The sequence below is a fragment of the Salmo trutta genome, chromosome 36, assembly GCF_901001165.1.
Source record: "Salmo trutta chromosome 36, fSalTru1.1, whole genome shotgun sequence".
NCBI lineage: Eukaryota > Metazoa > Chordata > Actinopteri > Salmoniformes > Salmonidae > Salmo > Salmo trutta.
Window position 1 is genome coordinate 39,477,620 of NC_042992.1, and position 144,179 is coordinate 39,621,798.

At 43.4% G+C, this 144,179-nt stretch overlaps 1 protein-coding gene across 1 annotated transcript; it reads right to left on the minus strand.

Annotated features, from left to right (window-relative positions):
* Nucleotides 1-13,123: 13,123 nt before the first annotated feature.
* Nucleotides 13,124-112,865, minus strand: LOC115176075 (ephrin-A3). Its single transcript, XM_029735859.1, has 5 exons — nt 112,119-112,865; nt 29,922-30,232; nt 27,348-27,413; nt 22,774-22,848; nt 13,124-14,727 (listed from the first exon to the last, which is right to left on the minus strand). The coding sequence occupies exons 1-5, from the start codon at nt 112,226-112,228 to the stop codon at nt 14,609-14,611; spliced, it is 681 nt and encodes a 226-aa protein (XP_029591719.1). The 5' UTR covers nt 112,229-112,865; the 3' UTR covers nt 13,124-14,608.
* Between the last annotated feature and the right edge of the window lie 31,314 nt (nt 112,866-144,179).

Sequence of the window (144,179 nt, forward strand, 5' to 3'; positions counted from 1 at the left end):
GGCCACCCCTCATAGCCTGGTTCCTCTCTAAGTTTCTTCCTAGGTTTTGGCCTTTCTAGGGAGTTTTTCCTAGCCACTGTGCTTCTACACCTGCATTGCTTGCTGTTTGGGGTTTTAGGCTGGGTTTCTGTACAGCACTTTGAGATATCAGCTGATGTAAGAAGGGCTATATAAATACATTTGATTTGATCGAGTGAAAAATGCCGTTTCCCCACACGACATCACTCCTTCTCACTATCACGCAATAGGTTTCGCTTCCCCACCTGCCATTTTTAAAAAGACCCTATGGAGCTCATTGCCTTCTTGAATCATGCAGAGACAGGCATCATGAAGGTCTCGTCATTGATTTTGTTGGAAAGGGGAGAAATTGTGCTTTACAATCGTATTGATATTACAGTTGACCTGGAAGCATTACGTTTTTTGGGCGCTAAAATAAGGTCAATTGTACGGACCAGCGCGATGTACAAAAGTGAGTTAGTTGACGTTCTCTTTAAGGAGCGTCAGGGTACTTCTGCAATGTCTACAACTGGCATGTCCATCTTTTTGTGAGAAAAAGCATTGGTCACTCACAACATTTATAAATTATAAATAGCCCTCACTTTACATTAGGCCATGCAAAAAGACTGAACTAATGATTAGTAAATGGTTTATAAGGACCTAAATTAAACATTATGGTTGATCTTATGAACTATTAAATACTTGAAAAGTTGTTTATACATGTGTGAATAATTAGCCTACTAACATTTACACATGTGGGTTGTTTATGGGCTGTTTGTGTAAATATATCCTGAGCTGTTGAGTGTTTTGCAGATGCAGTACCCAGAAAAAGGGGAATACAACTAGATATAGAGTGAGGGAGAGAGAGACCAAGAGAGGGATGGGGAGTAAGGGAGATGAGTGGGGGACAGTGCATACTGAAAAGCAGGGGAAAAACAGGCTGGAAGTAAATAGGCAAGGGTTAAAGGGGACAGACCGCGTAAAACCAACGTGATTAAGGAGAGATTCTAAATAAATTAGAGTAAACAACAGACTGACAGGAAGAGAAATGGAGAAAATTTGTGTGAGGGATAGAGAACACGACAGAGAGAATGAGAGAGAGACAGAGAGAGAGAGAGAGCAATTGAGAGAGATAGACACAAGGTGACAGATGGACAGACTTCTAATAATTGATTTACAGCTGGAGTGAGAAGAATAAAAAGAAATATACTGTAGTCTGAGTTTAAAAAAAAGGAATGATACAAAAAAATTATTTATTTTGCACTGGCTGTTACACAAACAATGTTTTTATTACATTTTTAGGTATGCTTGCAAAGCAAAGGACTATATATTGCTACGTACTCATATTATTATTTGATTTCTTTAGGGCACTCTATAGCTTAAACGATTTAAAGTATTAACATGAAACCAACTTCCCAATGTCCAGACTGCCCCAACCTACTTTTTTGAACTATAACAATATTTAAATGAGCTCCCAATGCATTGTAATGGCAAAAAAAGACCCCATAGACTTGAATGGTAAAAAAGAAACAATTCTAGACCTATCTACTCCTACACCGTTTAAGCTATCATCACCAAACCAATGTTAAGAGGTTCAGACTGGTTGAAATGATATGGCTTGTCAAAAAAAATGTAATACTATGCATACTTTTGGAACTATAACCATTTCAAATGTGCATAAATTAACATGGGTTTGAATGAGAACCATAGGAATACAGTGGTTGCTATTCAAAATGGTCCTGCTCCTTGGTTAATTAAGATACAAGACCAACTTGTACCAAATACTCTAAAACAGTGGTCATCAACCTTTTTTGAGTAAAGATCATTGAGTTTTTTTTTAACATTACTTAAAAAACGTAAGTCTATGCATCATTAACCTATTAAAAATAGTACTGTAGTAATGAGGTTTGTGCAGTAGGGTATAGGCCCAAAACATTATCACCGCATATTGACTTTGCTTGAATTGCCCTGCCAGTGCATCGTTGTTCTTCTCAGCCCATTTAAAAAATATATATTTCAACATTTGAGGTAGGATATGATCACACCGGTAATAAAGTAGTTGTTGTATTACTTGTGAGGCACAGCTGAGTGAGCATACATTTTAATAATGAGCTTTTACAAAATTCAAAAGGCACTCACACATCTGAGCAATCTTATTGAAGGTGCATGGCAACAGCTGAAACAGGATGAAGGAAAAAGGAAACCGCACACTGCTCTTGATAGTATCACTGATATTTAATAAGCTTTACGTATCGGCCTCACGGCCTTCGTCAGAGCTTTTGTGAATTTTCTGAAAACAGCACCTCTCTGTAGACCTAGCCCCACCCACATCCGTTCCACGCATGGAAAGGAGTTGGAGGCAAAGGAAAAATAAATAAGTGCTACCAAACATAACAATATGCATTTCACAAACACTACAAAAGTGTATAAATAAGACGCATTAAACACGTTCATAAAACCACAATGAGGACATAGCAAGTTTTCATTAATCATTGGATACATCGTACGAAAAACATCAGAATTATCTTAAATAGGCACATAATTCATGTTCAAATTCACAACATAACATACATAGGCATGTCATCATTAAGTCCTTTAGGAAATAATGTCTGGAGGGTGAAAATCCCAAAACATTCTCTTTTGCTCAGAGTATTATTACTATCACCTCCCCTGTCTGATATCTTAACTTTCTCTATGCCACAAAATCTAAAAGGTAGAAATGTCATGTTTTAGGTCATTAAAATGTACTGCGACTGGATAATCCCTATTAAATGTCCATGTGGGCTCTGCTATGTCGGTAAGACCTCCCGCTCTCTCAAACAGAGAATTAGTGAACATAAAAGTTCAATCAGGCGAAACGACAGGGATTATCCAGTCGCAGTACATCCAAGGGCCATACATTTACATTTTACATTTAAGTCATTTAGCAGACTCTCTTATCCAGAGCGACTTACAAATTGGTGCATTCACCTTATCCAGTGGAAACAACCACTTTACAATAGTGCATCTAAATCTTTTAGGGGGGGGGGGGGGGGGGTTAGAAGGATTACTTTATCCTATCCCAGGTATTCCTTAAAGAGGTGGGGTTTCAGGTGTCTCCGGAAGGTGGTGATTGACTCCGCTGTCCTGGCGTCGTGAGGGAGCTTGTTCCACCATTGGGGTGCCAGAGCAGCGAACAGTTTGGACTGGGCTGAGCGGGAACCGTGCTTCCTCAGAGGTAGGGGGGCCAGCAGGCCAGAGGTGGATGAACGCAGTGCCCTTGTTTGGGTGTAGGGCCTGATCAGAGCCTGAAGGTATGGAGGTGCCGTTCCCCTCACAGCTCCATAGGCAAGCACCATGGTCTTGTAGCGGATGCGAGCTTCAACTGGAAGCCAGTGGAGAGAGCGGAGGAGCGGGGTGACGTGAGAGAACTTGGGAAGGTTGAACACCAGATGGGCTGAGGCGTTCTGGATGAGTTGTAGGGGTTTAATGGCACAGGCAGGCAGCCCAGCCAACAGGGAGTTGCAGTAATCCAGACGGGAGATGACAAGTGCTTGGATTAGGACCTGCGTCGCTTCCTGTGTGAGGCAGGGTCGTACTCTGCGAATGTTGTAGAGCATGAACCTACAGGATCGGGTCACCGCCTTGATGTTAGTGGAGAACGACAGGGTGTTGTCCAGGATCACGCCAAGGTTCTTAGCACTCTGGGAGGAGGACACAAGGGAGTTGTCAACCGTGATGGCGAGATCATGGAACGGGCAGTCCTTCCCCGGGAGGAAGAGCAGCTCCGTCTTGCCGAGGTTCAGCTTGAGGTGGTGATCCGTCATCCACACTGATATGTCTGCCAGACATGCAGAGATGCGATTCGCCGCCTGGTTATCAGAAGGGGGAAAGGAGAAGATTAATTGTGTGTCGTCTGCATAGCAATGATAGGAGAGACCATGTGAGGATATGACAGAGCCAAGTGACTTGGTGTATAGCGAGAATAGGAGAGGGCCTAGAACAGAGCCCTGGGGGACACCAGTGGTGAGAGCACGTGGTGCGGAGACAGATTCTCGCCACGCCACCTGGTAGGAGCGACCTGTCAGGTAGGACGCAATCCAAGCGTGGGCCGCGCCGGAGATGCCCAACTCGGAGAGGGTGGAGAGGAGGATCTGATGGTTCACAGTATCAAAGGCAGCAGATAGGTCTAGAAGGATGAGAGCAGAGGAGAGAGAGTTAGCTTTAGCAGTGCGGAGAGCCTCCGTGACACAGAGAAGAGCAGTCTCAGTTGAATGCCCAGTCTTGAAACCTGACTGATTAGGATCAAGAAGGTCATTCTGAGAGAGATAGCAGGAAAGCTGGCCAAGGACGGCACGTTCAAGAGTTTTGGAGAGAAAAGAAAGAAGGGATACTGGTCTGTAGTTGTTGACATGGGAGGGATCGAGTGTAGGTTTTTTCAGAAGGGGTGCAACTCTCGCTCTCTTGAAGACGGAAGGGACATAGCCAGCGGTCAAGGATGAGTTGATGAGCGAGGTGAGGTAGGGGAGAAGGTCTCCGGAAATGGTCTGGAGAAGAGAGGAGGGGATAGGGTCAAGTGGGCAGGTTGTTGGGCGGCCGGCCGTCACAAGACGCGAGATTTCATCTGGAGAGAGAGGGGAGAAAGAGGTCAAAGCACAGGGTAGGGCAGTGTGAGCAGGACCAGCGGTGTCGTTTGACTTAGCAAACGAGGATCGGATATCGTCAACCTTCTTTTCAAAATGGTTGACGAAGTCATCCGCAGAGAGGGAGGAGGGGGGGGGAGGGGGAGGAGGATTCAGGAGGGAGGAGAAGGCAGCAAAGAGCTTCCTAGGGTTAGAGGCAGATGCTTGGAATTTAGAGTGGTAGAAAGTGGTTTTAGCAGCAGAGACAGAAGAGGAGAATGTAGAGAGGAGGGAGTGAAAGGATGCCAGGTCCGCAGGGAGGCGAGTTTTCCTCCATTTCCGCTCGGCTGCCCGGAGCCCTGTTCTGTGAGCTCGCAGTGAGTCGTCGAGCCACGGAGCAGGAGGGGAGGACCGAGCCGGCCTGGAGGATAGGGGACAGAGAAAATCAAAGGATGCAGAAAGGGAGGAGAGGAGGGTTGAGGAGGCAGAATCAGGAGATAGGTTGGAGAAGGTTTGAGCAGAGGGAAGAGATGATAGGATGGAAGAGGAGAGAGTAGCGGGAGAGAGAGAGCGAAGGTTGGGACGGCGCAATACCATCCGAGTAGGGGCAGAGTGAGAAGTGTTGGATGAGAGCGAGAGGGAAAAGGATACAAGGTAGTGGTCGGAGATTTGGAGGGGAGTTGCAATGAGATTAGTGGAAGAACAGCATCTAGTAAAGATGAGGTCAAGCGTATTGCCTGCCTTGTGAGTAGGGGGGGAAGGTGAGAGGGTGAGGTCAAAAGAGGAGAGGAGTGGAAAGAAGGAGGCAGAGAGGAATGAGTCAAAGGTAGACGTGGGGAGGTTAAAGTCACCCAGAACTGTGAGAGGTGAGCCATCCTCAGGAAAGGAACTTATCAAGGCGTCAAGCTCATTGATGAACTCTCCAAGGGAACCTGGAGGGCGATAAATGATAAGGATGTTAAGCTTGAAAGGGCTGGTAACTGTGACAGCATGGAATTCAAATGAGGAGATAGACAGATATAGACTTGAATGTAAAAAAAAAGCTATCAACAATTCTACAACTCTCCCCTCATTTACCATTTCAGCTATCAACTCCAAACCAAAGTTGAAATGTTCAGAATGGCCCAACTTAGATTGCTTGACAAAGATTTTTTGATACTATTTATACTTTTTGACTATAGTGGTAATTAGCATACATGTGTATAAAACGTCATGGATTCAATGCCAAAAATAAGAACACAGAAAAAAAATGTATGCTACCGCTCTTAACCATTTCAGCTAAAATCATTAAAACAACATTAAGATTTTCCAAACCATAAATACCTTACACAAGCTAGCAAGCATACCACATTTTCTTCAGTAATGTACTTTTCTAGTTATTATTATTATATTCTGCCCACTCTAGAGCTTCAACGATTTAAGCTATTCAATGAAACCAACTTCCAAATGCCCAGACTACCCCAACTTAGATTTCCTTGAGAATTTTTTAAAATAGAATTTATACTTTTTAAACTATAACAATATTTAAATGAGATCAAAATCTGTTTTAATGGTCAAAAAAGGTCCATAGACTTGAATGTTAAAAAAACTCTTTCACCCTTTCAGCTATCAACTCCAAACCAACGTTGAGATGTTCAGAATGGCCCAATTTAGATTGCTTGTCAAAGGATTTTTGATACTTTTTGAACTATACCCATTTTAAATATACATAATTTGAAAGAGAGATATAGGAATACAGTGTTAGCCTTTCAACATGGTCCTGCTCCCTGGCCAACTAATCTACAAGACGAACTTTAAAACATTCAGCCCATCCTAATTTCAAAATCTTGAAAATCTTTACAAACTCTAACTATATAAATGTGCATACATTAGCATAATACAACCCACCAACAATAACCCTTCAACCGTTCAAGCGAGAGACACTAATTCTACTTTCACATTTTCATGCTATTCTAACTTCACATTGTTAAAGACTTTGATCAACTATAACTATACACATTCTAATAAATGTGAATAAAATAACTCACCAACAGTAACTCTTGTACCGTTCAAGCTAGAGACACCAAACTAACTTTCACATGTTCAGGCTATCCTAACTTCAAATTCTTAAAAACGTTTATCAACTACAGCTATATAAATGTGCAGAAATTAGCATAATATAACTCACCAACAGTGATTCTTGAACCGGTCAAGCTAGAGACACCAAACTAACTTTCACATGTTCAGGCTATCCTATCCAATCAATCATTGAGCCAATCAATCAATACATGTTTAAATAAAGCTGGATAAAGCATACTTACTTTCATTCATATATTCGCAAGGGGGAAGTATTTTCTTATTATGAGTTATTATTATGAGAGGAAATAGGGGTCTTTCAGCAATGTTGAAATGTGTTTGTCTTTAATTTATAAGGTGCTTTGGCCACACAAATGGGGACATATTATGTATTATATTCTAAAAAGGAGGTGATCCATGTGAGAGACCCTTTAATGATCAATTATCCCTGTTTTCAGAGAGCTGAAGAGACATCTGATTTGATGAGTTGTGAATGTATGAAAAGCCCCCACTCTCGTTTAAACAGAGATTTAAGGAGATTCACTGTTTTATATGTTGATTTCGAACATTATGGACATAATCATAGCAAACTGTAGTTGGTGGCTGGTGACAGTAGTTCCATTTGATATTCTGTGATAAGGGTCTTCCGCTTTTCAACACATTGGGATCAACTGATCCAGAGAGGATTGTCAGGAACCCAAATTAAGCGCACAAAAGCCCTCGAGGAATTGAGCTTAACGCCTTTCTAATTAAGATACACATTGATATTTCCCCGCTCCGAGCTTCCAGACGATAGGCACTTTACAGCAGCATTTCCTTTAAGAACCTAGCTCTACAAATAAAGCCCTAAGTTTAGCAACAGATGCCATGCCTACCTGGCTGCTTCCGCCATGTCAGCTGTTCTTGTAGTCCACTGCCTCCATCATCCATTCATCCTGAACTGTGCCACTCAGAGGATTGGTATCTGTCCAAAGGGTCAGGCACCTCAGTGTGTGACCATGTGTGGGAACTAGCTAACAAGCAAACAAGCATTAGACAAAGCATGAAAAACATGATCATCCAAACATGATAACCCCCACCATTCCTACACATGTATTGTGTGAAAAGACTCAAGAATTAGCAAGTGTCCTTTTTCTGTTTTGAAAGTGCTTTTGAAATTGAGTGTGTTGTCACTCTCTATAATAGCCTACTGGTATGGTTTAAGATTGAGGCTCGAGGTTGAACAGCCAAAACATTATAAGGTTTTACCTCAAAGCGTTTGTCATGTAGATGGATGTTTGCTTTGATAAGCGACTCATGCTTCCTGACGGACTATGGGCGGGAAGCACGAGTCGCGTAGCCTAGGCCAACATGTAAAATCGAAAATAAATGAGAGGGATGATGCAGGCTGATTTTTGACAGTTAGGTTCTAAATTCTGTCCAGTTGACAATATATTATCACAACAGTGATACAGTAGGCTAGGGCTATTTGGTTAACCACCTATGAATAATTAGCACATTTTTCCTGTTATAAAAAAAGAAACACATTTGAGCAGTTGCCAAATAAACAACAGGCCTACCTACAGCTGGAACCAGCCTTCCATCCGACCATCCACATTCTGAAGCATGCTGATGAGATTCTTCATTGATGTCATACGCTCTTACAAGTTCTCAGTGGAACTAGAGTCGGCATCTGTTCCATTGTCGGGACCAGACGGTGCAGGTTGTCTAGGGAATTCTACCCGGCGTCCGCCATGCACCCAGTAGGCTAGGTTACAGATGGTTTATTCCACAATAAATGACTCAGAAAACAATAAATGTGTCCAAATCACCTAAAGGTTATCTCCCTTTACTAATGGAATACCCTTCTTTTAAGGAGGACAATGTCAATGGATTAGGCTATAGCACTCCCTTGGTAAGCTTTTTTGAAAATCAAACTAACATTAATCATAATTTCCAACATTGTCCAAGCATGCAATCCTCAGGCTAATGTCAAGCAATAACTGATGGTGGCACACACATGAGCTATCATGTTACTTACTCGCAGATGGCGATATTGAGTCGTTTCATCTTACTGTCCGAAGGGAATGTATGCAGCCGGCTATACACTCGTATCCCACGTGGATCGGTTTGTACATCTCCATTCAGGCTGCAAAGGCATCGATGTCCTCTTTAATTAGATTTAATGGCAAAAAGGTGGAAAGAAACTGAGAAAATATGCATACTTTCTCTGGCTAATGCTACTTCCTGACATTGCGTACAGCGTTCAGACCAAGGGTAAACAACAGATTGTTGCAACTTGACTGGCTGAACGCGATACACAACATCCAGGACTAGCATTTAGACGTTAGCATGGTGGAGGAAAATGGTGTTTCATAAAGATAGCATGGATAGTTTCCATGTTTTTTTCCGCCTTCTCACTATTAAATTGAGTTAAGGAGGAAATCGACACCTTTGCAGCCTGAATGGGGAATGTTTTATGTACGAACCGGTCAACGGGGATATGAGTGTAAAGCCGGCTGCATACATTCTCTTTGGATGGTAAGATGAGGCATTTATTCATGAAGTGATGATTTATCTTATAACCCGTTTAGCCCAAAGAGCTACAGCACATCCTACCTCTACCCCCAGAAAACATAAATAAATCATACAAAATGTAAGTATTAAATTAATGTACAAGTCTAAAGGAGACTGACTAAAATCCCAAAAGCCTGTGCATGCAGAGAGCCAAGGTGACAACTATCTATCTTTCAATTATACCCATAAATGTCAGATATAATCAGGTTTTAATATCTATAATTGCAACGAGACACCAGTTAATGTTCCTCTGCACCTCTTTCACCTCCAGCTAAACAGCTTTGTCATTGGAGTGAAAAGCAGGAGAGAAAGAGAAAGAGAGAAAGAAAGCTAGAAGCACAATCATTCCCAATCCTCATCCTGAGGACACAAAGGGGTGCACTTAGCACTAAGTAACACTTGATTTAACGAATAAACTTATCATCAAGCCTTTAGTTGAATCAGGTGTGTTACAGTAGTCCTAGGGAAAAAAACAAACATGCACCTTTTTGGGTCCCCAGGACCTGGATTGGGATGCAGTGACGTAAAACATGAAAGAGAAATCTAACTTGCCCTCTTTTCTCTCTGATGTGGACATTACTGCATCTGATATACAGTTGAAGTCGGAAGTTTACATACACCTTAGCCAAATACATTTAAACTCAGTTTTTTACAATTCCTGACATTTAATCCCAGCAAAAATTCTAGCAAAAAAAACCAGTTAGGATCACCGCTTTATTTTAAGAATGTGAAATGTCAGAATAATACTAGAGAATGATTTATTTCAGCTTTTATTTCTTTCATTACATTCCCAGTGGGTCAGAAGTTTACATACACTCAATTAGTATTTGGTAGCATTGTCTTTAAATTGTTAAACTTGGGTCAAACGTGTCAGGTACCCTTCTACAAGCTTCCCACAATAAGTTGGGTAAAATTTGGCCGATTCCTCCTGACATTGCTGGTGTAACTGAGTCAGGTTTATAGGCCTCCTTGCTCACACACGCTTTTTCGGTTCTGCCAACAAATGTTCTATAGGATTGAGGTCAGGGCTTTGTGATGGCCACTCCAATACCTTGACTTTTTTGTCCTTAAGCCATTTTGCCACAACTTTGAAGTATGCTTGGTGTCATTGTCCATTTGGAAGACCCATTTGCGACCAAGCTTTAACTTCCTGACTGATGTCTTGAGATGTTGCTTCAATATATCCACATCATTTTCCTTCCTCATGACGCCATCTATTTCGTGAAGTGCACCAGTCCCTCCTGCAGCAAAGCACCCCCACAACATGATGCTACCACCCCCATGCTTCATGGTTGGGATGGTGTTCTTCGGCTTGCGAGCTTCCCCATTTTTCCTCCAAACATAACGATGGTCATTATGGCCAAACAGCTCTAATTTTGTTTCATCAGACCAGAGGACATTTCTCCAAAAAGTACGATCTTTGTCCCCATGTGCAGCTGCAAACCGTAGTCTGGCTTTTTTATGGAGGTTTTGGAACAGTGGCTTCTTCCTTGCTGAGCGGCCTTTTAGGTTATGTCGATATAGGACTCGTTTTACTGTGGATATAGATACTTGTGATCCTGTTTCCTCCAGCATAATCACAAGGTCCTTTGCTGTTGTTCTGGGATTGATTTGCACTTTTCGCACCAAAGTGCGTTCATCTCTAGGAGACAGAACGCGTCTCCTTCCTGAGCGGTATGACAGCTGCGTGGTCCCATGGTGTTTATACTTGCATACTATTGTTTGTACAGATGAACGTGGTACCTTCAGGCGTTTGGAAATTGCTCCCAAGGATGAACTTGGCTGAGGTCTTGGCTGATTTTTTTTTATTTTCCCATGATGTCAAGCAAAGAAGCACTGCGTTTTAAGGTAGGCCTTGAAATACATCCACAAGTACACCTCCAATTGACTCAGATGATGTCAATTAGCCTATCAGAAGCTTCAAAAGCCATGACACCATTTTCTGGAATTTTCCAAGCTGTTTAAAGGCACAGTCAACTTAGTGTATGTAAACTTCTGACCCACTGGAATTGTGATACAGTGAATTATAAGTGAAATAATCTGTCTGTAAACAATTGTTGGAAAAATTACTTGTGTCATGCACAAAGTAGATGTCCTAACCGACTTGCCAGAACTATAGTTTGTTAACAAGAAATTTGTTGACTGGTTGAAAACCGAGTTTTAATGACTCCAATAGGTGTATGTAAACTTCCGACTTCAACTGTATGTGTCAGTCCCTTTTGTAGACTTCTCCAGTTAGCGTACCAAGATTAGAGAGAACCTGATAGGGGCACAGGGAGCGAGGGGTGGAGGGACGGGGAGATAGATGTGTGGAGACATGAATGGCTTGCAGGTGTTTTGTGGAGAGCAGAGCGAGAGAATGGGGGATGGAGAGAGAGACAGAGAGATGGAGCAGTAGGTTGGTTTTCCCCACGTTGTCATTATGTTTTATGGGTGCTGCGTTTGTGCTCTCAAGTGGAGATATATTACTGTAAGCACAGGCCATGTGATGAAGGTGTTAGTGTGGATGAGTGGGTTGTGCGTGTCAGTATGTAGGATGGAAATAGTTCAAATGAGTATGAGAGAGGGAATGGGGGAGCAAGATCTTAACAGGAAAAGACAAGGACCAAACAGAAAGGGAAGATAAACACACAAACTGTAAGAGAAAGAGAAAGTTTAGGGCAAGGTAAGGTGGAGGTGAGATAGAAGATCAAAGAAGAAAAAGAAACATAAATGGAGACCGAAAGGTCGTGCTAAATCCAACAAGCTCTCACAGTCTCATGTCAGAATTAGACATTCATCCCTGTTTATCAAACGTCAAGTGTTTAGTAACTCCTCCGTATCATTCCAAGGTTAAGTTTAGGCATTAACTCATAATTCTTAAGGTTAGGCATTAACTACAAATGGTTAAGGTAAGGGTTAAGGTTAGGGATAGGCTTAAAACAAAAATATATAAACAACTTTCTATCGCTGGATTCGAACATGCAACCTTTGGAACCGCCCTAGCAAAACCAAAGCCTCCTTGAAGGTAACAACGCTTACTGCTGCTCCTAGTGGCCGGTTTCCACGTCATCTCCCGACGTCCTCAGACATGGATGGACATCGAATACTGACTTGTATCACGGGTGACGTGCCTGGCTAAATCATTCTTATAAAGAACGTTCCTGACAAAACAACTTAGCAACTGAATAATTTCACTTAGGATATAGATGTATAAAGACTTTTGCTAAAAGTATGATTTTTATTGTCATCATTTTAATCATTGTCATTCTTAGTTCAATTTACATGTTTTTAAATTGATTCTTGTCAAAGGTAAACACAATTCTTGTTGTCTCCAACATTAGTAAATGCTTTTTTAAATCCCCCCGGCCCCTAACATAAACTAACATTACTGAAGCACATACTCTCTATCTATCTCTCATACACTCCTGCATATTCAGATCCTACAAACAAGTCCCTCAACGAATACGAAAAGTCTAAAATGCACACATACTCGAAAGCGCAGACAAGCACACTCCTAATACATACATACGCACAATAATGTGCACGCATATGCCTTTTATCTCTCACTCTCTCTGACACACACACACACACACGAATTCAGCCCCTACCAGCATGTTTATAAAGTTATATTACAATGCACTATCGTCATTTCTCGTGTCAAGAATTTTAAGTGCAGCACTGGAGGAGTGATGTTTTTTATCCAGTATCACCTCTCCTCTTATTTCCTGGCATAAATGCTATGGTTAAATGTAATGCTTTATAACATGTGAGAAGAATAGTTACACCTCTCCTCAAAAGTCTTAACTGGCATACATCCATGTACTGTACTTAACAGAAGCAAATGCTTTAGCAAAAATAAAAAAATTTGGTACAATAGCTTAATGAAATAATACTTGGAAATGTACACGAATAAACAATCAAATCAATAAATAATGTAAACAAATGTGTAAATAAATGTTAATAAACCATACAGCATTGTCATCGAAAATGCAATCCTAATATTGTCAGACTTTATAGTATAAAACAGTAAATCTGTGGACTGCTGTCTGTTTGCACATTCACCCATGTTTACAAAATGGCGACTAAAGTAATCTGTGACACAAATCACAGTTTCCTCAGGCTCACTGTGACTACTGTATTTGGTAGTTACCACAGTGACTGAGATTGCAATAATAAACAGCCCTGATTCGGTAACCTTTGAAAGTGATGGGGGAAAAAAAATAATAATCAGGTCTGGATTTGTAGGATATTTGTTGTTATGAAATGTTTAATATTGTAATTTGTGGCAATAGAAACCATTCTGTTAACTATTGATACAAGACTGCTACCTGGAACCCAGACAAAGTGTTATGGGTAGATGCATCAGGCAAAAACACAGATCTGTGCTTCTGGAAATGCCCTCAAAGCACAGGTGCAGTCTCTTTTATTCCAGTTAATAAGGTTTGAAGGCAGATATGAAAACAGATCTAGGACCAGTTCTTGAAGGGCACCGTCTATTTTGTCCTTGACATGTGGGCTTTGGACCTTTCTATGCACCACAAAGCCACAGTTAGAGAACATCTAGAGATGGATAAGGGCTCTCGAAAGCCTTATAGAGATTCTCTTAAAATATTTGTCTTCCGGTCAACACCATCAACACCTGGGCCTCGGTGTGACCAACTCGTATCTATGACAGTAAAAGATGGGTTAACATCCGGTAGAATGGCAGCAGTGTAGAGAAATGGCTGCAAGTATATGGCACAGCACAGTACAGCGAATCTTGGCAGAGTTCAGCATGGTCCACAGTACTGCAGCACCGCCAAGTCCAGTTGAGTCCCGTCCATCAAAGCCCATTGGTCAGGCTCAGTGGAGCCCAGTCCAGTTATGTCCATCCTACTACACAGAGCTCAAAGGTCCTCCATATTGGGACTAGCTGAAGACAATGTCATGCGAGTTCCTTCGCAGATAGACAGGCAGCCATACTCCCATTACAAATCCCACTGCACATGTCCTACTTTAACTGTGTGTGTGTAGCCAGTGGCAGCCTAGGCATGATGGCAGTATCATGTCTAAGTCTGAATGCCATTTTCTGCTTTTGGTCTGTGTGGTGGCACACCAAATGCATGAAATGCAGTGGCACATATGCAAGTAGTGTATGTCCGACAATGCATGAACCAAAGACGTCATGTCGCACAAACTGTGTATCAACAGTGACTACAGGTGAGTTAAGATAGAATTGAGTGAGTACGATTTGAGAGTAAGTCCTGTTTTTTATGGTTGTGTCAAATTGATTGTAATTCTGGCTTTTGATTGGTTGAATTGTGTGACCTTTACTTGGGTCCCTCTCACTTTCTAATTGAACCTAGGGTCAATGGATACATAGCCCTTCAGTCCAAGCGGTTCAGGTATCCATGTGATGTCACTCGGGGACACAGTCGCTAGGAAACCAGGAGGGCGGAGATGAGCAGTGTTGCCACGGTGAGCAGAAGGCGATCGCGTGATCGGCTGCTGCCACTGACGCTCTTCTCCAGTTTGGGAATTTCAGGGTTAAATTCATCTGTGGAGAGTGAGAAAAAGAGAGAGAGAGAGACAGAGGGAGCGAGAGAGACAGACAGAGACAGACCGAGAGAGTGCGAGAGAGAGAGAGAGAGAGAGAGAGTGAGAGAAACCATCAAATGACACATTAACTCAATAAATCTACAGCCGGTGTTGTGCAATGCATACAAATAATGCACATCCACATGTAGAGAACAAACAGAGAAATGTAACCAAAAAAAATCGGCAATTATCACCAGTGCTGCTACATATGATGCCGTATTCCCTCTTGGGAGGAGGAATAAACACACTTTGTTGTTCATCTTTTAAAATGTACGCTTATTTTTATTCTAATGATTCGGCTTCATCTAGCAAGATTTGCAATTAAATGAAATTAACATAGAACAAAAAGGTTACTGGATCGAATCCCCGAGCTGACAAGGTAAAAATCTTTTGTTCTGTCCCTGAACAACACTTTAACCCACTGTTCCCTGGTAGGCCGTCATTATCAATAAGAATTTGTTCTAAATTGACTTGACTAGTTAAATAAAGGTGAAAAAAGAAAGAAATTGTCCCCTATGGGGACAGACACTGAAGAGTTAACGAACTAAGAGAGACACACACACAAGATATGACACTGATATGACACTTGGCGGCAGATACACACACACCCCCCCCCCCCCCCCCCCCCCCCCCCCGTTGACTCAAGAGAAAGAACAACATCCAACTCGACCGGTTTGTCTGTGCTTCTGCCACGTCAAAACCATTCTTAGAAATATTAGAAAACCTGTCTGTCGGCTACGACGATGACACAACCCTGACATCTACACCAGTGACATGGTCAAATAAGTCCAGTTGAGTACATGTGGTAAACTGAGACTGTTCCAGCTGACAGCCCATAAAGTTAGATAGAGGACTCCAGATGGATATAACCCATTTTACCATGCCATTGAGGGCCTCTACCATTTTAAAGCAGTCAACTGGGTGGGGATTCCTATGGTTTTGAGCGATCAGCCAATGATCAGAGCATGGTCTTCTTGAAATTGGATGGTCTATGGTCAGTTAATGGCTTTAAGCTAAATCACCACCATCTAGTCTCAATAATAAACACACAAGATTTGATTCAGGACTCCAGCACTGCAGGTGGTGGTAAATCACCAATATTAGCTTTACACTTCTTTGAAACACAAAAGAAAAATAACATTGGCTACTTGGAGATAGCCTCAATAGCAATGCCTATGCTGTCACAGATGCCATAATTGCACAAATACAAAGATGAGTTCTTTATTTAACTCTATGAGAATGACAAGGTATTCATCAGTATGTTATCTCAGACAGGGAGGGGCGTTGAGTAAGTTTGTTTCATAGAAACTGTGAGTGTTAACCTGAACAGGAAGTTAGTATGCTGCAAAGTTAGAGAATATTGACACTGTATTGGGTGGAATAGTGTCCTGATTGAGTAAAGCAGTGTTTAAAATTTTTTTTTTACAGGGTAGATCAGCTTTAATATTGAAGATAGATTGTGACTTCTATCAATGTAATTCTCTGCATCACTTCCAATACCCCACATATGTTTTTGTAAATAAATATTGAACAAAAACATAAACGCAAAACGCAGCAATTTCAAAGATTTTACTGAGTTCATATAAGGAAATCAGTCAAATGAAATAAATTCATTAGGCCGTTATCTATGGATTTCACATGCCTGGGAATACAGATATGCATCTGTTGGTCACAGATAACTTTAAAAGAAAAGGTTGTGGCGTGATCAGAAAACCAGTCAGTATCTGGTGTGACCACCATTTGCCTCATGCAGCACATCTCCTTCTCATAGAGTTGATCAGGCTGTTGATTGTGGCTTGTGGAATGTTGTCTCACTCCTCTTCAATGGCTGTGCGAAGTTGCTAGATATTGTCGGGAAATGGTACATTGAGTATGCAGGCCATTGAAGAACTGGGACATTTTGAGCTTCCAGGAAATGTGTACAGATCCTTGCGACATTATCATGCTGAAACATGAGGTGATGGTGGCGGATGAATGGCACAACAATGGGCCTCAGGATCTCGCCACGTCATCTCTATTGACATCGATAAAATGCAATTGTGTTGTTCGTAGCTTATGCCTGCCCATACCACAACCCCCACCGCCACCAAGGGGCACTCTGTTCACAACATTGACGTCAGCAAACTGCTAGACCACACGACGCGGTTGTGAGGCCGGTTCTCCAAAACGATGTTGGAGGTGGCTTATGGTAGAGAAATTAACATTCAATTATCTGGAAACAGCTCTGGTGGACATTTGCACGCTCCCTCAAAACCTGAGACATCTGTGGCAAGGCTTCTACTTCCAGCTTATACATACCATATACATTTTATGGACACAATATATTTTACATTAGTTATATTTTTTGTTTATTTTTAGTCCCACCCTCCAGCTACCCTCAACCCCTCCCATATATCTCTGAAGGCCATCCAGTTTTGATTTATAATTGCAATATATTTTTCCACGGTGCTGTGATGTTTCACAACATTTGTGAACCTTTCTATTCTCATAGTTTCTACAGATTGTAAATTAAAGACAAACATTTTTATTCTTATGTTATTGATCAATTGACTATGACTTTTCAAAGCACGCAGCAGTGCTATATGCAGAGTTAGCTCCAGGTAAATGCTACAATTCTTCAGTCATTCCTGAACCTGCGACCAAAAACAAGCTACATATGGGCAGTACCAAAACAAGTGACCTAATGATTCCGTCTTGTCGCAGCAAAATCTGCAGAGCTGGGATGATTTTATCCCCCATATACATACAGTGCATTCGGATAGTATTCAGATCCCTTGACTTTTTCCACATTTTGTTACGTTCCAGCCTTAAAACCTTTTGGGGCTAGGGGGCAGTATTGAGAATTTTGAAACAAATATGTGCCCATTTTTAACTGCCTCCTACACCAACTCAGAAGCTAGGATATGCATATTATTAACATATTTGGATGGAAAACACTCTGAATTTTCCAAAACTGTTTGAATGGTGTCTGTAAGTATAACAGAACTCATATGGCAGTCAAAACCCTGAGACAAATTCTGACAGGAAGTGTATATCTGATGTGTTGAATTACTTTTAAGCCTATGCCATTGAAACACACAGGAACTTATTAATCATTGAGCACTTCCTACGCCATCCACTAGAGGTCACCAGTCTTTACAAAGTGGTTTGAGTCTTCTACTGTGAAAACTGACCGAACAAGAGACTTGGAACGTTGGTCATAAGCGGATGGCCGATACTACTCTGGCGCGCGAGTGCATGTTTGGGTACTCTCGTTCCAATACGTTTTAAAAGAGAATGCAATCGTCCGCCTTGAATATTATTGAAGTTCTGATTGAAAAAGGCCCTAATGATTTATGCTATACAACGTTTGACATGTTTGAACGAACGTAAATATTTTTTTTTCCCTCTTTGGTGAAGACAAGTCCAGCGGGCGTCGTTCATGTTTTTGAGTAGCCTACAGGACGCGCTAACAACACGGAGCTTTTTGGACATAAATTATGAGCTTTTTCGAACAAAACTACATTTGTTATGGACCTGGGATTCCTGGAAGTGCCTTCTGATGAAGATAATCAAAGGTAAGGGAATATTTACATAGTATTTTTGATTTTAGATCTCTCCAACATGGCGCCTAGTCTGTATCGCCAAGCCTATTTTTCTGAGCGCAGTACTCAGATTATTGCAAAGTGTGATTTCCCAGTAAAGTTATTTTTAAATCTGGCAATGCGGTTGCGTTCATGAGATGTTAATCTATAATTCTTTGAATGACAATATAATATTTTACCAATGTTTTCGAATAGTAATTATTTAATTTATTGTGCTGATTGACTGGCGGTATTGGAGGGAAAATATTTCCTCAACATCAACGCCATTGTAAAACGCTGTTTTTGGATATAAATATGAACTCGATAGAACAAAAAATGCATGTATTGTCTAACATAATGTCCTAGGAGTGTCATCTGATGAAGATTGTCAAAGGTTAGTGCATAATTTTAGCTGGTTTTCTGCTTTTGGTGACGCCCGTCTTTGCATTCACAAAACATTACACACAGCTATTTTCAATGTACTGTCCTAACATAATCTAACTTTATGCTTTCACCGTAAAGCCTTTTTAAAATCGGACAACGTGGTTAGATTAAGGAGATGTTTATCTTTCAAAGGGTGTAAGATGGTTGTATGTTTGAGAAATTTGAATTATGACATTTAATTGTTTTCAAATTTGGTGCCCTTGATATTTCACCTGCTGTTGATAGGGTGTACCAGGGGTGGGACCTAGCCCATAGAAGTTAATAAAACATTTTCTCATCAATCTACACACAATATCCAATAATGTCAAAGCAAAAACAGGTTTTTAGAAATTTTAGCAAATGTATTAATAATAAAACAGAAATACCTTAACTATTCAGATCCTTTGCTATGAGATTCGAAATTGAGCTCATGTGCATCCTGTTTCCATTGATCATCCTTGAGATGTTTCTACAATTGATTGGACATGATTTGGAAAGGCCCACATCTGTCTCTATAAAGGTCCCACTGTTGACAGTGCATGTCAGAGCAAAAAACAAGCCACGAGGTCGAAGGAACTGTCCGTAGAGCTCTGAGACAGGATTGTGTCAAGGCACAGATCTGGGGAAGGGTACCAAAAAATGTCTACAGCATTGAAGGTCCCCAAGAACACAGTAGCCTCCATCATTCTTAAATGGAAGAAGCTTAGAACCACCAAGACTCTTCCTAGAGCTGGCTACCCAGTCAAACTGAGCAATCGGGGGAGAAGGGCCTTGGTCAGAGAGATGACCAAGATTCCAATGGTCACTCTGACAGAGCTCCAGAGTTCCTCTGTAGAGATGGGAGAACCTTCTAGAAGGACAACCATCTCTGCAGCACTCCACCAATCAAGGCTTTATGGTGGAGTGGCCAGACTGAAGCCACTCCTCAGTAAAAGGCACATGACAGCAAGCTTGGAGTTTGCCAAAAGGAACCTAAAGGACTCTCAGACCATGGGAAACAAGATTCCCTGGTCTGATGAAACTAAGATTGAACTCTTTGGCCTGAATGCCATGCGTCACATCTGGAGGAAACCTGGCACTATCCCTACGGGGAAGCATGGTGGTGGCAGCATCATGCTGTGAGGATGTTTTTCAGCGGCTGGGACTGGGAGACTTGTCAGGATGGAAGGAAAGATGAACCAAGCAAAGTACAGAGAGATCCTTGATAAAAACCTGTTCCAGAGCGCTCAAGACCTCAGACTGGGGCGAAGGTTCACCTTCCAACAGGACAACTACCCTAAGCACACAGCCAATACAATGCAGGAGTGGCTTTGGGACAATGCTCTGAAAGTCATTGAGTGGCCCAGCCAGAGCCCAGACTTGAACTCAATCGAACAGCTCTGGAGAGACCTGAAAATAGCCGTGCAGCGATGCTCCCCATCCAACCTGACAGAGCTTGAGAGGATCTGCAGAGAAGAATGGGAGAAACTGCAAATACAGCCGTGCCAAGTTTGTAGCGTCATACCCAAGAACACTCGAGCCTGTAATCCCTTCCAAAGGTGCTTCAACAAAGTACTGAGTAAAGGGTCTGAAGACTTACGTAAATGTGACATATGTTTTTTATTTTTTAATAAATGTGCAAAAATGTCTAAATACTTTTGCTTTGCCATTATGGGGTACTGTGTGTAGACTGATGAGGGATAAAAAAAAAAAATCTATTGTAGAATGTGGAAATGTGGAAATAGTCAAGGGGTCTGTCACGCCTCCCACTCCCCCGCTCGATGTCGCCGGTGTACTACTAACCACCAGTCCTGGCAATCCTCATTACGCACACCTGCTCCCCATCGTTACACACACCTGGACCTCATCATCACCTTGATTACTCTCCCTTTATTTTGCCCTCAGTAGCCTCAGTCATCAGGCAGTATTGGTTTTGTTCACATTCAGTACACTTCTGTTTTGTTTATCTGCCTTTTCTTATCATTAAACTTACCTTCGGCACCTGCTTCCTGACTCCCAGTGTATACTTTACAGGGTCTGAATAATTTCCAAATGCACTGCATACATAATATATATATATAACATTCTATTGGTTGCAAGTTTTGAGTCAGGCGTCGTTTTGTGTATCAGCAATGTGCCATGGAATCGGTCAATCGAAAATCTCTTCCCAACTATTTTTCAACCTGTTTGGCGCAGCTGTCGTTTTTTTTGGTCCTTAAATGCTATACTTTTTTATTTATCACAATTTTCTTTAACCAATTTTGGTCTTTAATGCAGGGCCAACAGACAAGTTCATTACCGCCTCCCCCTTCCATTGCGGTAATGCTGCAATGAGTTGGTTGTAATTTTAGATAGAGCAGACATTTCCATATATTTTTGTTAACTGCATGTGCGACATACACTACCGTTCAAAAGTTTGGGGTCATTTAGAAATGTCCTTGTTTTTGAAAGAAAGAAAAAAAAATGGTACATTAAAATAACATAAAACTTATCAGAAATACAGTGTAGACATTGTTAATGTAATAAATGACTATTGTAGCTTGAAATGGCTGATATTTAATGGAATATCGGCATACAGACGCACATTATCAGCAACCATCATTCCTGCGTTCCAATGGCACGTTGTGTTAGCTAATCCAAGTTTATCATTTTAAAAGGCTAATTGATCATTAGAAAACCCTTTTGCAATTGTTAGCGCAGCTGAAACTGTTGCCTGATTAAAGAAGCAATAAAACTGGCATCCTTTAGACTGGTTGAGTATCTGGAGCGTCAGCATTTGTGGGTTTGACTACAGGCTCAAAATGGCCAAAAACAAGGTACTTTCTTCTGAAACTCATCAGTCTATTCTTGTTCTGAGAAATGAAGGCTATTCCTTGCGAGAAATTGCCCAGAAACTGAAGATCTCGTACAACGCTGTGTACTACTCCCTTCACAGAACAGTGCAAACTGGCTCTAACCAGAATAGAAAGGAGTGGGAGGCCCCGGTGCACAACTGAGCAAGAAGAGAAGTACATTTGAGTGTCTAGTTACAGATGCCTCACATGTCCTCAACTGGCAGCTTCATTAAATAGTACCTGCAAAACACCAGTCTCAATGTCAACAGTGAAGAGGCGACTCCAGGAACCCACAAATGCTGATGCTCCAGATACTCAACCAGTCTAAAGGCGGACGGTTTTATTGCTTCCTTAATCAGAACAACAGTTTTCAGCTGTGATAACAATTGCAATACGGTTTTCTAATGATCAATTAGCCGTTTAAAATGATAAACTTGGATTAGCTAACACAACGTGCCATTGGAACGCAGGAGTGATGGTTGCTGATAATGGGCTTCTGTACGCCTATGTAGATATTCCATAAAAAATCTGCCGTTTCCCACTACAATAGTCATTTACAACATTATCAATAGCTACACTGTATTTCTGATCAATTTGATGTTATTTTAATGGACAAAAATGTGCTTTTCTTTCAAAAACAAGGACATTTCCAAGTGACCCCAAACTTTTGAACGGTAGTGTACCTCCACAAGTCCTATTTCTTTTTTAATGTTGAAAAGAATTATGCTTTTTTTCAACCAATTTGTTAATTCTGGAGCTTAAACTGAAATTGCAACCAGATTTCTATAGCTTCAACATGGCCAGCGAGGCCATCAGGGTTACACAAGTGTTTATGGGTTATGACTTCTATTTTGTCCTCTTTCTGTTGATGCCACTAATCCATAAAGTACAGATGCATCAGGAGGCCCCAAGGCATTTTGGTTGTTTGGACTATGTGCGTTTACTTTATTTATTTATTTATTTTCCTCCATAAACTCGGTCATGAGCCATCCGGCCACCATTGAACAACTGTGTGTGTGTGTGTGTGTGGTTGTATGGGTTTGTGACAGAGAGAAAGAAAGATAAATATAATGATGTGTGTGATTGTGTACCTAGCAAGGTGGTATTTAGAACCCATATAAATAATATTATGCCATTACTAAGAGAGAAAAAGAGAGGGGGGGGGGGGCAGCAAGATCGGGGGAAAGCGTCAGAGAGAGCACTCACCAATGTTGTGTATTTTGATATTGGGCCTGACTGTGTAGTCAGGTGGAGTCTGACTGGAATCATCACCATGGGAGACTTAGAGAGAGAGGAACACAAATATGCAAAGTCATTAAAATGCCCACACTACTTATTTTACACAGAATCTTCCCTATAAAGTGCACTACCTTTGACCAGAGAGCGGGTTCCGTATCAAATGGCATCCTATTCCCTTTTTCCCAATTTTATTGTGTTACAAAGTGGGATTCAAATGGATTTAATTGTCATTTTTTTGTAAACAACTTACACAAAACTTTGTAATGTCAAAGTGAAAGAAAAATGCATACATTTGTAAAAAATGTATGAAAAATAAAACACTAATATATCTTGATTAGATAAGTATTCAAGTCAATACATGTTAGATTCACCTTTGGCAGCGATTACAGTTGTAATCAGTCTCTCTGATTACAGTCTTTCTGGGTAAGTCTCTAAGAGCTTTCCACACCTGGATTGTGCAACATTTTCCCATTACTCTTTTCGAAATTCTTCAGGCTCTGTCACATTGGTTGTTGATCATTGATACACAACTATTTTGAGGTATTGCCAACTCCAACGTAGTTGGCCTTGTGTTTTAGGTTATTGTCCTGCTGAAAGGTGAATTCATCTCCCAGTGTCTGGTAGAAAGCAGACTAAACCAGGTTTTCCTCTGGGATTTTGCCTGTGCTTAGCTCCATTTAATGAATGTTTTATCCTGAAAAACTCCCCAGTCCTTAAGGATTATAAGCATACCCATAATATGATGCAGCCACCACTATGATTGAAAATATGGAGAGTGGTAAGCAGTAATGTGTTATATTGGATTTGCCCCAAACACAACACTTTGTATTCAGGACAAAAAGTGAATTGCTTTGCCAAATGTTTTGCAGTACTTTAGTACCTTGTTGCAACATTTTTATTCTGTACAAGCTTCCTTCTATTTATTCTGTCAATTAGGTTAGTATAGTGGAGTGACGACAATGTTGTTGATCCATCCTCAGTTTTCTCCTATCACAGCCATTAAACTTTGTAACTATTTTGAAGTCCCCATTGGCCTCATGGTGAAATCACTGAACGTTTTTTTACATTTTTATTTATTTAACTAGGCAAGTCAGCTAAATTTACAAAGACGACTTACCCCGGCCAATCCCGGACGACGCTGGGCCACTTGTGTGCCGCCCTATGGGACTCCAAATCACGGCCGGATGTGAAAAAGCCTGGATTCGAACCAGGTACTGCAGTGACGCCTCTTGCACTGAAATGCAGTGTATTAGACCACTGCGCCATTCAGGAGCCCACTTCATTATTTATTTACTTATTTAGGCTTGCCATAACATTTTAGTCATTAAGCAGACGCTCTTAACAAAGGGTTTGAATACTTATCAACATTTTACATACATTTTTACAAATGTCAAAAAACAATTCCACTTTGACATTATGGGTTATTGTGTGTAGGCCAGGGACATTTTAAATTCAGGTTGTTCCACAACAAATGTGGAAAAAGTCAAGGGGTTTGAATACTTTCTGAAGGCACTGTAAAGTATTCAGACCCCTTGACTTTTTCCACATTTTGTTAAGTTACAGCCTTATTCTAAAATGTATTAAATTGTTTTTTTCCCTCATCAATCTACACACAACACTCCATAATGACGAAGCAAAAACAGGTTTAGAATTTTTTTCTAATTTATTAAAAATAAAAAACGGAAATCTCACATTTACATAAGTATTCAGACCCTTTACTTAGTACTTTGTTGAAGCCCCTTTGGCAGCGATTACAGCCTGGAGTCTTCTTGGGTATGACGCTACAAGCTTGGCACACCTGTATTTGGGGAGGTACTCCCATTCTTCTCTGCAGATCCTCTCAAGCTCTGTCAGGTTGGATGGGGAGCATCACTGCACAGCTATTTTCAGGTCTCTCCAGAGATGTTTGATCAAGTTCAAGTCCGTGCTCTGGCAGGGCCACTCAACAACATTTAGAGACTTGTTCCGAAGCCACTCCTCCGTTGTCTTGGCTGTGTGCTTAGGGTGGTTGTCCTGTTGGGAGGTAAACCTTCACCCCAGTCTGAAGTCCTGAGCACTCTGGAGCAAGTTTTCATCAAGGATCTCTCTGTACTTTGCTCCGTTCATCTTTCAGTCTATCCTGACTAGTCTCCCAGTCCCTGCCACTGAAAAACATCCTCACAACATGATGCTGCCACCACCATGCTTCACAGTGGGGATGGTGACAGGTTTCCTCCAGATGTGACACTTGGCATTCAGGCCAAATAGTTAAATCTTGGTTTCATCAGATGAGAATTTTGTTTCCCATGGTCTGAGAGTCCTTTAGGTTCCTTTTGGCAAACTCCAAGCAGGCTGTCATGTGCCTTTTACTGAGGAGTGGCTTCTGTCTGCCAACTCTACCACAAAGGCCTGATTAGTGGAGTGCTGCAGATCTCGTTGTCCTTCTGGAAGGTACTCCCATCTCCACAGAGGAACTCTGGAGCTCTGTCAGAGTGACCATTGGGTTCTTGGTCACCTCCCTGACCAAGGCCCTTCTCCCCCGATTGCTCAGTTTGACTGGGCAGCCAGCTCTAGGAAGAGTATTGGTGGTTCCAAACTTCTTCCATTTAAGAATGACGGAGGCCACTGTGTTCTTGGGGACCTTCAATGCGGCAGACATTTTTGTTACCCTTCCCCAGATCTGTTCTTCAACACAATCCTGTCTCGGAGCTCTACGGACAATTCCTTCGACCTCATGGCTTGGTTTTTGCTCTGACATGCACTGTCAACTGTGGGACCTTACATAGACAGGTCTTTCCAAGTCCATTTAATTGAATTTACCACGTGGACTCCAATCAAGTTGAAGAAACATCTCAGGATGATCAATGGAAACAGGATGCACCTGAGCTCAATTTTGAGTCTCATAGCAATGGGTCTGAATACTTATGTAAATAAGATGTGTTTTTATTTTGATTAAATTTGCAAAAAAATCTAAAAACCTGTTTTCGCTTTGTCATTATGGGGTGTAGATTGATGAGGAAAATGTTTTATTTAATCCATTTTACAATAAGGCTGTAACATAAGAAAAATGTGGAAAAAGGGAAGGGTCTGAATTCTCTCCGAATGCACTTTATATAGTGCTACAGTTTATAGTACACTGTATAGGCCTAGGTCAGATGTAGTGCACTATAAAAGGAATACGTGCCATTTGGGACACATCTTGTGTGAATGCCAGGATACTCCAGTCCAGTACATAAAGATGTACTATGAGGTGAAGCTATCGAGCAGAAGATGAAGGCATATTTACTGAGAGGGAAAATATTACACACACTGATAGTCTAGACTTGGCATTACATTAACATCAGCTCAGTGAGATTTTAAATGAGAATGCACATTGCTTATCTATATTCTATTGCACTGCAAAGAGGGATGTAACATATGGCATAAGATACGAGGCATATGGTAAGTATGTGTATTTTTAGAGATAAATGGTCTCAAAACAAAAGGGATAGGGCATAGATAAAATGGAATGAAAATAGCAGATAGCAATTGGGTTCAGATGATAGCTAGGCTATTTAGCAGACCGTGCAGAGTAATGGTTGTCGTTTGTAAAGGTAACACTATCACACACATTGGAAAACACACGGACACACACACACTTTATATCCACTTTATACCCTAAAACACACACACACACGCACACGCACACACACACACACAACCCAAGTGGACACTTCAATAGATTAGCCCTGACACTCAGAGAGGAGGTTAAGGTGATGTGTACACAGAAGCTGACACTGGCCTGAGTGTGGGATGTATTAATGCTGACAAGGTTAGAGAAGTAGGGAGAGCTTTCAGCACAGGGCTTTGATCAAAGGCCTGCAGGGGAGAGAGGCTACTGGAGTAAAAATAACACAGAATGTCACTATCAGAGAGAGAATCAACTATCAGAGAGATGGGGAGAGGAGAGGGGGGCAAGAGAGGAGAGAGCGAGAAACCGAGAGAGAGAGGGGAGTGGGGGAGAGAGAGAAAGACATAGAGAGAGATAGAGAGGGAAGTTGAAGAGAAAGGCAGAGAGAGAGGATAGAGAGGGAGAGAACGAGAGAGAGAGAGAGCAGAGCGGCTGAGAAAGGGGGAACGCATCAGAGGGAGAGGGCACATCAGGATAGAAGAGAGATTTCCTATCAAACACTATTAGAGCACTGAGACCCAGAATAACACTGTACATTACTACCAATGCCCTGGAACACAGACTAACATAGATCATCATACAACCCTGGAACACAGTGAGATAGAAATAGCCTCACTATAAGAACACTGGGAAATCACTGTCAAAACCTGTAGCCTCAGGTCTCCAGTGTCAACTGTGTGTGTGTGCATGTGACTGAGTGTGTGTATACCTGAGAGAGGGAGAGACAGAGAGATAGAGGGAGAGAAAAAGAAAGAAAAAAAGGCAAAACATCAGAGAGAGAGAGAGAGAGAGAGAGAGAGAGAGAGAGAGAGAGAGAGAGAGAGAGAGAGAGAGAGAGAGAGAGAGAGAGAGAGAGAGAGAGAGAGAGAGAGCACGAGAGAGCGAGACCCACCCGTGGAGCAGCAGACGTAGACTCTCAGTCTCAGGCAGCTGTGGCCGTGGTGATGGGTGGGCGTGGCTTCAACAGAACACAGATACAGGTCAGCCATGTGCCATCTAGAGGCCAGTCTATGAACTAACATGCCTTTGGCTTTTTTGGCACAATATGGTTTTGTCCCATATGGCACCATATTCCCTACATACTGCACTACTTTGACATATATGCCCTGGACAAAAGAAGTGCAGTACATAAGGAATAGGGTGCCAAATGGGATGCAACCAAAGTGAAATGGTCATTATAGTTTATTACAGCAGTTTAACACAGTTACTGTATAGTGGTACATTTAAGCAAACAGCAAAGTATATTTAGGAGTGTGGTGTAAGAGTTAAATGACCTAAAGTAGTTTAATGACTCACAAATTGAATGCTGTAATAGTCCAACTCTAACTTACTAAGGTATGTGGGTGAGTGCTACACATTGCTAATGGCTGAAGCGAATTCCCACTTACGATGTAAAGTACCTGCACTTGGGAAAGCGCTATATAGATAGCCCATGCAACCTGGTGTCATTACTCGACTATAACACTATGTAGAGAACGAGTATCTCAGCTCCTTACAGATGTAGTAGTACAATCATCATTACATAGTTATTATACACTACCGGTCCAAAATTTTAGAACACCTACTAATTCAAGGGTTTTCCTTTTTTTTGTTGACTATTTTCTACATTGTAGAATAATAGTGAAGACATCTAAACTATGAAATAACACATATGGAATCATGTAGTAACCAAAAAAGTGTTAAACAAATTAAAATAGATTTTAGATTCTTCAAAGTAGCCACCATTTGCCTTGATGACAGCTTTGCACACTCTTGGCATTCTTTCAACCAGCTTCACCTGGAATGCTGTTCAAACAGTCTTGAAGGAGTTTCCACATATGCTGAGCACTTGTTGGCTGCGTTTCCTTCACTCTGCGGTCCGACTCATCCCAAACCATCTCAATTTGGTTGAGGTCAGTGGATTGTGGAGGCCAGGTCATCTGATGCAGTCTAGGACACTGCATCTCAGTGCAAGAGGCGTCAATACAGTCCCTGGTTCGTATCCAGGCTGTATCACATCCGGCCGTGATTGGGAGTCCCATAGGGCAGCGCACAACTGGCCATCATTGTAAATAATAATTTGTTCTTAACTGACTTGCCAAGTAAAATAAAGGTACAAAAATAATGCAGCACTCCATCATTCTCCTTGATAAAATAGCCCTTCCACAGCCTGGAGGTGTCCTGGGTCATTGTCCTGTTGAAAAACAAATGATAGTCCCACTAAGCCCAAATCAGATGGGATGGCGTAACGCTGCAGAATGCTGTGGTAGCCATGCTGGTTAAGTGTGCCTTGAATTCTAAATAAATCACAGACAGTGTCATCAGCAAAGCACCCCCACACCATAACATCTCTTCCTCCATGCTTTACGGTGAAAAATACACATGCGGAGATCATTTGTTCACCCACACCGCATCTCACAAAGACACAGCGGTTGGAACTAAAAATCTCAAATTTGGACAAATTTTCACCGGTCTAATGTCCATTGTTCGTGTTTCTTGGTCCAAGAAAGTCTCTTCTTATTATTGGTTCCCTTTAATAGTGGTTACTTTGCAGCAATTTGACCATGAAGGCCTGATTCACACAGTCTCCTCTAAACAGTTGATGTTGAGATGTGTCTGTTACTAGAAGTGCGTGAAGCAATTATTTGGGCTGCAATTTGAGGTTGGTAACTCTAATGAACTTATCCTCTGCAGCAGAGGTAACTCTGGGTCTTCCATTCCTGTGGCAGTCCTCATGAGAGCCGGTTTCATCAAAGCACTTGATGGTTTTTGCGACTGCACTTGAAGAAACTTTCAAAGTTCTTGAAATTTTCCGTATTGACTGACCTTCATGTCTTAAAGTAATGATGGACTGTTGTTTCTCTTTGCTTATTTGAGCTGTTCTTGCCATAATATGGACTTTGTCTTTTACCAAATAGGGCTATCTTCTGAATACCACCCCTACCTTGTCACAATACAACTGATTAGCTCAAATGCATTAAGGAAAGAAATTCCACAAATTAACTTTTAAGAAGGCACACCTGTTAATTGAAATGCATTCCAGGTGACCACCTCATGAAGCAGGTTAAGAGAATGCCAAGAGTGTGCAAAGCTGTCATCGAGTGAAAGGGTGGCTATTTGAAGAATCTCAAATATAAAATATATTTTGATTTGTTTAACCCTTTTTTGGTTACTACATCTTCCCTGTGGCTCAGTTGGTAGAGCATGGTGTTTGCAACGCCAGCATGGTGTGTGCAACGCCAGGGTTGTGGGTTCGATTCCCACAGGGGGCCAGTACAAAAAAAAAAAAAAATGTATGAAATGTATGCATTCACTACTGTAAGTCGCTCTGGATAAGAGCGTCTGCTAAATGACTAAAATGTAAATGTAATTTCATAGTTTGTCTTCACTAATATTCTACAATTAAAGAATGAATGAGTTGGTGTTCTAAATCTTTTGACCGGTAGTGGACTTCTATACAGACTTAGAATATAAATATTCCACTCACATATGTAGTAGTACTCGTGACCCACGTTGAACTCGTAGCCCAGGGAGAAGGCGCTGTAGCGCTGGAACTTCTCAGAGAATTTGATGGGTGCGTGGGGCGCGTGTGGCCGGTTGCACTCCCAACGCTTGAAGCCCATCTGGGGGTCGCAGGTGCGGTAGCCGCGGTAGCTGACCATGTAGAGGACGTACTGCTCGGCCACAGTGCGCTCCAGTGTCCCCCGCTGGCTGGCGGCGGTAGTGTTGTAGTGTGGGCAGTAGATGTCCAGGTAGTCGTTCACTGCCACCTGCACCGTGTAGCCCTCCCTCCGTAGACTGGCAAGAGAGAGAGAGAGAGAGAGAGAGGGGGGGGGAGAGGAGACAGTAGGATGGAGGGAAGGACAGAGAGAGGGAGGGAGGGAGAGCGAGTGGGGGAGGGAGGGGGAGAGGAAGGAGAGAAAGGTGGAGGGAGATGGAGGAAGAAGAAATAAAGACAAAAAGAAGGAAAAAGAGAGGAAATACAATGATGAGTAACAGCATAGTATAAAACTCTTATCAGGGAGGGACTACTTTACAAATAGTAATGTTCTCACTCTATTCACAGTCCTAAAACCAACCAGGGTTGCTACAGAAAATAATACTCAATCCTTCAAGCCTACTGTCATTCCCATGAGCATGACATAGTCTGGGTCAGTGAGGCGGAAGGAGAACATGCCATTGGAGACATGTAGCTCTTCTACCACAGGAAGGAGAGATACACTGACATGTGAAGGGTCCCATGCACCCACGGCGACCAAACACAGTGTACCAGTGTGTTAGCAGGTACCGAAGGTTAGTCTAGGGTTGGGACATGTGGAGTGTGTGTGTGCGTGCGTATACAGTCAAAGCTTTAGCCTTAGGCGAGGAAATGAGGTGACATGATTTAACATCCTACCCAATAACATGTCTGTTAATCATACTATGCACAGTTGAAGTCGGAAGTTTACATACTCTTAGGTTGAATTCATTAAAACTCGACTTTTCAACCACTTCACAAATTTCTTGTTAACAAACTATAGTTTTGGCAAGTCAGTTAGGACATCTACTTTGTGCATGACACAAGTAATTTTTCCAACACTTGTTTACAGACAGATTATTTCACTGTATCACAATTCCAGTGGGTCAGAAGTTACCATACACTAAGTTGACTGTGCCTTTAAACAGCTTGGCAAATTTCAGAAAATGATGTCATGAGGGTACCACGTTCATCTGTACAAACAATAGTACGCAAGTATAAACACCATGGGACCAAGCAGCCGTCATACCGCTCAGGAAGGAGATGCGTTCTGTCTCCTAGAAATGAACGTACTTTGGTGCAAAAAGTGCAAATCAATCCCAGAACAACAGCACAGGACCTTGTGAAGATGCTGGAGGAAACAGGTACAAAAGTATCTATATCCACAGTAAAACGAGTCCTATATTGACATAACCTGAAAGGCCGCTCAGCAAGGAAGAAGCCACTGCTCCAAAACCGCCATAAAAAAGCCAGACTACGGTTTGCAACTGCACATGGGGACAAAGATCATACTTTTTGGAGAAATGTCCTCTGGTCTGATAAAACAAAAATAGAGCTGTTTGGCCAAAATGACCATTGTTACGTTTGGAGGAAATAGGGGGAGGCTTGCAAGCCGAAGAACACCATCCCAACTGTGAAGCACGGGGGTGGCAGCATCATGTTGTGGGGATGCTTTGCTGCAGGAGGGACTGGTGCACTTCACAAAGTAGATGGCATCATGAGGAAGGGAAATTATGTGGATATATTGAAGCAGCATCTCAAGACATCAGTCAGGAAGTTAAAGCTTGGTCGCAAATGGGTCTTACAAATGGACAATGACCCCATGCATACTTCCAAAGTTGCGGCAAAATGGCTTAAGGACAACAAATTCAAGGTATTGGAGTGGCCATCACAAAGCCCTGAGCCTCAATCCTATAGAAAATGTGTTGGCAGAACTGAAAAAGTGTATGCGGGCAAGGAGGCCTACAAACCTGACTCAGTTACACCAGCTCTGTCAGGAGCAATGGGCCAAAATTCAACCAAGTTATTGTGGAAAGCTTGTGGAAGGCTACCCCAAACGTTTGACCCAAGTTAAACAATTTAAAGGCAATGCTACCAAATACTAATTGATTGTATGTAAACTTCTGAACCACTGGGAATGTGATGAAAGAAATAAAAGCTGAAATAAATCATTCTCTCTGCTATTATTCTGGCATTTCACATTCTTAAAATAAAGTGGTGATCCTAACTGACCTAAAACAGGGAATTGTTACTTGGATTAAATGTCAGGAATTGTGAAAAACTGAGTTTAAATGTATTTGGATAAGGTGTATGTAAACTTCCGACTTCAACTGTATACTCATTATCATAATTGTACAAATAATTATTATACAAACTTATTATGCTTATCTTGAAGGGATGGAAAGGACAACTGATGAGATGTGAGGTATCCTTAGCTGTGGCAGGATAAATGTCAGGGGAAATCTGCAACAACTGGAGCGGTATTTACTACTTTGTACCATTAGGCGGCAGTATTGCGTTGCATTCAGCCCTAGGGTTCGTCTCTCACCCTCTTCTTTCTCACACTCTTTCTCTCAATTACAATCTCTCTCTCTCTCTCTCACACACACACACACACACACACACACACACACACACACACACACACACACAGGGAAAATGAGCAAACGCACACATGAGTGAACGGTCACACACATGCACGCACGCACAGACACAATACTAGGTCAGGTCTCAAGGGAGATTATTATTCAATTACAAAATGAGGATCACCTCGCTCTCTTTCTCTCTCCCTCTCATTATAGTGTAGTAACATTGCTCCTTTTCTGGGTATTTTTCTCTACCACAATCGATACCTCTGTCTTTTCCCTTCTCTTTGTTTGCATTACACACATGTAGAGACAGAAGAATATCATATCCCTTAACCACTGTTCTTTCCCTGGCATCAATCTTATCTCATCGCTCATACCCCACTCCTTTCTCAGATGTTGGATGACAGATTTTTGTCTCGCGGTGTTGTAAAAAGAAACACAGCCATGCTTCAAAGGGACTACATTTAGAGAGAGTGGGAGAGATGGGAGGGAAGAAAACGAGAGGGGAAAGAGAGAGAAAGAGGGAACGAGATGGAGAGGGGGGGAGGAGAGAGAGGAGAATAGAGTAAGAGATAGTAAAAGAGGGAAAGGTAGAGGAATGATGGAGAATGTGATGATGGGGAAGCTTGGATGCAAATGGGGTATAAATACATAGGGAAAGGAGCTTCTGTCATTGAGAGAGTAGGCGGAAAGGAATGAGTGAGGGTGTGCATTTACAAGTGGGTGTGTATATTATGTGTGCACGTGGGTGTGTGTGAGTGAGTGTTGAACACTGAGGCTTTAGTAGCACACTCTACGCATAATACATAACACGAGGACAGAATGTTAGATCACAGTTCCGTCATAAAGGCACAGAAAGCGTCAGAGGAGGATGCTCTGTAGGTGTGTGGAATCATAGACTTATTTACAAAACAAAAATATGAACGCAACAATTTTATAGATTTTACTGAGTAACAGTTCATATGATGATATCAGTCAATTGAAAAATTCATTAGGCCCTGATTTCACATGACTGGGAATACAGATATGCATCTGTTGGTCACAGATACCTTAAAAAAAAAAATGGGCCTCAAGATCTCATCACGGTATTGTTATTCAATCGATAAAATGCAATTGTGTTTGTTGTCCGTAGTTTATGCCTGCCCATACCATAACCCCACCGCTCACCCACAACAACGCCATGCACGTGGTCTGCGGTTGTAAGGCCGGTTGAACGTACTGACAAATTCTCTAAAACGAGGCGGTTGGAGGCGGTTTATGGTAGAAAAATTAACATTCAGTTATCTGGCAACATCTCTGGTGGACATTCCTGCAGTCAGCATGCCAATTAGACGCTCCCTCAAAACTTGAGACCTCTGTGGCATTGTGCTGTGTGACAAAATTGCACATTTTAGAGTGTTCTTTTATTGTCCCCAGCACAAGGTGCACCTGTGTAATGATCATTCTATTTAATCAGCTTCTTGATATGTCACACCTGTCAGGTGGATGGATTATCTTGGCAATGCTCACTAACAGGGATATAAACAAATTTGTGCACAACATTTGAGAGAAATAATCTTTATGTGCATATGGAACATTTCTGGGGATCTTTTATTTCAGCTCATGAAACATGGGACATACATATTTTATATTTTTGTTCAGTGTATAAGCAGTCCACTTAGTGACCCATGACATATTAGGTAGTGGGGCAAGGAAGGGTGGGGAGAAGGGAGGAAGATTTAACAACAGAGAAAGGGAGAAAAGGAGGAAGAGGAGGAGGGCTAGTGGGGGAATCTAAGCAGGACAAAGAGAGGAAAACACAGTGAATGATGACAAACAAGTGAATAAAATGGAGAGTAAGTGAGGCAGAGGGAGAGACAAAGATGTAGTGCACCTCAGGGATACACATATATGTAGTAGTGCAGGGAAAAAAGAGTGATGGTGCCTTTCTTTCTCATCCTGTCTCGCTCTCTCTCTCCCCGCTGTGCATTGTCTCTGTGTCGTTTCTGCTGTATCATCATCATTTTCCTATGAGTGGGAAAGCACTGCTCGTTAGTACAGCCGGCAGAAGCTGGTGAAGACAGCCTAGCAAGGGGGGAGCGAGGGAGAGAGAGGAGTGACAAAGACAAAGATAGCACCACTGTACCTTGCACCACAAAAACAAGTATTTTGAGAATACAGCCGCTATCAATAAATAACAAAGATACTGTAAAAGAGACAGTGGACAGAAACTAGCGTTCTGTTCTGCAGTGGAAGATCTAAACAAAATCCAATTTCCAACCAAACCAACCACCATTGTGAATGAGCATAAACAAAATGTCCATTACCGTTACATCACAGACAATAATACTGTTAGAGTAACAACATTGACTGTTAGTAATAGTAGATCTACATGCTGTTTACATGCAGGCTGCTGTCTGATCATCATATCCAACCAAACCTCTCCATTGTGGATGAGTATAAGCAATATGGTCATTACCTTTACATCACTGTCAATACCATCACAGTTAAAGCATTGACTGTTAGTAATAGTAGATCTCTAGATCTACACACTGTTCACATGCACGATGCTGTCTGACCTAGCCTGACAACTCACAGTAAATTATTCCGCTGCTCTATAATTCACTTCATACTTTAGTCTGAGATTGCCATCGCACACATAAAATGGTCAATACCGTTACATGATTCATTATGTTACATGGTTCATTATAGTAACATTCATGTCCCTGCTGTTACAGTAACAGCATCGACTGTTAGTATTAGTAGTGTTAGTGTATCTACACTGTACAAAAATATAAAGGCAACATGTAAAGTGTAAAGTGAGCTGAAATAAAAGATCCAAGAAATGAAAGAAATGTCCCACAAAAAGCTTATTTCTCTTAACATAAATCTTTAGGGCCTTTTTTCAACCAGAGCTTCAATAATATTCAAGGCGGACGATTGCATTGTCTTACTAAACGTTTCGGAACAAAATGGTTCCCATGGGCGCCAGCGTCATAGTAGTAATAGCCCTGCCCCTGTGACCAACTTCCCAAGCCTCTCTTTGGGTCAGTTTCTACCATAGAAGACTCAAACCACTTTGTAAAGACTGTTGACATCTAGTGGAAGCCTTAGGAAGTGCTAAATGATTAATAAGTCCCTGTGTGTTTCAATGGCAAAGGTTTGAAGTGATTCCACACATCAGATTTCCATTTCCTGTTAGGATTTGTCTCAGGGTTTTGACTGCCATATGAGTTCTGTTATACTCACAGACACCATTCAAACAGTTTTAGAAACTTTAGAGTGTTTTCTATCCAAATCTACTAATTATATGCATATTCTAGTTACTGGGCAGGAGTAGTAACCAGATTAAATCGGGCACGTTTTTTATCCGGCCGTGCAAATACTGCCCCCTATCCCCAACAGGTTTTAAAGACAAGACTCTCGTTAATCTAACCACACTGTCCGATTTCAAAAAGGCTTTATAGCGAAAGCAAAACATTAGATTATGTCAGCAGAGTACCCAGCCAGAAATAATCAGACACCCATTTTTCAAGCTAGCATATAATGTCACAAAAACCCAGAAGACAGCTAAATGCAGCACTAACCTTTGATGATCTTCATCAGATCACACACCTAGGACATTATGTTATACAATACATGCATGTTTTGTTCAATCAAGTTCATATTTATATAAAAAAACAGCTTTTTACATTAGCATGTGACGTTCAGAACTAGCATACCCCCGCAAACTTCCGGGGAATTTACTAACCATTTACTAAATTACTCACGATAAACGTTCACAAAAAGCATAACAATTATTTTAAGAATTATAGATACAGAACTCCTCTATGCACTGGATATATCCGATTTTAAAATAGCTTTTTGGTGAAAGCACATTTTGCAATATTCTAAGTACATAGCCCAGCCATCACGGGCTAGATATTTAGACACCCGGCAAGTTTAGCCTTCACCAAAATCAGATTTACTATAAGAAAAATGGTCTTACCTTTCCTGTTCTTTGTCAGAATGCACTCCCAGGACTTCTACTTCAATAACAAATGTTGGTTTGGTCCCAAATAATCCATCGTTATATCCAAACAGCGGCGTTTTGTTCGTGCGTTCTAGACACTATCCGAAATGGTAAATCAGGGTCGTGCGCATGGCGCATTTCGTGACAAAAAAAATCTAAATATTCCATTACCGTACTTCGAAGCATGTCAACCGCTGTTTAAAATCAATTTTTATGCAATTTATCTCGTAACAAAGCGCTAATATTCCGACCGGGAATCTGTGTTTCGGTAAATAGAGGGAAAAACAGAAAGCCGGGGGCGGCCAGTGCACGAGCATGAAGCCCTTTGTCCTCTGATAGACCACTTAGCAAAAGCGCTCGTGTGTTTCAGCCAGGGCTTTGAATTACGTCATTCAGGTTTTTCCCGGGCTCTGAGAGCCCATTGGAGCCGTAGGAAGTGTCACGTAACAGCAGAGATCCTTTGTAATGAATAGAGATGACAAAGAAGGGCAAGAAATGGTCAGACAGGGTACTTCCTGTACAGAATCTTCTCACGTTTTGGCCTGCCAAATGAGTTCTGTTATACTCACAGACACCATTCAAACAGTTTTAGAAACTTTGGAGTGTTTTCTATCCAAAGCTAATAATTATATGCATATTCTAGTTTCTGGGCAGGACTAATAATCAGATTAAATCGGGTGCGTTTTTTATCCAGCCGTGAAAATACTGCCCCCTAGCCATAAGAGGTTAAACAACGTTTGACATGTTTGAACGAACGTAAATATATTTTTTTTGCACATTCGGGACGACAAGTCCCGCGCGCTTCAGTACATTATGAGTAGCATTCGGAACGCGCTAACAAGAAGGAACTATTGGGAAATAAATTATTAACTTTTTCGAACAAAACTACATTTGTTGTGGACCTGGGATTCCTGGAAGTGCCTTCTGATGAAGATAATCAAAGGTAAGGGAATATTTACAATAGTATTTTTGATTTTAGATGGTTCCAAGATGGCGCTAACATGTATCGCCTAGCCTATTTTTCTGAGCATACCACGTCGTTTATTGCAAAGTGTGATTTCCCAGTAAAGTTATTTTTAAATCTGGCAATGCGGTTGCATTCACGAGATGTTAATCTATAATTCTTTGAATGACAATATTAAATTTTAACAATGTTTTCGAATAGTAATTTTGTAAATTGTAGCGCTGATTCACCAGAAGCATTTGAGGGAAAATATTTTCTGAACGTCACGCGCCGATGTAAAATGCTGTTTTTATATATAAATATGAACTTTATCGAACAAAAAATGCATGTATTGTGTAACATGATGTCCTAGGAGTGTCATCTGATGAAGATTGTCAAAGGTTAGTGCTGCATTTAGCTGTGTTTTGGGTATTTGTGATGCATCTAGTTGCTTTGAAAATGGCAGTGTGATTTTTTTTGGCAGGGTACTCTCCTAACATAATCTAATGTTTTGCTTTTGCTGTAAAGCCTTTTTGAAATCGGACAACGTGGTTCGATTCAGGAGAGGTGTATCTATAAAATGGTGTAAAATAGTCATATGTTTGAGAAATTGAAGTTATAGCATTTATGAGGTTTTGTATTTCGCGCAACACGATTCCACTGGCTGTTGACTAGGGTGGGACCTTGCCCAGACAGGTTAAATGCTGTGCACAAATTTGATTACATCCCTGTTAGTGAGCTTTACTCCTATAACAAGATAATCCATCCACCTGACAGGTGTGGCATATAAGGAAGCTGATTCAACAGCATGACCATTACACAGGTGCACCTTGTGCTGGGGACAATAAAAGGCCACTTTAAAATGTTCAGTTTTGTCACACAACACAATGCCATACATGCCTCAAGTTGAGGGAGCGTGCAGTTGACATGCTGACTGCAGGAATTTAATGTAAATTTCTCTACCATAAGCCGCAGCCAACATAATTTTAGAGAATTTGGCAGTACGTCCATACCATTCCTGCCAAAATATGATCAAAGAACAGAACAAGACCATGTTTTGGTGTGGTTTGCATTCACCAGTGAGCAAATGTCCAAATGGCCTCACAACCGTCTAACCGTGTAAGCGCAGGACCTCCACATCCGGCTTCTTCACCTGCGGGATCGTCTGAGACCTGCCACCAGGACAGCTGATGAAGCTGAGGAGTATTTCTGTCTGTAATAAATGCCTTTTGTAGGGAAAAACTCAATTCTGATTGGCTGGGCCTATGCCCTCCCAGGCCCACCCATGGCTGCGCCCCTTCCCAGTCTGTGATATCAATAGATTAGGGCCTAATGAATTTATTTCAATTGACTGATTTTATTATATGATCTGTAACTCAGTAAAATCGTTGAAATTGGTGCATGTTGCATTTCTATTTTTGTTCAGTATACATGCCGCTCACATTCAGGTTGGTTTCTTAGTCTGACCATCAAACAACCTTCATTCAATCCCAATACAAGCATCATGACATCTTAAATCATCTCCCTCAAGGTCACCATTAAGGATTTACAGTTGAAACACAGGTGCAATCATGGAATAAATGTACAAGTAACATAGTAATGCACAATCAATTTCTTCCTCTTATTTCTCCAATTGTCTAACTAATAGAAGACTGACAGGCTCCTCTAACTGTGGGACGAGACAGGGACAGGCTCTGCTGCTTTCCCCGTACCTTAGCACCAAAGTCATTACATCGTCTCCAAGTAAAAGTACACACAGTCTCCAGCAAATCTTCCCTCCGCTGATTGGGTTAGCCTCGTAATTAGCGCACGGTTTACTGTGTTCCGATCCAAAATGGAGGCTGAAAATAAATGCGTGGGGGGAAAAAAAGAGCTAGATGCTACAGCCTTTCAGGTCTGGGATTACCCCTGGATCTGATTGGAGTATACTGTAGTGATGATTCAGAGATGACTCAGAATAGTGGTGGTGGGTGCTGCTCTACACATCACACACACACGCACGCACACACACACACGCGCACGCACACACGCACACACATATGTGTAATTCAGTCTGACTGCACACATTAAGGAAACAGGTCCCCATAGTGGAGCTATGTCTGGCTGCAGATTGGAGCTACTACATGAATACCATCCAATGACTGTAGTGATTCCAGCATGTGACAGTCTCTATCTCAGGCAAAACAGCCAATAGAGGGAGCAGGTGGAAACTGTCCACTCTCTGATTGGTGGAGAGCTGATAGTGAAAAACCACCAGGTGATGTCACACAACAACAAATAAATACCAGACTTTGAAGTACATTCTTTACAGTGTACTTTAGAAGAACAGAACTACTAGCCTATAATAATTTATGTTCTATCAACAGAGGTATGAAAGGAGAGTGTACCAGCATCCTAAATGGCACCCTATTCACTATTTTGTGCACTACTTTTGACCAGGGCCCGGTTTCCCAAAAGCATCTTAAGGCTAAGTTCATCACTATTGGATCCTATGTTATAACAATGAACTTAGCCTTAAGATGCCTTTGGGAAACCGGGCTCTGGTCAAAAGTAGTGCATTGTATGGAATGGGGAGCCATTTGGGACACAGCCCATCTCTGAAGGTGAGTCTCTAATTGTGAGTGGATATTAAAAGGCCTCTGGCTCACCTTTATTCATTCTCAAAGTGCCTCCTGATGAAAAGCAGATCTCATTCTCCCTCTCTCTTTCTTCATCTAATACCTCGTTCCCTCAGAAGAGCTGTATTGATACCAATACAAAAGCTGTGGTGCGGACGAGCCTCGCTCTGCTCGCTCTCTGAGAGCGCACTCTAAATGGGTTCTGTCAGAGAATGGAGACTCTCATCACAGTGAATTCTTCACAGTGCCCATCTCAGTGGGAATGTCAGGCACATGTGTTGCGGCGAAGGCATATGAGAACACAGTGCTTATCTTGTAGACATGCCTCCTCTCAGGCTACAGGCCACATTGATGAGACAACGGTGTAGAAGAGCCAAGAGCCTATTGTGAGCACAGACACGTGCACACAATAGGACACACAGACGCACTCTAGCAGCACTCACGCATGCAAACACACACACAAATATGAAATACTTTATTTGAATCCGCAAATCACATTACACTCGAGAAGGATTCCAACATTTCTAAGGACACGGATATTTGGACACTTATGGATACAGATAGCGCCTCCTTCTCCACAGAGATAGGCTGCCCATGACTGCTGACACAGAGCAGAACCTCGTTAACTGCTTTGCCTCGGTCTTATGCAGGACTGCAATCTGAAGACCATGTACTGTCAGCCTATGTAGATGGCTGAGAAGCTTGCACTGATAACCGATGCTGTTCAGGCGTGACACGAGGGGCTGGTATTTCAGTAACTTGTCAGCAAAGGCCTGCTCCATGTAAGTGAAAAGAGCAACTCACTTACAAAATGAGCACCTCCCTCTGGCGTCCCCCCTCAACAACAATATCTGCCATAGTTGGTATACAAGAAAACACATCATCGTCAACATCGAACCAGCCTCCAATGACAAGAGAATGTTTGTGAATATGTGCTGTCGGTGAGGCTACCGGTCTCACCTCAGTACCTATCAAGTCGACAATGCAGTCATGTCTAGCTATGTACAGGTCTTGTACGAACGGCAACCATTAGCAACACGTGCAACAGACTCCATTACATTTGACTTGAGTAAGACACACACACACACACACACACACACACACACACACACACACACACACACACACACACACACACACACACACACACACACACACACACACACACACACACACACACACACACATTGTCAACAGACAAACACAGAAATAGAAGAACAAAGATTGCCAGCGAACAGCCCGAGGAATAAAAAAGTAAACCCAGGAAGAAACACACTGAAGCCATAAGACAACAGAACCATACCTACTTCTAAGGTTTCAAAGAGCAGTGTCTGAGCTTTGAAGTGTGGGGTATGAAAGCCTCAGCAGCTCTCATAGGAAGTCTGCTACAGTGGGGTGTTAGCTTTCACAAACCTAACTCTTTAAGCCTCTCCTTTGGGTTCGCACAGAGAGTGAGAGAGAGGATGGAGGGAGAATGATGAGAGAGAGTATGAGAGAGCAAGAGAAAGGGAGAGAGGAAGAGAGAGAGTGAGAGAGAGGGATAGAATGGAAGAGAGGAAATGGAAGAGAGGAAATTGGAGAGAAGTAGAAAGGGAGAGAGAGAGGAGAAAAGAATGCTACTCATATCGTCTGGGCCTTCAACAGTGCCAACCTCAGCAAGCCCAATAGAGTAAGGTGGACTTTTATGTCTGAGCCAGAGTAACTGCAGCGATTTATGCAAACGTACACACACACACATACGGACGCACACAAATCCATGGTATGCAAATTTAGCTCCATTTTGTTTATTATTTGTCCTGAAACTCCCCAGTCCTTAATTACAAGCATACCCATAACACGATGCAGCCACCACTATGCTTGAAAATATGGAGAGTGGTACTCAGTAATGTGTTGTATTGGATTTGACCCAAACAACATTTTGTATTCAGGAAATAAAGTTAATTTATTTCAATATTACTTTAGTGTCACTCCCTGACCTGAGAGAGACGGTTTATTTCTCTATTTTGTTAGGTCAGGGTGTGGGGTGGGCATTTTATGTTTTGTATTTCTTTGTGTTGAGCCGAGTATGGTTCCTAATCAGAGGCAGCTGTCTATCGTTGTCTTTGATTAGGAATTATACTTAGGCAGCCTTTTCCCACCTGTGTTTTGTGGGCAGTTATTTTCTGTTTTGTACTTTATTACCTGACGGAACTGTTTGGCTTTTCAGTTTGTTTCTTTGTTCTAGCGTTTTCATTGTTTAATAAATATAACACACTTACCACGACACTTACCACGCTGCGCTTTGGTCCCCTCTCTACGACAGCCGTAACAAAACTACCCACCACCAAAGGACCAAGCAGCGTGGTCAGGAGGACTGGACCTTGGAGGAAATCCTGGATGGGGCAGGACCCTGGACAAGGCCTGGGGAGTATCGCCGTCCGCAAGAGGAGATAGAGGCAGCGAAAGCGGAACGGCAAAACTATGAGGAACAAGCACGGCAACAACGGAAGCCCAAGAGGCAGCGCAAATTTGTTTTGGGGGGGGGGCACATGGGGAGATTGGCGAAGTCGGGGTTGAGACCTGACCCAACTCCCCGTGCTTACCATGGGGAGCGAGTGACCGAGCAAGCACCGTGTTATGCGGTGATGCGCACTGTGTCGCCAGTGCGCACTCACAGCTCGATGCGCTCGGTGCAAGCTCCTCCCAGTTGCCGTGCTAGAGTTGGCAGTCAGCCAGGAAGAAGTGTGCCGGCTCAGCATTCCTGGTCTCCAGTACGTCTCTTCGGGCCAGGTTATCCTGCGCCAGCTCTACGCACGGCACCCCCCGTTCACCAGCACAAACCAGTTTGTCCTGTGCCAGCGCGCCACCATTGCTGGGCTAAAATAAACATCCAGCCAGGATGGAGTGTGCCAGCCCTAAGCTCCAGACCTCCAGTGCGCCTCCACGGCCCAGTATACCCTGTGCCTGCTCTGCGCACCCAGTCTCCTGTGCGTCTCCCCAGTCCGGTGAGACCGGTTCCAGCTCCACGTAGGAAGCCTCCAGTGATGATCTATGGCCCGGAGCCTCCAGTGATGATCCATGGCACAAAGGCTCCAGTGATGATCCATGGTGCGGAACCTGTTCCCAGTCCGGAACCTACAGCGACGGTCCCTAGTCCGGAGCCTCCAGCGACGCTCCCCAGTCCGGAGCCTCCAGCGACGCTCCCCAGTCCCGGAGCCTCCAGCGACGCTCCCCAGTCCCGGAGCCTCCAGCGACGCTCCCCAGTCCCGGAGCCTCCAGCGACGCTCCCCAGTCCCGGAGCCTCCAGCGACGCTCCCCAGTCCCGGAGCCTCCAGCGACGCTCCCCAGTCCGAAGCCTCCAGCGACGCTCCCCAGTCCGAAGCCTCCAGCTACGCTCCCCAGTCCGAAGCCTCCAGCGACGCTCCCCAGTCCGAAGTCTCCAGCGACGCTCCCCTGTTCGGAGCCTCCTGAGACGGCCTGCAGCCCGGAACCTCCTGAGAAGGCCTGCAGCCCAGAGTCTTCAGCGGTGGCCTGCAGCCCAGAGTCTTCAGCAGCAGTCGGCAGTTCAGAGCCTCCGGTGATGATCCACGGTCTGGTTCCTCCGGCGACACAGAAGCGGGGGGATCAGCGGGCGGTGTGGGGGCTACGCCCCGAACCAGAGCTGCCGCCAAGTATAGATGCCCACCCGAACCCTCCCCTATAGGTTCAGGTTTGCGGCTGGGAGTCCGCACCTTTTGGGGGGGAGAGGGGGGTACTGTCATGCCCTGACCTGAGAGAGACGGTTTATTTCTCTATTTTGTTAGGCCAGGGTGTGGGGTGGGCATTCTATGTTTTGTATTTCTTTGTGTTGGGCCGAGTATGGTTTCTAATCAGAGGCAGCTGTCTATCGTTGTCTCTGATTAGGAATCATACTTAGGCAGCCTTTTCCCACCTGTGTTTTGTGGGTAGTTATTTTCTGTTTTGTACTTCGTTACCTGACGGAACTGTTTGGCTTTTCGGTTTGTTTCTTTGTTCTAGTGTTTTCATTGTTTAATAAATATAATGAACACTTACCACGCTGCGCTTTGGTGCCCTCTCTACGACAGCCGTAACATTTAGTGCCTTGTTACAAACAGGATGACTGTTATGGAATATTTGTATTCTGTACACGCTTCCTTCTTTTCACTCTGTCGATTAGGTTAGTATTGTGGAGTAACTACAATGTTTTTGATCATTTACATTTACATTTAAGTCATTTAGCAGACGCTCTTATCCAGAGCGACTTACAAATTGGTGCATTCACCTTATGATATCCAGTGGAACAACCACTTTACAATAGTGCATCTAAATCTTTTAGGGGGGTGGGGGTTAGGATTACTTTATCCTATCCCAGGTATTCCTTAAAGAGGTGGGGTTTCAGGTGTCTCCGGAAGGTGGTGATTGACTCCGCTGTCCTGGCGTCGTGAGGGAGCTTGTTCCACCATTGGGGTGCCAGAGCAGCGAACAGTTTTGACTGGGCTGAGCGGGAACTGTGCTTCCTCAGAGGTAGGGAGGCGAGCAGGCCAGAGGTGGATGAACGCAGTGCCCTTGTTTGGGTGTAGGGCCTGATCAGAGCCTGAAGGTACGGAAGTGCCGTTCCCCTCACGGCTCCGTAGGCAAGCACCATGGACTTGTAGCGGATGCGAGCTTCAACTGGAAGCCAGTGGAGAGAGCGGAGGAGCGGGGTGACGTGAGAGAACTTGGGAAGGTTGAACACCAGACGGGCTGAGGCGTTCTGGATGAGTTGTAGGGGTTTAATGGCACAGGCAGGGAGCCCAGCCAACAGCGAGTTGCAGTAATCCAGACGGGAGATGACAAGTGCCTGGACTAGGACCTGCGCCGCTTCCTGTGTGAGGCAGGGTCGTACTCTGCGAATGTTGTAGAGCATGAACCTACAGGATCGGGTCACCGCCTTGATGTTAGTGGAGAACGACAGGGTGTTGTCCAGGGTCACGCCAAGGTTCTTAGCACTCTGGGAGGAGGACACAAGGGAGTTGTCAACCGTGATGGCGAGATCATGGAACGGGCAGTCCTTCCCCGGGAGGAAGAGCAGCTCCGTCTTGCCGAGGTTCAGCTTGAGGTGGTGATCCGTCATCCACACTGATATGTCTGCCAGACATGCAGAGATGCGATTCGCCACCTGTTTATCAGAAGGGGGAAAGGAGAAGATTAATTGTGTGTCGTCTGCATAGCAATGATAGGAGAGACCATGTGAGGATATGACAGAGCCAAGTGACTTGGTGTATAGTGAGAATAGGAGAGGGCCTAGAACAGAGCCCTGGGGGACACCAGTGGTGAGAGCACGTGGTGCGGAGACAGATTCTCGCCACGCCACCTGGTAGGAGCGACCTGTCAGGTAGGACGCAATCCAAGCGTGGGCCACGCCGGAGATGCCCAGCTCGGAGAGGGTGGAGAGGAGGATCTGATGGTTCACAGTATCAAAGGCAGCAGATAGGTCTAGAAGGATGAGAGCAGAGGAGAGAGAGTTAGCTTTAGCAGTGCGGAGAGCCTCCGTGACACAGAGAAGAGCAGTCTCAGTTGAATGCCCAGTCTTGAAACCTGACTGATTAGGATCAAGAAGGTCATTCTGAGAGAGATAGCAGGAGAGCTGGCCAAGGACGGCACGTTCAAGAGTTTTGGAGAGAAAAGAAAGAAGGGATACTGGTCTGTAGTTGTTGACATCGGAGGGATCGAGTGTAGGTTTTTTCAGAAGGGGTGCAACTCTCGCTCTCTTGAAGACGGAAGGGATGTAGCCAGCGGTCAAGGATGAGTTGATGAGCGAGGTGAGGTAGGGGAGAAGGTCTCCGGAAATGGTCTGGAGAAGAGAGGAGGGGATAGGGTCAAGTGGGCAGGTTGTTGGGCGGCCGGCCGTCACAAGACGCGAGATTTCATCTGGAGAGAGAGGGGAGAAAGAGGTCAAAGCACAGGGTAGGGCAGTGTGAGCAGGACCAGCGGTGCCGTTTGACTTAGCAAACGAGGATCGGATGTCATCAACCTTCTTTTCAAAATGGTTGACGAAGTCATCCGCAGAGAGGGAGGAGGGGGGGGAGGAGGATTCAGGAGGGAGGAGAAGGTAGCAAAGAGCTTCCTAGGGATAGAGGCAGATGCTTGGAATGTGGTAGAAAGTGGCTTTAGCAGCAGAGACAGAAGAGGAAAATGTAGAGAGGAGGGAGTGAAAGGATGCCAGGTCCGCAGGGAGGCGAGTTTTCCTCCTCGGAGCCCTGTTCTGTGAGCTCGCAGTGAGTCGTCGAGCCACGGAGCATGAGGGGAAGACCGAGCCGGCCTGGAGGATAGGGGACAGAGAAAATCAAAGGATGCAGAAAGGGAGGAGAGGAGGGTTGAGGAGGCAGAATCAGGAGATAGGTTGGAGAAGGTTTGAGCAGAGGGAAGAGATGATAGGATGGAAGAGGAGAGAGTAGCGGGAGAGAGAGAGCGAAGGTTGGGACGGCGCAATACCATCCGAGTAGGGGCAGAGTGAGAAGTGTTGGATGAGAGCGAGAGGGAAAAGGATACAAGGTAGTGGTCGGAGACTTGGAGGGGAGTTGCAATGAGATTAGTGGAAGAACAGCATCTAGTAAAGATGAGGTCAAGCGTATTGCCTGCCTTGTGAGTAGGGGGGGAAGGTGAGAGGGTGAGGTCAAAAGAGGAGAGGAGTGGAAAGAAGGAGGCAGAGAGGAATGAGTCAAAGGTAGACGTGGGGAGGTTAAAGTCACCCAGAACTGTGAGAGGTGAGCCATCCTCAGGAAAGGAACTTATCAAGGCGTCAAGCTCATTGATGAACTCTCCAAGGGAACCTGGAGGGCGATAAATGATAAGGATGTTAAGCTTGAAAGGGCTGGTAACTGTGACAGCATGGAATTCAAATGAGGAGATAGACAGATGGGTCAGGGGAGAAAGAGAGAATGTCCACTTGGGAGAGATGAGGATTCCAGTGCCACCACCCCGCTGGCTCGATGCTCTAGGGGTTTGCGAGAACACGTGGGCAGACAAGGAGAGAGCAGTAGGAGTAGCAGTGTTATCTGTGGTAATCCATGTTTCCGTCAGCGCCAGGAAGTCTAGGGACTGGAGGGTAGCATAGGCTGAGATGAACTCAGCCTTGTTGGCCGCAGACCGGCAGTTCCAGAGGCTGCCGGAGACCTGGAACTCCACGTGGGTCGTGCGCGCTGGGACCACCAGGTTAGAGTGGCAGCGGCCACGCGGTGTGAAGCGTTTGTATGGCCTGTGCAGAGGGGAGAGAACAGGGATAGACAGACACATAGTTGACAAGCTACAGAAGAGGCTACGCTAATGCAAAGGAGATTGGAATGACAAGTGGACTACACGTCTCGAATGTTCAGAGAGTTAAGCTTACGTTGCGAAAATCTTATTGACTAAAATGACGAAAATGATACAGTACTGCTGGCTGGTGGAGTAGGCTAGCTAGCAGTGGCTGCGTTGTTGACTTTGTTTGAATGTGTAGCTGGCTAGGTAGCCTGTTCACCGGACGTGCTTGTTGCACCCTCGACAACTACTATGATTATTATTATTTGACCATGCTGGTCATTTACGAACATTTTAACATCTTGACCATGTTCTGTTATAATATCCACCCGGCACAGCCAGAAGAGGACTGGCCACCCCTCATAGCCTGGTTCCTCTCTAGGTTTCTTCCTAGGTTTTTGGCCTTTCTCAGGAGTTTTTCCTAGGGAGTTTTTCCCAGCCACCGTGCTTCTTTCACATGCATTGCTTGCTGTTTGGGGTTTTAGGCTGGGTTTCTGTACAGCACTTTGAGATTTCAGCTGATGTACGAAGGGCTATATAAATAAATTTGATTTGATTTGATTTGATAGTACTACACCTTGTCATGATACAAAAGCAACTTTGTAGCTAGCTAACATAACACTAATCAAGACGTTCCTTTGTAATGTATTTAGTTTCTACAATGCTGCTCGTCGGTAAAAGTTGGCTAGGTATGGAACAATGGCGTCGCGGGGGACGGAAATAGCTGGCTAGCTAACCTCGATAATTACTAAACTACACAATTATCAAGCTATGACAAAGACAACTATGTAGCTAGCTAGCTAACACTGAACTAGTCAAATCGTTCCGTTGTAATGTATTAGTATCTACAGCGCTGCTAGTCGGTAACGGTTGGCTAGCTAGCAAACCCACTAGCTAGCAGTGGGTTTGATGACTAGGTGTGTTGACTAAGTCTGGAGTCTGGACAAGGCGTCGCGTCGCGGCTGGCTAGCTAACCTCGATAATTACTCTAAACTACACAATTATCTTAGATACAAAGACAGCAAAGACAACTATGTAGCTAGCTAACTAACACTAACACTACACTAATCAAGTCGTCCGTTGTAATGTAATAGTTTCTACAGTGCTGCTAGTCGGTAGAGGTTGGCTAGCTAGCAGTGTTGACTAGCTAGCAGCTAGCAGTGTTGACTACGTTAGGAGGACGAAAAAATAGCTAGCCTCGATAATTACTCTAATTACTCAGATTTCTCCTGTCACAGACATTAAACTCTGGAACTGTTTTAATGGTGAAATCCTGAGAGTGGTTTCCTTCCTCTCTGGCAACTGAGTTAGGAAGGACATCTATCTTTGTAGTGACTGGGTGTATTGATACACCAATCAAATGTAATGAATAACTTCACCATGCTCAAAGGGATATTCAATGTCTTATTTTGACCCATCTACCAATAGGTGCCCATCTTTGCGAGGCATTGGAAAAACTCCTTGGTCTTTGTGGTTGAATCTGTGTTTGAAATTGACTGCTGGACTGAGGGCCCTTACAGATAATTGTACATGTGGCGTATAAAGATGAGGTAGTCATTCAAAAATCATGTTATACACTATCACACCCTTTGCCATAACAAAGGGGTTGAATACTGATTGAATAAACACATTTCAGCTTTTCATTTTCTATTAACTTGTAGAACATTTTTAAAACATAATTCCACTTTGACATTATGGAGTATTGTGTGTATGCCAGGGGTGTGAATACTTTCTGAAGGCACTGTATATCCCATATAGCAAACCTTGTGAAAATAATTACAACATACACACACACAGAAACAGCAGAAAAGAAAAACAATATGCATGCTCCAGAGAAGGCCTCTTTCTGCCTGGAGCAGTGCTGAGGACACTGGAGCAGTGCTGAGGACACTGGAGCAGTGCTGAGGACACTGGAGCAGTGCTGAGGAAAATTCAAGTATCGGCTAAATCTGTATCCTGATATGAGGTGAGTCCCTGCCATACAGGTTTAGAGCAGCAAGAGCAGAGCGGCGGAAGATGGACCATATTTTGCTTCCTGAATAATTGACTGGCACAAGAACATTTGGTATCGCTCTCTGTTTATTCCATCTCTCGCTCTCTCAGGGCCATGACTTGGGCGGCAGGTACATAAAGACCTTACGTAGGGGGCAGTATTTTCACATCCGGATAAAAAAACGTACCCGATTTAATCTGGTTATTACTACTGCCCAGAAACTAGAATATGCATATAATTGTTTGATTTGGATAGAAAACACCCTAAAGTTTCTAAAACTGTTTGAATGGTGTCTGTGAGTATAACAGAACTCATATGGCAGGCAACAACCTGAGAAGATTCTGTACAGGAAGTGCCCTCTCTGACCATTTCTTGGCCTTATACACTCTCTTTATTGAAAACTGAGGATCTCTGCTGTAACGTGACACTTCCTATGGCTCCCATAGGCTCTCAGAGGGCGCCAGAACGTTGAATGATAACTTTGCAGCCCATGGCTGAAAAACAGTAGCGCATTTGGTAAGTGGTCGATCTGAGAACAATGAGACGGGCGTGCGCATGCACGTGAAGAGGCCATTTTCAACTTTGAGTCTTTGAACGAAAACAGGGTTTCCCGGTCGGAATATTATCGCTTTTTTACGAGAAAAATCGCATAAAAATAGATTTTAAACAGCGTTTGACATGCTTCGAAGTATGGTAATGGAATATTTAGAATTTTTTTGTCACGATACGCGTCCGCGCGTCACCCTTCGGAAAGTGTCTTGAACGCAAGAACAAAACCGAGGATATTTGAACATAACTATGGATTATTTTGAACCAAAACTACATTTGTGGATGAAGTAGAAGTCCTGGGAGTGCATTCTGACGAAGAACAGCAAAGGTAATCCAATTTTTCTTATAGTAAATCTGAGTTTGGTGCGTGCCAAACTTGGTGGGTGTCAAAATAGCTAGCCCGTGATGGCGAGCTATCTACTCAGAATATTGCAAAATGTGCTTTCACCGAAAAGCTATTTTAAAATCGGACATAGCGATTGCATAAAGGAGTTCTGTATCTATAATTCTTAAAATAATTGTTATGTTTTTTGTGAACGTTTATCGTGAGTAATTTAGTAAATTCACCGGAAGTTTGCGGTGGGTATGCTAGTTCTGAACGTCACATGCTAATGTAAAAAGCTGGTTTTTGATATAAATATGAACTTGATTGAACAAAACATGCATGTATTGTATAACATAATGTCCTAGGAGTGTCATCTGATGAAGATCATCAAAGGTTAGTGCTGCATTTAGCTGTGGTTTTGGTTTTTGTGACATTATATGCTAGCTTGAAAAATGGGTGTCTGATTATTTCTGGCTGGGTACTCTGCTGACATAATCTAATGTTTAGCTTTCGTTGTAAAGCCTTTTTGAAATCGGACAGTGTGGGACGATTTCGTCCCACATACCCTAGAGAGGTTAACAGGAGAGAATACATACGTTCAAGGTATTCTCTGTGATAAAGCATTGAAGTGAGTGAACCTATGTCAAGGTCTTCTCCAAAGTAAGTTCCTTATTCTGACTGTCTATGTAATACCCAGACAAAGACAGTCTGCATGTCACGTCCTGACCAGTAGAGGGAGTATTTGTTTTTTATTTTGGTCAGGACGTGGCAGAGGGTATTTGTTTTATGTGGTTCGGGGTGGTGGTTTATTTAGTAGGGTGTTTGATTTATTATTTCCGTGTTTTTGGGTACTGTTCTATGTTAGTGTATTTCTATGTTCTGTCTAGTCTTTTGTATTTATATGTTTTGTTTATTGGGGTTGGACTCTCAATTGGAGGCAGGTGTTTTCTCGTTGCCACTGATTGAGAGTCCTATATATGGGTATGTGTTTGGTTTAGTGTTTGTGGGAGATTGTTCCATGTATAGCTTATGGCCTTACAGGACTGTTTATTCGTCGTCGTGTTTATTTTGTTTTTTCCTTCTTTCCGTAATAAAAGAAGATGAGTACACATATACCCGCTGCGTTTTGGTCTCAATCCGACGACAACCGTTACACTGCAAGTTTACTTAAGCTGCAGGATGACTATTTTTCTTCTAATATGGATTCAAGGTTCTTATGAATGGAAATAAGGGACCACAATGTAAATAAGTAATTGACTGTCATCCCTGACAAGTCTTAAAATGTGTGTTTTGACAAGACAATAACCAAATATTTTAAATTGTCAAATAAAATCAATGAACAGTTCATTGGCTGGCTCGTCAAGGACCGCCAACTATACTGAGAAGACAAAGATGGGCATTAGCTGGAATTACATGGCAGAGGAAGTAAACTCAGCAAAAAAAAGAAACGGCCCTTTTTCAGGACCCTCTCTTTAAAAGATAATTCATAAAAATCCAAATAACTTCACAGACCTTCATTGTAAAGGGTTTAAACTCTGTTTCCCATGCTTGTTCAATGAACCATAAACAATTAATTAACATGCACCTGTGGAACGGTCGTTAAGACACTAACAGCTTACAGACGGTGGGAAATTAAGGTCTCAGTTCTGAAAACCTAGGACACTAAAGAGGCCTTTCTACTGACTCTGAAAAACACCAAAAGAAAGATGCCCAGGGTCCATGCTCATCTGCGTGAACGTGCCTTAGGCATGATGCAAGGAGGTATGAGGACTGCAGATTTGGCCAGGGCAATAAATTGCAATGTCCGTACTGTGAGATGCCTAAGACTGCGCTACAGGGAGACAGGATGGACAACTGATTGTCCTCGCAGTGGCAGACCACATGTAACAATCCCTGCACAGGATCAGTACATCTGAATATCACACCTGCGGAACAGGTACAGGATGGCAACAACAACTGCCCGAGTTACACCAGGAAAGCGCAATTCCTCCATCAGTGCTCAGACTGTTCGCAATAGGCTGAGAGAGGCTGGACTGAGGGCTTGTAGGCCTGTTGTAAGGCAGGTCCTCACCAGACATCACCGGCAACAACGTCGCATATGGGCACAAACCCAACGTCACTGGACCAGACAGGACTGGCAAAAGTGCTCTTCTCTGACGAGTCATGGTTTTGTCTTACCAGGGATGATGGTCGGAATCGCGTTTATCGTCGAAGGAATGAGCGTTACACCGAGGCCTGTACTCTGGAGCGGGATTGATTTGGAGGTGGAGGGTCCGTCATGGTCTGGGGCGGTGTGTCACAGCATCATCGGACTGAGCTTGTTGTCATTGCAGGCAATCTCAACGCTGTGCGTTACAGGGAAGACATCCTCCTCCCTCATGTGGTACCCTTCCTGCAGGCTCATCCTGACATGACCCTCCAGCATGACAACGCCACCAGCCATACTGCTCGTTTGGTGCGTGATTTCCTGCAAGACAGGAATGTCAGTGTTCTGCCATGGCCAGCGAAGAGCCCGGATTTCAATCCCATTGAGCACATCTGGGACCTGTTGCATCGGAGGGTGAGGGCTAGGGCCCTCCTAAATGTAAAATGATTCCCCCCAGAAATATCCGGGAACTTGCAGGTGCCTTGGTGGAAGAGTGGGGTAACATCTCACAGCAAGAACTGGCAAATCTGGTGCAGTCCATGAGGAGGAGATGCACTGCAGTACTTAATGCAGCTGGTGGCCACACCAGATACTGACTGTTACTTTTGATTTTGACCCCCCCTTTGTTCAGGGGCACATTATTCCATTTCTGTTAATCACATGTCTGTGGAACTTGTTCAGTTCATGTCTCAGTTGTTGAATCTTGTTATGTTCATACAAATGTTTACACGTTAAGTTTGCTGAAAATAAACGCAGTTGACAGTGAGAGGACGTTTCTTTTTTTGCTGAGTTTGTGTGCTCAACCAAGTGCAGCATAATAATAAACAAACAATCTCATACTTTCCAAATTCACAGAACCCACAATCATTGAAATCCCACTCCAGAACTGGCTGTTACGTTCCCCACCTAGAAAACCAAATAATGTCGCTCAAACAGAAGGGGAAACTAACAGAGTCACTGACAACAACCAGAACAGGTGGAGTTATAGGAGGGGTTCCAAACTTAATGACCGGAAGCAAACCAAAAAGTCTAGCAAAACTAAAACAGGGAAAATCAGACAAATGGATATTTTTCAAAAAATCAAATAGCGAGAGCCAACTAAAGGTGTTGACCATCCGCATCTCTCAAGACAACAGGAGCAGGACCTGTACGCTCTCGTTGGCTGGCCCTCGCTTCATACTCGTCGCCAACCCCATTTGCTCAAGATCATCTACAAGTCTCTGCTAGGTAAAGCCCCGCCTTATCTCAGCTCACTGGTCACCATAGCAGCATCCACCCATAGCACGCGCTCCAGAAGGTATATCTCACTGGTCACCCTCAAAGCCAATTCTTCCTTTGGCCGCCTTTCCTTCCAGTTCTCTGCTACCAATGACTGGAACGAACTTCAAAAATCACTGAAGCTGGAGACTCATATCTCCCTCACTAGCTTTAAGCACCAGCTGTCAGAGAAGCTCACAGATCACTGCACCTGTACATGGCCCATCTGTAAATAGCCCATCCAACTACCTCATCCCCATACTGTATTTATTTATTTATCTTGCTCCTTTGCACCCCAGTATCTATACTTGCACATTTATCTTCTGCACATCTACCATTCCAGTGTTTATTTGGTATATTGTAATTACTTCGCCACCATGGCCTATTTATTGCCTTACCTCCCTTATCCTACCTCATTTGCACATGCTGTATATAGCCTTTTTCTACTGTATTATTGACTGTATGTTTGTTTATTCCATGTGTAACTCTGTGTTGTTGTATGTGTCGAACTGCTTTGCTTTATCTTGGCCAGGTCGCAGTTGCAAATGAGAACTTGTTCTCAACTAGCCTACCTGGTTAAATAAAGGTGAAATAAAACTAAATAAAAAAATTGGGCCAGACACTCTTAAATATCACATGGGCCAGCACAGGTGAAACACCTTCCCACTAACGAGATGGAAACCAACACAGGTGGAGCACATACTGACTAACAAGGTGCGCCCTACGTGCTAATGAGCTATACGTGCTAAAGTCCAACCTCAAAACATACATGGAAAAACCAAAGCCTGTAACACTGGTCATAGAGCACAATGTATAATCTTGTACTATTCTAAAATCGAATGTATTAAGTCCATGTTGTAGTGTGTAGCCTGTGCCTATGGTAATCATATTAATGAATGTGTATGCTTTGCCATCTCATCATGGAAATGTCCGGCCCCCAAACTACAGCACAGTGGCTGTATCCGAAATGGTACACTATCCCCTATATATTGCACCACTTTTGACCAGAGCCCTATGGAGCTTTATTCACTATAAAGGGAATAGGGTGCCATTTCAGACATACCTAGTGACATCAACTGAGAAGCAGCAGATTACAGAGAAGATAAAAATGATAGACCACGACAAGTGCCCAGCAGAGATAGAGGCGAGAGAGAGAGGTATCCTCCCATCTCTCCTCTCTAGTTGTTGGAAAGTGGCTGGAATGGTCGTGGGCAGCAGATTCCTGCCTGGCGCGTTGTCACACCTCGGTATCGAGGAGTGTTTGAAGACGATTGCAACAAAGCCTTGGCTGTGTCGTCTGCCTTTGCTGTGGGGCCCAACCTGTGCTGGCCTGGCCTGGGCTGTAGTACTGTGGCCCAGACAACACAAACACTTTAGATAGGATAGCCATATCTGTCTGGCTATATTTGGGATGATACAGCTCTGAGCTCTCGCTCTTCCTCCCACCCCATCTTCTGTGTCTCCAGCTCTGTCTCTCTTCCACTCCCTCCCTCACTCACTCACTCTCTCTCCTCCGCTCTCCCCCTCTCTCTCTCAACCCCCCTTCTCTCTCTCTCAACCCCCCTTCTCTCTCTCTCTCTCTCTCTCTCTCTCCCTCCCGCCCTCTCTCAGAGTGGTAGGTACTGCAGCTCAGCAACGTGCTGGTGCCTTTTCATAATTAATATAGTTTTTCTTAGATTTGGGTCTGAATCTGTGCAGCTGAAAGTCACTTAACCCAAAACACCCCATGCAGTCAGGGGCTTGGTGTGGCTGAGGGCATCATGCTCAATCCACCATACAGTGGATGCGTCCCAATCAACACCCTATTCCCTATATAGTGCAATAATTTTGACCACAGCCCATAGGGTGCACTATATATAAGTATTAGGGTGCCATTTGAAATGCAGCCAGTAAGACTACATCAACACCTTCAATGGGCAGAATAAATACTTTAATGTAGCCTAATATGGGCCCATATGTATTTCGAAGGACAAAATAGCATAGTAGAAAAAGATGGAGGATGTTTTTTTACAGACTGCAGATTGATATCGCACTTCTGGGTTAAAAACTGGGGTTGTGTTCATCTGTGAAGGTGGTGTTTATGGAAACAAGACAAGGTGAGAATGAGACTAAGGGGAAAACACACATGCACACGGAAGTGAGTGAGCACACACACAGGCACACAAGAACAAACACACACAGAACCATCTCAACTGCCAAGATCCCACAGCTGTGCCTCTCCCTACTCTGACACCCTGGCCAGATGATTGACACTTTCACAGTCTAACACACACCCAGTCTCACATGCACACATACCCACCCTGTGTTTCACACACACACACACACACACACACACACACACACACACACACACACACACACACACACACACACACACACACACACACACACACACACACACACACACACACACACACACACACACACACACACACACACACACACACACGTCTTACTACTGTATACTAGTGAGGAATTTTAGGGAACCAACTATTGATTCCCATTCAAAATCCTATTTTCTCTAACCCCTAAACCTAACCTTAGCCCCTAACTCCCAACTCCTAACTACTAACCCCTAACCCTAATTCTAACCCTAATTTTGGGGACCTGCAAAATGTTCTAAATTCTCTGAATTTTTGCTGGTTTACTATTCTTGTGAGGACTTTTGGTACTAGTAAAATGTCTACACACCGACACACACACACACACTGAATGAGAGAGCCTTGTTAACTACTTTAATCAGTGTTAATCACTGCAGACTCTCGTCTCACTGTCAGACAGACCATATAACAAAGAGAGAGAGAGAGGAAGAGAGGGGGGTGAGAGAGAGAGGGGAGAGGAAGAGAGAGAGGGGAGAGGAAGAGAGTGGAAGGTGGAGAAAAAGAGGCACAGAAACAGCTTGTAAAAATGTGGAATGGTATCTAAAAATATACAGTGCCTACAAAGCCGCGAGTCCGTGGCAGTTTTGATGTACTTTATCGTATACTTCAAGGTTTATTTCTTAGGCCCATATTGCCGGGCCTTGGCGGGAGAGGTGGACAGGCCAAGCCATCATGGTCAGGTTTTAATTTCAGTCAGGGCCAGGGGGACAGCACGGAGGGCGGGGAGCGAGCGACCACGGAATGCAGAGCGAGCCAGGCGGAGAGATAGAGAAGAGGTAAAGAAGGAGAGATGAAGGGATATAGGGGGAAGAGATAAGGGGAGAGGGGGAGGCAGTGGGGGGATGAGAAAGGAACAGCAGCACAGAAATGGAGATAGAGGAGAGGTGATGTGCTTTACACAGAGGAGAAGAAAGAGAGGCCGAGACGGAGGGAGGCAAAAGGGGAAAATTGAAAGATAAGAGAGATTATTAAGAAAAGACGGGTAATGTATAAATAAACTTGGAGCGAAACGGAGAAAGGCAGCCAAAGAGAGAGAGGTGGAGGGAGAGAGTTGAGATTTGTATTATTTGTGGATAAACACAATGTGTTTTTTTTAAGAAATAGCTTTGGCCTTCACGGTTTAACCTAAACTTTGTAGAAAGCTTAGCTGCCTGCATAGCAGGAATAGTCATCATAATAGTAATGCCTGTGATTAGAATTTCAGATAGCCTGAGCAGCCGGAGTTCAGGGAGAGACTATTTTGCAATGCCCTAATGCAGCCAGTTTGTTTAGTGGAGCATGCAGGAACTCAATGTGACCTTATGTGTGTAAAGATAGAAACACAGTTGATGTTGTATGCTATTTTAACGAGCATGTGAGCGTACGAATGGCATGTTTAGGCGTGCATTCATATGTGCAGCTGGAGCATAATGGAGAGGAGGGCGTCAACGTAATCGTGTGTAACATAGGCTACCCGACAGAACACACTGGAGTGTGTGGCTCGAGACTTGCCAAACAGCACTAGTGAGGGTTAAGTGTTTCAGATTTGTGTGATTTGCTAGCCAACATGCTTTGTGCTCTGGTGGGCTAGTGTAAATACAGTACAGGGCACTTATGTGAGGTAGTGCCTGGCGGATACCTACAGACACACACACGGACAGCCAAACACACACACGTACACACACAGGTCACAACAACTCCCTGCTGCTGCTACCTTGGCAGTGTGTGTGCACGCGTGTGTGTGATTGACATCTGTCAAACGACAGAGCACCAGGAGGAGGAAAAGAAGAGAGGGAGAGGTGTGAGAGAATAAGTGAAAGCCAGATGGAAGGACAAAGATAAGGGAAGAAGAAACACAGAGGGGAAAGATAGGGATGAGGGATGGATAGATGGATAGATGAGGGATAGATGGATAGATGAGGGATGGATGGAGGGAAGAAGGGAGTGCCCCCCCTTCCCTCTGTCAGTGATCATCTATTCCTACTGTTCTGTATATCAGTGACTTAGTAACCCTCAGCACAAGACCCAAGTTGAGATGATGAATTGAGACACATACAGGAGAAAGGACAGAGATTAGGAAACACAGACAGATGATGAAAAATGACAAACAGAGAGAGGAGCTTGGAGAGGAGTAGAGAGGAAAGTGGAAGAGAGAGGGCAAGGTGACATTGAGAGAAGTGTAGAGGTGACTGCTCCTGGCTTTTAGCTGGAGGACGGACACAGGATGACTGTCACGTCCTGACCAGTAAAGGGGTCATTTGTCATTGTAGTATGGGCGTGGCAGGGGGTGTTGCTTTTGTGTGTTTTGGGGTTTGTTTGTTTCTTGGGGATATGTTCTAGTTTTCCTTTTCTATGTTCGTTTTTCTTTCTGTGGCCGAGTATGGTTTCCAATCAGAGGCAGGTGTCGTTAGTGGTCTCTGATTGGAAGCCATACTTAGGCAGCCTGTTTTTTCCTGTGGGTTGTGGGTGGTTGTTTCCTGTATAGTCTGTGAAACTTACGGAACTGTCATTTTTTCGTTTTGCTAATTTTGTTTAAGTGTTCACTTTAAATAAATATAAGAAGATGAGCACTATACCCGCTGCGCTTTGGTCTGACTCCTACGACGCTTATGACAATGACATTAGTGTAACACACCGACGGCTACACATGGAGAGAGGCCCACACACACATGCACAGACAGAGACGCACATACACACAGGTAAAAATAAGCATTTTAGGCAGATTCCACACTTAACCTGTGGGGATCTTGCCTCCCAATCACCTCTATTCTAGTTTAACTACCTTGATAAACTATGTGCAGTACAATAGATGGTCCCCAAAAACAGTGATGGTAGTTTCTGAAATGAGTAACCTGATTAAATAATATCATTACTCTTTGGGGTGGTTTTCCATACAGATTAAGCATAATCCTGGATTGAAAATTATTTTCAATTTAACTTGCTTTTTAGTCCAGGACTAGGCTTAATCTGAGTCCGGAAAACCGTCTCCGTATGTGGTTATAGCCAATACATGGACATTCTTATCGGCCATTTTATCTTCATGTCGGTCACATTTTAGTGGATGTGTTGTTGAAACAGTTTAAAACACAAAAAACAGCCATATCAGATAATGTCATCTTCTACTGTTTACCTTCACAGGCTCAATAAAACTGGGATTGATAGTAAATGGCAGTGAAGACGCTGGTGGCCATACAAAACACGTGGTCTACCGATGAGGCTGAAAATGGAATTTAGAACGTCCTCTAAAAAACACAACACTACCAAAACAACATTTTCTGAGGGGTACCCTGTAATGGCGACCATGCTTGTTGAAAACCAAAGACCTGCCACAAGTCACACGCCAGAGTTTACATGGAGCAGAAATAGAGGGGGAGTAGAAAGATGGGAGGGAGGCGGAAAAACGAGATGGAGAGGACAAAGGAAAAGGGAAAATGAGGAAGCGGGTGGAAAAAAGATGCATTCAATGATGAAAAGAGAATTATTGCCCCCCCCCTCCCCCCACACAAACACAGTGGCCTTTACCTCTCCCTCGGAGCGAGACATAAACGAGTGGAATGACAGACAGAGAGAGCCAACGGGCCCCCTCCCCAGAGGGTAAACGCACTCATCCATACTGATCTTAAAACAACAGCCTCACCCCCTCTCTCTCTCTCCCTCTCCCTTTCTCGCCCCTCTCTCTCCCCTGACTCACGACCTCCCACCCACTCTCTCTCTCTGTGTATCCAACACCCTTTCATTCATCCTCCCTTCTCTTCTCCCTTTGTCTCTTTCGTTGATCTATTTAACCACTTTTTTGCATTTTCAATGCTTTCTCATCATCCTTCCATGATGTCTCCCTCTACTGCTGTGCTTTACCCCAAAGTCAGTCTGAATTATCGTCTTCCTCCCTCATATCCTATCTTTACATATACCCATTTTTCTGATTCTCTTTCTCCACATTCTCATCGATCGATCATTCTGCGATACACTTTTCAGTCTCATAAGAGTTTGACCCTGTGTCATCTGACTCTTTCACCACAAGCTGCTCTGCCTCCTTTATCGTTCTCTTGTGTTTTCCTCTTCCACTTCAGAATCAATTTGTTACATGAGCTCTCCAATGGTGAACTTAGTTTTCATTGTAAAGCCCACATTTAAAACGGAGCACAGTCAATCTCCTCAACCCTGATTCACATCTATACTCAGAGTAAATAAGAAAGCATTTCTCAACTCTGACGCCGGTGAAATGCTGCTGATGTATTTCAGCGGTAGACAAATGAGGCGACAAATTGACTTCTCTGAAGCATTCGGAAACAATAAAACACCCAAAGCAAATCTCACTTAACTAAACACGGGAAGAAATCGCACAATAGGACTGGGGGCTTATCACACATTATTTATTTCTCTCCCTTACTGTCTTTCCTCCTAATCCCCCTATCCCCTCTTTCTCTCTTACCCCTCTCTCTCTCCCCATCCCCGTTTCCAGTGGTTTGTGGCCAGACGTACATTGACCCTAGCGCTGTGGACCCAGTAGGGGGCCTTGTTCCTCTGCGTCGCTCCACTGCACATGACTGACGTACTTGGTAAGGGAGGGAGAAATGGAGAGAAGGAAGGAGGGTGGGAGGAAGATGGAGGGAGGAAAGCATAGCAGAGTGCTAGCTGCGCTGAGGGAGGAGAGGGAGCTGAATGTGATTTATGATCAATGGTGCTTCTCCAATTACATTCCAATTAAAGTAGCGTCTCGAGCATGGCTCTAGTACACCGTGTCGGCAGAAGGGCTTTTGACAGTCTTTGTATGGGCATGCTACTATGCCCATAATAATGGGCTACTGCACACAGTCATACATACACACAAATGTACACTCGCACGCACATACGTATACACACATGCCCCACATGCAACCCCCCCCCCCCCCCCAGAATAAGTCTCTCTCCAATAGTGTTGGATTGCATGCGTGTGCATGTGTGTGGGTGCCTACGAGAGATGAGTTTATTTAAAGTCAGATTAAGGGCAGTTCAGAGGGCTTATGCCCACTATTACATTGATGCTAGTTTAACACCACCTTACACTCTACAGTCAATAAAGAACAAGGGAGAAGGAGGGGAGAGGGCAGCCGACCAGATCAAGGCTGGCTGGAGACTGGAAGTTAGACTGGAGAAAATAAATGGATGTCGAAGACTGTAACATAGCTTCAACCTGTTTTTTCTGTCTCTCTCTGATTTCAACATGCTACTCACTAAATGTTGCAGTGCATTTAGATTTTAATTGACATGTTGAATGCATGCGTATCCAGTGGAAATAATCACTCCAAGTTTACCGTGGTACATCTAACCAACAAAGCATTAGGGAATGCACTATTACGTGGTAGAAACCAGTAATTATTTGTGACAACAGGTTAGTCATCACAAACGTCCTCTTGGCAATTTGCACTCTAGCATATTGGCATTAGTAACACATAATCATCGGCGTTAATTACAACAAGCAACCTGTAACAATGTTCCAAGATGGCACCAACAGAGGGCTGCCTCGCTTCAAGTCCTTATAAAACTTTGCAGTATTTCGTTTTTAAATGTATTATTTCTTACAATGTTAGCCCAGAAAATCTTAAGTGTTATTACATTCAGCCGGGAAGAACCATTAGATATCAGAGCAACGTCAACTTACCAGCACTATGACCAGGAATAGGACTTTCCCGAAGCGGATCCTTTGTCTGAACGACCCAGGGCATCTAAACTGATTCCAGAGGCTGACACAAAACAACGCTGCAGGAGAAAAGGAAGATGGAGCGATCTTCTGGTCAGACTTCGGAGGAGTGCACAGCACCCACCGCTTCCGAGTATATTACTCGCTAATGTCCAGTCTATAAATAATAAGGTCGACGAAATCAGGGCAAGGGTTGCTTTCCAGAGAGACATCAGGGATTGTAACATACTCTGTTTCATAGAAACATGGGTCTCTCAAGATATGCTGTCGGAGTCGGTACAGCCACCTGGATTCTTTGTGCGTCGCGTCAACAGGAATAAACATTTCTCCGGGAAGAAGAATGATTAACGACTCATCGTGCAATTGTAACAACATACAGGAACTCAAGTCCTTTCGTTAGAATTCCTCACAATCAAATGCAGAACGTATTATCTCCCAAATGAAATATCTTCAGTTGTTGTCACAGTAGTGTATATCCCATTTTGCTCCTCCCTTCCAAAAGGCAGAAACTCAAACAGAATGTACCTGTGACAAGGACTATTCAACGCTGGTTTGACCAAATCGGAATCCACGCTTCAAGATTGTTTTTATCACGCGGACTGGGATATGTTCCAGGTAGCCTCAGATAATAACATCGACGTATACGCTGATTCGGTGAGTCAAATCAAATCAAAGTTTATTTGTCACGTGCGCCGAATACAACAGGTGTAGACTTTACAGTGAAATGCTTACTTACAGGCTCTAACCAATAGTGCGAAAGAAGGTATGTGTGTGTGTGTGTGTGTGTAAGTAAAGAAATAAAACAACAGTAAAAAGACATTTGAAAATAAGAGTAGCAAGGCTATATACAGACACCGGTTAGTCAGGCTTATTGAGGTAGTATGTACATGTAGATATGGTTAAAGTGACTATGCATATATGATGAACAGAGAGTAGCAGTAGCGTAGCAGCAGGGTTGGTGGGTGGTGGGACACAATGCAGATAGCCCGGTTAGCCAATGTGCGGGAGCACTGGTTGGTCGGGCCAATTGAGGTAGTATGTACATGAATGTATAGTTAAAGTGACTATGCATATAAGATAAACAAAGTGTAGCAGCAGCGTAAAAGAGGGGTTGGGGGGGGGGCACACAATGCAAATAGTCCGGGTAACCATTTGGTTACCTGTTCAGGAGTCTTATGGCTTGGGGGTAAAAACTGTTGAGAAGCCTTTTTGTCCTAGACTTGGCACACCGGTAACGCTTGCCATGCGGTAGTAGAGAGAACAGTCTATGACTGGGGTGGCTGGGGTCTTTGACAATTTTTAGGGCCTTCCTCTGACACCGCCTGGTGTAGAGGTCCTGGATGGCAGGCAGCTTTGCCCCAGTGATGTACTGGGCCGTACGCACTACCCTCTGAAGTGCCTTGCAGTCGGAGGCCGAGCAATTGCCATACCAGGCAGTGATGCAACCGGTCAGGATGCTCTCGATGTTGCAGCTGTAGAACCTTTTGAGGATCTCAGGACCCATGCCAAATAGTTTTAGTTTCCTGAGGGGGAATAGGCTTTGTCGTGCCCTCTTCACGACTGTCTTGGTGTGTTTGGACCATTCTAGTTTGTTGTTGATGTGGACACCAAGGAATTTGAAGCTCTCAACTTGCTCCACTACAGCCCAGTCGATGAGAATGGGGACGTGCTCGGTGCTCCTTTTCCTCTAGTCCACAATCATCTCCTTAGTCTTGATTACGTTGAGGAATAGGTTGTTATTCTGGCACCACCCGGCCAGGTCTCTGACCTCCTCCCTATAGGCTGTCTAGTCGTTGTTGGTGATCAGGCCTACCACTGTTGTGTTGTCTGCAAACTTAATGATGGTGTTGGAGTCGTGCCTGGCCATGGGTGAACAGGGAGTACAGGAGGGGACTGAGTATGCACCCCTGGGGAGCTCTAGTGTTGAGGATCAGCGTGGCAGATGTGTTGCTTCCTACCCTCACCACCTGTGGTATGATTCAATCTTAGCCCTGTATTGACGCTTTGCCTGTTTGATGGTTCGTTGCAGGGCATAGCAGGATTTCTTGTAAGCTTCCGGGTTAGAGTCCCGCACCTTGAAAGCGGCAGCTCTACCCTTTAGCTCAGTGCGAATGTTGCCTGTAATCCATGGCTTCTGGTTGGGGTATGTACGTAGTCACTGTAGGGACGATGTCCTCAATGCACTTATTGATAAAGCCATGTGGTGTATTCCTCAATCTCATCGGAAGAATCCCGGAACATGTTCCAGTCTGTGATAGCAAAATAGTCCTGTAGTTTAGCATCTGCTTCATCTGACCATTTTTTTATAGACCGAGTCACTGGTGCTTCCTGCTTTAATTGTTGCTTATAAGCAGGAATCAGGAGGATAGAGTTGTGGTTGGATTTACCAAATGGAGGACGAGGGAGAGCTTTGTACGCGTCTCTATGTGTGGAGTACAGGTGATCTAGATGTTTCTTCCCTCTGGTTGCACATTTAACATGTTGATAAAGATTTGGTAGAACTGATTTAAGTTTCCCTGCATTAAAGTCTCCGGCCACTAGGGGCGCCGCCTCTGGGTGAGTGGTTTCCTGTTTGCTTATTTCCTTATACAGCTGACTGAGTGCGGTCTTAGTGCCAGCATCTGTTTGTGGTGGTAAATAAACAGCCACGAAAAGTATAGCTGAGAACTCTCTAGGCAAGTAGTGTGGCCTGCAATTTATCACAATATACTCTACTTCAGGCGAGCAAAATCTAGAGACTTCCTTAGATTTCGTGCACCAGCTGTTGTTTACAAATATGCACAGACCGCCACCATCTTACCGGAGTGTGCTGTTCTATTCTGCCGGTGAAGGGTATATCCCGCTAGCTGAATATCCATGTCGTCATTCAGCCACGATTCCGTGAAACACAGGATATTACAGTTTTTGATGTCCCGTTGGTAGGATATTCGTGATCGTACCTCATCTAGTTTATTGTCCAATGATTGCACGTTGGCGAATAATATTGACAGTAATGGCAGCTTTCCGACTCGCCTTCTGCGGGTCCGGACGAGGCATCTGGCTCTTCGTCCTCTGCGTCGCTTCCTTTTGCGATTAATTTGGATGTCTGCCCTGTGGGGTGTTTGGAGAATATCGTGTGAGTCCTGCTTGTTGTTGTTGTTGTTGTTGTTGAAAAAAACTTTGTCTAATCCGAGGTGAGTGATTGCTGTCCTGATATCCAGAAGCTCTTTTCTGCCATAAGATACGGTTGCAGAAACATTATGTACAAAATAATTTACAAATATCGCGTAAAAAAACACATAATAGCACAATTGGTTAGGAGACCGTAAAACGGCGTCCATCTCCTCCGGCGCATCTTCATGAGTTTATAAGGAAGTGTATAGGAGATGTTGTACCCACTGTGACTGTTAAAACCTACCCTAACCAGAAACTGTGGATAGATGGCGGAATTCGCGCAAAAGAAAGCTCGAACCACCGCATTTAACCATGGAAAGGTGACTGGGAATATGGTTGAATACAAACAGTGTAGTTATTCCCTCCGCAAGGCAATCAAACAAGCAAAATGTTAGTAGAGGCAAAGTGAAGTCGCAATTCAACGGCTCAGACACGAGACGTATGTGGCAGGGTCTACAGACAATCACGTACTACAAAAGGTAAACCATCCACATCACGGACACCGACGTCTTGCTTCCAGACAAACTAAACACCTTCTTTGCCCGCTTTGAGGATAATACAGTGCCACCGACATGGCCCGCTATCCAAGACTGTGGGCTCTCCTTCTCCGTGGCCAGTATCCCTAGCCGGGTCCTCAGAGCATACACAGACCAGCTGGCTGGTGTGTTTACGGACATATTCAATCTCTCCCTACCCCCGTCTGCTGTCCCTACATGCTTCAACATTGTTCCTGTAACCAAGAAAGCTAAGGTAACTGAACTAAATTACTATCGCCCCGTAGCACTTACTTCTGTCATCAAGAAGTGCTTTGAGAAACTAGTCAAGGATCATATCACCTCCACCTTATCGGTCATCCTAGACCCACTTCGATTTGCTAACCACCCCAAATAGGTCCACAGACGATGCAATCGCCATCACACTGCCCTATCCTATATGGACAAGAGGAATACCTATGTAAGAATGCTGTTCATTGACTATAGCTCAGCATTCAACACCATAGTACCCCCCAAGCTTATCAGGTGGTCCTAGGTCTCAACCCCACCCTGTGCAATTGGGTCCTGGACTTCCTGACGGGCCACCCCAGGTGGTGAAGGTAGGAAACAACAACTCCAATTTGCTGATCCTCAACACTGGGGACCCACAAGGATGCATGCTCAGCCCCCTCCTGTACTCCCTGTTCACCCATGACTGCATGGCCATGCACGCCTCCAACTTAATCATCAAGTTTGCAGATGACACAACAGTACGAGGCTTGGTTACCAACAACGAAGTGACAGCCTATAGGGAGGAGGTGAGGGATCTCGAAATGTGGCGTCATGAAAACAACATCTCACTCAATGTCAACAAAACAAAGGAGATGATCATGGACTTCAGGAAACAGCAGAGGGAGAACCCCCCTATCCACATCGACGGGACAGCAGTGGAGAAGGTGGAAAGTTTTAAATTCCTCGGCTTACACATCACAGACAAACTGAAATGGTCCACTCACACAAACAGTGTGGTTAAGAAGGCGCAACAGTGCCTCTTCAACCTCAGGAGGCTGAAGAAATTTTGTCACCTAAAACCCTCAAACTTTTACAGATGCACAATTGAGCACATCATGTCGGGCTGTATCACCTGGTACGGCAACTGCACCCCCACAACCGCAGGGCTCTCCTGAGGGTGGGGTGGTCTGCACAACGCATCACTGGGGGTAAACTACCTGCCCTCCAGGACACCTACAGCACACGATGTCACAGGAAGGCCAAAAAGAGAATTAAGGACAACAACCACCCGAGCCACTGCCTGTTCATCCATCTAACCATCCAGAAGGCAAGGTCAGTACAGGTGCATCAAATCTGGGACAGAGAGACTGAAAAACAGCTTCTATCTGAAGGCCATCAGACAGCCATCACAGAGGCTGCTGCCTAGATACAGACTTGAAATCATTGGCCACTTTAATAAATCACTAGTCACTTTAGTAATGCCACTCTAAAAAATATATTTTTTTAGCTTTATTTAACTAGGCAAGTCAGTTAAGAATAAATTCTTATTTTCAATGATGGCCTAGGAACAGTGGTTAACTGCCTTGTTCAGGGGCAGAACAACAGATTTTTACCTTGTCAGCTCGGGGATTCGATCTTGCAACCTTTCGGTTACTAGTCCAACGCTCTAACCAATAGGCTACCTGCCGCCCCCTTTAATAATGTTTACATATCTTGCATTACTCATCTCATATGAATCTACTGTATTTTATACCATATATTGCATGAGCCTTAATTGAAGACTCATCTCTTCAGTAGGTCCTATGATTGAGTGTAGCCTGGCCCAGGAGTGTGAAGGTGAACGGAAAGGCACCAGAGCAACGAACCACCCTTGCTATCTCTGCCTGGCCGGTTCCCCTCTCTCCACTGGGATTCTCTGCCTCTAACCCTATTACAGGGGCTGAGTCACTGGCTTACTGGTGCTCTTCCATGCCATCCCTAGGAGGGGTGCGTCACTTGAGTGGGTTGAGTCACTGACGTGATCTTCCTGTCCGGGCTGGCGCCCCCCTTGTTGTTGTGCGTGCCGGAGATCTTTGTGAGCTATACTCGGCCTTGTCTCAGGATGGTAAGTTGGTGGTTGAAGATATCCCTCTAGTGGTGTGGGAGCTGTGCTTTGGCAAAGTGGGTGGGGTTATATCCTGCCTGTTTGGCCCTGTCCGGGGGTATTGTCGGACGGGGCCACAGTGTCTCCCGACCCCTCCTGTCTCAGCCTCCGGTATTTATGCTGCAGTAGTTTATGTGTTGGGGGGCTATTGTCAGTCTGTTATATCTGAAGAATTTCTCCTGTCTTATCCGGTGTCCTGTGTGAATTTAAGTACTCTCTCTAATTCTGTCTCTCTCTTTCTCTCAGAGGACCTGAGCCCTAAGACCCTGCCTCAGGACTACCTGGCCTGATGACTCCTTGCTGTCCCCAGTCTACCTGGCCGTGCTGCTGCTCCAGTTTCAACTGGTCTGCCTGCGGCTATGGAACCCTGACCTGTTCACCGGACGTGCTACCTGTCCAGGACCTGCGGTAGAGATACTCTGAATGATCAGCTATGAAAAGCCAACTGACATTTACTCCTGAGGTGCTGACCTGTTGCACCCTCGACAACCACTGTGATTATTATTATTTGACCCTGCTGGTCATCTATGAACATTTGAACATCTTGGCCATGTTCTGTTATAATCTCCACCCGGCACAACCAGAAGAGGACTGGCCACCCCTCATAGCCTGGTTCCTCTCTAGGTATCTTCCTAGGTTCTGGCCTTTCTAGGGAGGTTTTCCTAGCCACCATGCTTCTACACCTGCATTGCTTGCTGTTTGGGGCTTTAGGCTGGGTTTCTGTACAGCACTTTGTGACATCAGCTGATGTAAGAAGGGCTTTATAAATACATTTGATTGATTGATTGATTGATTGATTGATTTTGCCTATGCCTCTCTGTCATTGCTCATCCATATATTTATATATTCTTATTCCATTCCTTTACTTAGATTTGTGTGTATTAGGTAGCTGTTGTGGAATTGTTAGATTACTTGTTAGATATTGTTGCACTGTCGGAACTAGAAGCACAAGCATTTCACTTCACTCACAATAACATCTGCTGACCAAAACAATTTGATTTGATGCAATATTAATGTGTTTAATGATCACAAACAACCGGAGTCATCCATCAGCAGTGTTGCAAAAGGCATCCTTTTCCCTACATAATGCACTACTTTTGACCAGAGCCCTATGGGTCCTGGTCAAAAGTAGTGCACTATATAGAGATTAGGTGCCATTTGGGACGCAGACAAATCAGACCTGACCAGGCCAGGGAGTTTGTCGGTCTGAATGCGTAGGTTCCATCCCAAATGACACCCTATTCCCTATATAGGGATATCCATTAGAAATACCTTAGTAACCCAACTGCTGCTTCCTATTCTAGACTATGGTGACATCTATTAAAACACCTTACTTTGCGAAATAGATGTAATTTATAACAATCTTTGCAGATTCAATTTTTGGAAGCTATAATAAGACACATAATAAGACACTTATGTGTCTTATTATAGCTTCCAAAAATTGAATCTGCAAAGATTGTTATAAATTACATCTATTTCGCAAAGTAAGGTGTTTTAATAGATGTCACCATAGCACAATGTATGGATCCCTAAATTGGCTGTCACGCCCAAACAGAAGACAACTGCATTGGTACTAATTTATTTATTAAATGTATGAACTTAAATGTCCCTTTATATAGAGTACTAAGGAACACCTAACTTTAAAAAAAATCACACTACTACTTTAAACAACAGCAGCAAATACACATTCCAAGGGTACATCATGAGGTGAGAGTAAGATGATTCAAATACAAAGGCCCAAATGACTGGAATCATTTACCTACAGAAATCAGGGCATTAAAATCACTCAATGAATTCAAGAAAGCCCTTTTTCAAATGTTAAGAACAAAATATTTGTAGAAACATCACCATGTGAAGACATTTGTCAATATGGATGTATGTACAGTACCAGTCAAAAGTTTGGACACCTACTCATTCAATGTTTTTTCTGCTCTATATTGTAGAACAATAGTGAAGACATCAAAACTATGAAATAACACATTTGGAATCATGTAGTAACCAAAAAAGTGTTAAACAAATCAAAATATATTTTATATTTGAGATTCTTCAAAGTAGCCACCCTTTAGCTTAATGACATCTTTGCACACTCTTGGCATTCTCTCCACCAGCTTCACCTGGGATGCTTTGCCAAAAGACTTGAAGGACTTTCAACATATGCTGAGCACTTGTTGGCTGCTTTTCCTTCACTCTGCAGTCCAACTCATCCCAAACCATCTCAATTGGGTTGATGTCGGGTGATTGTGGAGGCCAGGTCATCTGATGCAGTACTCCATCACTCTCATTCTTGGTCAAATAGCCCTTACACAGCCTGGAGGTGGTTTGGGTCATTGTCCTGTTGAAAAACAAATGAAAGTCCCACTAAGCACAAACCAGATGGGATGGCATATCACTGCAGAAATCACAGCCAGTGTCACCAGCAAAGCACTCCCACACCATCACACCTCCTCCTCCATGCTTCACGGTGGGAACCACACATGCAGAGATCATCCGTTCACCTACTCCGCATCTCACAAAGACACGGCGGTTGGAACCAAAAATCTCCAATTTGGACTCATCAGACCAAAGGACAGATTTCCACTGGTCTAATGTCCATTGCTTGTGTTTCTTGGCCCAAGCAAGTCTCTTCTTATTATTGGTGTCCTTTAGCAGTGATTTCTTTGCAACAATTCGTTCCTCTGAACAGTAGATGTTGAGATGTGTCTGTCACTTGAACCCTGAGAAGCATTTATTTGTGCTGCAATTTCTGAGGCTGGTAACTCTAATGAACTTATCCTCTGCAGCAGAGGTAACTCTGGGTCTTCCTTTCCTGTGGCAGTCCTCATGAGAGCCAGTTTCATCATAGAGCTTGATGGTTTTTGTGACTGCACTTAAAGAAACTTTCAAAGTTCTTGAAATTTTCTGGATGGACTGACCTTCAGGTCTTAAAGTAATGATGGACTGTCGTTTCTGTTTGCTTATTTGAGCTTTTCTTGGCATAATATGGACTTGGTATTTTACCAAATAGGGCTATCTTCTGCATACCACCCATACCTTGTCACAATACAACTGACTGGCTCAAATGCATTAACAAATTAACTTTTAAGAAGGCACACCTGTTAATTGAAATGCATTCTAGGTGACTACCTCATGAAGCTGGTTGAGAGAATGTCAAGAGTGTGCAAAGCTGTCATTAAGGCAAAGGGTGGCTACTTTGAAGAAGCTCAAATATAAAATATATTTTGATTTGTTTAACACTTTTTTTTAGTTACTACATGATTCTGTATGTGTTATGTTATAGTTTTGATGTCTTCACTATTATTCTACAATGCAAAAAATAGTCAAAGTAAAGAAAAACCCTTGAATCAGTAGGTGTGACCAAATCTTTGACTGGTACTGTATATTTTATAGATACTTAGTCTTATTAATTGTATTAGTAGTTGTAGCAGTAGTTTGTATTAGTTGTAGGACTATTAGTAGTTGTACATAAAATGTTATGCTGTTAATGTAATAAAAAATATATTATTTTGATTAGACAGTAGTTGACATATTATTCTTGTTATAGTTTGTATTTTTTAAACATTCTTGAAAACAAGACGGTGCATCTTAAGAGATTTAATCTTGCAAAATGTCAAGCTTTAAAAAATATATATAGTGCAATACTTTTGACCAGGTTATAGAGCACTGATCAAAAGTACTGCACTATAATAGTAAATATAGTTCTAATAGTTCTCCATGCTCCCATCTGGCAAGGCTCAGACCAACAGACTCCTAAACAGCTTACATTTAAGCCTGTTAAATGGCTAACAACTACACAAGGTACTAAGTAGGAACATACAGGGTTCTTTGGTTTGGCCCCATAGGGGAACCATTCTATGGTATATGGTAAATGGTTCTACTTAGAACCCTGTATGAAGGGTGTTAGGAATCTCCTGGTTTACAGGCCACATCAGGCCTGCAAGTCACATTATGCTAGCTTGCAAAGTGATGTGTAATTCCTATTGAAATCCAGCCCGAGTTAGGATATCCAACAAGTGGACGTGATCAAGACAAAGGAGATGATTGTGGACTACAGGAAAAGGAGGACCGAGCATGCCCCCATTCTCCTTGACTGGGCTATAGTGGAGCAGGTTGAGTGCTTCAAGTTCCTAGATGTCCACATCACCAACAAACTAACATGGTCCAAGCACACCAAGATAGTCGTGAAGAGGGCACAACAAAACCTATTCCCCCTCAGGAAACTAAAAATATTTGGCATGTGTCCTGAGATCCTCAAAAGGTTCTACAGCTGCAACATCGAGAGCATCCTGACTGGTTGCATCACTGTCTGGTATGGCAATTGCTCGGCCTCTGACCGCAAGGCACTACAGAGGGTAGTGCGTACGGCCCAGTACACCAGGAAGGCCCTAAAAATTGTCAAAGACCCCTGCCACCCCAGTCATAGACTGTTCTCTCTACTACCGCATAGCAAGCGGTACCGGAGTGCCAAGTCTAGGACAAAAAGGCTTCTCAACAGTTTTTACCCCCAAGCCATAAGACTCCTGAACAGGTAATCAAATGTCTACCCGGACTATTTGCATTGTGTGCCCCCCCAACCCCTCTTTTTACGCTGCTGCTACTCTCGGTGTATCATATATGCATTGTCACTTTAACTATACATTCTACCTCAAATCAAATCAAATGTATTTATAAAGCCCTTCTTACATCAGCTGATATCTCAAAGTGATGTACAGAAACCCAGCCTAAAACCCCAAACAGCAAGCGATGCAGGTGTAGAGGCACGGTGGCTAGGAAAAACTCCCTAGAAAGGCCAGAACCTAGGAAGAAACCTAGAGAGGAACCAGGCTATGAGGGGTGGCCAGTCCTCTTCTGGCTGTGCCGGGTGGAGATTATAACAGAGAACATGGCCAAGATGTTAAAATGTTCATAGATCACCAGCAGGGTCAAATAATAATAATTGGCCGACCAACCAGTGCTCCCGCACATTGGCTAACCGGGCTATCTGCATTGTGTCCCGCCACCCACCACCCGCCAACCCCTCTTTTACGCTTCTGCTACTCTCTGTTCATCATATATGCATAGTCACTTTAACCATATCTACATGTACATACTACCTCAATCAGCGTGACTAACCGGTGTCTGTATGTAGCCTCGCTACTTTTATAGTCTCGCTACTGTATATAGCCTGTCTTTTTACTGTTGTTTTATTTCTTTACTTACCTATTGTTCGGCTAATACCTTTTTTGCACTATTTGTTAGAGCCTGTAAGTAAGCATTTCACTGTAAGGTCTGAACATGTTTTATTCTGCACACGTGACAAATAAACTTTGATTTGATTTGAAGAGTATGGTGGAAGGAGGAAGAGGCAAGAACAGGTTGGAAAGAGCAGAGGGAAGAAAGATATTATTGGGTTCATCATACTAGTTAAAGACCCCTGTCATACATAGTTTCATTATAGGGATTGAGATTCCTTGTTTGAGTATTGTGTGGTCCTGACAAAATGGTTTTTAGAAAAAACATGATTAGTTTGAACTACCAGCTTTTAAAATGTCTGCTGTAGAGTTAGGCGTATCAGAGACTCAGCATGTAAAATCTTGAGGTCCAGAGTCAAAGACTAGATTGGGTCACACACAGGAATAGAGCTGAGGAAAGAAAATTGGCTGACTTCAACTGCAGAGAGAGAGAGTGGTAACTTTGTTTCAAATGTTCTAAGAGAGACTAGTGCTTTAAGATTCCACATTCAAATTGGACTCAAGCTGTGTATCGAACCATCCCTAGACTGCTGTTGCACTTAATCAGTTGACTGACTCCGACATAACCACATCATTACTTAATGAAACCTGTCTGATAGCACAGGTGTTTTAAATGATGTGTTGGCATGGCAGAATTGGCAGAGGTTCCTAAAATCTCCTTTCCCCGTCTGGGTGACGAGGGCCAATTGTGACTGTTAAGGAAGTCTGTGGGGAAAGGCGGTGCGTGGGAGGCCAGTGGACGGAGAAAGGAGGGAAAGAGGATGAAAGGTTAAAGCAGGTGGCAAGAGAAATGTGCAACAGTTTGATCCAAGGCCATTATCATGTCCCTTAACCCCCCCGTCCCCTCTGCTCTGCCGCCCCACTGCCCCCCGCGTACTAGCAGTGAATAGAACAGAATTAAATTAGGCCGGTCTGACGTATCTTGAAAGCTCCCGGACCCAGGACGCCGCTGCCATTCAAATAAAGCCCATTCTGTGAGGCGAGCTGGAGTGACCGGTGACGCGACGGGGGTCAAACGGGAGAAAGCGAGAGAGAGAGCAGGCGGGCACTCTGCCACTGTTCAAAAGCACACAGGAGGGTGATAGAAGAGTGGGATACAGTAGCACAGTGGAGGCTGATAAGGCCTTAATGGCCCTGGTCACAATGATTCACACCTCTAAGAGGTAATTTCGGGGCCCAGGGCAAATTCGCATTAGCAGCGAGTCTCTATTTACAAGTAATTTCATTTCTCTCCCTTCTCAGAATTCTGTGCCTCAGAAAGTAAAACGAACACCCAATTGTTCCAGATGTCCCGCGAAGTTCCGCAACAAAAGTTTAGCTGGTAGGTTATTACTGTAAACCTGGGGTGCCTGCCCATTCCCGTCTCTGCCTGTTCCTTGAATGTACATAGTCATCCAGCGCCCACAGCTTTTTCTTCAAAACGCAGAACTGTTTCAGCCTTCTAGTCCCAGTGAGTCAATTTTGTCAAATCATTGACTTTAAATTGATCAATTAACTCCAAGGGGCACAACGGAAATCGGTAGCCTACGTACTATGTGCCCAGTAGGGTTGAACAAAGAGGCTCCATTGACAATCAACATTAATTGATAACTACTATTTTTTTCTTTCTTTTTTTTACCCAAATTATTATAAATTGTCGTGATAACCGACTAATTCTTCATGCTTGTAGTATCTCAGAATCCTCACGGGAGTAGGCCCGACCAAACCAAAACATTACTCAAAGTCACGAGAGAGAGAGAAAGTGCGGCAACTGTAAAATATATCCTATTTAGTGCCACTCGACTGATCAAAGGGATGCTATTGAAATCATTGGGGGGCTGAATTTCTGACTATCTAGATGCACGCTCATTCAGGGAAAAAGGGAACGGGCCAGGAAGAGGGGATCAGTGGAGTACTACCATAAAGGAGTGCCTCACTTAATCCACACATGGCTAAACTGCAGACACAGGGTGCGGCGCCACATGCACAAAAATCAATTGACCAAAGCAATTCCTTTAATGAAACACCACATCCAAACTCTCCCTGACAAATGCCAAAGCAATTGGCTACAGCCGTACCTCTTTTTGCCTGTTTGCTTTTTTTCTTTCCTAAGCCTATAGAAAGATCTGTGCCTTATTAGCAACGAGTGACTAGCCAACAATGTGAAACGGCTTGCGATATTTCATATTCCTCAAAATGCCTATTTTCTGTGCTCTTTGTGTCTGTGTTTCTTGCTTGTTACAGCATTATGCTTAAAGCATCTTCCCTTCATGTGACAATTCCAGTTTCCTTATTTCCCCCGTAATCACGATAGCCACAGAGAGAGAGAGTGTGTGTGTGTGTGTATATGTGTGTGTGTGTGTGTGTGTTTAGATGAGTTGTGTGGGGATGACGTGCCATTGTTTACATATTGTGGCTGTAGTGTAGGCGTTATTTATTTGTCCCTATCTGTCAGCCGCACAAAGAGGATGATTTGCCCCTCGCCGAGAACAGTGGCTGTGCTCAAACTGCAAATAACTGTAATATGAATTTATCACTAATTCCCAAGCTCTCTGGAGAGGGGGTATAGAGGTGTGCTGGAATGGCAGCATAGCACGCAGCCACCTGTCACAACCTGAAAAAACAGCAGGTACCGCAAAAACAGCCGACTTTTCGGGACCTTTTTTCCACTGTAATTGTCGTATACCTCATTCATTTGATTACAGCTTTAATTGGGCCTCATAATTACCACTTATTGTTCTCACTTATTGTTTCTGAGCTCAATTTGTTTGTTTCTGTTCACGCTTTGGCAACACAAAATGTTCTTTTGTCATGCCAATGAAGCAATTTGTGTTCAATGCAATTGCATTTAATTTAATTCAAGGAGAGCAGAGGAATAGAAATCAGGAGGGCAGGAAGTAAAAAGGCAGCGAGCATGAAAGAGGCACCTGCGGACATAGGAAATGAAATGGGAGGGTTTTGAAATTAAATGGAGTTTTAATCATTCTCTCTCCGTTTGAAAGGAACATTGGTTTCAACTGACAGACAAAACCTGCAAAGAGTCTTGGATTGTTAACCAAAAATAATAGATATATTATAATCTCTAAACAATATCAATCTTAATTATATAATGTATCAGTCTGTTTGTAGGAGTCCGAGCTAGAGATGTGTACTCTCTGTTGGTGGTGGTGAATGGTGACGGTCTGTAAGAATACAGAATAAATATTCTCCTGGGCAGCAGTGAGTAAATAGATTATCTTCAGTGCCCTAGGTCACCTCCATATCAATATAAAGAGATTAATGTGGTCCGGGATCCAATAATCCTAGATAGGATCTGAGATTCATTACAGTTGCCTTAGCCTTGGATTATGTGTAAATGTTTTATCCAACACTCAATAATCAGAGATTGAGGGAACACTTTCATTGCTGTGTCTCCACACAAACACTTGCTAATGCAAAGAGGTAAACTCAACGGCGATTGATTTAATTAATCGGCAGGCATGGAATTAATTGGTCCCCGTAATCCCCATGACAATAGCCTATATCACTAGTGTTGTGTTTGACATTTTGAACATTGAGATATTAAATAAATGATTGAGATAGAAGCCTAGAATCAAAGGAGAAAGTGAAGGGTTCTCTGTAGGACAGATAGCTGTGGAATGTGTTGGGGGACGGGAGCAGAGCACCGTGTTGATATAGGGAAGACAGATGGATATCTGTGGATCAGGAGGTGAGGGGTGAGGTCAGTTCCCCTTAAGGGAGTAATCAGGGTTAGTATCAGGTTACCTTCTTTCTCTTGGGCATAAACTAAGGATTGGAGAGAGGGAGTGTCTTAAGTAGGATGTATATAACTGTGATGTGAGAAATGTTTTGCTGTCTGATTACAGCTGTACAGAACCTTTGGGAAGAATTAAACTTGGTTAACCTGTCTGGGTTAGGGGGCAGTATTTTCACGGCCGGATAAAAAAACGTACCCGATTTAAACTGGTTACTACTCTTGCCCAGAAACGAGAATATGCATATTATTAGTAGATTTGGATAGAAAACATTCTGAAGTTTCTAAAACTGTTTGAATGGTGTCTGTGAGTATAACAGAACTCATATGGCAGGCAAAAACCTGAGAAAATTCCAAGCAGGAAGTGGCCTGTCTGAGAATTTGTAGTTCTTCTTTCTAGTCCCTTTCGAAACTACAGTATCTCTGGGGTTACGTAGCACTTTCTAAGGCTTCCATTGGCTCTCTAAAGCCTTCAGAAAGAGGATTGAGGCGTCTCCTGTCTCTGGGCAGAGTATGGTAGCTCAGTTTCTCAGTGGTCTGCCTGGTGACTAAGAGATTGGATATGCGCGTTTCTGTGACATATATGCTTGCTTGGAAAATGTGATTATTTTGGGCTATGTACTCTCCTAACATAATCTAATGTTTTGCTTTCGCTGTAAAGCCTTTTTGAAATCGGACAATGTGGTTAGATTAACGAGAGTCTTATCTTTAAAATGGTGTAAAATAGTCGTATGTTTGAAAAATTGAAATTATTGCATTTTTTAGGTTTTTGTATTTCGTGCCACGCTGTTCCACTGGCTGTTGAATAGAGTGGGATGGTGACGTGCCACCTAGCCCATAGAGGTTCAAGCTTCTCTAGTACCGTGGGTAATTTACTCTGAAAAATAAGAACCTAACACTACTCAACACAATATTGTGATATCACTTACCAAATAGTCAAAAAAACGACCTAGTTACCAGTCATTAAATATAACATTTCACTACTACAGTATTTGCTACATATTTATCACATACATAATATATCTAACAGACCATGTCCAACTCCTATTCGGTCCAGAGATTCGTGGCCCCCATCTATAGCCCCGAGGTTATATAGTAGCTACTCTACTGTTTCCCTACTGTTACTCTACTGTGACCAACCGGCTACAACTGGCTGCAATTTCCCCTTGAATCAGAGCCCTGTTCACCTTAGTCATCAGTAATGACTGGCCAGTAAACACTACAGTACTCTGAGCGACCAATAAATTCAGCCTCTACACAATCCATCTCTGGACCAGCCAGGCCTGATTTAATCGGTTTCCCAAATTACACTCTATTCCCTATTCAAGTTTCAAAGTTTATTCGCCATGTGCACAACAGGTGTAAAACAGTACAGTGAAATTCTTACCTTGAGAGTTCTTTCCCAACAATGCAGTGATAATAATATAGATAATAATAGAAAGTATAATAAAAAAAAAACACAATAACTACAATGTGAGTTAAAGAAACATGAGAATAGTATATACAGGTTAGTACCTTATATAATGTGCAGTGGCACTGGAGTGGCTGAGGTGGGTTTATACATAAAAAGTACAAAATACATGTAAACAGGGCTGAAAAGTGATTGGTGGCAGGAATATATCAATACTTTTTATGTAATATAATATTTCCCAGCATGCTCTATTGAAGGAAGATTTTCTAAAATTATTTGTTTGAATGTAATCTGTGTTTTTACATTGATTGGTTGTACATTAATTGATTGATAAATGTTATGCTACACATACATTTTTCAAAACTAATTAAATCTGTTAGTAATTGGATTTATTGTACCAGTTACTGAGATGGTTGTTCCAGTTTAGGTCAAATCAAATTTTATTAGTCACATGCGCCGAATACAACAGGTGTAGACCTTACAGTGAAATGCTTACTTACAAGTCCCTAACCAGCAATGCAGTTTTAAAAAAATTAATAATTAAAGAGCAGCAGTAAAATAATAATAGCGAGACTATATACAGGGGGTACCGGTACAGAGTCAATGTGCGGGGGCACTGGTTAGTCGAGGTAATTGAGGTAATATGTACACGTAGGTAGTTATTAAAGTGACTATACATAGATAATAAGAGTAGCAGTAGCTTAAAAGGGGGGGGAATGCAAATAGTCTGGGTAGCCATTTGATTAGATGTTCAGGAGTTTTATGGCTTGAGGGGTAGAAGCTGTTTAGAAGCCTCTTGGACCTAGACTTGGCGCTCCTGTACCGCTTCCCGTGCAGTAGCAGAGAGAACAGTCTATGACTAGTGTTGCTGGAGTCTGACAATTTTTAGGGCCTTTCTCTGACACCGGTTGGTATAGAGGTCCTGGATGGCAGGAAACTTGGCTCCACTGGGCTGTACGCACTACCCTCTGAAGTGCCTTGCGGTCGGAGGCCGAGCAGTTGCCATACCAGGCAGTGATGCAACCAGTCATGATGCTCTCGATGGTGGATCTGAGAACCTATGCCAAATCTGTTCAGTCTCCTGAGGGGGAATAGGCTTTGTCGTGCCCTCTTCACAACTGTTTTGGTGTGTTTGGACCATTCTAGTTTGTTGGTGATGTGGACACCAAGGAACTTGAAGCTCTCAACCTGCTCCACTACAGCCCCAGTGATGAGAATGGGGGCGTGCTCGGTCCTCCTTTTCCTGTAGTCCACAATCATCTCCTTAGTCTTGGTTACGTTGAGGGATAGGTTGTTATTCTGGCACCACCCAGCCAGGTCTCTGACCTCCACCCTATAGGCTGTCTCGTCGTTGTTGGTGATCAGGCCTACCACTCTTGTATCATCTGCAAACTTAATGATGGTGTTGGAGTCGTGCCTTGCCATGCAGTCATGGGTGAACAGGGAGTAGAGGAGGGGACTGAGCAAGCACCCCTGGGGAGCTCCAGTGTTGAGGATCAGCGTGGCAGATGTGTTGCTACCTACCCTCACCACCTGGGGGCGGCCCGTCAGGAAGTTCAGGATCCAGTTACAGACGGAGGTGTTTAGTCCCAGGATCCTTAGCTTAGTGATGAGCTTTGAGGGCACTATGGTGTTGAACGCTGAGCTGTAGTCAATGAATAACATTCTCACATAAGTGTTCCTTTTGTCCAGGTGGGAAAGGGCAGTGTGGAGTGCAATAGAGATTGCATCATCTGTGGATGTGTTCGGGCGGTATGCAAATTGGAGTGGGTCTAGGGTTTCTGGGATAATGGTGTTGATGTGAGCCATTACCAACCTTTCAAAGTACTTCATGGCTACGGACATGAGTGCTACGGGTCTGTAGTCATTTAGGCAGGTTGCCTTTGTGTTCTTGGGCACAGGGACTATGGTGGTCTGCTTGAAACATGTTGGTATTACAGACTCAATCAGGGACATGTTGAAAATGTCAGTGAAGACACCTGCCAGTTGGTCCTGGTAATCCGGCTGGCCCCGCAGCCTTGTGTATGTTAACCTGTTTAAAAGGTCTTTCTCACGTCGGCTACGGAGAGCGTGATCACACAGTCGTCCGGAACAGCTGATGCTCTCATGCATGCCTCAGTGCTGCTTGCCTCGAACGAGCATAGAAGTGATTTAGCTCGTCTGGTAGGCTCGTGTCACTGGGCAACTCGCGGCTGTGCTTCCCTTTGTAGTCTGTAATAGTTTGCAAGCCCTGCCACACAAGACGAGCATCGGAGCCAGTGTAGTATGATTCAATCTTAGCCCTGTATTGACGCTTTGCCTGTTGGATGGTTCGTCGCAGGGTATAGCAGGATTTCTTGTAAACTTCCGGATTAGAGTCCCACACATTGAAAGCGGCAGCTTTACCCTTTAGCTTTGTCCTCTGTACCTGCGCCGCTTCCTCTTGCAAATAACGGGGATGTCGGCCCTGTGGGGTGTTTGGAGAATGTATTGTGAGTCCTCCTTGTTGTAGAAAAAATCTTTGTCTAATTCGAGGTGAGTGATTGCTGTCCTGATATCCAGAAGCTCTTTTTTTGCCGTAAGATATGGTTGCAGAAACATTAGGTACAACATAAGTTACAAATAACGTGAAAAAACCCACATAATAGCACAATTGGTTGGGCACCCGTAAAACTGCTGCCATTTCTTCCGGCACCATTTTAACTCTTTGGATAACACCTTTATGTCTTCCTTCCCTTCACTTTCCTATCCTTCAACATCTCTCCCCATCTCATCTCTCCTCTCTCACTCTTTTTCATCCTCCCTAAGCCTCCCTAAATCTATCACTCATTCACTTCATCCCCTTCCACACAAACAGTCCTCCTTTCAGATCTCTCTATCCTGCTCGGTTGTGATGGACTACAGCACCGTCACATGTGAGTGATATCAGTGATTACTCTCTTGAAGGCCTGGCTGCAGCCCGGTGCCATGCTTCATATTTCACTGTGATGATCGTCTCCGTTATTAGAGAGAGAGACTGGCCTCGGGGACAGTGAGGTACAGTGACAGCAGCGGTATCAGCCCTCCATATTGGGTCTGCATCCCAAATGGCACCCGATTCCCTACGTAGGGGCCCTATGGGCTCTGGTCAAAAGTAGTGCACACTGTAGGGAATAGGGTGCCATTTGCGATGCACCCTCTGATAGCAGCTTAATGTGATTTCCAATAGGCATCCATTATGTTGTCCCTGTTTCAGTGCCCCATCACTGGATGCTGTAGGATTATAGGGGAGATGGTTACAGCCTCGATTCCTCAGACATGAAGTACTTTTTCTCCATCTTGACATCTGTGCTGCTTGGAAGGATGGCAGGACTGTAATTTAGCTGAAAATATCTATTGATCGGGCCGTTTCGCTCGTTAATGAATCTTTTCTCTCATTCTCTTGTTTTATGTCTTTTTCCACATGCTGGATTCCTTCCAGGCTGGTTGGTTTGTAGCATGAGCTGTTCTTAGGTTAGTATTAGGGCTTAACATTGAGAAATGCACTAGTATGGTTCCACTAAATCCATTATGAATTTCACGCTTTCTGTGCATATGGGTAGTAGATTTTATGCTGACACAATAGAAACGAGCCCAAAACATCCTCTTTATATCTCTCTATTCACCATAATGGACAACACAAGTCACGTATGCATTTTCGATTGACACAATAGAAACGAGCCCAAAACATCCTCTTTATATCTCTCTATTCACCATAATGGACAACACAAGTCACGTATGCATTTTCGATTGTCAGTATCAGCCTACAGTATACATGCCAGCCATCATGGCGGGGTCATGTATTTTTGAGAGGCTGATGAGGTGCCTTCACCACTCCCTCTCATTTACCATTTTCCTCATTACCTGTCAGTCAACAACTCCAAGGCCTTTTCTCGTTTGTCTCCCATAGTATACCGGAATATCAGTCAGCCCAAATCTTTGCATATTTTTGCACGATAATTAAGAGAAGATCGCGACGTGACGCAGACGATCAATCTGCAAATCAACAGACCAGAATTAATCCAAATTCCAACTCTGTTCGCAGATGGCAAACTAAACAGCCTAAACTGACAGGGCTGCATTCGGGTGGCAGGAAGGACCCCCCCTGCCAGGAAGAGAGGCCCATGTCAGTGCCTGTGTGTAATTTGGAATTAATGGGACGGTAAAACTTTTAATTCAAAATCCCAGCCTTGGGGACAAACACATTTGCATACAAATGAACACAATTTCCTGTTTGTTCGGTATGCAAATGAAAAACAGAAGAAACTTACAGGGGGCTGCCAGCCAATGCCGCAGTTCTTGTCGAGTGCAGAATGCAGGCACCCAACCGAGCACTTCAAACACAGCCCTGTTTGAGATATAAGGCTGGGGCAGAGGGTGAGCAGTGCTCCTCCTGGAGGACCACAGCATCCTGTGGGGTTCGGAGAAACCTTTCTCTCTTCAACCAATTTACACCTGGAAATAACAGGTGAGGTGACTTCCTCTAAACATGGAATCCAATTATATGACTACCAATTAGAGGTGGAAAAAAAAATATTTTAAAGGCGTTACTTTCACAGTGTAATTACCAAATTACACTATGTTGCGTTTTTTTGCTTTGATACCCTATACGACGCTCTACTCAAAATACACTGAGCATACAAAACATTAAGGACACCACTTTCCATGACATAGGGTGACCATATGAATCCAGGTGAAAGCTATGATCCCTTATTAATGTCACTTGTTAAATCCACTTTAATTAGTGTAGATAAAGGGGAGGAGACAGGTCAAAGAAGGACTTTTAAGCATTGCGACAAATGAGACACGGATTGTGTATGTGTGCCATTCAGTGGGTGAATGGGCAAGACAAAATATTTAAGTGCCTTTGAACGGGGTATGGTAGTACAGTAGGTGCCAGGCGCACCGGGTTGTGTCAATAACTGCATCGCTGCTGGGTTTTTAAAGCTCAACAGTTTCCCGTGTGTATCAAGAATGGTCCACCACCCAAAAGACATCAAGCCAACTTGACACAACTGTGGGAAGCATTGGAATCAGCATCCCTGAGGAACACTTTCACCACTTTGTCGTCAATGCCCCAACGAATTGAGGCTGTTCTAGGGGCAAAGGGAAGGTGTTCTTAATGTTTTTTACATTTAGTGCATGTCTGTTGCTATTTCTGAGTTTTCACACAAGCCACGCTGAATAATGATCATATCACATCAAATGCTACTAGTTTCTGAATCTTTTATTCAAAGCCTCAGCTATGCCCTGAATCAAAATAGTACAATTGGGAGAAAAGGGCACGATTTGATAGCAAAACAGAATTCATCACAACCAACTGTTGAGACAAAACATGTTTACATTAAGATGCTGTAAGTGACTGAAGTGTTGAATGGGACACAAACCAACAGCTTATTGAAAAATTACAGGGAGAGGGCTGCCAGCTTGGAATTGATTTAGAGACTAAACTGTGCACTTAATGCTGCCGAGTGTTTACATTGTGTGAGATGTGGGTAATCAAGGTGATATTTACAGTACATGAGAAAGTGCCATAATGTCATTTTCACAGCAATCACACATACACATAAACATAGCCCACCAAGCTATATCAAATTGCAACATTTGTAATCAATGCTTTCCTCGTAATTTAAAACAACCCCACGTATCAGGATAAGTTGAAATACAGCGTCTCCAACAACCACTTATTAATAGGCCTAGCAGCATCTAGCAATTCTCCCCAGAAACTCTGAAAGTGACACAGCACTTTCAGAGGACCTTGATGGGCCACCGGGGAGCTGTATTTCAGATCACATAAGTGCTTCTCCACAGTGGAGGATGCTTTCACAATCAGCCACAACCATTACGGACGGGTCTCTCTCTGGCACAGAAAGGGTGTTTTCTGTCTCTTCTACGTCCTAAACCGGAGAGGCTTGTGTTGTCTGCCAGTAAATTAAAGATGAAACTCTTCCAGACCGTTTCAGCCCTGCTGCACATATAATCCAATCACTAAATCATTCATTAATCAAGTGTTTACATCAACAGTAAATCACGCCGCTCTCCCAAAGGAATGTCCTTGTGTCTCAAGCCTCCTCAGCAACTTAACGCACTAAATCAGCGGGTTAGGGGATGTTTGAAGGGGCTTCACCGTTTTCACACAGAAAGGGAGAAGAAAATAAGAAATCAGAAAGTGAGTGAGAAGGGTAATCGCTCATTAAAAAGCTAACTGTCCAGGAATATTTGTATGGACTCCGGCCCAATTTACAAGTCAGAATCAGGGCCTCCCTCTGTCTCGCCCACAAGGCCAATCCTCTGTTACCGGGCTGGAAACCCACGGCAACCCGGCCCATGCCGACGAGCCTTCAGTTAACAGACGGATCGCATTCCGTATTCACATCCCGACTGCCGGCCTGATTAAATCTGTATTTAATTGGATAAAATGTAGTCGTGATGGAGCGCTCCCCCCAGTGTTTAACCCACAGTCCTCTGTCAAGCAAAATATTAAAAAAACACTACTGGGGAATTAAGAGCGAGAAATGAATACCAATGATAGCAGTTGCTAATAGTAAGCTGCTCTGGAGGTGAGGACCACACCTGCAGGTTGGTGCTGGGAATCAGAGGCACTGGATTCTTGGAATCAGAGGTAACTGCATCGAAAAGATACCCTTTGCATTTATAGTGCTACATGGAATCAGAGGTAGCTGGCATCTTGGAGTGTGGTCTGGAGTCTTGGGGTAAACAGCTGGATATGTATTGGCGCGAGTCCCACTAAATTGCTCCAGTGATTGCGCCTGGATGCTGTGTGGAAAGACGGACAGGACTAAAAAGTGTGAAGGGACTGATGTGGTTACTAAAGAGGTGTTAGGTCTGGATGGAGATCAGGGGTAGCCTAGTTCCTCCCACAATGACTGACAAATCTAATTCAAGATTTCAGCAAAAGGAATCAGAACAGAAGTCAAATTGTGATGTTATATGCTATCTACTTAATGCTTTGTTTTGTGCTTCTACATATAAGCCCAAGCCCAAGTCCATTGTGTTCAGTTTCTCTAAATCCAGTGGTTGACAGAAGTAAACCTAGACATACTGGAAAAATAATCCAAACAGTAGCATTAGCTACAATACAGCTGCTAGCTAACGTGGGCCTCTGTCACTCCACCTGGGTCCATGCATGAGCCTGGAGTTGAGTGATTAAACGTGTGATTCCATGAGGTCACCTTGCTGGTCAATGGAACCCTGGGCAAGGCTGAGGTATCGAGTGCCTGTGAATGAACACAAGGTCGATTGAAAAATTGACATTTGCATACAAGGCTATTGAGTGGCTGACAGCGAACTAACCGGCTCTGTGCAGTAGTGGGAATGAGGCCCTTATTATGAAGTAGAAAAGCATAATTTGCTTAGGCACCGAGCACTTCTACACAATAGGCTGACACTAAGGCTCCAATGTACTGAAAACTAAATAAGAAACCTGCAGTGTGTTTAAAATTAATGTAGTTCTGCTAATAAATAATACATGTGCTGATAGATTGCTGATGAGCTGTCTAATGAGGTGGGGGGGCTTGTTGCTTAAGAACTGCAATTACATTTTTTGGGTGGGGGGTTAAAAACTGGAACCTTGTATGCAAAGCACGAAGCAAGAATACTAATGGTGTTGACATTTTATAATGAGACTGGTATCTTCCCCGTGTCATGTATCAGATATGTAATTTATTCTACTGAGAACTAGCTGCACTGCATATACTGTATATGGCATCTAGGGATGCACATTTCGGTACATTTTGCTGCCGACTAACTGACCTGCATTAACTGGTCAACAAACTGTAAAATGATTTACAAACCATAAAATGACGTGATTAACATAAAACACTATGCATGCATACAAGGAACGGACATTTTTTCATTAAGAGTTTAATGTATGCAACAACAACAAGCCTATTGTCTTACAGTCAAAAGGCTATAACCTATTATTAAACATGCAACTGCTTTAATGAAGCAACTCATGTAAAAAAACATAACTTTCAAATGGTTGCCAAAATGCAACCGTTTCGTGGGAAAACACCATTCTAAACATCGCACCTAATGTGACACAGATGAAAATCTGTTAGAAACATAGAAGGAGGGGAATCTAAAGATACAACAACTAGGATGGGATGTTAATATGACTAGAATTGAGACTTTGGCTTCTGGACAACGAAAGAAAGTTGATATGAGAAAATGTTGTTTAATAGCTTCCATTTTTCTATGGTTGGATTTTGGCTACGCTACTTTGAAGCAAGGTAAGACAATCATCATTATTTGAAGTAAAGTAAATCGTTTAGGTTTCAAACAATTATACTGCCTCAAGCTCATATTGTAAAGTGGTGGGTGTCGCGCCCACTAATGTACTTGAATGGCGAATGGGAAGCCAATGTACTTGAATGGTGAATGGGAAGCGGGTTTTAATTAATAATTAATAAGTTGAGATTGAGAAATAAAAATAGAAGCTCTTTTTAATCAAGGCCATCAAAACAGTTTTAACATGTGATTGCATTTAGAATGGTTATTTGTTGCGCAATGACTGGGCTTATAAAAGCATGTTTCATTCCAGTACCAGCTTTTTGAGGAGCTGCTCTCACGCCATCTGACAGGTGATACATCAATCCGCTCCTCAACCAAGCTTTGTATGCTGTGAGCGTGTGATAAATAAGATACATGACGACTAACGAAAATACAAACGCAACCAATTTAATTCCACAAAATTATGCAAATTAACCTTTAGACCGATAAGCATGAATGGTAAAATGTATTTTCAGCAGCTAACTGATTAACGGTTAACCGTTAAGATCCCTAATGGCATCACATGATATATCACGTGCATAGAAACGACTGCTAGAATTACAGAACAGTTTGAATTATGGAACTAGTACAGACCTAATTAATGTTGATTGAAAATTAGTTTGTTTAATTAGATAACAACTAAACAAAATACACAACATCAAAAGTAGAGAAAAATTGCAACTGTAAACAGTAATTAAGCATCATATGGCACATCATATGCACAGAAACAACTGTTGGAATTCAACCGTAATGTTTGTCAACTGATTGTAATTAATGTTGACTGGAAATTATTTAAGTTTTAGTGGGATAAACACCACAAAAAGACACAATATGTGTAAAATAATGAGAAATAGCAACTGTAAACAGTATTTCAGCAGTATTATGATACATTGCACCAGGAGTGTCCTATACTGGCATATACAGCTTCCATAGTGATTTATGGATATTGGCAGAAATGTACAATGTTGCCAGAAGTTTTTACAAATTCAGCTAGATTTTAATAGAGACTTGACTGTGAAGTGGGGCTTGTGTTCCAATCTACTAAATGTAACATCAAACAAAGACAATCATGTAAACTCAGCAAAAAAAGAAACGTCCCTTTTTCCGGACCCTGTCTTTCAAAGATAATTAGTAAAAATCCAAATAACTTCAAGCGCTTCATTGTAAAGGGTTTAAACACTGTTTCCCATGCTTGTTCAATGAACCATAAACAATTAATGAACATGCACCTGTGGAATGGTCATTAAGACACTAACAGCTTACAGACAGTAGGCAATTAAGGTCACAGTTATGAAGATTTAGGACACTAAAGAGGCCTTTCTACTGACTCTGAAAAACACCAAAAGAAAGATGCCCAGGTCCCTGCTCATCTGCGTGAACGTGCCTTAGGCATTCTGCAAGGAGGCATGAGGACTGTAGATGTAGCCAGGGCAATAAATTGCAATGTCCGTACTGTGAGACGCATAAGACAGCGCTACAGGGAGACAGGACGGACAGCTGATCGTCCTTGCATTGGCAGACCACGTGTAACAACACCTGCACAGGATCGGTACATCCGAACATCACACCTGCGGGACATGTACAGGATGGCAACAACAACAACGTCTGGGACCTGTTGGATCAGAGGGTGAGGGCTAGGGCCATTCCCCCCAGAAATGTCAGGGAATTTGCAGGTGCCTTGGTGGAAGAGTGGGGTAACATCTCACAGCAAGAACTGGCAAATCTGGTGCAGTCCATGAGGAGATGCACTGCAGTACTTAATGCAGCTCGTGGCCACACCAGATACTGACTGTTAGCTTTATGTTGACCCCCCCCGCTCAGGGACACATTATTCCATTTCTGTTAGTCACATGTCTGCGGAACTTGTTCAGTTCATGTCTCAGTTATTGAATCTTATGTTCATACAAATATTTACACATGTTAAGTTTGCTGAAAATAAACGCAGTTGACAGTGAGAGGACGTTTCTTTTTTTGCTGAGTTTACATAGAATTAGTTTGGGGATTTTTCCTCAGCCACAGACCTCTTTGTTGCTAATACTAGCCTACTAGCTTCTGGGTACAAAGGGCTTGGTGGTATATATCAGGCTTGACCAATTTTCACAAGGAAAACCTCATTGCTTTAATATGCTACAGTTGCTTATCCATCATGAACAACCACCCTAACCACCATATGTTATTTTTTCCCTGCATCATTTAACAGAATATATTCCACACATCTTCTACCCTTCGGCAGTATACATACTCTCTCCCACCATATTAATTCTGGTTTCACCTTCTCTCGTTCCCTTTCTAGACAGCAGTGTGCTTGAGCCTGTCTGTTTGGCTGTCACTCGTGAATGAGAGGGTGTCTCTCCCTCACAAACCCGCCCCTGCTCACATCCTAACTGAGCTTGTGTGTGTGTGTGTGTGTGTGTGTGTGTGTGTGTGTGTGTGTGTGTGTGTGTGTATATATATATATATATATATATCCAGACGCTGGCAGGGATTTCCAAGTCCTGATACAACAGTAACTGGTGTATGTGGGAGTGAGTCAACGTTCGAAGTCGGCCAACTGAGCAGGTGTTCAAGGCCAAAGTTGTAGCACAGGTAGAAGATGGGGAATTAAGGAACGGGTCACCTCTCAATTAGTTAAGAATACATCATGAGTTGAATTATTAGGTGTTTGCATGCTAGTTTTGTCTGGTGTAGTGAGTCATTTTGGAAGGACTACAGTATGTGAACATTTCTCTCTCCAAGCTTTGTGTTTTAACATTTTGCTACCTGTGGACGATTATTGTGTTTCTGGAAGCATTCCCAATGTGAATTGTCAGTGTCTGATTAATTAGTCTGATCCAAGTAGCTGAGTACCCAAGTATTGTGCTTATGCAATGTGCTTATGTTGTTTGTGTGTACAAAGATACCATGAGTGCGAGCGAGCGAGCGAGCGAGTGAGCGAGCGAGCGAGTGAGAGGGGTGCTGGTCTGTGAAGAAACTCCACTCCCTGACACAGGGACATTAATATTCTCTATGCCAACTCTCCCTCCCCCTCCATCTCCTATCTTCCTTTACATCTCTGCCTTGGCTTATAGCTACCTCCTCTACCTCTCTTCCTGCCATTCTTCCAATCTTCCTATCTTTCTTTAGCTGGTTATTTCTGCCTTACCTTGTTCTACCTCTTTCTGTTGCTCTCCCTCTCTAGAGAAATGGCACAGAATCCTTTAACTGCTGTAAAAGCAAATATATTTATCATAACTCTGTATCTCCTATATTTACTAACAGAAATGCACAAAAAACACACACATACACAGCCTGCAGCTAGCACAAATAGATTTTAGCCAACACATGCGCACGCACATACACACTACTGTAGCATGGTAAATGAAAGGGGGTTAATGTGCGGCAGGGTCCGCTCTCCTCCAATGCACGGCAATGCGGTTTAGTGTGGTCTTCTGGGACTTCCCATTGTCTCCACACAAGGTGAGAACAGAAAAGCAACAGAAGGCTGGGCAGAACCACTTCAAATATACCACCGAGAGTGAAGACAGAAGAGAAGGGCTACTCTCCATGCAGGAACATCCCCACATAGCAGCAGCCATGGCCTGTCGTGTACTCAGTCAGAAAGAAAAACACACATCAGGTAGGAGAAAGAGCAAGAGAGAGCAAGACATTGAAAACAGGCTGAATCAGTATTCTGCACTCCCAGACAATCACAAAGATAGGCTAGATATTCACCCCCCCACACACACACACACATACACACACACACACTGTCCCTTCCATGCAAAGTCTTACACACCAAGACTCAAGACACACGCACGCACACACTCATATACACGTTAATACATTGAGAGAGAAAGAGAGAGTGCAGCAGGACATTGATATTCAGCACACCCACACACAACGTGGTGAGGATCTGGAATCTAGGATCTGGGCTCATCTCTCTGTGTGTCTCCCAGTTTACATACTGAACTGTTCTGTTCTGCACAATCACTTGACACACACTAACACTAACACACTATCGTCTACACAAACGCACCCAAATATACATTAAGGGCAAAATCTGAAAAAGACACTAAAGTAACAATTACAGTAGCCATTACACAGACATAAGGACATAGGCGCACAGGCAAAAATAACATACACATACTGCACTATCCTTGAAATAGAACAGCAAACAAAGCCAGCCACACACCGGACATAAGATACTTTTACACACATCCTCACCGCATCGCTTGAGACATTCCCACACTCGTTTTCGAATACACAAACATTAAACACACACACACACACACTACTACTACTACACACACTAGTGAACCAGAGAGAGCACGTCCATTGATAGAGGACACTATGAGTGAGATTTGAGTCACATATATTCCAGTATACATCAATGACAATAACACAGAGATTACAACATGTGCATGTGTGTGAAGAGAAAGGCATGATTATGCATGTGCCGTAGCTCATGTATTAACCATAACCAAATGTATTTCATTTTTAAGTTTTTTAATTGAAATGTTTTAACCTTTTATTTAAATAGGCAAGTCAATTCTTATTTACAATGACGGCCTACCCCGGCCAAACCCAGACGACTCTGGGCCAATTGTGCACCGCCCTATTGGACTCCAAGTCACAGCCAGATGTGATACAGCCTGGATTCGAACCAGGGACAGTAGTGACGCCTCTTGCAATGAGATGCAGTGCCTTAGACCGCTGCACCACTCGGGAGCCCAGAGGGGAGGCGAATTAGGTCAGCAGTTTGGGAGTTGCAATCTATGCAAAACACAATGACACAAACTTCTTGTCTTGTATGTCAAATAATACTATTAGCTTTTCTGGGCTGCTTCTAGGTTAGTCTTTTGGCTTGGCAAAGGTGGGACTTCTTCCATCAAGGTTCCCAGCCCTATATGGCTTACTAACAAGAATTCTTCTTCCATCCATGCCTTGAGGTAGTGGCCTCCTGTCCATTGCACTTATTTGACTTTCAAGCTCTAAAGACTTCCCCTATCATATTTGTAATAGAACTGTTTCGCTTGAAGTTGTCCCCCTTCAATATAACCGGACACATTAAACTTCTGGAGGCAGCAGTGGCTGCCTGCTGCTGTTGAAGGAGGTCAAATTACATTTAGTCATTTTGAATGTGCAAAGCACTGGAGAGAGATTTCAATTTTCTTTAGATGTTCTCATTACAGAGTCGACGGCTGCCAAAGGGTCTCAGACCTTCCTATAATTACAGCTTCAATAGGCAAATTCTCAATTATAACAGAATACCTAATTATTACATCCATATTCAGAATTGGCCCCCTTGATAGATAGTCTAAAAAGCACTCCCATCCAATGAACTCGAGGAGAGCTTCCGTTCCGCTGCCTGTTCATGTGACTGCATTGTTGTAAAACACTCAGCAGTATTACAGCAAAGACATGGCTTAAGGCCTGTAGGGGGATGTTAAGACAGCAAGATATGTGACCCGATTCAGGAAACTAGGTGTATGTCGCAACTCACGACTTCACAGGAGAGCCGTTTGAACGTTAAAAAAAAGAATTGGGCAGAAATGCCTCCTCGAAAGTTCACATGTTCATGTGCCTTAATAACAAACTTGTATGCCATCTGCAAATACGAATAAAATTGTTAAATTACGAGCCTTGTTGGTTAAGCCACAGAAAAAGCAACCTTCCCACTAGACATGATTGGCTGAGATAATGAATGGGCTGGACATGCCGAGAGAGGAGTTCGGATTGGTGTGCCATATAGAAAGCTTCGGTCTATTTTAGCTGGTTAGTCTGTGCTGGTAACCCTGTCGAACGCTGCTTTTAAAAAAGTTTATAATGTAGTGGAGCTGCATAGCTAAGTGTTGCTCTCCACTCTCTGGAGGATCACGTTTTGAAATCAGTGGAATTAGAGTATGATAGCTAAAGAGATGGCGAAAACACCTGTCTCCGGATTACATCCTCAAACTAAGGGCAACTGTGGCATGGCATCCACGACAGGGAGACGCGGGAGATGCATGATGAAGTATACAGGTAAGATAGCTAGCTACATTTACAGATATTAAACTCTTCTAATTTTGACAAAGTGGTTTCATTTCAAGCTAAAGTGTACTGTTAGCTAGCTAGCTAACATCAGCTGGCTGGCTCCCTAGCTGACGTTATAATTTGTACCCCAGAGGTGTTTGCTTTGCTAGTTAGAGCCTAATGTTAGCAGGTTGGTTAACCTCTCTGGGCCAGTGGGACGTTAGCGTCCCACCCTAGTCAACAGCCAGTGGAATCGCGTGGCGCGAAATACAAATACCTCATAAATGCTATAACTTCAATTTCTCAAACATCTGACTATTTTACACCATTTTAAAAGACAAGACTCTCGTTAATCTAACCACATTGTCCAATTTCAAAAAGGCTTTACAGCGAAAGCAAAACATTAGATTATGTCAGGAGAGTACCCTGCCAAAAATAATCACACAGTCATTTTCAAAGCAAGCATATTTGTCACAAAAACCAAAACCACAGCTAAATGCAGCCCTAACCGTTGATGATCATCAGATGACACTCCTAGGACATTATGTTATACAATACATGCATGTTTTGTTCAATCAAGTTCAAATTTATATAAAAAAACAGCTTTTTACAAACTTCCGGTGAATTTACTAAATTACTCATGATTAACGTTCACAAAATACATAACAATTATTTTAAGAATTATAGATACAGAAATCGTTTATGCAATCGCGGTGTCAGATTTTAAAATAGCTTTTCGGCGAAAGCACATTTTGCAATATTCTGAGTACATCGCTCGGCCATCACGGCTAGCTAATTTGACACCCACCAAGTTTGGCCCTCACCAAACTCAGATTTACTATAAGAAAAATTGGATTACCTTTGCTGTTCTTTGTCAGAACGCACTCCCAGGACTTCTACTTCAACAACAAATGTTGTTTTGGTTCCAAATAATCCATAGTTATATTCAAATACCTCCGAAGGGTGATGCGTGAGCGCATTTCGTGACAAAAAAATTTAAAATATTCCATTACCGTACTTTGAAGCATGTCAAACGCTGTTTAAAATAAATTTTTATGCAATTTTTCTCGTAAAATAGCGATAATATTCCAACCGGGCGACGTTGTATTCATTCAAGGCTGAAAGAAAAAAATTGAGAATTCTCATAAACGTGCTTCTCAGTCTCACTGTTCCCAGGCTGACCACTCACAAACAGAGCTGCTGTACTTCGCCCAGAGACTGCAGACACCCCATTACACTTTCTGGCGCCTTCTGAGAGCCAATGGAAGCCTTAGAAAGTGTCACGTTACAGCAGAGATGCTGTATTTTCGATAGAGATGCAACTGAAGGACAACAAATTGTCAGACAGGGCCACTTCCTGTATGGAATCTTCTCAGGTTTTGGCCTGCCATATGAGTTCTGTTATACTCACAGACACCATTCAAACAGTTTTAGAAACTTTAGAGTGTTTTCTATCCAAATCTACTAATTATATGCATATTCTCGTTTCTGGGCAAGAGTAGTAACCAGTTTAAATCGGTATGTTTTTTATCCGGCCGTGCAAATACTGCCCCCTAGCCCCAACAGGTTAACTCCCAGCATATTCATGCAGTGTAGTAATGGCATGATTTGGCACTATGTTCATTGTTGTTTAACTAGCTAAAGTTAGCTGGCTGGCTTGTTAGCTAACGTGTGATTTTACACATTGTTTACCTAACTAGGTTCATTGTTTACCTAGCTAGCTACATGTTTAAAGCTAAAGTGTACTGTTAGCTAGCTAGCTAACATTGTCTGGCTGGCTCCCTAGCTGACGTTGTTATTCGTATCCCACAGCTGTTTGCTTCGCTACTTAGAGCCTAATGTTACCTAGCTGACATTGAACCTAGATGGGTAGCTCCCAGCATATTCATGCAGTGTAGTAACAACATGATTTGGCACTATGTTCATTGCTGTTTAACCTATTGGGGCTAGGGGGGCAGTATTTGCACGGCCGGATAAAAAACGTACCCGATTTAATCTGGTTACTACTCCTGCCCAGTAACTAGAATATGCATATAAGTTTGATTTGGATAGAAAACACCCTAAAGTTTCTAAAACTGTTTGAATGGTGTCTGTGAGTATAACAGAACTCATATGGCAGGCAAAAACCTGAGAAGATTCCAAACAGGAAGCGCTCTCTCTGACCATTTCATGGCCTTCTTGATCATCTCTAACCAAAACAGGGGATCTCTGGCATGACGTGACATTTTCTAACGCTCCCATGGGCTCTCAGAAGGCGCCAGAAAGCTGAATCGTGGCTTTGCAGGCCCTGCCTGAAAAACATTAGCGCATTTTGTAAGTGGTCGATCTGAGAACAATGAGACTGGGGCGCGCGTGCCCGAGCTGACACCATGTTTACTTTCTCTCTCTTTGAACGAAAACAACCACTCCCGGTCTGAATATTATCGCTTTTTTACGAGAAAAATGGCATAAAAATTGATTTTAAACAGCGGTTGACATGCTTTGAAGTACGGTAATGGAATATTTAGAATTTTTTTGTCACGAAACGCGTCGGGCGCATCACCCTTATTTACCCTTCAGATAGTGTCTTGAACGCACGAACAAAACGCCGCTATTTGGATATAACTATGGATTATTTGGGACCAAACCAACATTTGTTATTGAAGTAGAAGTCCTGGGAGTGCATTCTGACGAAGAACAGCAAAGGTAATTACATTTTTTTTATAGTAAATCTGACTTTGGTGAGGGCTAAACTTGGTGGGTGTCTAAATAGCTAGCCCTGTGATGCCGGCCTATCTACTTAGAATATTGAAAAATGTGCTTTCACCGAAAAGCTATTTTAAAATCGGACATAGAGAGTGCATATAGGAAATCTGTATCTATAATTCTTTAAAAAATTGTTATGTTTTTTGTGAACGTCTATCGTGAGTAATTTAGTAAATTCACCGGAAGTGTTCGGTAGGAATGCTAGTCACATGCTAGTCACATGCTAATGTAAAAAGCTGTTTTTTGATATAAATATGAACTTGATTGAACAAAACATGCATGTATTGTATAACATAATGTCCTAGGTGTGTCATCTGATGAAGATCATCAAAGGTTAGTGCTGCATTTAGCTGTGGTTTGGGTTTATGTGACATTATATGCTAGCTTGAAAAATGGGTGTCTGATTATTTCTGGCTGGGTACTCTGCTGACATAATCTAATGTTTTGCTTTCGTTGTAAAGCCTTTTTGAAATCGGACAGTGTGGTTAGATTAACGAGAGTCTTGTCTTTAAAATGGTGTAAAATAGTCATATGTTTGAGAAATTGAATTAATAGCATTTCTAAGGTATTTGAATATCGCGCCACGGGATTACACTGGCTGTTGAGTAGGTGGGACGCAAGCGTCCCACCTAGCCCATAGAGGTTAACTAGCTAACTTTAGCCTGGTCTAAGGCACTGCATCGCAGTGCTAGCTGTGCCACTAGAGATCCTGGTTCAAGTCCAGGCTCTGTCGCAGCCGGCCGCGACCGGGAGACTCATGGGACGGCGCACAATTGGCCCAGCGTCGTCCAGGTTAGGGGAGGGCTTGGCCAGCAGTGACATTCTTGTCCCAAAGCGCACTAGCAACTCCTGTGGCGGGCCGTGCGCATGCATGCTGACACAGTTGCCAGGTGTACGATGTTTCCTTCGACAAGTTGGTGAGGCTGGCTTCAGGATTAAGCGAGCAGTATGTTAAGAAGCAGTGCGGCTTGGCTGGGATGTGTTTCGGAGGACGCATGGTACTCGACCTTCGCCTTTCCCAATTCCGTACGGCAGTTGCAGCGATGGGACAAGACTGTAACTACCAATTGGATACCACGAAATTGAGGAGAAAAAGGGGTAAAAAAATTATAAACTAGCTAACGTTAACTGGCTGGCGCGTTAGGTAATGTTACGTGTGGGATTTTACATGTTGTTTACCTAGCTAGGTTCATTGTTTACCTAGCTAGCTACATGTCTTAAGCTATAAAGTGTACATCACGTGTTGAATATGGTTGGTGTTAGTAAATGTCTGCAAAGAAGCGTAATTAAATTTTTGCCAGCTGAGCTGGTTAGGCTGTTTTCATGTTATCCATAGGTAAACAAATCATCAGCCAGAGCGTCAAGTGTGCGCTCTGAACGCTCGGAGGGCGAAATAAGATGGGTGGGGCTAAAGCTTTCAGAGGGTGTGAACGATACTGAATGGGTGTAGACATAGAAGAGCTCTTCACTAGATACCAAAACATTCAAAAGGTCATTTCTCAAAAGTTAGCTAACAAGTTTGTCAACTTTCAAAGCAGAATTACTTTCCCATTGTTCCTCAACAATACACTATGATATACCATTTTGTAGCTCTGAGTCTCTACTTTTGTCCAATGTAAAAAACACAATTTCAAATGTTGCTACATAAGACCAAATCCAGGTGGTGAGTCACATATGACAAAGCACAGGCTTGTGACTAAGTGCTTTTTCGCACCAAAAATGTTAAATTATGAAGTATAGTTATCTATTGAAGAGGTACTGGCTAACAAAAACTACAGACCCAATCTTCACACCAGAGAGGTTTTCTTATCGACAAACGATAACGTATTTTCCAGGCCCTGTAGCAAAGTCCATGACAAGATACTATGGCCAGTGACCATCCATTGATCAATGGCTTTGATATTTTTCTACTTGGGGAGCAATTTGCTTCACAAGAGCAATGCAATTTCCTGGCAGCAACCTAACAACACTGGTAGCATAAACACACTCCAGAGACAAACTGGCTATAGAGCAGTACTGGCAAATGCCAGAAGAGCTGGTCCATCTTAAGCTTATTTGGGCCTGTCTAAATTGGGGGTTTTGTGCAGAATTATCATTATTTGGCTATTAATGCCCTTGAGGGGGAAAAAATGGGCAGAAGTGGGGGACTAATGGAAATAATGGGCCGGTGTGTTAGAAATGCCTGTGCCAATTTCTAGTACGTCCCTGCTCATACCACTACCAGCATAATGTACCATACACTGTAGTAGAACTTAGAGGAGGCGGCTCAGGCTGAGAGTTGGAAGGCCTCCTCTGTAGGAGTATTTGCATTCAAATCATTGAGTCTGAAATTGGTTCTACCTGTCTGGATCAGGGCTATCTCCTGTGGGTTTACAGAGCCGGCTAAGTGCAGCCTCTATAACCTTGGAGCGCCTGGAATACTAATGACTTTTGATGGCACGTGAAGGGGCCTTGTGTGTTCTCTGTGTTCATCTGAAGAAGGCATGCCCTAACTTTCAGATTAGTCCCATGACACTTCCCCAGTAGGGCTCTTGATATGAACAGAGAGAAAATACACAGTGGGTGTGTCCCAAATGGCATCATGTTACTCAAGAGCTCTCTCCCTCATTATTGAGTGGAATTTTCATGGTGGGCATTGAGTGTGTTTCAAATGGCACCCTATTCCCTATATAGTGCACTACAATACATAGGGAATAGGGTGCCATTTGAAACACACAAATCTTATGAACCTCTTAGAGAGAAAGAGCTTTCCATACAAGAGATACGCCTCTTCTCTATAGTCTACGACGTGACCAGTCTTCTCATCAATCTATAGCTGGATCATGTCTCAAGAAGTCCCTTTATTGTATAATACAGTAACTGGAAATACACTACATGATCAAAAGTATGTGGACACCTGCTCGTGGAACATCTCATTCCATAATTATGGGCATTAATATGGAGTTGGTCCCTCCTTTGCTGCTATAACAGCCACCACTCTTCTGGGAAGGCTTTTCACTAGATGTTGTAACATTGCTGCAGGGACTTGCTTCCATTCAGCCACAAGATAATTAGTGAAGTCAGGCACTAATGTTGGGCGATTAGGCCTGGCTAGCAGTCGGCGTTCCAATTCATCCCAAAGGTGTCTGATGGGGTTGAGGTCAGGGCTCTGTGCTGGCCAGTCAAGTTCTTCCACACTGATCTCACAAACAATTTCTGTATGGACCTTGCTTTGTGCACGGGGGCATTGTCATGCTGAAACAGGAAAGGGCCTTCACCAAACTGTTGTTACAAAGTTCAAAGCACAGAATAGTCTAGAATGTCATTGTATGCTGTATCGTTAACATTTCCCTTCACTGGAACTAAGGGGCCTAGTCCGAACCATGAAAAACAGCCCCAGACCATTATTACTCCTCCACCAAACTTTACAGTTGGCACATTATGCATTCGGGCAGGTAGTCTTCTCCTGGCATCTGCCAAACCCAGATTTGTCCATTGAACTGCCAGATAGTAAAGCGTGATTCATCCCTCCAGAGAACGCGTTTCCAATGCTCCAGAGTCCAATGGCAGCGAGCTTTACACCACTCCAGCCGACGCTTGGCATTACGCATAGGGATCTTAGGCTTGTGCGTAGTTGCTCGGCCATGGAAACCCATTTCATGAAGCTCCCGACGAACAGTTTTTGTGCTGACGTTGCTTTCAGAGATAGTTTGGAACTCGGTAGTGAGTGTTGCAACCAAGGATAGACAATTTTTAAGCGCTTCAGCACTCCGCGGTCCCATTCTGTGAGCTTGTGTGGCCTACCACTTTGCAGCTGAGACGTTGTTGCTCATGCACATTTCCACTTCGCAATTACAGTTGACCGGGGCAGCTCTAGCAGGGCAGAAAATTTGACGAACTGACTTGTTGGAAAGGTGGCATCCTATGACGGTGCCACGTTGGAAGTCACTGAGCTCTTCAGTAAGGCCATTCTACTGGCAGTGTTTGCCTATAGAGACTGCATGGCTGTGCTTGATTTTTTACACCTGTCAGCAACGGGTGTGGCTGAAATAGCCAAATCCACTAATTTGAAGGGGTGTCCACATACACTATATATGCAAAAGTATCTTCATAGTGTGTGACTACAATAGCGACACATTTATTTTTATTTATTTATTTTTATTTATTTATTTTTATTTCACCTTTATTTAACCAGGTAGGCAAGTTGAGAACAAGTTCTCATTTACAATTGCGACCTGGCCAAGATAAAGCAAAGCAGTTCGACAACATACAAAAACACAGAGTTACACATGGAGTAAAACAACATACAATCAATGATGCAGTAGAAAAAAATAAGACTATATACAATGTGAGCAAATGATGTGAGATAAGGGAGGTAAAGGCAAAAAATGCCATGGTGGTGGCAAAGTAAATAAAGTATAGCGAGAAAAAACACTGGAATGGTAGATTTGTAGTTTGAAGAAAGTTCAAAGTTAAAATATAAATAATATGGTGCAAAGGAGCAAAATAAATAAAATAAATAAATACAGTAGGGGAAGAGGTAGTAGTTTGGGCTAAATTATAGATGGGCTATGTACAGGTGCAGTGATCTGTGAGCTGCTCTGACAGCTGGTGCTTAAAGCTAGTGAGGGAGATAAGTGTTTCCAGTTTCAGAGATTTTTGTAGTAGTTTTCTTAGGAAATGTTGTATAATTTGGATTTTTGGAACTGCATTGTCTTGCTGACATGTGTTTTGCAGACTTTGAGAGGAAGGCAATCGATAATAAGCATTGAAAATCTCATCATCGTGCATTGCCTCTGAGTTCTTGCTATACTTTTCATCGGTATCCAGCAACATTTTTACTTTTCTCTTTAGCCACAACAGTATGTCAAAGCTGAAGGAGTATTGAGGAGTATTTCTGTCTGTAATGTAGCCATTTTGTGGGGAAAAACTCATTCTGATTAGCTGGACGTGGCTCCCCAGTGGGTGGGCCTGGCTTCCAGGAGGGTGGGCCAATGTCCAGGGCTCACCCATGGCTGCACCCCTGCCCAGTCATGTGAAATCCATAGATTAGGGCCAAATTAATTTATTTCAATTGACTGATTTCCTTAGATGAACTTTAACTCAGTAAAATCTTTGAAATGTGTGTATGTTGCATGTAAATACTTGTTCAGTATATATTGATTCACACACCCACCCTCAGCATCCATACGGACCACTAAGTTGCGTCCCAAATGGCGCCCTATTCTCTACACAGAGCACTATTTTTGACCAGAGCCCTGTGGATGAAAGTCAAAAGGAGCGAAAAAAAAAAAGACACCATGCCACAAATACAAACAGTATCCTTTCAGCTTGCTTTCTCCAGCCATTTTGCAAGACTCATACCAGCAAAAAAATACTGTAGAAAACAGCTTTCCCATCCCAAGTTCGTTGTTTATGTCTGTATTTTTTTTTATATACCTGTGCCAACCTATTGCAGAAAGAGAACATTTGAAAATTATTAAATCACTTAACAGCTCTCTGGGTCTGCAGTGGCTTAGGAAAATCAATAGAATGTGAAGACATAGATGAAACATGTTTTTAATTTGCATAATGCTATATTATTTCAGAAATACTTCTGTGGGACTGTAATTGGATGAACTTATTGCGATACCGGATGCTATTGCTCTGGGTTTAAAGAGCAGAGGGTGCTGGGACAGGTCTTCAGTCTAGAGTTTGGTGCCAAGGTGCCAGCTCTCTGCTCATATTATTTATTCTTTATTTTATTTGTCCCTTGAAGTTGTGTGGTTGCTCTAATTAAACCGTGGGAGTCTATCTGAAGTCGCAGTGTCCATGGATAATCATTCTTTATCACAGCCTTTACATCAGGAGGCTGAAAAGGCCCTCAGAACCTCAAAAAGTTCTACAGCTGCACCATTTAGGGCATCTTGACTGGCTGCATCACCACTTGGTATGGCAACTGCTTGGCATCCGACTGCTATAGAGGGTCTTGTGTACGGCCCAGTACATTACCGGGGCCGAGCTCCCTGCCATCCAGGACCTCTATGCCAGGCGGTGCAGCTGAAGAGTGCTGTGGAAGCTATGCTGGTTAAGTGTGCCTTGAATTCTAAATAAATCACAGACCGTGTCACCAGCAAAGCACCCCCACACCATCACACCTCCATACTCCAAGGTGGGAACCACACATGCGGAGAACCTTTGCTCACCTACTCTGCGTCTCACAAAGACACGGCGGTTGGAACCAAAAATCTCAAATCTGGTCTCATCAGACCAAAGGACACATTTCCACCGGTCTAATGTCCATTGCTCATGTTTCTTGGCCCAAGCAAGTCTCTTCTTCTTATTGGTGTCCTTTAGTAGTGGTTTCTTTGCAGCAATTCGACCATGAAGGCCTGATTCACGCAGTCTCCTCTGAACAGTCGATGTTGAGATGTGTCTGTTACTTGAACTCTGTGAAGCATTTCTTTGGGCTGCAATTTCTGAGGCTGGTAACTCTAATGAACTTATCCTCTGCAGCAGAGGTAACTCTGGGTCTTCCTTCCTGTGGCGGTCCTCATGAGAGCCAGTTTCATTCATCATTCATCACTTTTATCAAAGTTCCTGAAATGTTCCATATTGACTGGCCTTTATGTCTTAAAGTAATGATGGACTGAATTGTGGTTTCTCTTTGCTTATTTCAGCTATTATTGCCATAATATGGAAATGCAGGTACAGGGACAAGGTGGAGTCGTAATTCAACGGCTCAGACACAAGACATATGTGGCAGGGTCTACAGGAAATCACGTACTACCAAAACAGCCACGTCACGGACACCGACGTCACGCTTCCAGACAAACTAAACACCTCCTTTGCCCGCTTTGAGGATAATACAGTGCCACCGCCGCGGCTTGCTAACTAAGACTGCGTCCCCACCTCTCCTTCTTAGTGGCTGACGTAAAACATTTACATTTGTTAACCCTCGCAAGGCTGCTGGCCCAGACGGTATCCCCATCCTCAGAGCATCCTCAGAGCATGCACAGACCAGCTGGCTGGTGTGTTTACGGACATATTTAATCGCTCCCTATCCAAGTCTGTTGTCCCCACATGCTTCAAGATGGCCACCATTGTTCCTGTACCCAAGAAGGCAAAGATAACTGAACTAAATGACTACCGCCCTGTAGTACTCACTTCTGTCATCATGAAATGCTTTGAGGCTAGTCAAGAATCATATCACCGCCACCTTACCGGCCACCCAAGACCCACAACAGTTTGCATACCGCCCCAACAGGTCCACAGATGACGGAATCGCCTTCCCACTCCCCTATCCCATCTGGACAAAATTAATACCTATGCAAGAATTCTGTTAATTGACTACAGCTCAGCATTCAACACCATAGTCTCCTCCAAGCTCATCATCAAGCTGGAGGCCCTGGGTCTCAACCACGCCCTGTGCAACTGGGTACTGGAATTTCTGACCGGCCGCCCCCAGGTGGTGAAGGTAGGAAACAACATCTCCACTTCACTGACCCTCAACACTGGGGCCCCAGAACGGCGTGTGCTCAGCCCTCTCCTGTACTCCCTGTTCACCCATGACCGCATGGCCATGCACGCCTCCAACTCAATCATCAAGTTTGCAGACGACACAACAGTAGTGGGCCTGATCACAAACAACAACGAAACAGCCAACAGGGAGGAGATAAGGGCAATCGGAGTATGGTGTCAGGAAACAACCTCTCCCTCAACATCAACAAAACAAAGGAGATGATCATGGACTTCAAGAAACAGCAGAGGGAGCACCCCCCTATCCACATCGAAGGGACAGCAGTGGAGAAGGTGGAAAGTTTTATGTTCCTGGTTTACACATCACAGACAAACTGTGACAGTGTGGTGAAGAAGGCGCAACAGCGCCTCCTCAACCTCAGGAGGCTGAAGAAATGTGGCTTGTCACCCAAAACCCTGACAAACTTTTACAGATGCACAATCCAGAGCATCCTATCGGGCTGTATCACAGCCTGGTACGGCAACTACACCACCCTCAACCACAAGGCTCTCCAGAGGGTGGTGCGGTCTGCACAACGCATCACTGGGGGGCAAACTACCTCCCTCCATGAGACCTGCAGCACCCGATGTCACAGGAAGGCCAAAAAGTTCATCAAGGACAACAACCACCCGAGCCACTGCCTGTTCAAACCACTATCATCCAGAGGTCAGCGTGGTCAGTGCAGGTGCATCAAAGCTGGAACCGAGAGATTGAAAAACAGCTTCTATCTCAAGGACATCAGTCTACTAAACAGCAATCACTAACTCAGAGAGGCTGCTGCCTACATTGAGACCCAATCACTGGACATTTTAATAAATGGATCACTAATCACTTTAAACGATGCCACTTTAAATAATACGTTAACATTATTAAAGTCGCATCTTACATTACTCATATCACATGTACATACAGTATTTTATACCATCTACTGCACCTTGCCTATGCCACTCGGCCATCGCTCATCCATATGTACATATTCTCATTCACCCCTTTAGATTTGTGTGTATTAGGTAGTTGTTGGGGAATTGTTAGATTACTTGTTAGATATTAGTGCACTGTCGGAACTAGAAGCACAAGCATTTCGCTACACTCGCATTACTATCTGCTAACCATGTGTACGTGACCAATACAATTTGATTTGACTCGTTTTTTTTACCAAATAGGGCTATCTTCTGTATACCACCCTTACCTTGTTACAACACAAATTATTGGCTCAAACACACTAAGAAGGAAAGAAATTCCACAAATGAACTTTTAACAAGGAACACCTGTTAATTGAAATGCATTCCAGGTGACTACCTCATGAAGCTGGTTGAGAGAATGCCAAGAGTGTGTAAAGCTGTCATCAAGGCAAAGGGTGGCTACTTTGAAGAATCTCAAATATAAAATATATTTTGAGTAGTAACACTTTTGGTTACTACATGATTCCATATGTGTTATTTCATAGTTTTGATGTCTTCACAATGTAGAAAATAGTAAAAATTAAAGAAAAACCCTGGAATGAGTAGGTGTGTCCTAACTTTTGACTGGTACTGTACATATCTATCTCAATTACCCCTTCACATCGGCTAGGTACTGGTACCCCGTGTATATAGCCAAGTTATCGTTACTCATTATGTATTTTGCTTTATATTGGCCAGGTCGCAGTTGTAAATGAGAACTTGTTCTCAACTGGCCTACCTGGTTAAATAAAGGTGAAATAAAAAACAATTATTAAAAAATATATATTCCTTGTGTTGATATAATTTTTTTTAAATTATATTATTTGTCTTTTTTTTCTCTGCATTGTTGGGAAGAATTTCACTGTTAGTCTACACCTGTTGTTTACAAAGCATGTGACAACATTTTATTTGATTTCAAGAATGAAAGCTCATTAACTCTGCTGGATTCGCACTGGATTTTGTATTCTCCTGATTCGGAGCACCTCCCTACCTAGCTTGTTGACGTGCTGGAGTTTTCCTAACTGGTTGGTGTTTCTTAAAGAGGTTAAGAGTTTTATCACAAGTGCCATCGGCAATACTTATGACTGCAGGGTTTCAACGTTGGTTACTGTGACTAATTCAAGCAACTTCGGTTCCTTATATATATATAAAAGGAACCGAAGTTGCTTGAATTAGTCACAGTAACCAACGTTGAAACCCTGCAGTCATAAGTATTGCCGATGGCACTTGTGATAAAACTCTTAACCTCTTTAAGAATATATATATATATATATATATATATATATATATATATATATATATATATATATACATACACATAGAGTTGAAGTTGGAAGTTTACATACACCTTAGCAAAATACATTTAAACTCAGTTTTTCACAATTCCTGACAATTAATCTAAGTAAAGATTCCCTGTTTTAGATCCGTTAGGATCACCTCTTTATTTTAAGAATGTGAAATGCCAGAATAGTACAGAATAATAGTAGAGAGAATTATTTATTTCAGCTTTTATTTATTTCATCACATTCCCAGTCGGTCAGAAGTTTACATACACTCAATTAGTATTTGGTAGCATTGCCTTTAAAATGTTTCACTTGGGTCAAACATTTGGGGTAGCCTTCCAAAAGCATCCCACAATAAGTTGGGTGAATTTTGGCCCATTCCTCCTGACAGAGCTGGTGTAACTGAGTCAGGTTTGTAGGCCTCTTGCTCGCACACGCTTTTTCAGTTCTGTCCCCAAATTTTCTATAGGATTGAGGTCAGGTAATGGCCATTCCAATAACTTGACTTTGTTGTCCTTAAGCCATTTTGCCACAACTTTGGAAGTATGTTTGGGGTCATTGTCCATTTGGAAGACCCATTTGCGAACAAGCTTTAACTTCCTGACTGACATCTTGAGAAGTTGTTTCAATATATCCACATAATTTCCCTTCCTCATCATGCCATCTATTTTGTGAAGTGCACCAGTCCCTCCTGCAGCAAAGCACCCCCACAACATGATGCTGCCACCCCCGTGCTTCATGCTTGGGATGGTGTTCTTCAGCTTGCAAGCCCTTTTTCCTCCAAACATAACAATGGTCATTATGGCCAAACAGCTCTAATTTTGTTTCATCAGACCAGAGGACATTTCTCCAAAAAGTATGATCTTTGTCCCCATGTCCAGTTGCAAACCGTAGTCTGGCTTATTTATGGCGGTTTTGGAGCAGTGGCTTCTTCCTTGCTGAGCGGCCTTTCAGGTTATGTCGATATAGGACTTGTTTTACTGTGGATATAGATACTTTTGTATCGGTTTCCTCCAGCATCTTCACAAGGTCCTTTGCTGTTGTTCTGGGATTGATTTGCACTTTTCGCACCAAAGTACGTTCATCTCTATGAGACAGAACGCGTCTCCTTCCTGAGCGGTATGACGGCCGCGTCATCCCATGGTGTTTACACTTGCGTACTATTGTTTGTACAGATGAACGTGGTACCTTCATGCGTTTGGAAATTGCTCCCAAGGATCAATCAGACTTGTGGAGGTCTACAATTTTTTTCTAAGGTCTTGACTGATTTCTTCTGATTTTCCCATTATGTCAGGCAAAGAGGCACTGAGTTTGAAGGTAGGCCTTGAAATACATCCACAGGTACACCTCCAATTGACTCAAATTATGTCAATTAGCCTATCAGAACCTCCTAAAGCCATGACATCATTTTCTGGAGTTTTCCAAGCTGTTTAAATGCACAGTCAACTTAGTGTATGTAAACTTCTGACCCACTGGAATTGTGATACAGTGAATTAGAAGTGAAATAATCTTTCTGTAAACAATTGTTGGAAAAATGATTTGTGTCATGCACAAAGTAGATGTCCTAACCGACTTGCCAAAACTATAGTTTGTTAACAAGAAAATTGTGGAGTGGTTGAAAAACAAGTTTTAATGACTCAAACCTATGTGTATGTAAACTTCTGATTTCAACTGTACAGTCGTGACCAAAAGTGTTGAGAATGACACAAATACTAATTTTCACAAAGTCTGCTGCCTCAGTTTGTATGATGGCAATTTGCATATACTCCAGAATGTTATGAACAGTGATCAGATTAATTAATTGCAAAGTCCCTCTTTGCCATGCAAATGAACTGCATACCAAAAAAACATTTCCACTGCATTTCAGCCCTGCCACAAAAGGACCAGCTGACATCATGTCAGTGATTCTCTCGTTAACACAGGTGTGAGTGTTGATGAGGGCAAGGCGGGAGATCACTCTGTCATGCTGATTGAGTTCGAATAACAGACTGGAAGCTTCAAAAGGAGGGTGGTGCTTGGAATCATTGTTCTTCCTCTGTCAACCATGTCTACCTGCAAGGAAACACGTGCCGTCATTGCTTTGCACAAAAAGGGCTTCACAGGCAAGGATATTGCTGCCAATAAGATTGCACCTAAATCAACCATTTATCGGATCATCAAGAACTTCAAGGAGAGCGGTTCAATTGTTGTGAAGGCGGCTTCAGGGCGCCCAAGAAAGTCATGGCAGCAGGCAGGTGTGAGTGCATCTGCACGCACAGTGAGGCAAAGACTTTTGGAGGATGGCCTGGTGTCAAGAAGGGCAGCAAAGAAGCCAATTCTCTCCAGGAAAAACATCAGGGGCAGACTGATATTCTGCAAAAGGTACAGGGATTGGACTGCTGAGGACTGGGGTAAAGTTATTTTCTCTGATGAATCCCCTTTCTGATTATTTGGGGCATCCGGAAAAAAACTTGTCTGGGGAAGACAAGGTGAGCGCTACCATAAGTCCTGTGTCTTGCCAACAGTAAAGCATCCTGAGACCATTCATGTGTGGGGTTGCTTCTCAGCCAAGAGAGTGGGCTCACTCACAATTTTGCCTAAAAACACACCCATGAATAAAGAATGGTACCAACACATCCTCCAAGAGCAACTTCTCCCAACCATCCAGGAACAGTTTGGTGACAAACAATGCCTTTTTCATAACTAAGTGGCTTGGGGAACAAAACATCGATATTTTGGGTCCATGGCCAGGAAACTCCCCAGACCTTATTCCCATTGAGAACTTGTGGTCAATCCTCAAGAGGCGGGTGGACAAACAAAAACCCACAACTTCTGACAAACTCCAAGCATTGATTATGCAAGAATGGGCTGCCATCAGTCAGGATGTGGCCCAGAAGTTAATTGACAGCATGCCAGGGCGGATTGCAGAGGTCTTGAAAAAGAAGGGTCACTGCAAATATTGACTCTTTGCATCAACTTCATGTTAATTGTCAATAAAAGCCTTTGACCCTTATGAAATGCTTGTAATTATACTTCAGTATTCCATAGTAACATCTGACAAAAATATCTAAAGACACTGAAGCAGCAAACTTTGTGGAAATTAATATTTGTGTCATTCTCAAAACTTTTGGCCACGACTGTATACATAGCAAAGAAACCAAGAGACAACAAAAATACTATTTACACACTATTCATATATACATTCTTATTCAGTTCAATTAGATCTTTAGAAAGATGAGAGGTGCAGTGATACAAGATGTTTTTTAAAGCTAAACTTGCTTTTTGCCTGAGTAACCTCTGGTGGTAGAGCATTCCATGATGACATGGCTCTATACATAACTGAGCGCCGCATTAAATCTGTTTTTGGTTTGGGTACCGTGAAGAAACCCATAGTGGCGTGTCTGGTGGGTTATGTATGTCTGTTTGAAGTGTATGCAAATATACAAGTGGTTAGGCATTTTCAACACACAAATGTTTCTTGAAAAGACTAGAAGTAGTAAATTTCTCCTAAACCCTCAACCATGAAAGATTATCATGCATGTAGTTGATGTTAGTTCTGTGTGTGCTGTTAAGGGCAAGGCATGCTGCTTTGTGCGATGTGCAGGGGTACGAGGTGACTAGGCAACAGGATAGACAATAAACAGTAACAGCAGCGCATGTGATGTCTTTCGTCTCTGACTCATTGAAGTAGAAGCCCTCATCCAAATTGAGGTTAGTTATAGCTGTTCTGATGTCCAGAAGCTCTTTTCGGTCATAGGAAACAATGACGGAAACATTATGTTAAAAAAAGTTACGATCACTGCAAAAAAAATACACAAAATAGCACAATTGGTCAGGAGCCCGTAAAACAGCTGCTATTCTCTCCAGCACCATTCTCTTTTTCATTCACTTTGGAATCAGTGTTGCTCACAGATTCCCATTCAGCACAATAGCCATCAACTACAAGGCAGGAAAGAAGGATATAATGCAGTTTGAGACGGTTGCATGTCACGGTGGCATGACGAATGTGGAAAAGAACAAATTGAATGTCAGTGAGTAAGATGCATTTGTATGCAAAATTGGCGAGACTGTTCAGTGAGCAAGCCAGACAGACAGCCTTGCATGTAATCAGCTAGCAAATCCACTTGTGTCTCACGCGTTGCGCTGCACAGTATTGCATAGGGCCAGGCCTCTGCTATTGTCTCCGAGCACTGGTCCACATGAATAACCCTGCATGTCCACATTAGCACGGGTCACCTCCCATAAGTATAATCTCTCCATAAACAGCAGCAGCAGCACATTCGCCAAATAAATTTAATTTGCACAAAAGCTCACTGCCTCGCTCTCCCTCCCTGTCTTTGGGCTCTCTTAATCATTCTCAAAATATCCTCTGCCTCACTCTACCTTCTTGGCACACTTTCCATTAATCTATCAGCACTCCATATTCTCCATCACTACTCCTCACCCCTTTCTTTCAATACCGTTCTCCGCATTTTTCCTTTTCTCCATCTCTATTTGTCTCCCTCTGTGTGTTTATCTAATCTATCTATCTTCCCTATAAATAATCTCACAGAAAAGATCAGAAATCTCTCTACCCAAAGTGTGTTGGGGCTCCCCTCTCCTCCGCCACCACCACCACACAGTGCCACCACCTCTGAGTTGCTGGTCCTCCACCCACACATCTTCAGTGGGGCAGTTGAGTAAGACAGCAGCTCCGCTCCACATTGATCATGAGGTGCCCCCATGCCTCTTACTCTCAGGGAAGCTATTTGTCAAGGTGATCATTTATTTTGTAACACCGGATATGGTGAGCCAACCAGGCAGGCAGGCAGGCAGGCAGGGAGGGATGCATGCAGGCAGTGTTTTCTTTCTTTATTTGGTTTGGAAGCCTGACAGACTCAATTTCATGTCTCAAATCGGGTTCACAATATGTCATACTATGAACGCACATAGCGCAATAACACACTGAGGTTCCACCTTTCATCTTGTTTAGGAGGCAATGGTAGGCTGATTTTACAGTAAGGTGGGCAACATTTTCACACCATGGGTTCCTTGCTATTCCCTCCCACACCTGTGCAAAGGACCTGCGTGCCCTGATCTCCTGCTAAGTTATGATCCTTAGGAGCGACATTGAGAGTGATTGAAAGCCACATTATTGTTTTGATCATGTTGAACATCCAATTAAGACACTACAGTTTGTAGTTGTGTCCCAAATGGCACCCTCTCCCCTACATAGTGCACTACTTTTGTGTACTATATAGGGAATGGGATACCTTTTGGGACTCAGCCTGTGTCACTGGCAAGGCCAACACCACTCACATGCGCTCCTCAAGATGTTCCACATCTCCCCTCTCTAATTGGCAGATGGCCTCAGATGCGAGATGATTTAATGGCCTGCGTGTGTGTTTTTTCCTGCTTCAGTCAGCCATTAGCAGGGACATTTTTAACGAGTTGGCTTAGGCATGCCGCTGTGAGCGGAAGCTGGGAGCAACTCTTTCTAAAGGAGATGGAGGTAGATAACTGTGCTGCAACTCCGACTGCTGCAATCAGGGCACTTCTTGTATCTCCAACTTTTGTTAACGGTATCCTAGTCTTTCCTTTTCAAACTAGTCTTCTCTTTTAAAGCCGTGCTGGAGTGGCCTAAAGCCTACGGCCTATAAGGCTTGATGGCCTATCAGTATTCCTGCCATAGCCTCTGTGGATTTGTCTGCTACCTGCAAACTGGGTCAATTTTTGCATTATTCTACAGATACTTATCTCAGTGTAGGAAGATATTACAAACAAACACACACATGCATAAACACACACACATCCCACACTGAGGCACTCATTGGAATATATTAAAATAAAAATATATTCATATAAATGTTATATTAAGGTACCGATGTGCCAACACTTGATGAATGATTACACCATACAATGCCTAGGCGTACTCCTCACGCTGTGCAAGTCATTCTGGATAGAACACACGCCAAATTAATAATGAACAATGATAGATAATACTAATACAGAATGTGACGCTCACAAACCTGCAAAATCCTCAGAGCACTTTGAACATGCACTAGCGATGCTAATGAGTCTCCTCTAATAAACCTCTCCTCTATTCAGATTCACACTGACATACTTAATTGCTATCGCAACCAGAGCTGGTTGGAATTTTTACGAGGCGTTCGTTTGCACTGTTTGTTGTTTGATTGAGATACCTTGATTATAAAAAACTGTCTGTAAGCCTCACATGCTCAGAATCCTTAATTGATCATCTTTCAGGTGCATTCAAACAACTTTATCCTATGTAATTATCTTTGTGTACCTTTCAGTCTGGGTATGTGCCCCAAATGAGACTCTATTCCCTATATATAGTGTACTACTTTTTATCAGAGCCCTATGGGCCCTGGTCAACGGTAGTGCACTATAAAGGGAATAGGGTGCCATTTGGGGCACAACCTGGGTTTTGGAGGTGAATGATGAAACAGGAGCAGATGGGGGGTGGTAATGAGATGCACACAAAAAAGGAATTGAGGGGGACAGGCTGGCCATCAGAGACAGTAGAAAAATAAGAGAGAGGGAGGAAAATAACCAAGTATGAAATCGAGAGAGGCCATACAGGGGAGAGGCTAGTGTCTGAGGTGAATATAAATGGGCGAAAGGAGGAGGAAAACAAATAGAGAGAAAAAGGAAGAAAGAGAGAGCAAGAGAGAGAGAGAGAGAGCAAGAGGTGGGGTGAGGGGAGAAGATAAAACAATGTGAGAATGATGGATTCAATGTAAAATAATGAGAGGACAGAGGCACCAGATACCCAATCGATCTCTGCTGCAGAGGTATTGAGTTAGAGGTATGGAGAGCTTACCTACAGTATTGTAACATACTGTAGTAGGATGGAAGGGGGACAAAGATGGCAGACAATATCAGAATGGATTGCATTCAAATGCGTAGGATTGTGTGTAAAATGGAGAGAGAGAGAGAGAGAGAGAGAGAGAGAGAGAGAGAGAGAGAGAGAGAGAGAGAGAGAGAGGGGTTCATTGATGACAGATACGAGTCATGGTGGAGGAAGAGATGGACAGTGAGAACTGAGTTGGCCATTTTAAATATTCATATAGAACACCAGGGTACCCACTAACATGGTGGAAAGGAACATTACAATAACACAGCTACCTGTTATTGGCTATTATACTGTGTGTGTGTGTGTGTGTGTGTGTGTGTGTGTGTGTGTGTGTGTGTGTGTGTGTGTGTGTGTGTGTGTGTGTGTGTGTGTGTTATTGGCAATAGGCAAAATCCGTAATTCACTGTGGAAATAGCCTACAATTTGTGTAAGGGGAAAATAAAGTTATGGCATAAACATAAAGACTACTTTTTATGCTTATTTTAAAAAGGCAGTGGGCATTAATCACACAATTGACAGAATGATTTATACATAGGCCTATCAATTCACATATGAATTCTGTAAAATAGTCACACTTCATGATTTAAACTTAGCATATTTTCGTTTCACGTTTTTAGAAATTTGGGATGATCAATTCCTAATACTGACATCTGTCGTCAAATTAGGTCCACAGCAACAAATAAAACAAAGATGATAGTCTGTCCTACTGTATTACGCCCATATCTGTAGGCTAGTTTACTTACTGTAAATTTGAGCTGTTCCAATAGACGGCATGTCGGTCGTTGGCTCGCGTCAGGTGCAAATGTGAAAAGGCGAGCGCTATTAGACAGAGAGAAACGGTTGCGAGAGCCATAATCCCACTGTTCCTCGTTCTCTCTAGCCTACCTTCTTCGCTCTCAGTCCCTCCGTCCCAAACAGCAGGTCGCTGTCAACATCCCAGCGGTAACACAACCTAGTTGAAGTTTCCAGCGACGTTTGGAACGGACGAATACTTCTTCAGCACTAATTCCATTGCGACTACGAACCCCAATTCGGCATCCTCCCCAACCCTATGTTTACTTACTTTGCCTGCTGCGCACTTTGAAGTCACTGTGCTTTGAGTATTCCTTTTATGTTCCCTAATCCTCTCAACAGACAGAAAACAATAGTGTTCACAAGGAGAAGTGATAAGGCAAATTAGACTGCAATATTTGACAATGACAACTGAAGTCCCGTGTTGATGAAACGTTGCAAATCGCCTCACATCAAGACAACCTTTCGTCTTGGACAGGCACAGCTGGCGTTGAAATGGTATCATCAAAGTTCGTCAAAAATGTGTTTACGTTATCCTCCTGTTGCTAGGTTTCCTTTTTCTTTTCGACTGTAAATGTAATTGTCTACATTGTCATTTGAAATGAGTCTCGACTCAGTCAGTGTCCGTTGAGACTTTTCGGTTTCTACCTGCCGCCGCTTCCAGACTAGCCGCGCGCCCGTTGACTCTACAATCCCGCTTTCTGATAGACAAGACGCGCTCGCTCTGTCCATCCAGCAGCCCCGCCCCACCACCACCACCACCACCACCACCGTGTGTGCGCGTGTGTTCAATATCCTAAAGAGATTTTAATGAACCTGTTCACTTTCATCAATGGTGGATTTTAAACCACGCTTTTTGGCCAGTGAAGTAATTACTATTCATTTAACTATTTTAGTCATCACTGTGTTTGATTAAATATGCACATTCTGTAGGCCTATTCAAACAGATTTGATCATATCTTTGGTGTAACTTTCATAAAAGTGGTTTTGGTGATGTGAGGCTTGATTTAGTTGCCTTAATGTGGGTGTCTATAAACTGTCCTTGAGTATAGCCTACTAAATCATTTGTATCTTGTGTTTAGTTCTCACTGAGGTTCAAGTTTGAAATACTTAATTGCAGAAAATTCTAAATGCCAAAAGCACAGTAGGTCTACAGGACTACTCTCCTACTCGCACCCCTTCTCTCATGCCCACACACACAAACACACACACGCACGCACGCACGCACACACACACACACACCCACTGTCTATTTTGCTCTCGTTTCCCTTCACTCACTCTCCCCCTCTCTGTTGTTTTTGTCAGTGATGACGCCTCTCTTGAGTGCCCTCCAGGCATGTTGCCGTGGTGACTGGGAAAGGGGGATGAAAGAGAAAGAGAGAGTAGGCTACTAACACTTTCCCCTAACTCTCCCTCTTCTCTGTCCTTGCCTCTGTCTGTTCTTACTATGCCAGATCACTTGCTACTACCATTTGTTATCCCTTCACCCCTCACTGCATCTCCTTGGCAAATCCCTCCATCTATTCACCAACATTCTCTTTTGTATGTTCTACACCTCATATTGTATATACTGTCAATGGCGATCCGAAAATATTGAAATTGATATATTTAATATTCACATATTCCTATTTGAGAAACATGAACCCTATAGTAGCCCCTATACATGGAAGGGTAGGCCTATGTATGCATGTGAGACTGAATTTCTCAATGTAGGCTTTGTACGTACATAGTATGGGAGAGGGAGGCATGGTCTCTAGTGGATTTCTTCATGTCATCAATAATCAAATGTGTTTAAATTTGATGTGTTGGGATGTGTTGCGGATGTGCACATAGCATGTTGTTCTTTCAACGATGCTAGGCACTGTAAGGCACACATTTGTAGCCTTACACTAGAGTAGGTTGTTACCTTGTTTACTCTATTTGCATAATGATTAATTCATGAATGATACCGGCATGGACACATTGATTATTTAGATAATATATTATCATCACTCTATCTCTTCGCATTCATATATCCTCATTAGCTTATTATTAATTTACTAACATAATTAATATACAGAGAAATATATTTTTAAAATGTTGTCCTTTGTTTCTCATCCATTTTGTCCTATCTCTATTTACCACTCTTTTTTTCTCTCTTTGTTTCTTTCATTTCTTATCTCACTAAATAATATTAATATTTTAAATTCAAACACCAAAGACCCACTTTGAATGAAGTGTTCACAGAATTCTGGGTATGAGGGGGATCCAAAATAAACACATTTAATGAGTGTAACCAACCATTATTCATAAGACAAACAACAATATTTGGTCAAAGAAAGTTTGGGGAGGAGGAGAGAGAAAGACAAAGGACACCATAGCGTGGCTGTTATGATTATTTGCAATTAGGAGGATGGCAGGTCTGAACTCCAGGTGGGCCTTACTGCTCAAATCAAATCAAATGTGCCACATGCGCCAAATACAACAGGTTCACCTTACTGTGAAATTCTTACTTACAAACCGTTAACCAATAATGCAGTTTTAAGAAAATAAGAGTTAAGAAAATATTTACCAAATAAAAAGAAAGTAACACAATAAAATAACAATAATGACGCTATATACAGGGGGTACCGGTGCTGAGTCAAATGTGCGGGGGTACAAGTTAGTCGAGGTAATATGTAGGTAGGTAGGTGAGGGTGGTGCTTAACCTGATTTGCTCCAGCAAGTACCCAGCTGAACAAAGGGCTAATGTGATTGTGAAGATATCGGCCAGGGATAATGGCATCTGCCAAGCCATCAAGAACAATGTTCTGTATTGTCAGGACATGGTGAAAAGAGAGAGAGAGAAAGTGAATGAGTGGATGAAGGGTGAACCTTCAGGGAATGAGCTGGGGATAGGATTGTGGTGAATGAAAAAGAAGGGAGAAGGGGAATGGGGGCAAGCTGTATGTCCTAGCAATATTGATGAGAGATATCATAACAGAGGCACGAGACACATGAACAATAAGTGATTGACTTTTGTGTGTGTGTGCATGTGTGTGTGTGCGTGCAAAATGGTGGTAGCGTGTTTGCAAAATTGAGGTAGAGACAATAATGGAACAATGGCATACAAACATGGGGACAAAATGAAATAAAGGAGCGCAATCATTGCAGCGAGGGTCATCATCACCAAAACATGATGGTCCCAACGGAGATGATTGAGAAGCAAGGGGGGTGAAAGAGTCAAGGAGATGGATGTCTAATGATAGCAAATCATGTTTTAACAGTCAGGAGGTGGTAGGGCATGGGAAAACGCCAGAACAGATGCACTTTCAATGGCATGAAATATTGAAGAGAGGAGAGGAACAAACAAGAGATGGAAGAGCAGCATGGGTCTGATGAAAAGACAAAAAGTATAGTGTGGTTATTAGCATGAGTGACGCATGGAGTATTACAGTAGAAAGAAGGGGGGGAAGAGAAAGGAGGGAGATAAGAGGGGGGAGGGGGGATGTTCAAAGGTATTGTGGAAAGTCTTAGTGCTCTCTTACCATTGACTAAAAATCTATAGAAATAATACCACATCTCATTGCTAGCTGGATGTATAACGGGGCGGCAGGTAGCCTAGTGGTTAGGCCAGTAACCGAAAGGTTGCTCGATCCAATCCCTTAGCTGACAAGGTAAAAATTTGTCGTTCTTCTGAACAAGGCAGTTAACCCACTGTCCCTAGGCCATCGTTGTAAATAAGAATGTGTTCTTAACTGACTTGCCTAGTTAAATAAAGGTTACATTTAAAAAATAAAAAATAAATGGAGCAGTACCTTGAAAATGTGATGACGCTTACATAAGCTATATACAACAACACTTGACAGGTACAGGAACAAATATTGACAAGCATGATGACAGGCTGTAGCCTGGAAGCCATAACTTCTACTTGAGAAAACTGTAGGGTAAGCAAAACAACTTTAGGAGATGATAGTTGACTGTACCGTACCTCAAGTATTTGGTAGAGCCAAGCGTGCGTTTCTTTTTATAGTGCTTCTCTCTTGTTAAGCCTCTGAGAATTGGTTATGTATAAAGGAAATGCACAATCAACGACAGGGTCAATATCTAGCTCCTCCCAAATCAGCAGTCTCAACTGACCAAGGTTGCGTACCAAATGGCACCCTATTCCCTTTATAGTGCACTACTGAGCCCTATGGGCCCTGGTCAAAAGTAGTGCACTATAAAGCATAAGGTTGCCATTTGGGACGTCGCCCAAGCCACGGGACGACAATCGATTACGGAAGCAATTAAGTATGGTGCTCAATGAATCCATAGCTGTTTCTCTTTCCTTTTCACCTCCTTCCATCGCTCTCTTTATTTCTCTCTCTCTCTTTCAAATTCTCTCTTTACATCAATCGATAACTGTGGTGTGTAAATATACTGTAATAGTTTGATAGTGAGCATCCTCATTTCATTTGGCATGCTTCTCATTGTCTTGAGGTGTTCATGGTACAGTAGAGTACATTTTGGATTGGCTGAGTTGCACTCTACATCCTCTTGTTTCACCACCCAACACTAATGAGAATCTAGGAGAAGAAAACTACGCTGGCGGAGTGAACTCACTGGCAGAGTGAATCAGAGTCAAAGGCAATATAAGTCTAAGTCTTCAGCATCACAGCCTTAGGGCCTGACTGGAACATGGTTTACTCCCTTGGACACTGAGTTATAGTGATAGGACATCAGCACCAAACAAGAATAGAGACAGAATAGAAATAGTCACCTAAATGTAGATTGTCTCTTAATAATTGGAGATATTTTTGTTATCCATTCACAACCTGTTAACATCCTATGTCTAAAATAAAATAATGACATTCCTGTAGCATCCATTCAAACAACAACATGCCGACTAAACTCCAAAGTGTCACGTCGAGGGTTATGTTTCGCCTCTTCTCTCTGTAAATGTTAGGTCAAAAGTTGAGTTTGAAATAATGGAGCGTGTGACCATTTTCTCTGTGAGGAGGAGATATTGCTCCTTAGGAATTGGAGCATTTTAGACGTCGATGGGGGTGAGGTGCATTCAGGCCCTCAGGTAGGAGAGGAAATGTCGCAATCCCTATCAAACTGGGCTTGGCATGGACATCAACCTTTCCCCGTGTGCTTTTGGAAGGGGGACACTGACAGAATTATGGCCTTACATTTAGAAAATAAACAGCTTATTGGGCTTTAGTAAGAGAGATTATATAAGAATATGACACAGCAGGTTTTGGATCCAACCACTAAATCACGATTTGAGAAGACATGCCTTGAAGGGCAGCAGTTCACTGTCACCTCCATCAAGGCTTAGTCCATTAACCCTGTCAGAGCTGATAATCAGGTTTGATATGCAAGGTATAATAAAGTTATAGTCAGTATGTAAGATGTGCAACTTCCAGTAAGTTACTATCTATATGTTGGTGGTTAGGTAAGGTTGCCATGAATATCTAGCACAAAAGCCTGCGAAATCTATGGCCTTTATAACCCTGCTCTAGATCAATCCATTCCCCTCAATCGGATGTCTGCATGCCATCAGAGAAAAATGAAACCCAGTCCAATCCTTCACGTGGCCCATGGTCGTACCACGTCATATGCCTGTGAACATCGCAGGGTGGGCTGGCAGGTCTACAGTACAATGGAGGATCAGGAGTTTAATCATGAATTTGGTTAGGTCAACCATCCCTAGGTGCTAGACCAATTACAGCCAGCGATGTTCAGACACTCCACCGAAGGAGAGTCAGTAGGTCAGTCTCGGCCGTCTTGCACATTGTTCCTCCTGCGGGGCTGGAGGAGCTGACTGACCTAATTAACTGTCTGAATAATTGCCGATGGGCTGGCGTGGGGGCAGGGTGCGGGGGCGCAGCAGCCAAGGACGGGTGGTCAATGGCCTGACCGATATGAGGAGTTTGCAGCCCTGCCCTCTCAGTCTCGCTCATTGCTCAGCCGACCGGTCAATGAGCGGCCCAGGCGGACGGCCGTGCGGACACTGGTCCGCTGTAATGAGGTCTCGTGCTTTTTGTGCTGCCTGGCCTGCATGGTCCCTGTCTGATGGATAGATGGCTCACCCAGCCTCTCCTCTCCGACAGGGATATTGACCCTACTGACTGTCTGTGGGCCAGCCGGCTGAAAGCCACAGTGCAATATCTGCCTCTATTTAAACCCCTTTCATCTACCATCTATTGTGCTGGTCAGGGTGAACGACAGGGGGGATAGCCGAACCGATGCTCGGAGAGCTATTTTAGGCAGGGGACCAGGATCTCTCAATTGTAAGCACTTGTAAAGGGGCAAGTGCAATGCCTTGGAGGAGCATTGTTAGGCAGTGGTCTAGTGGTATATAGCAATGAGGCTATCAGAGGGGTTAAGTGTTCACCAGTGACACAGCTTGTATGCCCTATCAGGCACCGCATTGCCAATGACTTCAATAGTATATAAACATCTGCAGAGATTCAGTACATAGACAAATAGGCTGTCACAAATGGTACCCTTTTCCCTATATACACTAGTGCACTCTACTTTTGACCTGGTCAAAAGTAGTCCATTATAAAGGAAATAGATGCCATTTGGGATGCAGCCATGGACTTAAAACTATGACAGCCATCTTGGTTGAGCATGTTCTCTCCTCTAATGAACTAATATCTGCAAGAGCAGCACTTAATACAGTAAAGCCCTTCACACTTCATTGTTCTTTTTCACTTTATCGTTGCACCAAATTGAATCGCTAATAATGTGATGAGTTTGCTAATGCTAATTAAGGTTTTGAAAGAGAGCATGGTAAAAGAGTGAGAGAGGATTAAAAAAATGTATGAATAAAGAGGATAAGATGAAAATAGATATTCGAGGAGATATTTGAGGAGATACACTTACTTTGCAACTCTCCTGTCAAATTTTTCTGAAAGAGAAAGGTTGTCAGGGTTTTTTCTCTGATTGAGGATGTCTCATCATTAGAGGTGTTGTGAATCGCACCGAAGCCGCTTATTACCATCATCAGCCCTCGATAATTGAGATGGAGGTGATCCACTTCTGAGCCCTGGGCAGAGCGGTTGTGTGCTTTTGATTTGGCTGTGAAGAGGTGCTTGTGTTAAAGGCCACATTGCAGTCTTTCATTAAGACAATTACACTTTCTAGCACATTTTGCACACCAATGAATACATTTTCTGATAATGAAGTTGCTTTTCTGTTGTTGTTGTTGTTTCTGAGACAGCTCCAGAAGTTAAGTAGCTATGTGCCTCGCTCAGGGCTTACTAGATAGTTAAAGAGAAATAAATAATTTCTCAGCCTGAAGAAAAAAAAACACTATTAATCATAAAGTCTCGGCAAGAGACTTGATTGATTTTGTAACTTGCCCCGACAAATTGCAAAAGTTATATTTTAAACTCAGAAACTACTCTGAGTTTCACATGTTGTTTGAATCTATAATGCTTGGAGGCTTTTGAATAGTGGCTCAAAAACTTTGTGGCTGCCCTATCGGCCCTGGTCAAAAGTAGTACACTATATCGGGAATGGGGTACCATTTGGGACACACTTTAGGACAATGAATACACTTGGTTCTGGATCAGTTAGAGCTATGACCCCAAACTTCACTCACTGCTTCCTGGAAAGTGGTACTCTAGAACCCTTTTTTGTTGTTGCCGAGGGCCCGTTTTATGGCAAACCATTCAGTATTAGCATTTTCGAAAGGGCAATCGAGTCAGAGCGTCAAAAACAGTGAAAGGTCACCAGGTTTCCTGCCTGTTAGAACCTCCACACTCTATCAAACTCTGCCTAGCTGCCACTGAAGGGCTCCCGCCAAATCGAGAGATGGCTCTGTGTTCTTGCCAGTGACATTAAAAGGGTCATTTATAGCACTTCAACTGGAAAGGCCTGATCACGCTGAACAAGGGCCTTTACACTGAAACCTCACGGACTCACACACAGTCTACAGTGGAAACGAGTTGGAGAGGCTAAGTCCCAAATGGCCCCCTATTCGCTATATAGTCCACTACTTTTGACCAGGGCTAATAGGGCTCACCAGAGGGCCCTGTAGTTCACTATGTAGGGAATAGGGTGCCATTTGGCACACAACCATATGTTGCCATTTGGAACGCAACCATCATACGCCTCCAGACAGCTGCAGGACTTGGCTGTGACCTGGCTGACTGGCACCGAACCTCGAGGGTAGAGAGATGGGTGGGTGGAGGGTGGTAGTGGTGGTGGTGCTGGGGGGATTTCTCTCTAAGCGCCTGTCTCCCTTCCAGTGAAATCGGCGATGCATGCCTCTTCGCTCGTCGTGTGCTGTGTGGCAAAGCTAGCTCGGGGCCTCCACGGAGGCTAGTTCCAACAGTCGGGAGAGATGTGCTTACACGGATCAGTTAGCTAAGCCTGGAGATCCAGAGGGGACCCAGGTGTTGGTTGGGAGAAAGAGGGAGCGCTTCTGCGACTCGCATGGCACTGGCTGAGGATAAAAGTGATGGCTCAGAGGTCCTGGGTTGACCTTGGCAAGCTCCTGCTGGCTGTCACCCTGTCAACTTGTTATAAAGATATTATAGATATGGAACAGCCACATTCTCTCATATCTGGTTGCTAGGAAGTGTTCACTGAGCTTTGTAGTGTATGAATGGAGAGAGTCAGAGTAATGTGGTTTGTCATCTTTTTGACTCGAGAGTGATTTTCCCAACTTTGTATGATTAAGTCATGTCTCGATTCTAACTAAGCTCAATACACAAATCTGAATGAGCACATTGAATCTTGGTCGACAATCATTTCCCCTAACTCTTTGCCTCTATTTCAATCTGTAAATATGAACATAATGTTTCCATCTGTTACACTCATTGTCAGCACGTTATCATCGCTTAAACACCTCTCTTTCTCTTTCATCGCCCTCTTCTCACCTCACACTGCCAATCACTCTTTCTCTTCCACTCCCTCTTTCTCTCTCTCTCTCTCTTTCTCCATCGCCCTCTCCTCACCTTGCTTCCCCAGCCTCTCTCTCCCTTCATCACCCTCACCCCACCTCGCTCACCCAGTCTCTCGCTCACTCTATCACCCTCTCCTCACCTCTACTCGCCCAGTCTCTCTCTCGCTCTCTCTCTCTCTCTCTCTCTCTCACTCTTTGACTTTTGCCTGGGCATCATACGGTGAGCAGGTAAATAAATCACTAAGCAGCTCCAGCTCAGATAATGAGGCGATGGGGGATACTCCACCACTGCAGATGTGTACAGATGCTTCGCCTCAGGCCAAATGGAGAAGGACCATGACGCCAGAGACATTATACACCACTATACTGTATATTGACTGACTACACCACCAGAAAAACACATGGTACTTTTTATTTTTTATTTATTTAACCTTTATTTAACCAGGTAGGCTAGTTGAGAACAAGTTCTCATTTTCAACTGCGACCTGGCCAAGATAAAGCAAAGCAGTGCGACAAAAACAACAACACAGAGTTAGACATGGGATAAACAAATGTACAGTCAATAACACAATAGAAAAATCTGTATACAGTGTGTGCAAATGAAGTAAGGAGGTAAGGCAATAAATAGGCCATAGTGGTGAAGTAATTACAATTTAGCAATTAACACTGGAGTGATAGATGTGCAGATGAGGATGTTCAAGTAGAAATACTGGTGTGCAAAAGAGCAGAAAAACAAAAACAAATATGGGGATGAGGTAGGTAGTTGGATTGGCTATTTACAGATGGGCTGTGTACAGCTGCAGCGATCGGTAAGCTGCTCTGACAGCTGATGCTTAAAGTGAGGGAGATATTTTTTGATTTTACCTTTACTTAACTAGGCAAGTCAGTTAAGAACAATTCTTATTTTCAATGATGGCCTAGGAACAGTGGGTTAACTGCCTTGTTCAGGGGCAGAACGACAGATGTGTACCTTGTCAGCTCGGGGATTCGATCTTGCTGTAAGGGGTGAGTAACCGGTGGCAGGGAAGTCAGACGCAGGAGAGCAGAACTAGGTAATAGCCGGAGCAGTTTAATAGCAAAACCAACGGCATAAAAAAGAACAAAAAATGAGTACAAAAACTCATTGCGCACCATTCAACACGTGCACAAGCACATACAATAAACAATCCTACACAAAGACATGGGGGGAACAGAGGGTTAAATACACAACAAGTGATTGAGGGAATTGAAACCAGGTATGAGGAAAAACAAGACAAAACACATGGAAAATGAAAAGTGGATCGATGATGACCGGCGACGCCGACCGCCGAGCGCCGCCCGAACAAGGAGAGGACCCAAGTCTTGACACTTGCAACCTTTCGGTTACTAGTCCAACGCTCTAAGCACTAGGCTACGCTGCTGCGCAGCTGATTTTTGCAATTCGTTCCAGACATTGGCAGCAGAGAACTGGAAGAAAAGGCAGCCAAAGAGGTGTTGGCTTTGGGGATGACCAGTGAAGTATACCTTCTGGACCGCGTGCTACGGGTGGTGTTGCTATGGTGACCAGTGAGCTGAGATATAAGGCAGAGCTTTACCTAGCAAAGACTTATAGATGACCTGGAGACAGTGGGTTTGGCAACGAATATGTAGCGAGGACCAGCCAACGAGAGCATATAGGTTGCAGTGGTGGGTAGTATATGGGGCTTTGGTGACAAAACAGATGGCACTGTGATAGACTGCATCCAATTTGCTGAGTAGAGTGTTGGAGGTTATTTTGTAAATGACATCGCCGAAGTCAAGGATCGGTAGGATAGTCAGTTTTACAAGGGTATTTTTGGCAGCATGAGTGAAGGATGCTTTGTTTGCGAAATAGGAAGCCGATTCTAGATTTAATTTTGGATTGGAGATGCTTAGTATGAGTCTGGAAGGAGAGTTTACAGTCTAGCCAGACACCTAAGTTTTTATAGTTGCCCACATATTCTAAGTCAGAACCGTCCAGAGCAGTGATGCTAGTCGGGCAGGCAGGTGCGGGCAGCGATCGGTTGAAGAGCATGCATTTAGTTTTACTAGCATTTAAGAGCAGTTGGAGGCCACGGAAGGAGAGTTGTGTGGCATTGAAGCTCGTTTGGAGGTTAGTTAACACAGTGTCCAAAGAAGGGCCAGATGTACACAGAATGGTGTCGTCTGCGTAGAGGTGGATCAAAGAATCACCCCCAGCAAGAGCGACATCATTGATATATACCGAGAAAAGAGTCGGCCCGAGAAATTAACCCTGTAGCACCCCATAGACACTGCCAGAGGTCCAGACAACAGGCCCTCCAGCAGGTACTTCAGCAGGTACTTGTATGAAATATGAAAAAAGTGGCCAGCAGTGCACTCACTGCTTAGCTGTATCATCAGCAGTCACAATGGACACATTTTGGCCATCAAGCCTTCCATAACAACCAGATACAGCAACCAGAGAGATAGAGGGAGAATGGAAGAGAGTGTTGCCATTGTTCCACCTCTCTTTCACGCTCTCTGAATCCCCCACTCTTCCAAACGGATTCCTCATTTCCCAACAGGGAGAGAGAGGGAGAGAGAAAAAGAGTGAAAAAGCACAATATGTATGCACAGCAATATCTGCAGTACTTTATACATAAAGAAAATACAAAAGGTATCATTGCAGGAGAGAGGGAAAAACCAACACTGACAATAAAGTAAGGGGGAGATACATTTTTTTTTAAAAAGGAATATAAAAAAAGAACAAATAGAGTGAACATAAGATCTCAGGTCTGGATGGATCCACGGTCATTTGTAGACAATTGGGTGAGGCAGGAGAACAGTAGAACAAGGGATAAAAAAAAACGTTGAACGTACAATTAAATCCCCTAACATACAGCCTGATTATTCAGAGCGCCCATTAGAGAAAGATATATTTTCCTCATTTCTCATTTGCTATGAGAAGAAGGAGGGGGAGGGAGAGGGGGGATAAAGAAAGCCATCAGAGAGATATCCATTTACCAAATGACACTAATGAGCAATGAAGAGAACAGAGGAACACCGAGACAAATAGATCGACCAACAGCCAGTTTGGTGGGTAAAAAAGATAAATGAGTGAGGAAATATTATCTGAGCACATTATACACCAGCACATTCTCATATGATTACATTATACTGTTATAATTAATGTAATAGTGAATGTTTTGATATATAAAGACTCTAATTATGAAGTGATGCAGTGTGTGTGTGTATGTATGGATGTGTGTGAAGAGCAGGCAGAAGTTACTGCATGACATTGAAGACTTTTGTGCATGTTGATGAGACAGGTGAAGTAGTAAAGTTCGTTAGGATTTGCTCTGCTAAATGGTTCATTGCATCTACACAATGATTTATTTATTAACCCTTCTGCCAGCCAGCCATTGGGAGACCAAAAGGAGGCTCAATTAAGGCAAATAAATTAGGATTAAGGCAGAAATGTGGCACATTTTAATTGTAATTAAATGTGTTTATTATTCATTTTTTGTAGATAAAAATTATAGCAAGGGGAACAAGGGAGAATGAAATGCCCGGCTAGCCTCTAATGCCATGGCACACAGACTCTGACTGGTGAAGTTAACCAGATAAGAAGTTTGTATGGCAAAAAAACTAAATGGCTACACAACACCATAACTGATAAATAGGACATGATACATGGTATGATTGTTTTAAAGCATTGCCACATATCCATCCATATCAAAATATTAGTCCCTGTGATCATAACCATGCTGAATACATTAAGCAAGCCCTGCAATGCGATAAGGGTATCAACACCATATCTTTACACAAATCATATTAGAGTTGCCACCGAGTCAATTCTTAATATTATTGCTGAGTCTCTGTGATATTTGTCCCGAGAAGGAACGGAGCGAGGCCTCACGCTACGATTGAGAGACATGCCGCTAAATGCCAGTAATACAGAGGAGGGGTGACACACATTGTGTCATCGATGTCACGGCAACCCATCCCTGCTGTCTTGCTCTGTTCATTAGCCAGTTTTGGCATCAGCCGAGCCTTTTCTGCCATGCCAATATGGCTGCTTGGTGTATGGTGCCCAAAATCTGTCTCGCTGTACTATCGTGCTAAAGAAGTTAGAAAAGAGGCAATCTCTATTGCAAAACCAAATGTGTCAAATGTAGAATGAGCTTCAGTCATGAAGCTGAAAGCTCACTGTAACAGGCGTCATATAAAGGGGACCAAGGCGCAGCGTGTTGAGTGCTCATCTTGAAGTTTAATGAAAAATCGAACACTTTACAAAATAAACAAAATGACAGCCGACAGTTCTGTCAGGTACTTAAACGAAACAGAAAACAACTACCCATGAAAACAAAGGGAAAAACAGGCTGCCTAAGTATGGCTTCCAATCAGAGACAACGATAGACAGCTGCATCTGATTGGAAACCATACTCGGCCAAAACATAGAAAAACAAAACATAGAATGCCCACCCACCTATCACACCCTGACCTAACTAAACAGAGAAAACACAGCTCTCCTAGGTCAGAGCGTGACACTCACAGTACTTTCTGATTATGATCTGACTTACCTCATGTGGCAATATCACAACACAAAGACCCATATACATATTTTGTGAAGCAGGGGATTAAATCATTACCTCTATAAGTGTAGCTTTGGAGTTGGTGGCAGGTCTAATACATTGCATAATTATTCCCATAACCATTTGTCCTGCATTAGAGCCCTCTCTGAATGCAGTAGGAGTAACATGGTAGGTTTTTGGAAATGTTTGCAAATGTATATAAAAAAACAGAAATACCTTATTTGCATAAGTATTCAGACCCTTTGCTATGATACTCGAAATTGAGCTCAGGTGCATCCTGTTTCCCTTGATCAGCCTTGAGATGTTTCTACTACTTGATTGGAGTCCACCTGTGGTAAATTTAAATTGATTGGAAATGATTTGGAAAGGCACACACCTGTCTATGTAAGGTCCCACAGTTGACAGTGCATGTCAGAGCAAAAACCATGCCATGAGGTTGAAGGAATTTTCCGTAGAGCTCAGAGATAGGATTGTGTCGAAGAACAGATCTGGGGAAGGGTAACAAAACATTTCTGCAGCATTGAAGGTCCCCAGGAACACAGTGGCCTCCATCATTCTTAAATTGAAGAACCACCAAGACTCTTCCTAGAGCTGGCCTTCTGGCCAAACTGAGCAATCGCGGGAGAAGGGCCTTGGTCAGGGAGGTGACCAAGAACCTGATGGTCACCCTGACAGAGCTCCAGAGTTCCTCTGTGGAGATGGGAGAACCTTCCAGAAGGACAACCATCTCTGCAGCACTCCACTAATCAGGGCTTTATGGTAGAGTGGCCAGACGGAAGCCACTCCCCAGTAAAAGGCACATGACAGCCCGCTTGGAGTTTGCCAAAAGGCACCTAAAGGACTCTCCGAACATGAGAAACAAGATTCTCTGGTCTGATGAAACCAAGATTGAACTCTTTGACATGAATGCCAAGTGTCACATCTGGAGGAAACCTGGCACCAAACCTACGATGTAGCACGGTGGTGGCAGCATCAAGCTGTGTGGATGTTTTTCAGCAGCAGGGACTGGGAGACTAGTCAGGATCGAGGGAAAGATGAACAGATCATAGTACAGAGAGATCCTTGATGAAAACCTGCTCCAGAGCGCTCAGGACCTCATACTGGGGCGAAGGTTCACCTTCCAACAGGACAATGACCCTAACCACACAACCAAGACAATGCAGGAGTGGCTTCGGGACAAGTCTCTGAATGTCCTTGAGTGGCCCAGACAGAGTCCGGACTTGAACCTGATCCAACATCTCTGGAGAGACCTAAAAATAGCTGTGCAGCGACATTCCCCATCCAACCTGAGAGAGCTTGAAAGAATATGCAGCGAAGACTGGGAGAAACTCCCCCAAAATACAGGTGTGCCAAGCTTGTGGTGTCATACCCAAGAAGACTTGAGGCTGTAATCACTGCCAAAGGTGCTTCAACAAAGTACTGAGTAAAGGATCTGAATGTAAATGTAAATGTGAATGTTCTTATGTAAATGTGATATCTGTTTTTTTGGCACCGTCATGCATTTGCAAAAAATTCTAAAAAACAGTTTTTGCTTTGTTATTACGGGGTGTTGTGTGTAGATTGATGAGGGAAAAAAACTATTTAACCAATTTTAGAATAAGGCTGTAACAAAACAAAATGTGGAAAAAGTCAAGGGGTCTGAATACTTTATGAATGCATTGTATGCCTCATATTCTCATTTTCTACTTGGGTGCATAAAAACATGAATCAGACCTTCATTAGACTTTCATGAGGGTCCAGAAAGACAACCCACTGCTTTTACTGTATCTACTTTACATTAGATCCCTAGTCACAAAGGTATAGAGAAGTGTTTGGCAAACAATGATGTATGGCACATTCCCACACCATGCATTATCATAAAGAGCAGCACAATGGTTAGATAATAGGAGAGAAAATCATTTTTCAGCCCCTGAGCCAGACAATGCACCTAGATTGGGGAGCAGCTTTTAGAATGTAACTACTAAGTATTTGGTGTAAATTAGGCATTAATTCTCTGGAATGAGACTTGCATAGCAATTCACTGAGTTGATGGAGGCAAAGAAATTAGAGGAATAATCAGAGATTGAAAATATATGAGGGAAAGAGAATGAACAACAGACAGGGATCATAGCCTAGGAAAATGAAGTCAGGTAAGAAGAAAGAAAGAAAGAAAGAGACGAAACAAGTCCATTAGGAAGCTAGGCAGAGAAATCCGAGGGAGGAGAGGCAGTGAGAGAGAGGGCAGATTGGGAATAATAACAACAGGAAAGTGCATTTATAAACATGTCTCTATAGTAACCAGCTGGTAATTTGGCTGGTGGGAGAGAAAGAGGGGGAGATAGCGGGATTTATCCGCCACCAGAATCAGACTGGTTATTATAGTGAGAGAGGGAGAAAAAAGATAGAGAGAGAAAAAGAGAGTGAGAGGAGGAGGAGTTAGAGGGTGAAAGAAAATAAAGAATAGATCGAAAGTGAGAGACAGCAAGATACAGACAAAGAAGTAGAAGCAGAGGTGAATGAAAAAAAGATAGAGGGGATAAAACATGCAGATTTGCAGAAAAACAAGAGAGGATTGTCCTCCTTCCCCGGAACAAAATAAAAAAGAAGGTAATCTTCCCTTGGGTTCCATAATTCTGGTGATAGTGCTGTAGTTTGGCCCTGCTGTGGGAGTGGTTCCATCTCACTGGCTGCGTCCGAAAGGGCACCCTATTCCCTCTGTAGTGCACTACTTTTGACCATGCGGGCCCTGGTCAAAAGTAATGCACGATAAAGGGAAAAGGGTGCCATCGGGACACACCCTCTCTTTACTGCACTGTTCTCAGGGTGCTTTACCCTGGCTGTGTAAAATCACAAGCATTTACAGCCAACCTATACTAGGAGGCAATAATGTTGTTAGGGAGAAACAAAAAGGGGTGAGATTGGGCATTTAAGATAGAGGTCATTTGTACTGTATTGCTACGTGCTCAACATACTACACCATTTCCCTTGTGAGGACATTTCCCAGGTCCCCACGAGGACAAAGGCTATTTTAAGCTTAGGGGTTAGGTTTAGGGTTAGAATTAGGGTTAAGGCAGTGGTCACCAACCTTTGCTGAGTCTAGATCACTTTCTGGATCAAAATGCAAGCGGAGATCTTACCGCTCAGAGTTTTTTTAAGCATGACTTAACAAACGTAACCCTATGCAACATTTACCAATTAAAAACAGTTCTGTAGCAATGAGGTTCGTGCATTAGGCTATAGGCCCAATACATTATCACTTCATTTTGGCAATGCTTCAATTGCCCTGCCAATGTTGTTCTTCTCAGATCATTCCTATGACCAGAGAAAGTGAAATATTCCTTGATATTAAAAGACACAAACTGCTAATAATAACAATGCAAGCTTATCGGAACACTATACCCATTTATTGCAGCTGCAGTGCTGGATATGCTTATAAATCTTATATGGCTTGTAAAGGTGTTGAACAAAAGGAAAGGGGGATACCTAGTCAGTTGTACAACTGAATGCATTCAACTGAAATGTGTCTTCCGTATTCAACCCAACCCCTCTGAATCAGAGGTGCGGGGGGCTGCCTTAATCGACATCCACATCATCGGCTCCCGGGGAACAGTGGGTTAACTGCCTTGCTCAGGGATAGAACGACAGATTTTACCTTGTCAGCTCGAGGATTTGATCCGTAAACCTTTCGGTTACTGGTCTAATGCTTCTACCCGCCAGGCTACCTGCACTGTCACCAAAGTGTTGACAGGGCTGAATAACAACTCAAACATGAACTTACACATACAAACAGCAGCTCTTTGCTATATTTGTTGAGTCTCTAGTCATGGTTTTAAAAGTTCTGAAATTTCACAGTATCAACTTTGCTGTTAGTTCAAGGCATCTTTTTACAGTCTATGGCTCGAAGAAACTGTGCAGACATGGTGAGCTACACTACATGAATATGTGGACACCTACTCATCGAACATCTCATTCCAAAATCATGGGCATTAATATGGAGTTGGTCCCCCCTTTGCTGCTATAACAGCCTCCACTCTTCTGGGAAGGCTTTCCACTCGATGCTGGAACATTGCTGCAGGGACTTGCTTCCATTCAGCCACAAGAGCATTGGTGAGGTCAGGCATTGATGTTGGGTGATTAGGCCTGGCTCGCAGTCGGTGTTCCAATTCATCCCAAAGGTGTTCGATGGGGTTGACGTCCTGGCTCTGTGCTGGCCAGTCAAGTTCTTCCACACCGATCTCAAGAAACTATTTCTGTATGGACCTTGCTTTGTGCACGGGGGCATTGTCATGCTGAAACAGAAAAGGGGCTTCCCCAAACTATTGCCACAAAGTTGAAAGCACAGAATTATCTAGAATGTCATTGTATGCTGTAGCGTTAACTTTACAGTTGGTACTATGCATTGGGGCAGGTAGCGTTCTTCTGGCATCCGCCAAACATGTCTGTTGGACTACCAGATGGTGAAGCGTGATTCATCACTCCAGAGAACACGTTTCCACTGCTGAGTCCAATGGCGGCGAGCTTTACAACACTCCAGCTGACGCTTGGCATTGCGCATGGTGATCTTAGGCTTGTGTGCGGCTCCTTGGCCATGGAAACTCATTTCATGAAACTCCCAACAAACAGTTATTGTTGCTTCCAGAGGCAGTTTGGAACTCGGTAGGGAGTGTTGCAATCGAGGACAGACGATTTTTACACACTTCAGCACTCGGTGGTCCCATTCTGTGAATTAGTGTGGCCTACCACTTCGCGGTTGAGCCGTTGTTGCTCTTAGACATGTCCACTTCACAATAACAGCACTTACAGTTGACCGGGGCAGATCTAGCAGGGCAGAAATTTGACGAACTGACTTGTTGGAATGGTGGCATCCTATGACAGTGCCACGTTGAAAGTCATCGAGCTCTTCAGTAAGGTTATTCTAGTGCCAGTGTTTGTCTGTGGAGATTGCATGGCTGTGTGCTCAATTTTATACACCTATCAGAAACGGGTGTGGCTAAAATAGCCGAATCCACTCATTTGAAGGGTTGTCCACATACTTTTGTATATATAGTGTATCTGATTGGCCAGCGGCAGGCCTATAGGTGCACTTGATTTGCTCTCTGGGCCTGACAGGTAGGCGGATATCTACCATCAGACACCTGAAATGGTTCAAAATGGGAACACTTTGCCTTCCCCGGCACCAGGACTGCTGAATCAAGTGCACCTGCTGCCAACAGAGTTGGGTTTTTACAGAAATGTTTGGTGATCGACCACTGGTTTAGGAGTTAGGTTTACAGTTAGGGGTTAAGGATAGGGTTAGAGTTAAGGTTAGGGTAAGGATTAGGGTTGGGTTAGGGAAAATAAGATTTTGAATATATATAAATTGTAGGTCCCACAAGGATAGTAATACCAAAAATATGTGTATGTGTATGTGTGTGTGTGTTGTTCCTGTTGCTATGGCTGTTCTGTCACCTCCCAGTTTCTTTCTGTCAGGGGGGTGCAATGCTTTTGTTATGTGACATGCTGCATGAGAAGCACATGCTCTTTCCGTCACACACTCAGAAACACACACACACTCAGACACACAATCACATACACTAGGATACAAAGAGCACATGTTACAGGTCCCAGTTTTGGGACTGGTGCAGCAGATAATAGTTCCTGTAACACTGTATAAATGATGAAACAGAAGAACGTGGCTTCTCTTTAAAAGGTTCTCTCAATTATTTTATTCAACATTCTTTCAAGTGCAAATCGTCTTTGCCCTGCCCTGTCTTTTCATTATATTTCAACGTTTTCTTTTGTTTTCTTTAAAGTCTATTTAATAATTTGTTTTATAAATCCCTGACATATTATTTCAGAAACATAATAAAACATTATTTAAAAAAAAAATCCAATCCAAATTCACATCCTAAAATTCTTTACATTTCTACCTCAAAAACATTTACTCTTAACTTTAATTCACCTGTTTAGGTTATAATTATGTAGTTGACTGTTGCCCACTGTAGCCCTATAGGAGACTCTAGAACATGAATTTCACGCCCTGGCCATAGAGAGGGTTTTATTCTCTATTTTGGTTAGGCCAGGGTGTGACTAGGGTGGGCATTCTATTTCCTTTTTTCTATGTTTTTGTATTTCTTTGTTTTGGCCTGGTATGGCTCTCAATCAGGGACAGCTGTACATCGTTGTCGCTGATTGGGAGCCATACTTAGGCAGCCTGTTTTCCTTTGGGGTTTTGTGGGTATATGTTTTCTGTCTTGTGTGTTCACCTGGCAAAACTGTTGGCTTTCGTTTTCTTGTTTTATTTAAAGTGTTTCATTATAATAAATTATGACCACTTACCATGCTGCATCTTGGTCCCCTCTTTCAGATTATCGTTACAATGAAAGCCTTTAAAGACTGGTATAACTCATTAGAAATGACTTTATACCCACCCAGCTAACACAGTGGATCTGGTCTGATTCCGGCTGAGAGTCGGGGCACTCGGCTGAGAGTCAGACTCAGCCGACGTCATGTGGCCCGAGTCTGGGCCGCCTTCTGCAAAATTACTTATGGCTAGATTGCGGGGATTGAGCTCGGGCCGATTCCGGTATGAGTTATCTGTCCCAAATGTATTACTTGGGGCTCGGGCTGATTCTGGTGAGTTATCTGGCTCAAATGTATTACTTGGGGCTCAGGCTGATTCACGTTGAGAGTTATCTGGCCCAAATGTATTACTTGGGCCTTGGGTTGATTCCAGTGAGAGTTATCCAAGAGTTATCTGACCCAATGTATATTGTGTTTGGCGCCGACAGAAATGGGTGCCTCGCTTCACGTTCTTAGGAAACTATGCAGTATTTTGTTTTTTTACGTATTATTTCTTACACTGTTACCCCAGGACATCTTAAGTCTTATTACATACAGCCGGGAGGAACTATTGGATATAAGAGCAACGTCAACTTACATACATTATAACCAGGAATACGACTTTCCCGATGTGGACCCTCTGTTTGGACCACCACCCAGGACAATGGATCGGATCCCAGTTGGCGACCAAAAACAACGGCGCCGCCGAAGGGGCAGACGGAGCGGTTTTCTGGTCAGGCTCCGTAGAAGGGCACATCGCCCACCGCTCTCGAGTATACTACTCACCAATGTCCAGTCTCTTGACAACAAGGTAGACGAAATTCGAGCAAGGGTTGCCTTCCAGAGAGACATCAGAGATTGTAACATTCTATGTTTCTTGGAAACATGGTCCACTCGGAATATGTTATCAGAGTCAGTACAGCCACCCGGTTTCTTCACGCATCGCGCCGACAGAAACAAACATCTCTCTGGTAAGAAGGGCGGGGTGTATGCCTTATAATTAATGAGTCATGGTGTGATTATAACAACATACAGGAACTCAAGTCCTTTTGTTCACCTGACCTAGAATTCCTTACGATCAAATGCCGACCTTATTATCTACCAAGAGTATTCTCTTGGTAGATAATGCGCGACCCGGGATGGTATGAATGCGCGACCCGGGATGGTAAAACTCTGGACCATTGCTACTCTAATTTCCACGACGCATACAATGCCATCCCTCGCCCTCCTTTCGGCAAATCTGACCACGACTCCATTTTGTTGCTCCCAGCCTATAGACAGAAACTAAAACAGAAAATGCCCGTGCTCAGGTCTGTTCAACGCTGGTCCGACCAATCTGATTCCACGCGTCAAGATTGCTTTGATCACGTGGACTGGGATATGTTCCTGTCACGTCCTGACCAGTATAAGGGGTTATTGGTTATTGTAGGTTGGTCAGGACGTGGCAGGGGGTATTTGTTTTATAGGGTTCGGGGTGTGTGTGTATGTAGAGGGGTGTTGGATTTATGTGTTCCGGGGTTTTTGGTTTATGTTCTTGTTTTGTATTCTAGGGTTTCTATGTTGTGTATTTCTTTGTTGGCCTGGTGTGGCTCTCAATCAGGAACAGCTGTACATCGTTGTTTCTGATTGAGAGTCATACTTAGGGAGCTTGTTTTCCACCTGTCCCTTTGTGGGTAGTTGTTTTTGCATTGCTGTGTATAGCCTGCACCTTGGTCTAATCCCTTCAACTACTGTGACAGTTCCGGATAGCATCAGACAATAACATTGATGTATACTCTGATTCGGTGAGTGAGTTTATTAGCAAGCGCATCGGTGATGTGGTACGCACGGTGAATATTAAAACCTTACCCAACCAGAAACCGTGGATTGATGGCAGCATTCGTGCAAAACTGAAAGCGCGAACCACTGCTTTTAATCATGGCAAGGCGACCGGAAACATAACCGAATACAAACAGTGTAGCTATTCCCTCCGCAAGACAATCAAACAAGCTAAGAGTCGGTATAGAGACGAAGTAGAGTCACAATTCAATGGCTCAGACACGAGACATATGTGGCAGGGTCTACAGTCAATCAGGGACTACAAAAAGAAAACCAGACCCGTCGCGGACACCGACGTCTTGCTCCCAGACCAGCTAAACAACTTCTTTGCTCACTTTGAGGAGCATCACTGTTGTAATGTAAAAGTGTATACTTAGTGCTTAAGCTCAAGGCTTTCAACGGCACGCACCAAAACCTGTGGGCTCTCCTTCACCGCAGCCAACATGAGTAAAACATTTAAAAGTGTTAACTCTCGCAAGGCTACCGGCCCAGACGGCATCCCTAGCCGCGTTCTCAGAGCATGCGCAGACCAGCTGCCTGGTGTGTTGATGGACATATTCAATCAATCCCTATCCCAGTCTGCTGTTCCCACATGATTCAAGAGGGCCACCATTGTTCCTGTCCCCAAGAAAGCTAAGGTAACTGAGCACTCACTTCCGTCATCATGAAGTGTTTTGAGAGACTAGGATCATATCACCTCCACCCTACCTGACACCCTAGACCCACTCCAATTTGCTTACCGTCCCAATAGGTCCACAGACGACACAATCGCAATCACACTGCACACTGCCATAACCAATCTGGACAAGAGGAATACCTATGTAAGAATGATGTTCATCGATGTACAGCTCAGCATTCAACACCATAGTACCCTCCAAACTCGTTATTAAGCTCGAGAACCTGGGTATCGACCCTGCCCTGTGCAACTGGGTCCTGGACTTCCTGACGGGCCACCCCCAGGTGGTGAGGGTAGGGAACAACATCTCCTCCCCACTGATCCTCAACACTGGGGCCCCACAAGGGTGCATTCTCAGCCCTCTCCTGTACTCCCTGTTCACCCATGACTGCATCGCCATGCACGCCTCCAACTCAATCATCAAGTCTGCAGACGACTACAGTGGTAGGCTTGATTACCAACAACGACGAGACGGCCTACAGGGTGAGGGCCCTCGGAGTGTTCTACTTCAACAACAAATGTTGTTTTGGTTCCAAATAATCCATAGTTATATTCAAATACCTCCGTTTTGTTCGTGCGTTCAGGTCACTATCCGAAGGGTAACGCCCGAGCGCATTTCGTGACAAAAAAAAATCTAAATATTCCATTGCCGTACTTAGAAGCATGTCAAACGCTGTTTCAAATCAATTTTTATGCTATTTTTCTCGTAAAATAGCGATAATATTCCAACCGGAGAATATTGTATTCATTCAAAGACTGAAAGAAAAAAATGGAGAAGTTCTCGTGACCCCGCATCTCAGTCTCACTGTCCCCAAGTAGGCCACTTACAAACTCTGCTGCTGTACTTTGCCCAGAGACAGGAGACACGTCATTCCGCTTTCTGAACGCTTTAGAGAGCCAATGGAAGCCTTAGAAAGTGTCACGTAACAGCACAGATGCTGTAATGTCGATAGAGAAGCAACAGAAGGACAACAAATTGTCAGACAGGGCACTTCCTGCATGGAATCTTCTCAGGTTTTGGCCTGCCATATGAGTTCTGTTATACTCACAGACACCATTCAAACAGTTTTAGAAACTTTAGAGTGTTTTCTATCAAAGTCTACTAATTATTTGCATATTCTCGTTTCTGGAAAAGAGTAGTAACCAGTTTAAATCGGGTACGTTTTTTATCCGGCCGTGAAAATACTGCCCCCTAGCCCCAACAGGTTTTAAAATACATTCACCCAGTGTAAGAAGGGCTAATAGAAAGACAAGACTAGACTCCGGACAGTTGGTAATGCTACCAACTGACCGGAGCTAGCAAACAGCTCACCAGAGCTAGCCAAAAGCTAACAGGAGCTAGCCAAAAGCTAACCACTTTTCTAACATTTATAGTACAACAATTACAATGTTCTTAAACGTCACAGTTACAACATTACATTCTCTAAACCCTTAGGATATTGTCAGGAGTATCTTTTTCAAAAATAAAAATGTTCAGAAGTTAACTGTTTCTTTTTTTCGAGATCAAAGGAATGCACGTCCATCATTTCATTTTACACTCTACATGCATTTTCTGTCTAGTATGAAGTTATACAATTACTATGTTGTTTAAAACCATTTCATTCACTTCAACAGGCAAGTTACACAACTATATTGTATTCAGTGTGATTTTTGTACTTTACTGACCTGTAACACAGAATAAATGATGAAAGAGCAGAACGTGGCTTCTCTTTCAAGGTTTTCTCAATTATGAGAACACACAGGTGCAGGATCGCATAATAGTCCCAGTGCAACAGGAACACGTCTCACTGCCCCCTACTAGCCAATAGGGGGCAATGAGTATAAATGCCTCACAGTGGCATAACCTTGGAGGATTGACATTTCAGTAAAAGTTTTCTTTCCCAATACAAAGAAACAATATACACTGCTCCAAAAAATTAAGGGAACACATCCTAGATCTGAATGAATGAAATAATCTTATTAAATACTTTTTCTTTACATAGTTGAATGTGCTGACAACAAAATCACACAAAAATCATCAATAGAAATCCAATTTATCAACCCATGGAGGTCTGGATTTGGAGTCACACTCAAAATTAAAGTGGAAAACCACACTACAGGCTGATCCAACTTTGATGTAATGTCCTTAAAACAAGTCAAAATGAGGCTCAGTAGTGTGTGTGGCCTCCACGTGCCTGTATGACCTCCCTACAACGCCTGGGCATGCTCCTGATGAGGTGGCGGATAGTCTCCTGAGGGATCTCCTCCCAGACCTGGACTAAAGCATTCGCCAACTCCTGGACAGTCTGTGGTGCAACATGGCGTTGGTAGATGGAGCGAGACATGATGTCCCAGATGTGCTCAATTGGATTCAGGTCTGGGGAACGGGTGGGCCAGTCCATAGCATCAATGCCTTCCTCTTGCAGGAACTGCTGACACACTCCAGCCACATGAGGTCTAGCATTGTCTTGCATTAGGAGGAACCCAGGGCCAACCGCACCAGCATATGGTCTCACAAGGGGTCTGAGGATCTCATCTCGGTACCTAATGGCAGTCAGGCTACCTCTGGCGAGCACATGGAGGGCTGTGCGGCCCCCCAAAGAAATGCCACCCCACACCATGACTGACCCACCGCCAAACCGGTCATGCTGGAGGATGTTGCAGGCAGCAGAACGTTCTCCATGGCGTCTCCAGACTCTGTCACGTCTGTCACATGTGCTCAGTGTGAACCTGCTTTAATCTGTGAAGAGCACAGGGCGCCAGTGGTGAATTTGCCAATCTTGGTGTTCTCTGGCAATTGCCAAACGTCCTGCATGGTGTTGGGCTGTAAGCACAATCCCCACCTGTGGACGTCGGGCCCTCATACCACCCTCATGGAGCCTGTTTCTGACCGTTTGAGCAGACACATGCACATTTGTGGCCTGCTGTAGGTCATTTTGCAGGGCTCTGGCAGTGCTCCTCCTGCTCCTCCTTGCACAAAGGCGGAGGTAACGGTCCTGCTGCTGGGTTGTTGCCTTCCTACGGCCTCCTCCACGTCTCCTGATGTCTCTCTTCCTGTTCGAGATGCTCCTCGTTCTCATTCTCTGGCTCGTTTCATCAGGTAAGTGTTCGTTCTCAGGTTGTCTTTGTTCTTCCATTACAGGTACTGGAACTGTATCAGGTAGGTACTCATATGCAGGTTGTCTTTCCTCTTCCCTTACAGGTACTCAGACTGTATCTCTTTGTATCATGGGAGGTCTTGCAGGTACTTGGATTAGAGATCGTTGTTCTGTTCTAGTCACTGGTCTCCTTAAACAATAGCCTCCTGTCCATTCATCATCTGAGTCAGATGTGTCCGCATTGTGAACGTGTTCTGACTCTCGACTCTGACTGTGGTTTAGTTGGACGCAGTGGTGGATGTTCAACCGGGAGGTAATTCACAAGTAGTAACACGTTTCGGTGCAGTGTTCTGGTTTTACGCCTGTCTCCAACCTCGGGATGAACTATGTATACCGGATTGTCTGCAAACTGTTCCTTCACTACATAGATCACTTTCTCCCAGAATAATCTTAGCTTCCCGGGCACACCCCACCCAATGAGGTTTCTAACCAGAACTCTGTCTCCAGGTTGCAGAACTACCACTTTCATCTTCTGGTCATAGTAGGATTTGCCTCTAGCACTTGACTGCTTGCTGTTCTCGTTTGCGATCCGATATTCGTCAGTCAGTCTTCCCGTCCCACTCTTCTGCATATCTCTTGTGTACGACTGGGTCTCTCTCTCCCAACAAGCCAAACAACAAGTCCACTGGAAGGCGTGGATGATGACCGTAGAGCAGATAGTAGGGTGAGTAACCAGTGGACTCATGTCGGGTGCAGTTGTATGTGTGTACAATTTGATCAAAATGGTCCTTCCATCTCTCCTTCTCTTTGTTTGCCAGTGTTCGCAACATCTGTAGCAAGGTGCGGTTAAATCTCTCAGCTGGGTTAACTTGGGGATGGTATGGTGATGTTCAGGAATGGCCAACCCCCGACAGCTACTGGAGTGTATGGAACAGCTCATTCTCAAACCCTGATCATGATGCAGTTTTGAAGGGTATCCAAATCGGGGTAAGAAGTCATTAAAAATACGCTCTGCTGCAGTCCGTCCGTCCGGACTTGTTCTTGTTCTAAGCTTGAGCAAATCTTGTAAAATGATAAACCACCACCAGAATGTACTCATAAACTCCTCAGACGGTCTCCAGATGTAAGTAATCAATACAGACGAACTCCAGGGTTGAGCTAGATGTGATGTTACCCATAGGTGCTTGCACATGCATTGCGGGTTTCTTCTGCTTTATGCACAGACATTTCCTTGTGACATAGTTCTCGACGTCCTTCTTCATATATGGCCAGTAGAACCTCTCTCTTGCAAGGTGGAGTACTCTTTCGGTACCAACGTGTCCCATGTCGTCATGTAGATGTTTAAGGGCTACCGGTCTGTACTTTACAGGAAGGAAGAGCTGTTGTCTCTCGTTGGTCTGTCTATATAGGAGCCCATTCTCCAGGTGCAGTTTGCTCCACTCATTCACCACTTTTCTAATTTCATCAGTAACTACTGTAGCAGTCTCCTTAAACTTTACAATCTCTCCAATGGTTGGGTCTTCACATTGTGCTTTCATCAGCTCATCATGAGCCATCATTGGCAGAAGTGCACTGGGCTGTTGACTGGAGTCTACAGAGGAGATGCAGAGGGCAGCGATCCAGGCCGCACGCTTCCTCTGGGCTACTTGGCTCCCTTCCCAAGTTGCATGCACAACGTCCTGTGACAGCACCTCAGTGCATTCTGTCACATATTATTCGATGTCCATGGAGATACGAGACACTGTATCTGCATCTATATTTATCTTTCCAGACCTGTACTTAATGTTGAACCGGTAATCTGACAGTTTTCCATTGCTTTTCACACACTACCCGTTTTAGAGCAAGGAACTCAAGCTTTCCGCTGTGCAAATTGTAGTTCCTTTCAGCTGATGTCAATGTTATTGATCCATACCCGATGACTCTCAACTTCCCATCCTGCTGCTGATAAAGGATGGCTCAGAGGCCCTTCTCTGAAGCGTCGGTATGCAGTATGAGCGGTAAGTCAAAGTTAGGGTATGCCAACACAGGTGGGTTCACAAGCATGTCAATGAGTTAACAAGCAGCTATAGTGCTGAATCCTCCTACTCCCATCCCCTCCCTCTTCCTGTGTGTGACGCACACAAAATGTATGTTCATGTATTGTTTCTTTGTATTGGGAAAGAATGCTTTTACTGAAATGTCAGTCCTCCAAGGTTTCCCCATTGCGAGGCATTTATACTACTGTTGGCCAGTAGGGGGCAGTAAGACGCATTCGCTTCGCACTGGGACTATTATGCGATCCTGCACCTGTGTGTTCTCATAATTGAGAAAACCTTGAAAGAGAAGCCACGTTCTGCTCTTTCATAATTTATTCTGTGTTACAGGTCAGTAAAGTGCAAAAATCACACTGAATACCACGATATAGTTTTGTAACTTGCCTGTTGAAGTGAATGTAATGGTATTGAACAACATAGTATTGTAAAACTTCGTACTAGACAGAAAATGCATGTCGAGTGTAAAATGAAATGATGGCGGTGCATTCCTTTGATCTTGAAAAAGACACTCCTGACAATATCCTAAGGGTTTAGAAACAGGAGACAAAGGGCTGTGAGACAAGGGTTTGATCCTTGACACATGAAAAATGGGATGCATACGGAGGGTAATGGGCAACAGAAGATGAACAGCAGAGGGGCTAATGATCTTGGAGATGGGCAAAGGGCCGACAAACCGGGGGGAAAGTTTGCAGTACTCCACCCGGAAGGGCAGATCTCGGGTGGACAGCCATACCCTCTGCCCGAGACGATACCGGAGACCCGGGGTCTGGTGGCGGTCCGCTTGTTGTCGATAACTGGACGTGGTCTTGAGAAGAGCCGACCAGGCTATCTTCCAGGTACGATGACAGCGGTGGACAAACATCTGGGCCGAAGGTATGCCGACCTCTTCCTCTTCCTCCGGGAAGGACAGGGGCTGATAACCCAGGGAACACTCAAAGGGCGAGAGACCAGTGGTAGAGCAAGGAAGGGTGTTGCGGGAATATTTGACCCACACTACTTGCTGGCTCCAGGTGGTGGGGTTGGCGAAAGTCATCTCCAGGTCTTGGTTATCTCGCTCCGTCTGGCCGTTGAACTAGGAGTGGAACCTGGAGGACAGGCTGGCCAACGACCCAATGAGTGTGCAGTACATCTTCCAGAACTGGGATGAGAACTGAGGACCCTGGTCAGAGACCATGTCCACTGGGAGTCCATGGATCCGGAAGACGTGCTGCACCATGAGCTGGGCCGTCTCTTTGGCAGAGGGTAGCTTGGGGAGAGTAATGAAGTGGGTGGCTTTGGAAAACTGGTCTACTACTGTCAGGATGGCAGGGTTGCCATGAGACAGGGGGAGACCCGTGACAAAGTCCAGGGATATGTGAGACCAGGGACGGTGAGGAACAGGCAGAGGTTGAAGGAGACCAGCCGGAGCTTGCCGGGGAGCCTTGTTCTGTGCACAGATTGTGCATGCGGCGAAGAACTCTGAGACCTCAGTTACCATGGTAGGCCACCAAAAGTGTTGTCACACAAAGGCCAGGGTCTTTGTGTGGCAGGAAAGCTTGGAGGAGTGGGCCCACTCCAGAACGGGGAGCAGACAGCGTCAGGGACAACATCCGGTTATTTGCCCCCCCCCCCGGCTGGGAACGCTGCGCCTCACGAACCTGCTTCCTTATTCCCCAGCAGAGTGTCATCGCCAGGTACGAGGTGGGAAGGATGGTCTCGGGTTTCGGGGGTGCAGCCACGGGGCTATAGTGGCGTGATAGCACATCCGGCTTGACATTCTTGGATCCCGGTCAATATGAGAGGGAGAAGTTGAACTGGTTGAGAAGCAGAGCCCACCAAGCTTGCTTGGAATTGAGATGCTTGATATATATATATATATTCCAGGTTCTTGTGGTCTGTCCACACAATGAAGGAATGTTCTGCCCCCTCCAGCCAGTGCCTCCACTACTCCAATGCCACCTTCACCACAAGAAGCTCACGATTCCCCACATCATAGTTCCTCTCCGTGGTGTTGAGGCGATGGGAGAAGAAAGCAGTGGGGCAGAACACTTGGACAGGACAGCCCCCACTCTGACATTCGAAGCATCGGCCTCCACCACAAACTGGTCAGGATAAACCAAGCTGGGAGCTGTGGTGAAACGGTGTTTGAGATCTCAGAATGACCTGTCTGCAGCTGGGGACCACGTGAACGGGACGTTGGGAGAGGTAAGTGCTGTAACCCGGATAAAGCGTCGATAAAAGTTGGAAAATCCCAGGGAACGTTGCAGTTGCAATCTGGACGTATGCTGGGGCCAATCCACCACCGCTCTCACCTTCCCGGGATATATCCATCTTATTTTCGGTCATAAGAGACGGTAGCATCAACATTGTGTACAAAATAAGTTAAAAAGTAAGTTATAAACAACGCAAAAAAAACTAACAAAATAGCACAGTTGGTTAGGAGCATGTAAAACGTCCGCCATCCTCTTCGGCGCCATCTTAACTTCTATGGGCTACGTGGGACGCTATTGTCCCACCTGCGGGACACAGCCAGTGAAATATCAGGGCGGAAAATTCAAAAACAACAAAATGTCATAATTCAACTTTCTCAAACATACAACTATTTTACACCATTTTAAAGATACACTTCTCCTTGATGTAACCACATTGCCCGATTTCAAAAAGGCTTTACAACGAAAGCAAAACATTAGATTATGTTAGGAGAGTACATAGACAAAAATAATCACACAGCCATTTTCCAAGCAAGGACATGTGTCAATAAAACCCAAAACACAGCTAAATGAAGCACTAACCTTTGACGATCTTCATCAGATGACACTCCTAGGACATTATGTTACACAATACATGTATGTTTTGTTCGATAAAGTTCATATTTATATCCAAAAACAGCACTTTACATTGGCGCGTGATGTTCAGAAAATGTATTCCCACCAAAACTTTCAGTGATTGTGCACATCAATTTACAAAAATACTCATCATAAACGTTGACAATATATATAACAATTATTTAAAGAATTATAGATAGACTACTCCTGGATGCAACCGCTGTGTCAGATTTTAAAATAGCTTTACGGAGAAAGCACATTTTTCAATATTCTGAGTACATAGCTCAGCCATCACGGCGAGCTATACAGACACCCGCCAAGTTCGGGGCAACCTAAACTCAGAATTAGTATTAGAAATATTCTCTTACCTTTGCTGATCTTCGTCAAAATGCACTCCCAGGACTGCTACTTCCACAAGAAATGTTGTTTTTGTTCGAAATAATCCATATTTATGTACAAATACCTCCGTTTTTTCATGCGTACAGATCACTTATCCAAAGGCACAACGCGCGAGCGCAGAACAAAGTGAAAATGTTCCATTACCGTACTTAGAAGCATGTCAAACGCTGTTTAACCTGTTATGGCTAGGGGGCAGTATTTTCACGGCCGGATAAAAAACGTACCCGATTTAATCTGATTATTACTCCTGCCCAGAAACTAGAATATGCATATAATTATTGGCTTTGGATAGAAAACACCCTAAAGTTTCTAAAACTGTTTGAAAGGTGTCTGTGAGTATAACAGAACTCATATGGCAGGCAAAAACCTGAGAAGATTCCAAACAGGAAGTACCCTCTCTGACCATTCCTTGAGCTTCTTGGCTCTGTTTATTGAACATTTAGGATCTTTGCTGTAACGTGACACTTCCTACGGCTCCCATAGGCTCTCAGAACCCGGGAAAAAGCTGAATGATGTAATTCCAGCCGCTGGCTGAAAAACTTTAGCGCGTTTGGATGGTGGTCGATCACAGGGCCATCAGACTGAGGCTCGTGCACGAGGGGATCCCATGCTTTTACTTTCTCTCTCTTTGAACGTAAACACGCTTTCCCGGTCGGAATATTATCGCTTTTTTACGAGAAAAATTGCATAAAAATTTATTTTAAACAGCAGTTGACATGCTTCGAAGTACGGTAATGGAATATTTAGAATTCTTTTGTCACGAAACGCGTCGGGCGCTTCACCCTTATTTACCCTTTCGGATAGTGTCTTGAACGCACGAACAAAACGCCGCTATTTGGATATAACTATGGATTATTTGGGACCAAACCAACATTTGTTATTGAAGTAGAAGTCCTGGGAGTGTATTCTGACGAAGAACAGCAAAGGTAATAACATTTTTCTTATAGTAAATCTGAGTTTGGTGAGTACCAAACTTGGTGGGTGTCAAAATAGCTAGCCCGTGATGGCGAGCTACCTACTCAGAATATTGCAAAATGTGCTGGGCCTGCAAAGTCATCATTCAACGTTCTGGCGCCTTCTGAGAGCCTATGGGAGCGTTAGAAAATGTCACGTTATGCCAGAGATCCCCTGTTTTGGAATAGATATGATCAAGAAGGCCAAGAAATGGTCAGAGAGGGCGCTTCCTGTTTGGAATCTTCTCAGGTTTTAGCCTGCCAAATGAGTTCTGTTATACTCACAGACACCATTCAAACAGTTTTAGAAACTTTGGAGTGTTTTCTATCCAAAGCTAATAATTATATGCATATTCTAGTTTCTGGGCAGGAGTAATAATCAGATTAAGTCAGATTATTGTTTTGTTGCGTTTTTATGCTATTTGCCACCTTAATAGTCCTCAAGGGGTAGAGATGCATCCTCCTTCTATAGTCATTTGTTAAGCCAAGTATAGATGCAGAAGCAGATTCCATTTACATATGCCGGTGATCTT

Bases quoted from the DNA above. Each gene is read 5' to 3' on its own strand.
- LOC115176075 (XM_029735859.1), bottom strand. From the start codon at position 112,228: ATGGCTCTCGCAACCGTTTCTCTCTGTCTAATAGCGCTCGCCTTTTCA. The intron at 22,849-27,347 runs GTGGGTCTCGCT...TCTCTCTCTAAG, and splicing joins CTACGTCTGCTGCTCCACGG to TCTCCCATGGTGATGATTCC. The intron at 14,728-22,773 runs GTGAGTGCTCTC...CACTCTCCACAG, and splicing joins TATCAAAATACACAACATTG to ATGAATTTAACCCTGAAATT.